Raw genomic sequence first — 136,798 nt, 5'->3', positions numbered from 1 at the left:
GCCCACCACCGAGGTCAGGCTCATTGGTCTATAGTTCCCTGGCTTGTCATTACCACCCTTCTTAAACAGTGGCACCACGTTTGCCAACCTCCAGTCTTCCAGCATCTCACTTGTGACTATCGATGCTACAAATATCTCAGTAAGAGGTGGGTGGAGGTTTTATATTGCCACCCTCTGGCTGTGGTCATCACCAACAGGATGAAGTCTGGGAACTTTAGGATTGGTAGGAGTAGTTGTCAAGGCCCCCTTTCACTGTTGTCGTTTACGTTGGTGATAGAACCGCTGGCAGAGGCCATTCATCAGAACGTTCACATAACCACTCTGGATGTGGGATCAAGGGTACACAAGATTACACTGTAGGTGGATGATATCCTTCTGTTTTTATCAGATCCAATAACCTCTGTACCCTATCTGGTACGACGTATTAATTCATTTGAGGCTATTTCAGGATTAGTTTAGATTAGATTAGATTACCTACAGTGTGGAAACAGACCCTTTGGCCCAGCCAGTCCACACCGACCCTCCAAAGAGTAACCCACACAGACCCATTTCACTCTGATTAATGCACCTAGCACCATAGGCAATTCAGCATGGCCAATTCACCCAATCTGCACATCTTTGGACTGTGGGAGGATATAAGATCAACTTTGCAAAATCAGAGGATATGCCTTTGGGCAACCTCAAGGAAGTGCCAGAGATTGAAGGTGGCTCTAGGTTCCCCTTTAAGTGGTCACGGACAGTGTTCCATTACCTAGACATTTTTATTTATCCCAAGTTTGATTGGTTATTTCAGACTAACTTTGCTCACTTGCTCGACAATATTAGGCGGGATCTCCAGAGATGGGAGGCTGTTCCAATTTCATGGTTGGGCTGAATATCTCTCATTAAGATGAATGTTCTCCCTTGTTTGCTTTATCCAAAGTGTATGCTCCCTATAATATTTCCCAGGTCAATGCTGCAGAAACTCATGGGTTGGTTTGGTTCCTTTGTCTGGCATCATGGGTGGCCCCTCATCAAACTTACTAAATTGCACTTGCCTCAAGGAATGGGGAGAGTTGATTTCCCAGACATCAGGAGGTATCAATTGTTGTCCCTGTTGAACCTTTGTCTGCGATTGGGTAGGTAACAATCCAGGCTCAGTATGGCTGGATATCAAGGCCTCCCAGGCAAATTGCCCTCTTATTAACCTGTTGTTCATGGATAAGATGAGGAACTCCATTGTTATTAGTACGGTCAAAGCATGGAGGGCAATGCGTCAGAGTGAGGGTTACTTATCCAAGACTTCGCCACTTACGCCAATAGTTGGTATGCCAGGGTTCTGACCAGGGATGATGAACTCAGGGTTCAAACTATGGGCAGCGAGAGGAGTTTCCAGTTTGGGAGACCTCTTTGAGGGGGAGGTTATGATGTCTTTCGAACAATTGAGCCACAAATACAAGCTGCTTAGTAGAGATCATTTCCGTTTATTTTCAGGTTAGGGATTTCATCCAGAAGAAGACTACGCTTCTCACTAAGACCTATAAGCCCGATACAGAGAGGCTGTTGCTACGTTCCACAAGCACCCTTCCAGTTAGTGCCCTCTATCGCCTGCTGGGTGGCAGGGCCTGGCAGGATATTAACCGGTCATGTGAGGTCTGGGAGCAAGAGCTAGGACTGGTGATCTCTTCTGAAACATGGGAGAATATATGGGAGAATAATACTTGAAAGATCTCAATCTGTAGGACATGCGCTACACAGTTAAAAGTTCTGTACAGGGCTCATCTGGCACCGGACCGACTGGCGAAGTTTAAAAAAGGGGCATCTTCAGTCTGCCCCAAATGTAAAATAAGTGTAGATACTCTTGCCCATTGCTTCTGGACATGCCACAGGCTTTGTGCCTATTAGAGTGCCGTGACAGGAGAGATAGGGAGGGTACTGAGGACTGAAGTTAAAATAGACCCGATATCTCTCCTTCTAGGTCTACTGAATTTACCGTCTTTAGACAGGCATGGGAAGAAACTATTTAATATTCTTGCACACTGTGCATGGAAGAATATTCTGATGAACTGGATGTCTGAGAACCCGCCGGGCTGGCTGGGCTGGCAGAAATTAATTATGGACCACATTCCCTTGGATAGTTTTACAAACATGGTGTACCACACAACAGACCATTTTTTATTAGACATGGCAGCCCTATTTGAGTTATTTGGACATAGATTTGTCAGTTATCTTAACAATGGCATTTGTTTAACCAGGACAGTTCGGTTTGTTGAGCCCCGGGCCCTGGAGGGAGGATCCTGAGTTAATATGGGTTAATACTGAGTTAATACAATGCTCCTTTCTTTTGTTTGGGACCTTTGCGTCGAGCATAGGTTTTTTTGTGTTTTCATTTGCTTTTCTTTCTTTCTTTGATCTATTAGTCACTTACTTATTTATAGGTGTTATTTTGCACAGTGTTAAGGTTTGTTTTGTATTATAGGGCAGGTCAGTAGTTAGTAGACAGTAGTTGTATTGTAATATGTGTTTTTTCTCTTCGTTATCCTGATATTTGTAATTGATTGCATTTTTAATAACTTCATATTTTTGTGAAATTAAAACTGTTTTTTTGCTAATAAATATATTTACAAATCAAAATAGTTCTTGGCCACTCAAGTTTTACAGATTACTGCACGGGATAAATCTTTTCTGTGTGTTGCCGGTTTTAAATTAAACAGAAGGGTTTAAACCCATGTTGTAACAACCAGGCTGCATCTTCAGGCTGTTTGCTTTCTGTCAGAGTGTTGACTCACAATGAGCATACCTGGATCCTCACAGCAATCCTACCCAACATTGACTGGCCTTGTTTTGCCTTTGTTCACTTTGCCCCCCTCTGCCAGAGATACTGGCCTTGTATTACTTTTGGCTTGCCTTACTGTTTAGCACAGATACAAAGACAATAAACACATCTTGGTTGTCAGCAGAGCCCAGTCAAGATTGGGGCAAAGGGGGTCCAGATGCAATGAGTCAAGAACAGCACTCAGAGGAATGGACATAGCCATCCAGGGTGGTCAGGGTCAGGATGCTGTCCATATAAGGGATGAGGAGCCAAACACTGGACAGCAAACTAATTGTCTTGACTCTTTCTGCTGTTCTCAGGACCTTTCTCATCCTAGAATTGGAGAGATGCAGGTATTACAGAAATGAAAGTGGGTGGCATAGCTGTTACTTTCTAAGCAGGTGGGGAGGTGTCCCAAGTGAGTGAATTGATAGCACAGAGGGCATGCAGGGTTGAGGTGGATGACAATGGGTGAGAGAAGATGTTGCAGGTGATAGTGAGAGTGGGTAGAGCATGAACCTTGGTGAGAGGAGGGTCTAGCAGCAGAGACAGAGTGAAAGTGAGGTACCAGACAAAAGATGGTGGCACTTACCTTCATAGAGTGGAAAAAGGGCATTGCTGTGAATTCCTCCACACAGCTGAGACTGCTGTAACCTGGGTGGCACCACTGGACCACACTGGTATGGTCTGATGTCATACCTCCACTGTTAGTTCTGGTGGAAGAGGACATCTTCCGTCTGTGCTACCCAATCCACCGGGACATGCAAGTTCCCACCCACAAAGCGAGACACCAGTGTCCCTCTGTTTGCTATATCACAAGCAAATGTCAGGAACTGTGCAGAGCAACTCCAGACTGACAGCCCTGGTATGGGTGCACAAATGCCTTTTAAAGATGATGCCAGTTCCAGGGATGTCAGGTAATTCCAGGATATCCCAGCACCGATAAATTGTTCTGGGAACAGGGTATAATAAATGGGACTGAAATTGGACAAGCGAGATGTCATAGGTGTGGAGTGGATCGTGAATGAGGTGAGTTTGGTAAGATACAGTGAGACAGTCGCCAGGCCTCATGGCAAAAGTACCTCAAAAAATGTGACACACCTCCCATTTAGCTAAAAATGTAAGTTTCAGACCATTGACTCCATTTCTTTCTCCACAGATGCTAGCAGACCTACTGAGTTTCTCCAGAACTTTCTGTTTTTACACAAGAAAATCACAATCTACAATAATTGTGATGTTGAGGGTCAAGGGTAAATTTATATGGGTTTCAAACTTTTGTTTGCTGAGTGCTTTGCAATGTGCTGATAATATTTGGTTTTAGGTGTGAATACATTATTTTCCAATAATTCTCCCTCCTCTGATTGTTAGCCAGTTCAAGTTTGTTCTAGTTTTACAAAGTTTTATGTGTAAAATTTCTCATCAGTATTTTGATTTCCTATTCCTTTAATATTTGAGTGAGCCTAGGTGACACACTGAGTTGGATAGAATTCTAATTTTCTACCTCAAAGACGTGAGTTTTGAATGACTGATTAATAGTATGAAAGGATCCTTTACTAGAAAATCCTTGGAATAATTGGATCTCAATTCACAGCACTAAATTGCTCATAGTTTAGTAATAAATTGATACATTAGCACGGACCACAATTTTGACTTCCAGGCCTGTTCTGCAGTCAGTAAGATTATGGCTGACCTGATGTGGCCATATCTTTTTTGCCCGTGCCCTGTACCTCTTAACTCCTTTCTTCAATCAAAACATTGACTAACTCAGCTTTGAATATATTCGATGACCTAACCTCCATTGTATGCTGTGGGAGAAAATTCCAAACACTAACTATCCTCTTCGATACCGAATTCCTTTCCAAGTCCATTCTAAATGGGAGATCACTCATTTTGAAATTGTGCCTTCAAGTTTTGGATTCCTCTATGACAGGAAATATTTTCTCAGCATCAACCCTGTCAGGCTCCCTCAGACTCTGATACATCTCACTAAAGTCACCTCTTGTTTTTGTATACACCACTGAGTATCATTCCAATATGCTTGACCTTTCCTCATAAGCCAATCCCTCATCCCGGGAATAAGTCGAGAAGATCTTCTCTGTAATAGTTCAAATGCAAGTACGTCCCTCCATAAGAGAGGTGGAAAAACCTGCATGCAATACTTTCTGTATGGTTTCATCAATATCCTGTATTTTTACATCAAAGTGTGAAAACTGTCACTTGAAATTTGATTGGTTTGGGTTGGGGCTTCTTTAATCAAAACAACCAGATCACCTAGGTTGTCACGAGGCAGAGTTAGCATAATAACCATTTCCTTTCCAGAACATTCTATTTACCTTAAATTCGGTAAGACCTTTTAAAACATAACTGTTTTCTGAAGCCTTGCATTCATAACATTATGGTATTTCTCATTAGTGACTGATTCTGACATAAATTCTGCAAAATGTCATCAATTGAAATATCCCTGATGAGAGCAAAATACTGCAGATTCTGGAAATCTGAAATAAAAGCAGAAAATGCTGGAAAAACTCAGCACAACTGGCAGTATCTATGAAGACAGAAACAAAGCTAACATTTCAATTCCAATGACTCTCCTTCAGAACTGAAGTTCTAAGGAAGTCCTATTGGCCTTGAAATGTTAATTCTGTTTCTCTCACCACATATCTCCCCGATCTTGTTAACAAATATTTACATATGCAATACAATGATACAGTTATATATGATATTAATTTGGCAAATGTCATGGGGTGGTGATTAATCGGGATCAGTTCATTTATTAGACAGGCCTATAAACTTTCATGTGCCTGAAGTATTTGTTAGTTGTCACTAGCTATTTTAATACAGATGGTTCTTTTCACCAGCTATGCATAAATCTCTCATGCAATCACTACTTAAATAAAATTTATTTTAAATTACTCTATATAATACAAACCATAATAAATGAAGACTAAATTCTGAACAGTAAGAAATTTCATTAAACGTATTTAAAATCAGTTTCAATTTGTTTGGCTAATTATTAATTAATATACAAATTAATAAATTATACCCCATTATGCAAATATGACCTACACAACAATTAGATTTTACAATTTGAGTAAGTAACATTGAACAAACATTGACTAGGTCTACCATTTTTAGCTGTGGTGAAAATCCATCAAAAGCCTATTATTTAAGTAAGTGCTGTTCTTCCATTGACACATTAGGGTCTTGTTTATTTTTCAATGCAGTTCATCAAAATAGAGGCAGATATCATTGATAGAACATCCTGAGAATTACAAATCAATTGGTCACAGCTGCTTCTGAAATCATTTGTTACCATTAGTAATCTAATATGAGAAAAAGGGACTTACTATTGTAATAAATTATCATAATAAAAACAGTTTACAGTGTGTAAATTGCCATTCAGGAGACGAGCTATGTTACTTTAGAATGGTAAAAGATTGTGACTAATGAAATACTACCAAGACCTTTTACTGTAACAAAATTTACTTATTACTGTAAATATATGAATTCATGACTTGTTTATTTAATTAATGCTGCAATAAGGAAAATATCAGGCCATTCAATTCTTTCATTGTGGTACTTTTCATACCAACTTGTAAATTATGATCGCTTTGAAAAATGAGCAGGTTATAACTTGAAATCTACAAAAAGAAATCTATGTACTTTGATTATTTTTTGATAGTGAGGCCATACTGCCTGTCTAAACATTAATTTTTCAGATGTTCATTGAAACAGTAAATTTCATAAATAGCTTTATAAGGTGTAGTCAGTAATTATATGGCAGAGGTTATATTCTCAGAGTTGAATAGGATAATATATTCACAATTTAATAACACTGTATGACTGATCTGCATCCTACAGTACCAATTAACATTTGCATTGTGCTGTGAGCTATGCAGTCTCTAAAAGACCTCAAGAGACTTTGATTTGAATTTTTAAAATTAAAGCCTAACTAAATGCAATGATTGCTATCACTCATTGTTGAGACCTGCCCTGGCTACAGAAACATGTGGAGTCTGTTTATTTGGAGTTAAAACGTATTCAATATCCAAATATTTTCTAAACACTGTCAGAAAAGGTCATTTTATCACATAAAGCAAATACTGTTGCAATATCAAATACTATTTAGAATTATATTTGAAAATAATTAAATAAACCAGAATCATTACCAAGAAAACGTTAAGCACATGGAATGTGATCAAAATTTGGAACATCAGTTGTCTGTATTTATAAGGCAGACTGTCTGGAGGCTCTATACCTGTGTTAAAAAAAATTGTGGAGTGGAAAATGGTATATGTTCTGTTCCTTTAACTGGTCCAGGCTCAGTATGGCTTCTGGGGTCACACATATCTACGTAATGAGGGACACTGGACAGTATGAGGAACTCCAGTGTTAAATGAGCAAGAGCAGATCAGCTGTTCATTACACAACAGAAGGGAACATCAGGCAGGTTGAATAACAGATGGCAAATCTGCTACAGTCCATTTTGTATCTTGGCAAAATTTGAAATTCCTTCCAGGATCCAAAGAAAGATTTTGAAAAATACATGCCGTAAATGTTGCACTTTAAAGAATAGTACATTCATAGAAATTTAATGTAAATGAATTAAGTCTTTGTGCTCTTTTCCTAGACACTGAATAAACATAATTTTGGTGTTTTGGCTGACAATTGGTAAATAGTTGAGACACACCGTGTACAGGACTTGCTGGTCCCAACTGCTCAGCTGGAAGTTGAATAGACCTCCTCTTACTGACTATGAATATTGAGTGATAAAGCATGCAGACACAGACAGTATTAAGGTAGTCTCTTTGAAACAGAAAGTTGCAATGGACAAACACAACAACAAACTGAGAGAAACTGGAATGCAGAACAGAATGATCAGAAATGATGTGTTTACATCCTGTAATGTTGACATATTAATGCAGAGTTTCATTTTGTAAAATGATATGAGGGTAATTTGTATCATTTGAACTAAGTCTGATCACACCCAATGTGTCCCCCTTTAATTTTCTGTTTACTCTTGGCTGCAAACTCTGCTGAGTATTAATTCCTTTTCTATAGATATCTCAAAGTTTAGAAGACAATGAACTTTCACAATTGTGGAAACAGTCTGTTTATTTCAGTACATCACACAAAAGAGAATGTTGCCATGCACATGCGCGCGCACACACATACATCTGAGAGAACAAAGAACTAAGAAAATTTACAGCCCAGGAACAGGCCCTTCAGCCCTCCAAGCCTGAGCCGATCCAAATCTACTGTCTAAACTTGTCGGTCAATTCCTAAGCATTTGTATCCCTCTGCTCCCCACGTACTCATGCATTTATCCAGACGCATCTTAAATAATCTACCGTGCCTGCCTCTTACACCTCTGCTGGCAACACATTCCAAACACCCACCACCCTCTGTGTGAAGTACTTGCCTTGTGTATCCCCCTTAAACCTTCCACCTATCACCGTGAAAGCGTGACCCCTCGTTATTAAATCCTTCACCCTGGAAAAAGGCTTATCTCTATCCATCCTGTCTATACCCTTCATGATTTTATAAACCTCAATTCAGTACCCCCTCAATCTCTTTTTTTCTAATGAAAATAAACCTAACCTATTCAACTTCTCTTCATAGCTAGCACCTTCCAAACTAAGCAAGCTCCTCATAAACCTTCTCTGCACCCTCTCCAAAGCGTCCACATCCTTTCGGTAATGTGGCGACCAGAACTGTACACAGTATTCTAAATGTGGCAGAACCAATGTCTTGTACAATGTTAACATGACTTGCCAGCTCTTATACTCAATACCCTGTCCAATGAAGGCAGGCATACAATATGCCTTCTTGACCACTCTATCCACCTGTGTAGCAACCTTCAGAGTACAATGGACCTGCACTCCCAGATCCCTCTGCCAATCAACTTTTCCCAAGGCTCTTCTGTTCATTGTAAAATTCACTCTAGAATTAGATTTGCCTAAATGCATCACTTCACATTTGTCTGGATTGAACTCCATCTGCCACTTTTCTGCCAACTCTCCAGTCTATCTTTATCCACCTATATTCTTTGACGGTTCCTTCCCTTGCACTGAACCATACTGCCTCTTCTTGAAGGTGCCATTTCACCCTCATCTTTTAATGGCTCCAATATGCCTCTCCTCAAAACCAAGCTCTCTTCTCATTGATCCCATTCTTTCTTTTCCCTCATCCTCCCATTCTCCTTCTCCATTCTACCCCTGTCATTTTCCCATCACTTGTCCAATTCTATTTTTCCCCTTTTTCCATTACCCTCTTACAAATTCCCATTCTACCACTCCTCACAACTCCCAATTTCTTTCTTCTTGCACACACCCTATTCTAACTCCATTCAATTTATCATTTCTTTCATTCTCTTCACTCAATGGTTGCACTCTCCCTTTCCTCAGACATCTCATTCTAAGCCACCTCTATCTGCCCTCAAACATCCTACACCTGGAATCTTAGATTCCCTTTCCCCCCACAAGAGATCATGCTTTTAGGGATATGAAAGGATAGTTGAGGGTGCACATGATTGGAAATTTGAGCTTGGAATCACAAGAAACTTTAAAAATCCAATCACTTTCATTTAGTGCAACCCCTCCCCTCCCATAGGTCGGTTAGTTACTGGGGAATTCTCCTCAGTCTCTTCCCCTCCTAAAGCCCTTGCTGAAATTCAGCTTGTTCATGGACTCCAAAGATTTTGCTTAACTCCACATTTCCTGCCCTTCATCCCATGTGCTAGTGAGGGAAGATGCTGCATGCAATAAAAAGAGAGGTAGTCCATGAACCTTGGTAGGTGCAATGGATGCAGAGATCGGGTGACAGTGAGATAACAGAGAGAAAGTGGTGGCACTTTCCTTTGTACAGCTCAGAATGTTATTAACCTTCATTCTCCATGGGGTGACAGGGTGGCTTAGTGGTTACCACTGCTACCTCACAGCACCAGGGTCCTGGTGTTCAATTCCAACCTCGGTCAACTGTCTGTGTAGACATTTCTCCCCATATCTGCATGGGTTTTCTCTGAGTGCTCTGGTTACTCCCACAGTCCAAGGATGTGCAGGTTAAGTGGATTGGCTCTGCTAAATTGCCTATAGTGTCCAGAAATGTGCAGGCTAAGTAGACTAGCCATGAAAAATGCAGGGTTATAGGGATGGGGTGGAGCTGCTCTTTGGATGGTCAGTGGGGACTTGATAGGCCAGTTCCCACTGCAGGGATTTTATGCTCATGATTCTCCATGGCAATTCTTTTCACAATGCAACTATGAAGGGCAGTTTCTGGCTGTCAATGATTGACCTGGTGCACAGCTGGTGTTTAAATATGGCGCTGCCAGTAGGAATAGTGGCAGATCCTGGAAATGGTCTCCTCCTACCATGCACAAGCTAAGTTGAAAGCAGCATTGCAGAGATGTTCATCGATAATGAAGTGAGCTGTGTAAAATGAGATAAATCACTTGAGCCTCCCGAAATTCCATGTAATTAACATTTAGCCGATTTTTGGTAAAAATTCAACCCAACGCTTCTGATTATGACAAACAGCAAAACCAGAGGCCATCAGTATAAGACAGCCATTAAAGAATCAAATAAGGAATTCAGAAGAAACTTATTTTAACTGATAACAGTGCTGCATTTTGGAAAGGCAAATCAGAGCAGGACTTTTACACTTAATGGTAAGGTCCTGCGGAGTATTGCTGAACAAAGAGACCTTGAAGTGCAGGTTTGTAGCTCCTTGAAAGTAGAGTTGCAAGTAGATAGGATAGTGAAGAAAGCATTTGATATCCTTTCCTATATTAGTCAGAGTATTGAGTACAGGAGTTGGGAGGTCATGTTTCAGCTGTAGAGGACATTGTTTAGGCCACTGTTGGAATATTGTGTACAGTTCTGTTCTCCCTCCTATTGGAAGGGTTTTGTGAAACTTGAAAGGGTTCAGAAAAGATTTACAGGGATATTGTCAGGCTTGGGGGGGTTTAAAGTATAAGGAGAGGCTGAACAGGTGGGGGTGACTTTCCCTGGAACATTGAAAGCTGAGGGGTGACCTTAGAGAGGTTTATAAAATCATGAGGGGCATGGATAGGTTAAATATACCATGTCTTTACTTTGGGGTGGGGGAGTCCAGAATTAGAGAATATAGATTTAAGGTAAGAGGGGAAAACTTTTAAAGGACCTAAGGGGCAACATTTTATGCAAAAGGTGGTACATGTATGCAATCTGGATGGGTTTATGACTGGGAAGGGTTTAGGCAGATATGGGCCTAGTACTGGCAAATGGGACAAGGTTAATTTAGGATAGCTGGTCAGCATGGACAAGTTGGTCCAATGGGTCTGTTTCCATGCTGCACATCTATATGACTCCATGACCACTGAAGAGGTTGAGGCAAATAGTGATTTATGCTGGTAGCATTTGTTGCTCATCTTGAATATCTGAGGGACATTTTAAAGCTTGGGGCAGCTGCTTCCAAGGCGCAATGGGGAAAAATATCATCTAAGGTCTTTCAGTCAAAATAAATTGAGGGTCTGTTCAGTTGTCAGACCCTCTTGGTGCCTCAGAATACCACTTGAGGAGGTGGTGGTCTTCTTGAACCATTGTAGTCCATCCTGGTGTAGTTACACTCACAGAGCTGTTCGGGATGGAGATCTTGGCCTTCGATCCAGTGACAGTGAAGGGGTTGTGGCATAGTTCCAAGTCAGGGTGGTGTATGACTTGGTGGTGGTGTTCCCCTTGGCCTTCAAGGTGATAGAGGTCACAGGTTTGGAAGGTGGGAATTAATTTTACAGAACCTCGGGAGTTGAAGCTTGTCAGAGAAACCATGGTGAGCTGGCTCAGATCAGCTCCCTAACATAGTTCCTCCAGTAGATCTTATACTGACCTTGAGACTGGAAGTGGACAGGCTACTTATCTCAATGAGGCCAGTAGCCAGTTTCCACAGTACTAGGCCCATTTTATCGAGCCTGTGGCATCTTATTGATGGTGGGGAAGCTTCCTGCAAGGCAGGGAGACCACCAGTTAAATGTGTCCCAATGACAGCCCAGAGGCTAGGCCACATGGGTCAAAGAAGAGATCATGAGTAGATGAGATAGCATCTGTGGTTGTTACAACTGCCCTGGCATGGTTTCTGTCCTGGACTCATGAATTTTTAAATCTGTGATTTGGAGGTGACCTCATATACCAGCAGTGACCATCTCTCCCAGTGGTAGTGCTGAGATTTCAGAGCTGCCACCCAATGATGGACCAGCAAGACCAGGAACTCTTCACTTAATTGGACAATGGGCCCAGAGATGTTTCTTTCCTTCAAAAATATATTTTATTCATGAAAATCATCCACAAATATGTACAAATGTTCTACATTAGTTCTGTACAGTCTTTGCAGAGAACATAAAGCAAACAAAACATTGGAATTTGACATTCCTCAGAGCTTAACTACAGTTATAAAAAACAAAGGTATTTCCTACTTATGCAGGAAACTGCTTATGTTAATACTGAGGCACCAAGAGGTTCTGACAACTGAACAGACCCTCAATATACTTTGACTGAAAGACCTTAGATGATATTTTTCCCCATTGCGCCTTGGCAGCAGCTGCCCCAAGCTTTAAAATGTCCCTCAGCCTACAGTCCTGGAGCTTGAAATGTGTTAGTCTGCAACACTTGGTGGAGGTCAACTCTTTACACTGAAAAACCAGCAGGTTTCGGGCACACAAGAGCATCTCTGACCAAGTTGATGGTCCTCTGAGCACAGTCGATGTTTGTCTTGGTTTATAAACATGAGTAAACATCTCATGAAATTTCCATGGAGAGTGGTCCCACAGGTTTTTTTTTATTTCAAAGTATACTTTATTCATAAAATGTCTTTATATACATACATAGTCACTAAAGCAGTTCAGTTCTGTACCATAGCATTTGAAGAAACATGACTCTCTCCAGCACACAAACCATTTCTTACTTACATAAGCCTTTATTTACATATATTTGAGGCACTGGGAAGGTCTGATAACTGAACGGAACTCCATTTCACTTCAGCAGAAAGACCTCAGACTGTGGTCTTGGCAGCAGCTGCCCCATCACAGTGGGCCCAAAGGGAGCCAATTAAAAGGCTGCCTGTGGGTAAATTGCCAAGTGCATCCCACTGCAGTAAGTGTGGGCTCAGAGATCTGCTTTCCCTACAACATCAGGGATACCATCCAGCTGATAAAATGAGACCTATGTTATTGAAGCAGGCTTCATGAGGAATGATAGCTGGAGGCCCCAACTACACATTTCTAGTGCTGTGCTCTGTGCTATGATGGTGGGGAATGATATGTGACATATGATTTAGAAATATTCTAGGTAATTCTGTGCCTCAGTTTTAGGAGAAAATGCCTCATTCAGTGCAAGTTACTTTATACTGCCTATGTATATTTGCGTAATAAAAATCTTCTCCCAATCAGTAACTAACAAAGTTAGTTTAGGCATAGACCATAAAAACCATTTTGCATATTCTCTTTACATTCCACCATTTTACCAACAATCAAACAAAAGTTTTAAAGAACTTTAAATGCATATTCCATTTGAGTTTTGAAATCACATTCTGAATTAGTGTATCTATTACATAGTTTTCATTTACTGGTCAGAAATATAATTAGCCAAATCTAGAATTCCAGTTGGCCATATATGTCCTAATGGGTTCATTTCATAGTACCATAGTAATAGAAGCAGGAGTGATAGCCATTTGGCCCATCGAACTTGCTCTGCCATTTATTAAGAACATGGCTGATCTATCCATCGTCTCAGCTCTTCCTACCTGCATTATACCCATAGTCCATAATTCCCCTATCACGCAAAAACCCATCGAACTGCATCTTGAATATATTTAATGAAGCTGTTTGTACTGCTTCCTTGGGCAGCGAATTCCATGGATTCATTACTCTCTGGGAGAAGCAGTTCCTCCTCATCTCTGTCTGAAATCTACTCTCCCTAATCTTAAGGCCAGGTCCCCTAATCCTCGTCTCAGCCACCAATGGACAGACAACTTGCCTACTTCTACCTCACCTATACTTTTAAGAATTTTATATGTTTCTATAAGACCCCCTCTCATTCTTCTAAATTCTAGGAAGTACAGTTCTAGGAGGCTTAACCTGTCTCATAGGGTAACCCCCTCATCTCCAAAATCAACCTGGTAAACCTCCTCTGCACCGCCTCCAAAGCCAGTATATCCTTCCTCAAATAAGGAGAGCAGAACTGCGCACAATACTCCAGGTGTCGTTTCACCAACACCTTGTACAATTGCAGCAGAACCTCCCTGCTCTTAAATTCAATCCTTCTAGCAATGAAATCCAATATTCCATTTGCATTCCTGATTACCTGTTGCACCTGCAAATCAACTCTTAGCAATTCATGTATGAGCACTCCTAGGTCCCTCTGCACAATGGCATGCTGCAATCTTTCACCATTTAAATAATGCCTTGACCTACTATTTTTACTTCCAAAGTGGATAACCTCACATATACCAACATTGTACTCCATCGCCAGACTCTTGCCCACTCACTTCACCATCTAAATCTCTCTGCAGACCCTCCACATCCTCTGCACAGTTTGCCTTTCCACTCAATTTAATGTCATCAGCAAATTTGGAGACATTACACTCTGTCTTCTCTTCTAAATCATATATATATATATATATATATATATATATATATATCATGAACAGTTGCAGACCAAACACTAACCCCTGCAGCACCTCACTCACCACTGATCTCCAACCAGAGAAACACCCATTTATCCCAACTCTCTGCTTTCTATTGGTTAACCAGTTCTTCATTCATACTAGAACATTCCCCGCAACTCCATGCATTCTTACTTTATGGATGAGTCTTTTATGCGGCACCTTAACAAACACCTTTTGGAAATCCAAATATACAACATCCACCTGTTCCCCTCCACCCACTGCGCTTGTTACATCCTCCATGAACTCCAGTAAGTTTGTCAAATATGGTCTTCCCTTCCTGAATCCATGCTGCATTTGCCTGATAGAACCCTTTCCATCCAGATGTTTCACTGTTTCTTCTTTACTAATAGCCTCCAGCATTATCCCAACTACAGATGTTAAGCTAACTGACCTGTAGTTACCTGCCTTTGAAGCCAATCCAGGCACTTTGGAGTCCTGCTCCTCTTCATCCAACTTTTCATTCATGGAAAAGAGTGAAGGTTAAAAAAACATGGTCAGCAGTGAGATGTAGGGAAGGAAAAGATTCTGGAAAAAAAATTAAGTTGAATGTATGTAGTGACTTAGATATACACACAGATTCTGATGATGCAGGAGTTAAAGGTTATAGCCATGTTAGTCAATTTGTAAAGCCAATGCATTACACTTTACCCAGTGCATTAGCTGCTCAGTGGGACTAATTTTAATTGTTTAGTCTTGCTGCTAATATTCCCTTTCTTCTTTATGACAACCATGTCTCAATTAGTAGCCCACTTGCCTCTGAGTCAGATGGTTGTACATTCAAGTGTCATTTTAGAACCTGAGCTCAAGTTGAGCACATTCTAGGCTACCTTTACCACATGCCACCTTTCAGGTGACATTTTAAAGTGACACACTATCTGCCCTCTCAGATTGATATAAATGGTTCTATTTTGCAGAACAGTGGTTAATTCATCACTGGTAAAAGCAAAATACTACAAATGCTGGAAATCTGAAATAAAAACATAAAGTGCTGGAGAAACTCAGCAGGAATGGCAGCAACTGTGGAGAAGGAAACAAGGTTAACACTTCGAGTCTGATATGACACTTCTTGAAGAAACAGAGTTAGCATTTTAAAACACAGATGATCTGGTCATTATCATGGTGTTATGTATAGGAGCTTAGTATGTGCAAATTAGCGACCAGGTTCCTGCTTTACAGCAGTTCCTGCACTTCAAAAGTACTCCATTTGCTGTAAAGTGATTTAGAATAGTGTTTGTGAAATGTCCCATATAAGTGCTAGGCGAAAGTGAGGACTGCAGATGCTGGAGATTAGAGTCCAGAGTGTGGTGCTGGAAAAGCACAGCAGGTCAGGCAGCATCCGAGAAGCCAGAAAATCGATGTTTTGGGCAAAAGCCCTTCATTCCTGCTCCTCAGATGCTGCCTGACCTGCTGCGTTTTTCCAGCACAACACTCTCATCTCCATATAAGAGCTATTCTTTCCTTTTTCCCTTTGTTCTACATATGTTCCCTAGTTAAAATGAAAACCTGAAGAACAGGTTTCATTAATGCAAACTAGTAAGTACTTGCTAAAAGCAATAGGTGATGACCTTTCCTGTTATTTTACCTTCTTCCCTCAGAGAAGTAGTTGGTCTTTACCTGTCACTTGTTCTTTACGGCATGAGTAAAATAGTGAAATGCACTTTGTAAGAACTTTACTTGTGTATTTATATCATATTGGACTATGATCAACAAGCTGTCTATATCACAAGAAAACAATTGCAGAAGCTAGAAATCTGTATCCAAGACACAAAATGCTGTAGGAATTTAGCAGTACTGGCAGCGTTAAGTTAGAAGTTAATGTTTTGGGTCCTCTATAGGTTCATAGAATCCCCACAATGTGGAATCAGGCTATTCAGCCCAACACTAACCCTCCCAGCCAGACTCATTCCCTTACCCTATTCCTGTAACCATTCATTTTTAATGGGTAATGCACCTAACCTACACATCCCTGAACACTATGGACAATTTAGCATGGCCAACCAACCTAACTTGTACATCTTCAGACTGTGGAAGGATATCAGGTCACCCAATGAAAACCCATACAGACACCGGGAGTACATGCAAACTCGACTATCACCCAAGATTGGAATTGTACCTGGGTCCCTGATACTGCAAAGCAGCAGTGCTAACGACTGAGTCATACCAGATTTGAAACATTACCTTAGCTTCTATCTTCACAATGCTGCCAGACCTGCTGAGTTCTTCCAGCATTCGTTTTATTCATTCATGGGGTGAGAGTATTGCTGCCTAGGCCAGTATTTATTGCTAATCCCAGGTTGTCCAGAGAGCATAGAGTCATAGTCATAGAGATGTACAGCATGGAAACAGACCCTTCGGTCCAACCCGTCCATGCTGACCAGATATCTCAACCCAAACTAGTCCCTCCTGCCAGCACCTGGCCCATACCCTTCCAAACCTTTCCTATTCATATACCCATCCAAATGCCTTTTAAATGTTGCAATTGTACCAGTCTCCACCACTTCCTCTGGCAGCTCATTCCATACACGTACCATCCTCATTGTGAAAATGTTGCCCCTTAGGTCTCTTTTATATCTTTTCCCTCTCACCCTAAACCTATGCCCTCTAGTTCTGGACTTCCCGACCCCAGGGAAAAGACTTTGTCTATTTACCCTATCCATGCCCCTCATAATTTTGTAAACCTCTATAAGGTCACCCCTCAGCCTCCAACACTCCAGGCAAAACAGTTCCAGCTTGTTCAGCCTCTCCCTATAGCTCAAATCCTCCAACCCTGGCAACACCTTTGTAAATCTTTTCTGAACCTTTTCAAGTTTCACAACATCTTTCCGATAGGAAGGAGACCAGAATTGCACGCAATATTCCAACACTGGCCTAACCAATGCCCTGTACAGCCGCAACATGACTCCTGTACTCAATAGCTGAAAATGTGTTGCTGGAAAAGCTGTGCTTTTCCAGCAACACATTTTCAGCTCTGATCTCCAGCATCTGCAGACCTCACTTTCTCCTGTACTCAATACTCTGACCAATAAAAGAAAGTATACCAAACGCCTTCTTCACTATCCTATCTACCTTCGGCTCTGCTTTCAAGGAGCTATGAACCTGCACTCCAGGTCTCTTTGTTCAGCAACACTTCCTAGGATCTTACCATTAAGTGTATAAGTCCTGCTAAGATTTGCTTTCCCAAAATGTAGCACCTTGCATTTATCTGAATTAAATTCCATCTGCCACTTCTCAGCCCATTGGCCCATCTGGTCAAGATCCTGTTGTAATCTGAGGTAACCCTCTTTGCTGTCCAATACACCTCCAATTTTGGTGTTATCTGCAAACTTACTAAGTGTACCTCTTATGCTCGCATCCAAATCATTTATGTAAATGACGAAAAGTAGACGACCCAGCACCGATCCTTGTGGCACTCCACTGGTCACAGGGGGTCTGGAGTCACATGCAGGCCAGACCAGGTAAGGATGGCAGTTTCCTTCCCTAAAATTTTTCTGACAATTGACAATGGATTCATGGTCATCATTATTCTCTCAATTCCAGATTTTTATTGAACTGAAAATCCACCATCTGCCATGGCAGGATTTCAACCCAGGTCCCCAGAACATTATCTGGGTTTCTGGGTTAACAGACCAGCAAGAATACCATTAGACTGTTGCCTCCTTGTTTTTGTTCCATTCTCTGCATTTGTTCCCTATACCAAGCATTTGTCAATAATTTTATATACTTTGCTTCATATACTTTGAACAAAATATTGTTATGCTCTTTAATAATAAACATTATCTTTCTTTATTCTTTCCCCTTGTCCAACTCCATCATCTATCTGAAAAGCCAGGCAAATATTATGTTTTTTTAAATGGGCAGGCCAACCTTATTGCCTCATAAATCAAGGAACAAACTCTTGAAAATGGAAAAAGCTCTCTGAGTGGCAATTAGTTTTCAAACATAATTCAGTATAGATTGACAATTACCTTATAAATCTTACAGTGGTTTATTTAATCTCCAGTCCAAGTTTCTGGGGAATTTTCTATTTATCCTGTATACACAATCAAAAACATCCTAAAACTGGGTAGAATGATCATTTGGAGAGATATAAATTCTTTTACATTGTGCACTGGTTTCAGGACTCTATGAGAGCACTCATTAACTTGTGGTGTGTTCACACACGTTGGATTTGATCCAGAAAGCTGACCATAAATGAAGGGAGGCCTGTCCAAATACATTGCTTTCCTGAGCTTGGACACTTGAAGCTGTTTACTGTCTGTCTTACCTGAACCCTGAATAACTGTAAAGCTATGAATCATTGGAAACAACAATCAATTCATAATGGATTTCTGGATAACATGTGCAAGCAAACAATTCATCAACATACCTGCAGTTATCATCGCTGATTACTCTTGAGGTTAGCATATGCAACTACAGACTTTCACAAAAGAATATGATGATTAAAACAACAGTCAAGCCACAATTTATGTACAAAGACTGATCTCCAGCACCACGGCTACAAATTGCTATGGTGTTTAACAAGTAACTTACTAACCTACATTATTGCAAATTGAGGTTAAAACAAAACCTTAAGCTATTTCAGATTTAAGCCTGGTTGATACTTGGGGGAAACTGGCTGGGAATACCAGGTGCAGTATATTTTTTGTGGTGCAGTGATAGCGACCCTATTTCCAAACAGGTTCAATCCTCTCCTGTTTTGGAATGGTTTCATTATATGTCTGAATAGATTGATTTACAGAAGAAAGCAAAACACAGCCATCAACATTTACGCTGCTATCAACATGAAGGCAGGGAAGAGCTTCATGTCACATGAAGGGAATGTGCTTCAGCAGATCTCATTTACTGCAGTTGTCTCTCTCATCACAGGTCAGAAAGTGACTGATCAGGTGCCCGTGGGCAGAGGAGCTGGAGAAAACTCCAGAGTCCAATCATGAAATCATAGGTAAGAGTTAGAAATCATGTCTTATGATCAGGTGATTAGATTTTCAAAAGTCAAAACAGGCCATTTTGGTTAGGTGGATCTTTATAATGAGTGATATGTCTGACAGCCAATGTGGAGAAAGAGTGGGGGGAGGAAACATAGTTGACAGTCATGTAATAACATCTTCTGGAACAGGTCCAGTTTGATTTAGTAACCCTGCAAAAAACACTTTCTCACTTGCCCGCTGATACCACAGAAAAATTACTTCCTATTCTCTTACAAGGATGACACAGATCATTTGCTTAACTTCACAAGTGCAATAGTTTGTGTTTTGTAATGAAGAGATGTGATCCAAATATTCTTTTGTAAAAGATTATGTGGACTCATATAAATAAATCCTGAACTTGTAAACAAAAGGACAGTTTGCCAACCGAGTGTAACATCAATAATGCTGTACTTGCAATGAACAGGAATCTTGAATGGAGTCTTACAGTCTGGATAATTTTCGGAGAGGTCATCTTGCCAGTTTATAAGTGAGGTAGGATTATTGCATTTTGAACTCAGTGAGAGAGAATTTGACCTGCCTAAAGAGCAACAGCCCACTGCTCCCTCTCTTCTATTTTTTGCAACTCTACTCAGTGAAACATGTGAGCTGAAAACCCACAAAAAGTCACTTTCACCACTCATATAGGATCCTGAAGAGGATTATTTGGAATTTACCGCACCCAGTGACATAAAGGAACTCCACTGGCTATCACTGTTCCAGGAAGACATCTCAGAACCAGTAGCTTGTTAGAACATAGAAAAGGACAGCACAGAGCAGGCCCTTTGGCCCACGATGTTGTGCTGAGGTTTAATCTTAATGTAAAATATAGTAACTTAACCTATGCACCCCTCAACTCACTGCTATCCATGTGCATGTCCAGCAGTCGCTTAAATGTCCCCAATGACTCTGCTTCCACCAACACAGCTGGCAACACATTCCATGCATTCACAACTCTCTGTGTAAAGAACCTACCTCTGACGTGTCCTTTATACCTTCCTCCTAATATCTTCAAACTATGACTTCTCGTACCAGTCAATCCTGCCTTGTGGAAAAGTCTCTGGCTATTGACTATATCTATTCTTCTCATTATTTTGTACACCTCGATCAGGTCTCCTCTCTTCCTCCTTCTCTCCAAAGAGAAAAGTCCAAGCTTATTCAACCTTTCTTCATAAGGCAAACCCTCCAGTCCAGGCAGCACTGGTAAACCTTCTTTGCACCCTCTCCAAAGCCTCTGTATCTTTCCTATAGTAGGGTGACCAGAACTGGATACAATATTCCAAGTGTGGTCTCACCAGGGACTTGTAGAGCTGCAGCAAAACCTCGCAACTCTTAAACTCAATACCCCTGTTAATGAAAGCCAAAACACCATATGCTTTCTTAACAACCCTATCCACTTGGGTGGCAACTTTGAGGGATCTGTGTACTTGCACACCCAGATCCCTCTGTTCTTCCACACTGCCAAGAATCTTGTCTTTGATCCTATATTCAGCATTCGAGTTCGACCTTCCAAAATGCATCACTTCGCATTTATCCAGGTTGAACTCCATCTGCCATTTCTCAGCCCAGGTCTGCATCCTGTCTGTGACGCGCTGCAGCCTGCAGTAGCCCTCTATACTATCGATGACACCTCCAAACTTTGTGTCATCTGCAAATTTACTAACGCACTCCTCAACCTCCTCATCCAAGTCATTTATAATTTATAATTTGTTGTGGCTGTGGACTAGCTTTGGAGTCAAAAGACTGTCTGTGACAATCTGCGACTTCTCCTTTTTACATGGTTTTAACTATTATTTGGCCAAAGTACTTAAAAGTTGATACTCTGCAGACTTTTCATTTTCTTTGTTTTCCTCAGATCTGTGTGCATTTGTTATTTTAAGTAGGTTAGGTATATATATATTTACATAATTCAAATGTTCATCAATAATCTTTATTTTTTGTTTAAGTTTATTTTTAGAAATAAATTAGATAGTTGGTGTTGAGTAAAGAAACCTGAGTGATACTATTATTGTTTGTGATACTGTACCTGACACTTTGAGATCTACACCAATTATCATTCCACCAAGCTGGTTACTTATGAAATTAGTTGTGACTAATGGAGGAGTGGGACCAGAAAATGGAAACAATGCACCCCTTCAATCTCCAACTAAATGGTATATTGCCATTGTATTGGCTTAGGGCAGCACGGTGGCACAGTGGTTAGCACTGCTGCCTCACAGCGCTGAGACCCGGGTTCAATTCCCGACTCAGGCGACTGACTGTGTGGAGTTTGCACGTTGTCCCCATTTCTGCGTGGGGGTGCTCCGGTTTCCTCACACAGTCCAAAGGTGTGCGGGCCAGGTGAATTGGCCATGCTAAATTGCCCGTAGTGTTAGGTAAGGGTATGGGTGGGTTGCGCTTCGGCGGGTTGATGTGGACTTGTTGGGCCGAAGGGCCTGTTTCCACATTGTAAGTAATCTAATCTGATCTTTTAATACTCTCTCTCTCTCCAAACCATTTCTCTGCATCTATTTAAAAATGGACTTTCATTCACTGGTGATTTTGGAAATCCCACAAGAACTTTCGCAGATTTACAGCAGGAGCCATTATTCACAACCTAACTGAGAAGAGTGCACTGTTTTTAGTGTGCAAACCATCTCAAACAAGGATCAGGTATAAAATCCCGATTAGATCTTAAGATGCCAAACTTGGCTGACTGAGTGAAATTCAGTGGAAAATATTTAATGTCCAGTTTCATTATTAACAATAAATTACTCTATTTAATGCAACACAATTAACATTTTACCAAAGGCAGCAAAAGAAAGGATTCTTAATCTACTCAGATGTGACAAACTATATCCGTTTAAAACCTCAAATACACACACTTACTTATTCACAATTCAAACAAGCAGACGACAGATGGTTTGACATATACTATGGATGTAAAGAAATAAAGATAAGCAAAAAAAAAACTTTAAAGATCAAAAGTCCAGATCACAAGAGTGGATTAAGTTGCCTCTGTTCATTTTGATTTCAGAAATGATGACAAACTGTTATTTGTAAAGCAATGGGAATAATTTAATTTGTAGGTTGATCCAGCAGAATCTAATCTGGTCCTTTCTTGTTGGAATTCTTTATTTTATGCTTTCTTGGTTTTTCTGTCTTTTCACCCACACAGAGAAAGGAGAGAAAGAGATGTGTTCAGTTCACAGATTCAGGAAGTCTCTGCCTTGCCATTACAAATTTGTACCAAACTGCTGGTCACTCAGTCCAAGGCTGTCATCAGGCAATTTTCCTTCACTCAAAGACCATAACCTCAAAGTAACAATCTCTCTTCTTCAAACATTCACTGAAACCTTTCTTTTGAGGTTTGGAATACTGGAACAGAGATGCCTCTCTGCAATTGTACAGGGCCTTAGTGAGACGACACCTGATGTAATGTATGCAGTTTTGGCCTCTTTACCTAGTGAAGGATGTTCTGGCTATACAGCGAGTGTAGCAAAGGTTTATCAGACTGATTCTTGGAATGGCAGGACTGATGTATGGAAGGAGATTTATTCAGTTAAAGCTATGTTCACTGGACTTTAGAAGATTAAAGGGGATATTTCATAGGAACCTACACAATTCTAACAGAACTAGAGAGGGGATATACAGAAAGGATATTCACGATGAATGAGAGTCCAGAACCTGGGGTCGAATAGTCCATTTGGGACTGAGATGAGGAGCAGTTTCTTCACCCAAAGAGTCGTGAGTCTGTGAAATTCTCTGCCACAGAATATTGAATGCTTTTAAGAAGGAAAGTACCTTCTTAGATCAATCATAACTGACCAGCAGAAAGTGAGGACTGCAGATGCTGGAGATCAGAGCTGGAAAAGCGCAGCAGGTCCGGCAGCATCAAAGGAACAGGAGAATCGACGTTTCGGGCATAAGCCCTACTTCAGGAATAAGGAGGGTGTGCCAACCAGGCTAAGGTAAAAGGTAGGGAGGAGGGACTTGGGGGAGGGGCGTTGGGAATACGATAGGTGGAAGGAGGTTAAGGTGAGGGTGATAGGCCGGAGAGGGGGTGGGGGCGGAGAGGTCGGGAAGAAGATTGCAGGTCAAGAAGACGGTGCTGAGTCTGAGGGTTGGGACTGAGAAAAGATGGGGGGAGGGGAAATGAGAAAGCTGTATGGAAGCTGTATGCAGTAAATGATGGGAGATCCCCTGAGGTGATGAGGTTATGGATGGTCTGGAAGATGATGGTTTGGTGGTGGGAGGTGGGGTCATGGTCAAGGGGGCAGTAGGAGGAAGTGTCCGCGAGCTGGCGTTTAGCCTCAGTAATGTAAAGATCGGTGCGGCAAACTACCACCGCGCCTCCCTTGTCTGCCGGTTTGATGGTGAGACAAACTACGCGGTGAGACATCGAGCATTTCTTCCTCTGCCTTTGCCTCTGCACCTACTACTTCAACCAGAACTCCTGCCCACCCTGTGACGACTCCTTCTCCCACCTCCAACACACCCCATCCACCTGGACACCCCATGCTGGCCTCTTACCCGCCCTCGATCTCTTCATAGCCAACTGCCATTGACTGCCTCAACCTGTCCACTCCTCTCACCCACTCCAACCTCTCACCCTCGCAACGTGCAGCCCTCCACTCCCTCCGCTCCAACCCCAACCTCACCATCAAACTGGCAGACAAGGGAGGTGCGGTGGTAGTTTGGCGCAACGGTCTTTATATTGCTGAGGCTAAATGCCAGCTCGTGGACACCTCCTCCTACTGCCCCCTTGACCATGACCCCACCTCCCACTACCAAACCATCATTTCCCAGACCATCCATAACCTCATCACCTCAGGGGATCTCCCATCCACCGCCTCCAACCTCATAGTCCCGCACCGTCCATTTCTACCTCCTGCCCAAAATCCACAAACCTGACTGCCCCGGCCGACCCATTGCCCCAGCCTGCTCCTGCCTCATCAAACTCATTTCTGCATACCTTGACACGGTCCTGTCCCCCTTAGTCCAAGAACTCCCCACCTACGTTCAGGACACCACTCATGCCCTTTACCTCGCTTCCCCCACCCCCAACGCCTTATCTTCACTCTGGACATCCAGTCCCTATACGCCTCCATCCCCCATCATGAAGGCCTCAAAGCCCTCCGCTTCTTCCTTTCCCGCCGAACCAACCAGTACCCTTCCACTGACACCCTCTTTTGACTGACTGAACTGGTCTTGACTCTGAACAACTTCTCTTTCCAATCCTCCCACTTCCTCCAAACCAAAGGAGTAGCCATGGGTACCTGCATGGGCCCCAGCTATGCCCGCCTCTTCACTGGATATGTGGAACAGTCTATCTTCCGCAGCTACACTGGCACCCCGCTCCCCCCCCACCTTTTCCTCCGCTACATCGATGACTGTATCGGCACTATCTCGTGCTCCCACGAGGAGGTTGAACAGTTCATTCATTTTACTAACACCTTCCACCCTGACCTCAAGTTTACCTGGACCATCTCAGACTCCTCTCTCCTTCCAAGACCTCTCCATTTCTATCTCAGACGACCGACTCAACACGGACGTTTACTATAAACCGACTGACTCCCACAGCTACCTAGATTACACCTCCTTCCACCCTGCCTCCTGTAAAAACACCATCCCATATTCCCAATTCCTTTGCCTTTGCCACATCTGCTCCCAGGAGGACCAGTTCCAATTCTGAACAACCCAGATGGCCTCCTTCTTCAAAGACCGTAATTTCCCCTCAGACATGGTTGATGATGCTCTCCACTGCATCTCCTCCACTTTCCACTTCCCGCTCCTCCGCCCTTGAACCCCGCGCCCCCAATTGCCACCAGAACAGAACCCCACTGGTCCTCACCTACCACCCCACCAACCTCCAGATACATCTTATCATTCTTTGTCATTTCCGCCACCTCCAAACAGACTCCACCACCAGGGATATATTTCCCTCCCCTCCCCTATCAGCATTCCGGAAAGACCACTCCCTCCGTGACTCCCTCGTCAGATCCACACCCCCCACCAACCCAACCTCCACTCCCGGCACCTTCCCCTGCAATTGCAAGAAATGCAAAACTTGCGCTCACACCTCCCCCCTCACTTCCCTCCAAGGCCCCAAGGGATCCTTCCACATCCATCAGAAATTCACCTGCACCTCCACACACATCATTTTATTGAATTCAAATTTTACCATCCGCTGCACCCGATGTGGCCTCCTCTATATTGGGGAGACAGGCCGCCTACTTGCGAAACGTTTCAGAGAACACCTCTGGGACACCCGGACCAACCAACCCAACCACCCCGTGGCTGAACAGTTTAACTCCCCTTCCCACTCTGCCAAGGACATGCAGGTCCTTGGCCTCCTTTTGCACCAGACCATGGCAACACAACGCCTGGAGGAAGAGTGCCTTATCTTCCGCCTAGGAACCCTCCAACCACAAGGGATGAACTCAGATTTATCCAGCTTTCTCATTTCCCCTCCCCTCACCTTTTCTCAGTCCCAACCCTCAGACTCAGCATCGCCTTCTTGACCTGCAATCTTCTTCCCGACCTCTCCGCTCCCCCCCCCCCCCCCCACCCCCCTCCGGCCTATCACCCTCATCTTAACCTCCTTCCACCTATTGTATTCCCAACATCCCTCCCCCAAGTTCCTCCTCCCTACCTTTTATCTTAGCCTGCTTGACACACCCTCCTTATTCCTGAAGAAGGGCTTATGCCCGAAACATCGATTCTCCTCTTCCTTTGATGCTGCCTGACCTGCTGCACTTTTCCAGCAACACATTTTTAAGCTCATAACTGACCAGCAGCCTGGCTTCATGTTTGTAATAAACAACAAGTCAAAACAGCAGTATTTTGAGCTTTAATGTCTTTAAGTTTTCTATTCTTTGCAAAAGAGAGTTGATATTTTAACAAGGTCTGTGAAATCTTTTTTTGTTGTTCGTGAGATATGGGCACAACTGACTAGACCAATTAGATTAGATTAGATTAGACTTACAGTGTGGAAACAGGCCCTTCGGCCCAACAAGTCCACACCGACCCGCCGAAGCGAAACCCACCCATACCCCTACATTACCCCTTACCTAACACTACGGGCAATTTAGCATGGCCAATTCACCTGACCCGCACATCTTTGGACTGTGGGAGGAAACCGGAGCACCCGGAGGAAACCCACGCAGACACGGGGAGAACGTGCAAACTCCACACAGTCAGTCGCCTGAGTCGGGAATTGAACCCGGGTCTTCAGGCGCTGTGAGGCAGCAGTGCTAACCACTGTGCCACCGTGCCGCCCAATGTTTATTTCCAAACCCTAGCTTCCCAGAGGTCAACCAAATTGCCAGATGAGGTAGCGATAGTAAATTTCCTTCCCTAAAAGACATTAATGAACCAGTGGGTTTTTATGACAATCAACATTGGTTATATGGTAACCATTAGAACAGCATTTTTATCTCAATTTTTTATTGAATTCAAATTTTACCATCTGGTATGATGAAACTTGAACCATGTGCTTAGGACATTAACCTGCACTTTTACACTGCTAGAACAATAACATTATCACTGCAACACTGCCTGCCCATCATTAGTTCATAGTGGACAGGCAGGAAACTGGAAGAACGCAGCAAATCAGGCAGCATCAGGAGGTGCAGAAGTCAATGTTTTGGGTGTAACCTTTCTTCAGCTCATTAGCTCATAGCAGATCCTGTTCTCTGCAACATTTCCCTTGATAATACTGAGGATTATTCAGGAGCGGAGCTGTTGGAATAGTTCCATCAGCTTCAAGCAGTTTGCGTTTGGATTATTTTCCTAAAATTATTTGAAAGAATTCAAGAGACAAAAAGCAAAGACATTATTCAGAATAGTGCATACTTTTTCAAGTAGATCACACTACCTGAGATTCCTCACCTTTAGTAGCTCATGTTTGTGCGCATCAGAAAGACATTGAGCTGAGAAAGATATTATTTATCTGTAATTGAATGAATTCTCCACAGAAGAGAAGACTTGAGATATGCCATAACTGCTTGGTTTCGCTAGCTCACTTTTTATTTCAGATCTCCAGCAAACGCAGAGCCTTGGTTTTATATTAATATATTCTTTGGCTACAGCTGTAAAATATTTTACTGTTTTACTGTTTACGTTCCATGATAATTTAATTTTATAGATTCTCTTTGCCTTCCTAATCTTTTTATTGGCTTCCAATTCCGCATATTCCAATTATGCAGTATTTAATGTAGGCCTTGTTTCAAGTCAATTGCTTCATTGTGTCTTTTTCCATCCATTAAATCCCACAACTGCTTTGTTTGTTCTTTATTTTTCATGGAAATATATTTTTTTCCTGCGCTTTGTTGCACACCTTTTAAAATGTTTCCTTTTGTTATCCATAGTGTTAATGTTCAAGTTCCATTCTCAGCTTTTGTCCAATCAATCAATTTGCTTTTCATCAAATGTATGTTTTACTGTCATCATCTTAAAACGTATTGTGCTATAGACACAATTACTTGAACATCTCCTTACTTTTACATTCCTTAACTCGCTCTGGCTCATTCCCCATTGACTAATCCAATGGTAAATTGAGTTAGCATTCATGCTTCATAGAAAAGAGCTCCACACATAAACAAAAACTTTGTATGTAGAATTATTTCCTAATTTCTCTCCTGAACGGCCTCACTCTGATTTTTTGGTGACACTCCCTTCTCATAGATTGTTTCCCAGTATAAAATATCTGTATCTTCCCATTGATCCGTTTCAAAAATGCTGGAAAAAAAACCTCAACCACTTTTATATGCAAATCCTATTTAAGTCATCTCTCATCATAACATAACTGACGAGCTTCCAGGTACACTCCTTCCAAAGCCAATCAGCCTTTTGTTTAGATTGTTAAAAACTTCCTTTGTTTCATAATCTATCCTGTATTTGTAAATTACAGTAGCCTTTTTGAATATTGTCTGTATCTGAGACACTACACTTGAGTAATGTGTAGATAAAGTCATAAAGATATACAGCATGGAAACACAAACCCTTCATGCCAACTTGTTCATGCCAACCAGATATCCTAAACTAATCCAGTCCCATTTGCCAGCACCTGGTCCATATCCCTTCCTATTCGGATGAAATGGTCTTTACAGAAAGCAGATAGGGGTGGCGAGGGAAATATACCTCTGGTGGTGGGTTCACCTGGACCATGTCAGACACCTCCCTCCCCTTCCTGGACTGATTCATCTCCATCAACGGTGACCGACTCAACACGGACATCTTCTACAAACCCACTGACTCCGACAGCTACCTGAACTACACCTCCTCCCACCCTGCCTCCTGTAAAAACGCTATCCCTTATTCCCAATTCCTCCACTGCATCTGCTCCCAGGAGGACCAGTTCCACCACAGAACACACTAGATGGCCTCCTTTTTTAAAGACTGCAACTTCCCCTTCCACATGGTCAATGATGCCCTCCAGAACATCTCATCCACTTTCCGCACCTCCATCCTCGAACCCCACCATTCCAACCACAACAAGGACAGCACCCCCTGGTCCTCACCTTCCACCCCACCAACCTCCGTATACATCGCATCATCCTCTGCCATTTTTGCCACCTACAAACGGAGCCGACCACCAGAGATGTATTTCCCTCTGCACCCTTATCCACTTACCATAAAGACTGTTCTCTTCCTGACTCTTGTCATGTTCATGCCCCCCACCAACCCACCCTCCCCTCCTGGCACCTTCCCCTGCAACCACAGGAATTGCAAAACCAGCGCCCACACCTCCCCCCCTCACCTCTGTCCAAGCCCCAAAGGAGCCTTCCACATCCAACAGACTTTTACCTGCACTTCCACATGTCACTTACTGTATCCATTGCTCCTGCACTCCAAGGATTCTTTGTGCAGCAACACTCCCCAGGCCCTTCCCATTAAGTGTGTAAGTGCTGTGCTGATTTGCCTTTAAAACTGCATCTGCCACACCTCGGCCCATTGGCCCATCTGATCAAGATCCCATTGTATTCTGAGGTAACCCTTGTTCACTGTCCATTACACCTCCAATTTTAGTATTATCTTCAAACTTACTAACTATCCCTCCTTTGTTCGCATCCAAATCATTTATATAAATGACAAAAAGCAGTAGACCCAGCACCGATCTTTGTGGCATACCACTGGTCACAGGCCTCCAACCTGTAAAACAACTCTTCACTCTCTGTCTTCTGGCCAGTTCTGTATCCAAATGGCTAGTTCTCCCTGTGTATTCCATGAGGTCTAACCTTGCTAGCAAGTCTCCCATGGGGAACTTTGTCAAGTGCCTAACTGAAGTCCACATAGATCACGTCCACCACTCTGCCCTCATCAGTCCTCTTTGTTACTTCTTCAAAAAACTCAATAAAGTTAGTGAGACATGATTTCCCATGCACAAAGCCATGTTGACTATCCCTAATCAGTCCTGGCCTTTCTAAATACATGTAAATCTTGTCCCTCAGGATTCCCTCCAATAACTTGCCTATCACCGATGTCAGGTCTATGGTTCTCTGGCTTTTCCTTACCACCTTTCATGAGTAATGGCACCACGTTAGCCACTCTCCAGTGATGATTGATGAGACAAATACCTTAAAAAGTGGCTCACAAATCACTTCCCACAGAATTCTAGGGTACACCTGATCAGGTCCTGGGGGTTAATCCACCTTTATGCATTTTAAGATATTCAGCATCACCTCTTCTGTAATATGGACATTTTTCAAGATGTCACCATCTATTTCACCACATTCTATTGTCATCCTGTCCCCATTCAGTTGAAGCAAAACACTCAGAGACTCAGTGTAGTTTTACCTCCTTCATCTTTATTCTGGGCCCTGGACGGAGAGAGAACAATTGCCCATGTGCACAGAGATGTGAATTCTATGTCTTCTCTGGAACAGCACTTTCTCAATGAACTATATAGTCATTTTACAGGGAGGAGTATCCAGATAAGGCAACATACATATTAACTGGGTGACCATTACAATCAAAGAGTATCAATAGCAGAGACTAAGCCCTTTACTGTTATACAATGAATGTTCTTAACCTTGTTAACTAGATTCATACAATGGATACGTTTCCCCTTGTTAGCTGACCTTACATACTGAATGCTTCTAATATTGTTAAAAGGCTCTACATAATGAATGCTTTTCCACCTTGTTAACCCATTACCCTTGCCTGCAGCACCCCAACGTTAACTGCAAGTTCTGATCTGATCCAAGTCATGCTCAGCTGAAGCTCTTGTTTCAAAAAACCTCAAAACTTAACTCTTTCCCTACCTGCGTATACACTATACAAATTCTCACTATATCTTTCATATCCTTCTGTCCAGTAAACATGAATGCAAAATACTCATTTAGTATCATGAACCTTTTTTCAGGATTATGCTTACTTGGCTTTCTACCATTTAAAAATACAGGATTGAACCTCATTTTGGTCCACTGTAGATGGCTTTACATGTGCCTGCACTTCAATCTAACTACTACAGCTCCTTCCCCACATTTGTTTAATCTGTCTGTCTCTTCATAGTTTGTGTAATATCTACACTACTGTGTCAACATGGGAAGCATAGAAAACATCTATGCTGTCAACATAATTAATATAGTGAAGTGTGGAAGTCCCAGCACAGATCCTTGCAGTACACCACAGTCACTTTCTTTGAGTAGATGTCTGCTGTCCTTATCTTCTGTTTTGGAACCAGATCAATGATTTACTTACAATCGGCTAGAGTATAATGTGAAAGTTTGTTGAATGCCTTCTGGGAGACCGTAGAAAGTATGTTTGTCTTCTGTCTATTATTTATTTCCTTACCAAAAACAAGATCAGTTGGGCTTGTTGGCCATCATCATGTTGCGAATGGCAGTTGGTCCTGTAATCACAACAGATCTCTCTCGGTAATCAGTCAATCAGAGTAAGGTGTCAGCTTCTACCACAGTTTATAAACAGACACAAATTGTGCTTGAAATTGAACTGATGAGATTATTAGCTCAAGTTTCCGTTAAAATGCATTGCATTAACACAAACCTAAATGCTTCCATGAACCACTCATTGCAATGTCATAAATTGTTTGTTTTTCTTTGCATTACAAATATTGCTGGTTTTGATAGCAGTAACGAAAGCGGTTTCATGCCGCTGAAAGACAATAGTGTACTTAATCTCCAATCATAATTTAAAGCTATACTGGACCATTTACTAGTTTCATTGGGGTCAACTAGCTTGATTCTAGATAAATTCACTATTTTTAATGCACAAAACCTTTAAAATGTGCCTGTAGTGAACGTGCGCCAAGTAAACTCTTCACGTCAGCTCAAAAATCTTTCTTCGAACTGCTGTAGTAAATAGAAACTCGCCCCTCATTATTTTGATGTGGGTGGGACCAGCTTCAGGGGAAATTACGTTTAAAGCAGGCTGAAGATGGCAGGAATTCAACTTTATGTTTATAATACTTTACAGAGTTTTCCGCACTTTTGTGTTTGCATAGGTTCAGTCTATTGTGCTAATAAGCTCAGCATAAACTAACGGAAACTCCAGTCCTCTGCTCTTAATTATAGCTTCCAATGATTTCCCCACAGATAAACTGTAATTTTCTTTCCCTCCCTCTCTTTCGCATTTCTTTACCGATTGACTTAGGTGTGGAGGGGGGAAATTACGGAAAAATGTTGTTTCAAAGTATCTGGAATAAGTATTTTTAAAGTAAACCTACAGGGTGCAAAATTGCGAAATTCTGCTTCCAACTGGGAGGCTTCAAGGTGAGTTTTTGTTCGAGTCTTGAATGAGAATATTGGCACCTGTCTCTCAGTGACTAATGCCGCTCCCTTCTTCATGCACAGCAGGGTGGAACATCATTATCTCACCACTTGGAAACTGGTTACATAATAAATAATTCCTCGGCTAGTTCTGACGAGCAATTCTAAAACAATGAATAAAAATTGGGTTTGAGGCACAAATAAGTGTATCCGTTTGCAACACCTAACTTACGTGGCGGAATATATTTGCCACACTGCTGCTCACTTCAGTGAATAAGTTGGAATTTCTTCCGCTTAAAGTTCACGTCGGTTTGCTTGAATCTGCTCCAGAACAGACATCTGTCCCTGAACCAGCACTTCCTATCGCTAGGCAGACCACTGATTGCACAGTAACTCATGACGCCCAGAACTATGGCAAAAGTTTATTTGTCACGGCATTCTCAAGTTGTGGTTTCAGAGTAATAATATATATTATTTTCATTTTGGAACCATGATTTCAGGGTAGGGTTTATTTTAAGACAGCCAGCGTGCTCTGCCAACAACACGCGTTTGTTCAATTTTTTTTTGTATGAGACGCCTAGCGCCCCATGCTCTGGAGAAAGTTGTGGAATTATAATTGTTATTACACAGGCCTAAGGTAGGATTTCATATTGGGGGAATAATAGAGAAGAAAATCGTTATATTAATCTTGTAATCTGATACTTTTAAATTAAGGCTAGTTAAGTGACTCTGTTTCTGCTATTAGAATTTGACAATGTTGATTTACTGTAGTGTATCAAACGACTCACTTCGGACTTGAAGCAAATTCGCTTTAGTATTAACAGGGAGTTTGTAACTTTCTACTGATACACACACACACACACACACACACACAATCTGTCGTGAATAAAGGAGATGCTGGTTATTAAAAACGAAGAACCATATCCCCATTTAGTTTGATCGATCGCTGTGGACTGGGTATAAGCCAGACACCGATGTAATAAGACACTAAGACTTGGAGCTCTAAAGCAGAAAAACAAGTCGAACTGGTAGTGTTCATTTACCGAATGCATTCAATGGATGGTAGGATATATGTTACAATGGATGGTAGGATATATGTTACAAAGTTGAAAATGTGTTGCTGGTTAAAGCACAGCAGGTCAGGCAGCATCCAAGGAATAGGAAATTCGACGTTTCGGGCATAAGCCCTTCATATGTTACAAAGCAAGAGTGCAGTCTTTCTCCAGGTCAGAGAAAATATATAATAGTTGTTCAACATATTCGTGTCATGATTTCCGATAAATGTCTTCGCTTCGTCCAGTTTCCCAAAACAAGACAACTCTAATCCGTTTATTATAAAACCACTTTCACCTTCTCAGAGGCTGTTGGGTTTGATGCCTGTTTTAGTATTTGCAGATCTCCACCGTTGACTTTGGTTAGAGTTTCAAATCTGACATTATTCACTGTCTTGGGGGGGGAGTGGGAATATAAACAGTTGGGGATTGATGTGAATGTCTCGCCACGGTACCATCCGCCGCCAAACAATGCAGGTACCAGTGGGACAGACCTCCTTTCATTCCTGACTGTAAACGTTGGGCAGGCCGACAGTACTCTCGGGACCGGTCACCACACTGTATCTGCCCGCGGTGTTAATCAGCAGAACCATGTATACACACTGGCTGCAGGGCAAAGTCCAGCGACAAATGAGCACAGCATCTTACCCGGCACTGTGCTGTACGAAATCAGACTGAGGCAATGCTTTGTACGTCTACGTGTTGTGGTGTCTCAGATTTCCCTGGTGCTCCCTGCATCTTGCACAGCAGGTAAATCGCCATGGTGGAGGGCTGCGGCACCATCATGGGCTGAGGGAGGGCTTGGCTGACTGTGCACCGCCTCCCTCCCTCCAGCCTGTGAGGGACTGCACACCCCGGCTGCCGGGAGTCAGGTGCTGCCGAGCGGGGGCCGGCTGCTACACTGGGAGCTCCCGGGCCGTGGCTGATGTGGCACCGCGGTCTGTCCTTCCGTCAGGGCGGTAGCAGGGAGCGGCTCATCTCCGAGCGAAGGTGGGAGCTGGTGGGGGTAGGGAAGGGGGTAGGGAAGGGGGTAGGGAAGGGGGGAAGGGGGGAGGGAAACCGGCCTCTATTCCCCGGCCCGGGCCGCTCGCAGTCGGTTCCCTTCCCGGGGGCTCGGCCCTGTCAAGCTGCTCATTGTGGAGGGTTGCTGGAGGAGCCGGCTCCCGGCCTTGGGGCTGGGTCCCCACAGCGGCGGCGGCAGTAGCATCACCTGTCCGCCCCCGCGGCTGTCTGCGAGGGAGAGCCGGGCTTGGCCTGGCTAAAGCGGTGTCCCTCGTCCCGGTGCTGCTACTACTTGTTATTGTGTAAAAGGCCATTGCTTGTTTTGTTCGTGCATTGAATTGTTTCCATATTCAGTGAAAGAGAAGGCCAACTAGAGAATCAGAATTGCAGGGTTATGCTGCAGTTTGTCAGGAGGATCTGGCTTTTCTTTTTGTATTTTTGAAACGCCCAGTTCTTAGATTTATATATACATTTATATGTACATTAATGTATTAAAAGAAACATTGATCTAGCAATCTCGCGAGAGTTATATTTGCTGGGCTTTCTTTCATACATTTTATAGGTTTATCCAGCAGATATTTCCTGTTAATATTGATTTCAACATAAAAAGCCATATACATGGAGGATGCATCCAGTGAGATTTCTCAATCCTTGTTTGCAGCTTATTTTTCAATTTCACTTATATATAAAAACACCTAAATCAATCTGAACAAGTTATTTGTAAAAATCATGCAAAGTATGTGTATATAAAAAAGCTAAATACCCGTATTACATTTTCATCGGCGTTTTGAATAAATTAATAATTCAGCTGCAGTTTTCCATCTGATAGGGCTGGTTTTCTTTTAGTTCCATGTGGCAAATAATTGAAAGAAAATCTGGGTGGGAACTGAAGAGAGCGACCTACTTTCATGTCATGAACACAGTGATTGCAAATGCTGCCCACAAATGCCCCAAAACTCTGACCACATCAGCTATGGGCAAAAAGTATTTAAACATTGACCACGAAATGCACATGGAAAACAAATGCAATAGAAAAATCTGAATGATTTCAAGACAGTAATGGTGTGCCTCAAAACCCTAATGCCTGATGGGAATGCTCTGTACTGTGTGTAATCATTCCAAGAAATCGAATGTTATACAATTCTGGTTACATTTATATAAATGTTTCAATTGGAAATACTATGTTAGGAACAAACAATTCTTTCAAATTTGTTTTTAGAGTTTCAAGAGTGTTTTATAATTATAGAATGTTACTATTTTAACCTGCACATTTAACACTGACAAGTCTAAATAATAGAAAATATTGAACAAGAATTAGTTCCTGATGTTTATTACTTCTGTATTTCAAAGGGACAATAATTTCTTATTTCGCCTTAATTATTTTATAAACATAACTGAAAGAAAGCAAATGACTAAGAATCATCTGTTGTATTTTTCTCTTTGTTTAGAATGTTAAGTTGTGGAAATTAAGTCCTAAGACACTAAGAATGAGTGTGACATCTTGGTTTCTGGTGAGCAGTTGTGGCTCTCGCCACCGACTCCCGAAAGAGATGATTTTTGTTGGACGTGAAGATTGTGAATTAATGCTTCAGGTAAATAATACAAATAATCTGCAGAGAGAGTGTTGTACGGTCACTCAAAATATGATGATTGTTTAGAAATAATGAACATTATTTAAGAGGCTATTTTCTGCAATGACCAATTTCTGGATTTTACTGTGCTACTCACTGACCAGTGTACAGACTGGATGGAGACCTGTTTTCATGAATTCTGCAAAGAGGTGCCTCCACGTGTTTATCCTCCCTAAGCGCACTCTTGTTTCCCACTTCTTTTATCAGTTTGGAAAATAGTTTGTGAAGCTTATAGATTTATTTATAAAACACAGAACTTTAACTTTGTAGCTTTGAGGGATAGGATCTATTTATATTTAGAAAAGAATGGGCTTATCTGTGATAGGCAACATGGTTTTGTGTGGGGGAGATCATAACTTACCAGAGTTCTTTGAGGAAGTGACCATGTCGATAGATGAAGGAAGGTTGTGGTTCTGTTCGCCGAGCTGGGAATTTGTGTTGCAGACGTTTCGTCCCCTGTCTAGGTGACATCCTCAGTGCTTGGGAGCCTCCTGTGAAGCACTTCTGTGATGTTTCCTCTGGCATTTATAGTGGTTTGAATCTGCCACTTTCGGTTGTCAGTTCCAGCTGTCCGCTCCAGTGGTCGGTATATTGGGTCCAGGTCGATGTGCTTATTGATTGAATCTGTGGATGAGTGCCGTGCCTCTAGGAATTCCCTGGCTGTTCTCTGTTTGGCTTGCCCTATAATAGTAGTGTTGTCCCAGTCGAATTCATGTTGCTTGTCATCTGGTATGTGGCTACTAAGGATAGCTGGTTGTGTCATTTCGTGGCTAGTTGGTGTTCATGGATGCGGATCGTTAGCTGTCTTCCTGTTTCTCCTATGTAGTGTTTTGTGCAGTCCTTGCATGGGATTTTGTACACTACATTGGTTTTGCTCATGCTAGGTATCGGGTCCTTCGTTCTGGTGAGTTGTCTGAGAATGGCTGTTGGTTTGTGTGCTGTTATGAGTCCTAGTGGTTGTAGTAGTCTGGCTGTCAGTCGGAAATGCTCCTGATGTATGGTAGTGTGGCTAGTCCTTTGGGTTGCGACATGTCTTCGTTCCATTGTCTTTCCCTTAGGCATCTGTTGATGAAATTGCGCGGGTATCAGTTTTTGCGAATACATTGTAAAGGTGTTCTTCCTCTTTTTGCAGTTCTGGTGTGCTGCAGTGTGTTGTGGACCTTTTGAATAGTGTCTTGATGCAACTTCTTTTGTGTGTGTTGGAGTGGTTGCTTTTTATATCTCGGGACTTGGTCTGTGTGTGTGGCTTTCCTGTATACCTTTGTGCTGAATTCTCCATTCGGTGTTGTCTCTACCATCACGTCTAGGAATGGGAGTTGGTTGTCTTTTTCTTCCTCTCTAGTGCACAAAACACTACATAGGACAAACATCTGCATCCATGAACACCAACTAGCCACGAAATGACACAACCAGCTATCCTTAGTAGCCACACACACAGATGACAAGCAACATGAATTCGACTGGGACAACACTACTATTATAGGACAAGCCAAACAGAGAATAGTCAGGGAATTCCTAGAGGCATGGCCCTCATCCACAGATTCAATCAATAAGCACATGGACCTGGACCCAATATGCCGGCCACTGCAGCGGACAGCTGGACCTGACAACCAAAAGCGGCAGATTCAAACCACTATAAATGCCGGAAGAAACATCCAGAAGTGCTTCACAGGAGGCTCCCAAGCACTGAGGATGTCACCCTAGACAGGGGACGAAACGTCTGCAACACAAATTCCCAGCTCGGCGAACAGAACCACAACAACGAGCACCTGAGCTACAAATCTTCTCTCAAACATTGAAGATGAAGGAAAGGCTGTTGATGTCATATACATGGACTTTAGTAAGGCGTTTGATAAGGTTCCCCATGGTAAACTGATAGAGAAAGTGAAGTCACATGGTGTGTAGGATGTTCTAGCTAGGTGGATAAAGAACTGGTTGAGCAACAGGAGACAGACAGTAGTAATTGAAGGGAGTTTCTTGAAATGGAGAAAGATGACCAGTGGTGTTCCACAGGGGTCAGTGTTGGGGCCACTGTTGCTTGTGATATACATCAAGGATCTGGAAGAGGGCACTGTTGGTATAAAGATTGATGGAGTAGCAGAAAGCATAAGGGACTGTCAATGAATACAGGAGAATATAGATAGATTGGAGAGTTGGGCGGAAAAGTGGCAGATGGAGTTCAATCCAGACAAATGTGAGGTGATGCATTTAGGCAAATCTAATTCAAGAGCAAATTATACAATGAACGGAAGAGCCTTGGGAAACGTTGATGGGCAGAGAGATCTGGGAATGCAGATCCATTGTACCCTGAAGGTTGCTACACAGCTGGATAGAGTGGTCAAGAAGACATATAGTATGCTTGCCTTCATCGGATGGGGTTTGAGTATAACAGCTGGCAGGTCATGTTAACATTGTACAAGACATTGGTTCGGCTGTATTTAGAATATGGCGTACAGTTCTGGTTGCCACATTACCAAAAGGATGTGGATGCTTTGGAGAGGGTGCAGAGAAGGTTTGTGAGGATGTTGCCTGGTATGGAAGGTGCTAGCTATGAAGAGAAGTTGAGTAGGTTATGTTTATTTTCATTAGAAAAAAAGGAGATTGAGAGGGAACCTGATTGAAGTTTACAAAACCATGAAGGGTATAGACAGGGTAGATAAAGGTAAGCTTTTTCCCAGGGTGAAGGATTCAATAATGAGAAGTCATGCTTTCAAGGTGAGAGGTGAAAAGTTTAAGGGGGATACACGTGGCAAATACTTTACACAGAGGGTGGTGGGCATCTGGAACACATTGCCAGCCGAGGTGGTAGAGGAAAGCACAGTAGATTAATTTAAGATGTGTCTGGACAGATGCATGAGTAGGTGGGGAGCAGAGGGATACAGATGCTTGGAATTGGGTGACAGGTTTAGACAGTAGATTTGGATCGGCTCAGGCTTGGAGGGCCGAAGGGCCTGTTCCTGGGCTGTAAATTTTCTTTGTTTCTTTATTTATATTGCACACTGTAGCCATCAATAGAATCAGAATGCTGAGATAGGATGGCTGGATAATATTTTCATACATTTGGCAGAACCTGTGACTATGGTTTGAAGTCAATAGAATAGAATATGATATCTTTAACTCTTACAATTGTGTTTAATTGACAGATGTTCAAACAGTCAGAAGAGGTCAATGCTAGGTTAACTTTGCACATCAGAGTGAGGCCTGTGCTTTACCAAAAGCAAAATTGTTGCCTAAACTTGCTGGACTGGTTTAATGTAACAGGACTATCTGACCTCCCTTCAGATATGGGAGGCGTCTTTCGGTTCACTTCTGTGTCAACTATTGGCAGCAAGAAATGTCCATGTCAGGTGACTGGCTGTAAACACTGGATACTGCAAAGATATTTGAGCAGTAGTACTGAAAACTTGTGCTCTAGAAATTGCTGTGCCCCTAGCCAAGCTGTACCTGTACAGCAACAACACATTATCTACCTGAAAATATGGAAAATTGCCTAGGTACGTCCTGTACACACACACACAGCAGGTCAAATTCAACCCAATCGATTACTGCCATTAGTCTGCTATCCATCATCGAGCAACTAATAGGAGATGTCATCAAAAGTGCTATTGAGCAGCACTGGATAACCTGCTTCACTGATGCTCTGTTTGGGTTCCACCAGGCCCAACAGAGGGCCATCATTATAGCCTTGATTCAAGTGTGGACAAGAGAGCTGAACTCCAGAGAGAATGTGAAACTGACTGCCCCAACATCAAAGTAGCATTTAACATTGTATGGCAAAATGAGGTTCGATTGGCATTATGTAGGGGAGGAGATCTTTGTTGCTTCGAGTAAAATGGAAGATGATTGTGATTGTTGGAGGTCAGTCATTCCAGCTATAGGACACCTCTGCTGGAGCTCCTCAATGAAGTGTCCTAGACCCAGTTACCTTCAGCTGCTTTATCAATGACCTGCCCTCAGTTATAAGGCCAGAAGTGGGAATGTTTGCCAATAATTGCATAATGTTCAGCATCATTCCTCAGATGCTGAAACAGTCCTGGAAAATGCAAAGGTTTGGTCTGATAAATTACAAATAATTGAGTCAAATAAGTCAGACAAGGCCATCTCTGACTAGGGAGAATTTAACCACCACCCTTTGACAGTGCCATTGCTAAATACCCTACTGTTGATATCTGGGAGACATCATTGACCAGTATTTGAACTGGAGTAGCTAAATACATACAGTGGTATCAAGAGCAGGATAGAGGCTAGAATCTGCAGTTAGTATGCACCACCTAACTCCACAAAGCTGTTATCACCATTTGCAAGGCATAAATCAAGAGCCAGAAATTCCACTTGCTTCAATGATTGCAGCTACAACACTCAAGAAGCTGACTTCACCCAAGGCAAAGTAGCCAGTGCCACTATCTTCGAGCTCCTTAGACAGCCCTTTTCAAACCCGTGATAACTACCATCAAGAAAGACAAGGGCAGTACACATGTGGGAATACTACCACCTGCAAGTTCCTTTCCAAGGCACACTCCCCTTCAGTGTCACTGGGTCAAAATCTTACTACTTTTTGATTAGCATTGTGGGTATACCTACATTAAATGGGCTGCAGTGGTTCAAGAAAGCACTCACCACAGTCTTCTCAATGGTAACCAGGGGTCGACAATAAATTCTGGATCAGCCAGTGACACTCTCATCCCATGAATGAATTAAAAAAAAAATGAGGAGGATAAAAAAGATAGAGTCCAATAATGTACATCACATGACCAGAATCCATTTACCTATTTTAAAGCAGGAATGCTCTGATATCTAGTCAGAATCACTGTTTACTTTGTAAGGAATGTGTACCATGTAGAGTATAGTTTTGTGTTCCTTTAAGCAGATGTAGTTGCTCTGAATTCTTGTAACACATTGGAAGCACTGTGCGATCAGTATGTTCTTTGAAAGAGGCAGCTGAAGCAATGTTTTGTTTTATGTGTAACAGAGCATCGCACAAAAAAAGGTAGACTCTGTGAATTATGAGTAATTTTTGAACATTGTCTTAGATTTTTTTTTACAACTTTCATTTCTATGGACTGTTGAGATCTTTGAAAAATTCTGTGTCCAGTCCAGTATGGGTGTGTCACATGGATACGTCTTGTCTTACCTTTTATACAAAGAAGCTTAGAAAAAGAACATACTGTATATGCTAATTGTTTCCATAGTTTCAGAGAAATCTCCTAGCAATGAAGACCTAAAACATAAATAACTTGATGTTAGGAGCTACCTTTTATTTGTTTAAATAAAATCTGACCCACTGATCGGGCTTAGTGATCAAAGAGAAGCTAACTTTTCAGAGGCACAAAAGCTGCCCATAGTGATCTTAGATGGGCACAAACAGTTCCACACAATTGTGCAACAGAGCATTATAGGTTACATGATATGATGCTGAAATCCACATTCAATAACATTCTCCAGTTCAGCATAAACAAGATGTTTATGGTTTTATGTTGCAAAAGTGCAGTAATTTATTGTAAACCAAACAAGTTAGAGCAGTCAAAAGTGTACTATCAAATAATGGCAACAATTTTTTTTGAAAAAAAGTGGGCTATATATTTCCAAATACAGAAAATGCTGGAAATCACAGCACATCAGGCAGTATCATTGGAAAACAGATGCTACCTGACACAGTGTGACTTCCAGCATTATTTGTTTATAGTACAGATTCTAGCATCTGCAGTAATTTGCTCCAGGATTATTTATTAGTAGTGTTCAGTGAGTGCTGGGATGGAATCTGTGCTAAGAATATAGATTGTCCTACTTATAGATTCAGCCTCAGGAGCATATTTTTTCATCACCATTTTATTTCTCCCATCAGCCATTCTGTAATCTCTGCGTGAGGTTGCTACCTTTTTGCAGTTGAGGCTTCCTTTAGAAACTGGATTGAGATTGCCCAGTTTTGAATTGTAGCAAATTTTTTTTCAGGCATCAAAGGAAGGCTTTACATTTTAATCCCATTAGTTTGGGTTGAGTTTAATTTGTGGTCCCAGTCCTTAATGTCGTTTTTATGTGCATATGAGTTCTTAAGCCCACTAACTGATATAACTTAATAATTAATTAAAATACATCCAAAATACTAAGTGATCATTTAAACATATGCTTGAATAAAGACACTAAAGTTCTAGACTCTGCCTCAGACTTTAACTGCTAGAGGTTTCTTTATTCCTGTACCAAGCACATGCTAGAATGTGCCATATTTCTTAGAAGTTTGAGACTACAAATATTTTAGTATGCATACAAATTTATTTCTCAAAATTATAGAAGTACCATAAGATAGTGATGCAAAACTTGGCATCAGTAAGGGAATGTCTTGTAGAGTTGAATCCAAAGTACATGACTTTGGAAATGTGTAAATTATATCTCCCCATATGGACCAAGTGTAAATCCAGTTCTGAGGAAGGGTCACTCAACCCAAAACGTTAACACTGATTTTTCTTTTCCTCCACAGATGCTGCCAGACTTGCTGAGCTTTTCCAGCAAGTTCTGTTTTTATTTCTGATTTCCAGCATCCACATTTTTGGTTTTTATTTAAATTCAGTTCAGTTTATCAAACATTTTAACGTTTTGTTGCAGCATTCAGAAATTATTTTGGTTTACATACATCTTTTGTGTCCGCCTGACATTTGAGTTCTAGTGACAAGCTCACTGAGCACGACTATCATAGCAGACTAAGTCATTTTTCTGTTACTTGTTCTGTTGAGGGGATCACAGTGAGAACAATTCCAATTGCTAACCCTTTTACAGTGAAAAATTGTACCAAGAGATGTCTACACCTTAATTGGTAGTTCATTTAGCACAGTCAAGAAATCTGAAATTCTCAGAAAATCAGAAGCATGCAAGGCTATAAGGCCAAGTGCTGGAAAATGAGGTTAATATAGTTAGGTGTTTGTTTTTATCAATGTGGCAAAGGGCTTTTTCTGTGTTGTAGACCTCTGACTCTAAATCTTGAGTCTGACTGCAGAATTATGAGGAGACCCATGGAAGTCAACTTGTAGTTCTTGAGTTTTACCTAATGTAATATAATTTGTATGACTGAACCATGATTCTAGCATATTCGGGTGTTGGTTAGCTACTTGATAAACTTAACACAATTCATTTAATTGAAAGTAGGAATTCCCATTTGGACTGAGAAAGCAGGAATTTCTACCTCAGCATGTCTAACATTTAGTAGATGTTTGCAAAGCTTTATAAGGTCAAGATTTCTTTAAACTGCAATGTCTGAATTGAGGCCAGACTTGATAAATACACTTTTGCCTATTGCAAATTGCGATTTTTAGCTATCAATAAGTTTGGTACAACCTACTGTAGCTGTCAATAGGTATAATTTGAGTTTTATCCCAATCCAGTGTAGAAAAACTTTACTGAATCGTTTTAGTTTTGAATGAACAAATATATTAAGAGTATTATACTAAGCTTTATGCTAGAAAATGTTCAGGATAATTTTGCGCTTGTTTTTGCATTCTGAAATTGCCTACAGAAAACATTGTTGAATTTTATGTTACATTGTCTTGCTCCCTTTTAATTGCTGGTCATTATTTGAGTATTTCTCATTGCACTTGCCATGTACATGAGTAATTGCATACATTATTGGGATGAGATCAGGTGGGAAGGGGTGAATCAGTTTCCCTTTTGCAATTGCTTAAAACAAACATTTACTATTTTTAGTGCATGGTATTATCTTTGAGTAAAAAATGAGGTCTGCAGATGCTGGAGATCACAGCTGCAAATGTGTTGCTGGTCAAAGCACAGCAGGCCAGGCAGCATCTCAGGAATAGAGAATTCGATGTTTGGAGCATAAGCCCTTCATCAGGAATAAGAGAGAGAGCCAAGCAGGCTAAGATAAAAGGTAGGGAGGAGGGACTAGGGGGAGGGGCGATGGAGGTGGGATAGGTGGAAGGAGGTCAAGGTGAGGGTGATAGGCCGGAGTGGGGTGGGGGCGGAGAGGTCAGGAAGAGGATTGCAGGTTAGGAGGGTGGTGCTGAGGGAACCGACTGAGACAAGGTGGGGGGAGGGGAAATGAGGAAACTGGAGAAATCTGAATTCATCCCTTGTGGTTGGAGGGTTCCCAGGCGGAAGATGAGGCGCTCCTCCTCCAGCCGTCGTGTTGTTGTGTTCTGCCGGTGGAGGAGTCCAAGGACCTGCATGTCCTCGGTGGAGTGGGAGGGAGAGTTAAAGTGTTGAGCCACGGGGTGATTGGGTTGGTTGGTTGGTTCGGGCGGCCCGGAGGTGTTCTCTGAAGCATTCCGCAAGTAAGCGGCCTGTCTCACCAATATAGAGGAGGCCACATCGGGTGCAGCGGATGCAATAGATGATGTGTGTGGAGGTACAGGTGAACTTGTGGCGGATATGGAAGGATCCCTTGGGGCCTTGGAGGGAAGTGAGTGTGGAGGTGTGGGCGCAAGTTTTACATTTCCTGCGGTTGCAGGGGAAGGTGCCGGGGGTGGAGGTTGGGTTGGTGGGGGGTGTGGATCTGACGAGGGAGTCACGAAGGGAGTGGTCCTTGCGGAACGCTGATAGGGGAGGGGAGGGAAATATATCCTTGGTGGTGGGGTCCGTTTGGAGGTGGCGGAAATGGCGGCGGATGATACGTTGTATGCGGAGGTTGGTGGGGTGGTAGGTGAGAACCAGTGGGGTTCTGTCTTGGTGGCGGTTGGAGGAGCGGGGCTCAAGGGCGGAGGAGCGGGAAGTGGAGGAGATGCGGTGGAGGGCATCGTCGATCACGTCTGGGGGGAATCTGCGGTCCTTGAAGAAGGAGGCCATCTGGGCTGTGCGGTGTTGGAATTGGTCCTCCTGGGAGCAGATGTGGCGGAGACGAAGGAATTGGGAATATGGGATGGCGTTTTTACAGGGGGCAGGGTGGGAGGAGGTGTAGTCCAGGTAGCTGTGGGAGTCAGTTGGTTTATAATAGATGTCTGTGTTGAGTCGGTCGCCCGAGATAGAAATGGAAAGGTCTAGGAAGGGGAGGGAGGAGTCTGAGACAGTCCAGGTGAATTTCAGGTCGGGATGGAAGGTGTTAGTAAAGTTGATGAACTGTTCAACCTCCTCGTGGGAGCACGAGGCAGCGCTGATACAGTCATCGATGTAGCGGAGGAAAAGGTGGGGGGTGGTGCCAGTGTAGTTGCGGAAGATGGACTGTTCCACATATCCTACGAAGAGGCAGGCATAGCTGGGGCCCATGCGGGTGCCCATGGCAACTCCTTTAGTTTGGAGGAAGTGGGAGGATTGAAAAGAGAAGTTATTCAGGGTGAGGACCAGTTCAGTCAGTCGAAGGAGGGTGTCAGTGGAAGGGTACTGGTTGGTGCGGCAGGAAAGGAAGAAGCGGAGGGCTTTGAGTCCTTCGTGATGGGGATGGAGGTGTACAGGGACTGGATGGATTCGAATTCTCTATTCCTGAGATGCTGCCTGGCCTGCTGTGCTTTGACCAGCAACACATTTGCAGCATGGTATTATCTTTCTCCAGTTTTAAACTGATTTTTACTGTACCAGTAAATAGCTAATTATAAGTTTTTTGTTTTTGACTTGGAAAAGAGCAGGTTTTATTACCTGCCAGGCTGGAGAGAAAAACAATGAAAGCTCAATTTCAAGTGTGTGACAAATATGCACAGGGCCACACAAAAGGGGATAGTGTCCAATACAAAAGGAAAGTAAAGGAATGTACACCTTAGGACTTGAAACTAGATCAGGATTTTTGAATAGCCGTGGCTAAAAACAGTTTTGAAGAAGGCTATGAATCCAAAATGTCAGCTAAGTTTTTTTTGTACAAAAGTTATTTGAACCGAGAGTTTAGTATTGTGCTGGAGTGTAAATGATAAGTATAGGTTTTGCAACCTTAGTTTTTCAGAACTTTCTGACACAACCAGTGACCTTTGATATTTTGAATTGAATCTCCTCATTATTAGCTGGTTTCCATATTGGACATAACATTGCATCTTGGGCTGGCTTTAAAACATTATAAATTTGGACTGAATTTGATTTGCAGTTATGAAAAGAAAGAGTGTAATTTCTGAAGCTAAAATATGCTAAGCGACTGTTCAACCTGAAAGGGAAAGTAATGATTGATATTACAGATTTTGAAAGCTAACGTTTATCATTTTCTCTAAGATGCTGATTGGCCTCATACAATTTTTGTTATTTTGGTTAGATTGATCTTCAGATGTGTAAATAGAACATCTAGCAATTATGTTCTGATTGATTCAAAGCACTTGTCAATATGGCTTTCCAGTTGTACTTCAGTATTGCAATTGGTTATTAGGGTAACTAATGGTACGTGGTGTTAACCAGCAACTGTACAACAAATAGGAGTTACACACACCGTGTACTTTTTCTTCGTCATGAATATTTCTAATCCAAGGGAAGTAGCTATGTTAGGCTGGAACCAATTAGCACAATGTTGAAGGCAGCTTCTGAACATCTTAGAATTCATTCTCTTGTTTTCTTAGTCTCGCAGTGTAGACAAGCAGCACGCAGTAATCAACTATGACACATCTACAGATGAACACCGGGTAAAGGATCTTGGAAGTCTGAATGGGGTATGTAGCAAAACAATTAAGCTTCTGTTTTACCCTGTCTACACATGCATAGATGTTGTTAATACAGTTCACTGGATTCAAAATGTTCCATTTAGCGAGATGTATGTGTCGGTGCAGTGGTAATGTCACTGGACTCATAATCCAGAAACCGAGGCTAATATTCTGGGAACATCAGTTTGAATCCCACCGTGGTAGATGATGAAATTTAAATTTCAAAGAAAAAAAACCTGGAATTAAAAGCTAGTCTAATGGCAAACTTGTAACCACTCTTTGTCATAAAAACCTACATGGTTCAGTCCTTATCTGGTCTGATCAGCCTGTGACTCCAGATTCATGGCAATGTGATTGGCTCTTTTCTGCCCTTGAACATTTGGAATGGACAATAAATTCTGGCTTAGGTAACAACCCCATCCTATGGAATTTTTAAGAAAATGTACTTCTAAAACCATCTATTGTTAATTCAGAAACCACCATAATATGATTCTAAATTACTATATAAAAGAAGTAATTTTAAAAATGGAAATTTTTAATGTAATTCTTTGTTTAACTGAGCAGGTTGCAAGTGGCTTATTTTTGAATGTAAAACCTTTGAATTTAAACACTTATAATTTGTATCTGCATTCTATTTCCACAGACATTTGTGAATGATGTGAGGATTCCTGACCAGATGTACATAACTCTAAAAGTGAATGACACTATTCGTTTTGGATATGATATCCTTTCATTTTATTGATCTGTTTGAAGCCTTTGGTTATAATTATTGTATGTTCTTTTAACTTTTATAAATCAACTCTACTAAATGTTTGAAGTTGCACATGAAAAGAAGCAGTATAAGATGTCATTTAATGGAGAAAACACTTAAGTGTTTCATATTAGGTATCATTCTTTGCTGTGAAATTTATTGATCTGTACTGCTTTTTAGGATGATTGTAGGACATTCTTTTATTGAATTCTAAATGAGTATATTTTAAGTGTATTGTATTTTTTGAGTTTGTTTCCTTTTTCATAATGTCTTTGCCTTAAACATATTGGTAATTTTACATGTGACTCATCTGGAAGCGCCATATTTATGCAAGAGCGTGTAACTAAGTATCTGACGGGGAAACCTTGTAATTGATTATTTGCAAGTAGAATTATTTTTGATTATATTACTGCCAATATCATTCGTTTCAGGTTTGTTCTGTTTTCTGTTTGCAATGATAGCTACACAACTTAAGTAATTGCAATGCTTGTAAAAAGGCTGTTTTTGACCCAAAATTGAGAGAATGTACTTGGAAATTCTGCCCTCCTGTTTACAAAATGTGAAAACTAAAGTTGAACTATGTTCTCTTCTTTGCAACATTTTGATCACAAAAGTATTGGCTGGCCTTAAAACAGTCCCGAGTAAGAATATCAATGAAATTGTCTGTCTGGCTGTAATGCAATGAGGGATACGTCGGCTTCCAAGAGATCAGTTGTGTTAGGGGATTCTGTAGTCAGAGGTACGGACAGATGTTTCTGTGGCCAGCAGAGAAAAAGCAGAATGGTGTGTTGTTTCCCTGGTGCCAGGATCAAGGATGTCTCAGAGAGGGTGCAGAATGTTCTCAAGGGGAAGAGGGGCCAGCAAGGGGTCATTGTCCACATTGGAACCAACGATATAGGAAGGGAAAAGGTTGAGATTCTGATGGGTGATTACAGAGAGTTAGGCAAAAATTTAAAAAGGAGGTCCTCAAGGGTAGTAATATCTGGATTACTCCCAGTGCTACAAGCTAGTGAGGGCAGGAATAGGAGGATAGAGCAGATGAATGCATGGCTGAGGAGCTGGTGTATAGGAGAAGGATTCACATTTTTGGATCATTGGATTCTCTTTTGGGGTAGAAGTGACCTGTACAAGAAGGACGGATTGCACCTAAATTGGAAGGGGACTAATATACTGGCAGGGAGATTCGCTAGAACTGCTTGGGAGGATTTAAACTAGTAAGGTGTTTGGGGGGGGGGGGGGGGGGGGGGCGTGGGGGGCGGAACCCAGGGAGATAGTGAGGAAAGAGATCGATCTGAGATGGGTTCAGTTGAGAACAGAAGTGAGTCAAACAGTCAGGGCAGGCAGGGACAAGGTAGGACTAATAAATTAAACTGCATTTCTTTCAATGCAAGGGCCTAACAGGGAAGGCAGATGAACTCAGGGCATGGTTTGGAACATGGGACTGGGATATCATAGCAATTACGGAAACATGGCTCAGGGATGGGCAGGACTGGCAGCTTAATGTTCCATGATACAAATGCTACAGCAAGGATAGAAAGGGAGGCAAGAGAGGAGGGGGAGTGGCATTTCTGATGAGGGATAGCATTACAGCCATGCTGAGGGAGGATATTCCCAGAAATACATCCAGAGAAGTTATTTGGGTGGAACTGAAAAAAATGAAAGGGATGATCACCTTTTGGGATTGTATTATAGACCCCCTCAATAGTCAGAGGGAAATTGAGAAACAAACTTGTAAGGAGATCTCAGCTATCTGAAAGAATAATAGGGTAGTTATGTTATGGGATTTTAACTTTCCAAACATTGACTGGGACTGCCATAGTGTTAAAAGTTTAGATGGAGAGGAATTTGTTAAGTGTGTACAAGACAATTTTCTGATTCAATATGTGGATGTACCTACTAGAGAAGGTGCAAAACTTGACCTACTCTTGGGACATAAGGCAGGGCAGGTGACTGAGGTGTTAGTGGGGGAGCACTTTGGGGCCAGTGACCATAATTCTATTAGATTTGAAATAGTGATGGAAAAGGATAGACCAGATCTAAAAGTTGAAGTTCTAAATTGGAGAAAGGCAAATTTTGATGGTATTGGGCAAGAACTTTTGAAAGCTGATTGGGGGCAGATGTTCGCAGGTAAAGGGACGGTTGGAAAATGGGAAGCCTTCAGAAATGAGATAACAAGAATCCAGAGAAAGCATAATCCTGTCAGGGTGAAAGGGAAGGCTGGTTGGTATAGGGAATGCTGCATGACGAAAGAAATTGAGGGTTTGGTTTTAAAAAAAAGAAGCATATGTCAGGTATAGACAGGATAGATCGAGTGAATCCTTCGAGTATAAAGAAAGTAGGAGTATACTTAAGAGGGAAATCAGGAGGGCAAAACGGGGACATGAGATAGCTTTGGCAAATAGAATTAAGGAGAATCCAAAAGGTACGTTAAGGACAAAAGGGTAACTAGGGAGAGAATAGGGCCCCTCAAAGATCAGCAGGGTGGCCTTTGCGTGGAGCCACAGAAAATGGGGGAGATACTAAGTGAATATTTTGCATCAGTATTTACTGTGGAAAAGGATATGGAAGATATAGACTGTAGGGAAATAGATGGTGACATCTTGCAAAATGTTCAGATTACAGAGGAGGAAGTGCTGGATTCTTGAAACGGTTAAAAGTGGATAAATCCCCAGGACCTGATCAAGTGTACCCAAGAACTCTGTGGGAAGCTAGAGAAGTGATTGCTGGGCCTCTTGTGAGATATTTGTATCATCGATAGTCACAGGTAAGGTGCCGGAAGACTGGAGGTTGGCTAACGTCGTGCCACTGTTTAAGAAGGGCGGTAAAGACAAGCCAGGGAACTATAGACCGGTGAGCATGACCTCAGTGGTGGGCAAGTTTTTGGAGGGAATCCTAAGGGACAGGATGTACATGTATTTGGAAAGGCAAGGACTGATTCGGGATATTTACCATGGCTTTGTGCGTGGGAAATCATGTCTCACAAACTTGATTGAGTTTTTTGAAGAAGTAACAAAGAAGATTGATGAGGGCAGGGCGGTAAATGTGATCTATATGGACTTCAGTAAGGCGTTCGACAAGGTTCTCCATGGGAGACTGATTAGCAAGGTTAGATCTCATGGAATACAGGGAGAACTAGCCATTTGGATACAGAACTGGCTCAAAGATAAAAGACAGAAGGTGGTGGTGGAGGGTTGTTTTTCAGACTGGAGGCCTGTGACCAGTGGAGGGCCACAAGGATCGGTGCTGGGCCCTCTACCTTTTGTCATTTTCATAAATGATTTGGATGCAAACATAAGAGGTACAGTTAGTAAGTTTGCAAATGACACTAAAATTGGAGGTGTAGTGGACAGCGAAGAGGGTTACCTCAGATTACAACAGGATCTGGACCAGATGAGCCAATGGACTGAGAAGTGGCAGATGGAATTTAATTCAGATAAATGTGAGATGCTGCATTTTGGGAAAGCAAATCTTAGCAGGACTTATACATTTAATGGTAAGATCCGAGGGAGTGTTGCTGAACAAAGAGACCTTGGAGTGCAGGTTCATAGCTCCTAGAAAGTGGAGTCACAGGTAGATAGGATAGTGAAGAAGGTGTTTGGTATGCTTTCCTTTATTGGTCAGAGTATTGAGTATAGGAATTGGGAGGTCATGTTGCAGCTGTACAGGACATTGGTTAGGCCACTGTTGGAATATTGTGTGCAATTCTGGTCTCCTTCCTATCGGAAAGATGTTGTGAAATTTGAAAGGGTTCAGAAAAGATTTACAAGGATGTTGCCAGGGTTGGAGGATCTTTTCTACAGGGAGAGGCTGAACAGGCTGGGGCTGTTTTCCCTGGAGTGTCGGAGGCTGAGGGGTGACCTTATAGAGATTTACAAACTAATGAGGGGCATGGATAGGGTAAATAGACAATGTCTTTTCCCTGGTGTCGGGGAGTCCAGAACTAGAGGGCATAGGTTTATGGTGAGAGGGGAAAGATAAAAGAGATCGAAGGGGCAACTTTTTCACGCAGAGGGTGGTACGTGTATGGAATGAGCTACCAGAGGATGTGGTGGAGGCTGGTACAATTGCAAGGTTTAAGAGTCATTTGGATTGGTATATGAATAGGAAGGGTTTGGAAGGATATGGGCCAGGTGCTGGCAGGTGGGACTAGATTGGGTTGGGATATCTGGTCAGCATGGACGGGTTGGACCGAAGGGTCCGTTTCCATGCTATACATCTCTATGTCTCTAGTGCTTGGTTGCAGTATAAATGCAGATAGGGTGTATAATCAGATGCCATGTAGAGGTTCTATGACCCGCTACAAGGGATTGCTCAGACTCAATGAGTCACTAAAATAAAAATAAAGAACTGAACTGCTGGAAATCTGAGACTGCTGGAGGTTCCTCTGGCAAAGAATCTGGAAGTGTTGACTCTTTTTCTGCCAATGGATGCTGCCAGATTTGCTGAGTTTCTCCAGCATACACTTTTTGTCTGTGCAGCCACAAATTTTCTTTTTGTACAGAAGCTAGCAAAATTTTTTTATAAATATCATAACCCTATGTTTATGAGAGAAGTTTGGAATATATACCTTTTTGACGACTTTAAGATGAGTAATTGAAATCTTCAGACTTTTGATGGGAAATAACAAAGTTGGTGAGGAAATTCCTTCAATGCAGACGGGTTTGCTTGTTCATGTTGCAAATGCTGGTGACAGTTACAGCTCTTGTAGGAGCAATGAGCTTTTATTCATCTTGAATTGTGTCAGTGAGGTATAGCTTTCAAATGCAAATGCATGATTTATGTGCCTTCAGGAAGCAATAAGGAAATGTATTTCATGTGATTGTGCTATTGTAGTGTTGGATAGTGATTGCTCACAGGAAGTGACAAAGTCCAGAAATTAAATTTGTTTAAATAAATATTTCTTCAACAGCAACTTGATCAGAATCATATGACTGCAGTATAATGTTCCAGCTGCAATTTCAGTTGTTACTTAAGAATGGTAAAATGTTGTGTATTCTTTTGGATTTGCAGCTAAAATGATTTTGCCACCCATTTGTATTTATAATCTACAAGTTCATGGCTTAGCTTTACAATTTGTTTCTCATTTCTCTGGCTCACCAAACAACGTGAAATAATTTAGAGTAAAGAAATACAAGTACATTATTCTTTACAACTCCTCTCAACAAAGATTTTTCTGTCTGCTCAATGCAGTCATCGAAATGTACAACCCGGAAACAGATCATTCGGACCAACTCGTCCATGCCAACCAGATATCCCAACTCAATCTAGTCCTATCACCCAGCAACTCGGCCCATATCCCTCCAAACCCTTCCTATTCATATACCCATCCAGATGCCTTTTCAATGTTGCAATTGTACCAGCCTCCACCACAACCTCTGGCAGCTCATTCCATACACACACCACCCTCTGTGTGAAAAAGTTGCCTCTTAGGACTCTTTTCCCCTCTCACCCTAAACCTATGCCCTCTAGTTCAAGACTCCCCCACCCCAGGAAAAAGACTTTGTCTATTTATCCTATCCATGCCCCTCATGTTTTTGTAAACCTCTTTAAGGTCACCTCCGACGCTCAAGGGAAAACGGCCCTAGCCTATTCGACCTCTCCATATGGCTCAAATTCTCCAACCCTGGCAACATCCTTGTAAATTTTTTCTGAACCCTTTCAAGTTTCACAACATCTTTCTGACAGGAAGGAAACCAGAATTGCATGCAATATTCCAACAGTGGCCTAACCAGTGTCCTGTACAGCCGCAACATGATCTCCCAACTCCTGTACTCAATACAGTGGAACCTTTATTATCTGAACGTGATGGACAGGCACTATTTCGTTCGGATAATCGATTATTCAGTTAATCGATTGAAGGGATTAAAGAAGCATCGTTTTTAAAGTCTACTCACTGTTTAGGAGGTTAGGCAGCATGACAGCATGCGAGACCCCGTCTGACACCGTCCCCAACCCCATCCAACACCACTCCCACGCCCTTGTGCAACACCCCCCACCCCAAACCCCATCTGACACCACCTCTGCCCTCGTGCAATGCTGCCCTGCCCCCAAACCCATCGAACACAGCCCCACTCCGCTGGCCTCCCAACCCCATACACATCCGCCCCCTCTCAGGGGCAGCTGGACTGAGCACCAGCACCAGGACTACTGCAGTTGCCTTTATGGGGTAAGCCTCCAAATAATGCACGCGCACACGCGCACACATGCAGACACAGCCACAGCCACAGCCACACACAACCTTTTACTGCAACTTTTTGACAGGTTCCACGTTCGACCTCAACAGGACAATGTTGGAGAGATTATTTAGGGAAGGGGGGGTTTAGGTTACACTTCTCTGTGGAACTCAAGGGAAAGTGTGGGGATAGAGAGAAGGCGGGAGGTCAGTCATTTGGAGACGATGCTTCTTTAATCCCTGTAAACAAAAGACGCGATCAGTGATGTAATGTTTCCATTGGGTCCTCGAGATCTTCTCCTCCTTATGGAATTCAACGTGAGCAAATGCGAGGTCTTGCACTTTAGAAAAAAGAATAAAAGCATAGACTACTTTCTAAACGGTGAGAAAATTCGCAAAGCCAAAGTACAAAGGGATCTGGGAGTGCTAGTCGAGGATTCTCTAAAGGTAAACATGCAGGTTGAGTCCGTGATTAAGAAAGCGAATGCAATGTTGTCACTTATCTCAAGAGGGTTGGTATATAAAAGCACCGTTGTGCTACTGAGACTTTATAAAGCTCTGGTTAGGCCCCATTTGGAGTACTGTGTCCAGTTTTGGTCCCCACACCTGAGGAAGGACATATTGGCACAGGAACGTGTCCAGCAGAGATTCACACAGATGATCCCTGGAATGGTAGGTCTAACATACGAGGAACGGCTGAGGATCCTGGGATTGTATTCATTGGAGTTTAGAAGATTAAGGGGAGATTTAATAGAAATTTACAAGGTAATACATGGCTTGGAAAGGGTGGGCACTAGGAAATTGTTTACGTTAGGTGAGGAGATTAGGACCCGTGGACACAGCCTTAGAATTAGAGGGGGTCAATTCAGAACAGAAATGCAGAGACGTTTCTTCAGCCAGAGAGTGGTGGGCCTGTGGAATTCATTGCCGCAGAGTGCAGTGGAGGCTGGGACGCTAAATGTCTTCAAGGCAGAGATTGATAAATTCTTGATGTCACAAGGAATTAAGGGCTACGGGGAGAATGCTGATAAGTGGAGTTGAAATGCCCATCAGCCACGAATGAATGGCAGAGTGGACTCGATGGGCCAAATGGCCTTACTTCCACTCCTACGTCTTATGGTCTTATAATCCGATATTTAGATAATCGAGGTTCCTCTGTACTCTGACCAATAAAGGAAAGCATACCAAATGTCGCCTTCACTATCCTGTCTACCTGTGTCTCCACTTCCAAGGAGCTATGAACCAGGACTCCAAGGCCTGTTTGTTCAGCAACACTCCCCAGGACCGTACCATTAAGTGTATAAGCCCTGCTAAGATTTGCTTTCCCAAAATGTAGCATCTCACATTTACCTAAATTAAACTCCAACTACCACTTCTCAGCCCATTGGCCCATCTGATCAAGATCCCATTGTAATCTGAGATCACCTTCATCGCTGTCCACTACACCTCCAATTTTGGTGTCATTTGCAAACTTACTAACTATATCTCATGCTCACATCCAAATTATTTATATAAATGATGAAAAGTAGTGGACCCAACACCGATCCTTGTGATACTCCACTGGTCACAGACCTCTAGTCTGAAAAACAACCCTCCACAACCACCCTCTGTCTTCTACCTTTGAGTCCATATAGATCTTTTAGATTAATTTTAGAAATTAATTTTCTGGAAGAGAAAGCATTCTGCTGAAAAGTCATCATATTGAATTTTTGGAAATGCTTTATAATGAATTAAAGAAAACTTCATTGACAATAATGGCACATATGCATCAGGTATGTTTTTTACATGTTTTTATTTCTCTTAATCCACTCTCCTTTCTTCTCTTTATCGTATCTGTGTATGTTTCTGTCTCTCGTTTGCCCTGTTTCTTTCTCTGTCTTTCACACTTACGTTTTTGTACTTCCAAAGATAAATCATTGTGTTTACTTAACAAATTCAAGGTCTCGGATGTGATATTGACATTGCTATGCTGTTATCATATTGATCTGTGATATAAGTGTAGTGCAGTCTCAGTGGTGAGTGTAACTGTAATTAATGTCAGTTGCTAATTTGTGGGATTTATGGTCCATTCTATTATTTTGCCCTGGGAAGCCAGGAAGATGAGTCTTCAAGGACTATTGTACTTTTGCTTGGAGAATAGTCATATCCATATTACAGATATACATTTCAAAGTGTTCAGTGTTGAATCGACTCAACTGAGACCCCAGATTGGGGAGTGTGCTTGTATAATTATTGACTATTAGGAGCTCTATTTAATCAGTTTAATTATGTTTTAATTGAGCCTACTATTGATAAGTTCACATAATTTGGCTTTCTTAACTAAATCTTCAAATCCTAATATGTATATGTTGGAAAAAAGTGTACATACAGTTCCTGAAGAGGCGCTAAAGGTAAGTGTAACACAGTTATCATTAATTTTCAGAAAATTGTCAGAAACGGTGCCTCACCTTGTGTTTTGTTGTGCTTTGTCAGCATGAAAAATACAACAGTCAGTTTCAAATATGTTTGAAAGCTGCAGAAGATAAGAAGATGGAGCGGTCTGACTTGGGCCATGATCAGTCAAGTACCAAATTAGAAGGCCACAAACAAAATCTTGAAAAGGTTGAAAAGAAAGGAACTACAGGTATTTGTTACATTTTGATAATATTTTGTAATTTGGGATTTGTGATACTACGTAATGGTTGCTCCATTAGATTAGATTCCCTGCAGTATGGAAACAGGTTATTTGGCCCAACAAGTCCCCATCGACCCTTCGAAGAGTAACCTGTCCAGATCCATTCCCTACCCTATAGTTACCCCGACTATGGGCAGTTTAGCATGGCCAATTCACCTGAACTGGACATCTTTGGATTGTGGGAGGAAACCGGAGCACCCAGAGGAAACCCATGCAGACACTGGGAGAATGTGCCAACTCCATATAGACAGTGTCCCAAGGTGGGAATCGAACCACTCCCCTGGCGCTGTGAGGCAGTACAGGAAAACTACATGTATTAGCTTCACTATTACTTAGTGGGTTATAATGTAATGTTTCAAAACCCATTGAGAACGATATCAGGTTTTATCAACGGGCATTCAATTTGAAGTGTTGAAATGTACCTGATATGGCTATAAGTGGAATTGTCATTGTTATTTATAATGTAAAAGGGCATGGCATATAACAGTGGCTGCGAAACCAATCCTGGGATTGTAGTTGAATCTTCAAAGTTAAAGAATATGTTACCAATTCGCTGGATGGAGTGCAGAACAGAGCTTTGTTTAACTCTTGATGGCTTTAAGAATGCAGCCTCTTTAAACCTCTATATATTCTGTAATGAGGAAAGACTCAGTGCCAGTATACAATATGTCCTCAACTTTCCATTCCTAAAATTCTTTTCTGTGCTTCTCTGCTGTAGAAATCAGCTGAAAATGTGTTGCTGGTTAAAGCACAGCAGGTTAGGCAGCATCTCAGGAATAGGGAATTCGACGTTTCGAGCATAAGCCCTTCGGCTTATGCTCGAAACGTCGAATTCTCTATTCCTGAGATGCTGCCTAACCTGCTGTGCTTTAACCAGCAACACATTTTCAGCTGTGATCGCCAGCATCTGCAGACCTCATTTTTTACTGCTGTAGAAATCACCCCACTTGCCCCAGTTCACCACCCACCCATCACTGCAACTAACTCCCCTAACATTCCATTCTTGTGTTTTGCACTCTCAGTAATACATTAATTGGAGTAACAATAGAATCAAGACTCCTCAGTCATGATGCAATAAAATATGTACATACCTTTTTCATGTTGCTTTTATAATTTTGATGTAATTCTGTACAACCGTTTTGCATTTACGGAGTTTGCTCATTCATTCAATATTAACATTGATGCAATGTAAATTGGAAAATATGACACTCGAAGCCAATCCATATCCAGAACCACTTCCGCTAGAAACAGTTTTGTAACATAAATTGGGTGCAAGCAACAGTCTTGTTTACAGCCTGTGCTCTGCATTATGTGTCTCTATGATGTATATGATGTCTCATTTATATTGCAGCTGTATTTGAATGAAGAAAACATTCTAGTCTCAGTCAAATAAGCACTGAGTCAACCTGTACATGCTAAACATCAATTTTAATATTGAACGTCTCCAAGCAGTGGCCAGAATGGCCTCCTGAGCAACTGGTCCACAGTTGTTCGACTGCCAAAGCAATCCTATCATAGCAACATTAGTTCCTCAGCATAAGTTAAAGCTGTACCATGTTTTCTTTCCTTCTCTGAATGGTTTCTACTTTGGTGTTTTCAGCAGAGATTCGTTGATCATTGATCAGTATTGATCTTCCATTTACAAAAGTTCATTTTGTTGAGAAAGGCAAGCACTTGTATACACTAATAAGTTTTTCATTTTCATTACTTAAACTAAAGTTATCCATTCACCATACTTTGACTGATTCATTTTGTTTAATGCCACATTTGTGTGCTTACTGTACACCAAAAGCATATGAAGTGTTTGTTAAAATGTATACATTAGCAATAATTTCCATAGATAATATTTTCTCTGAGCTATAATTAATGGAAAACCTGCTTTTTTTCAAAATTAATATTATACTGGATATCTATCACCATTTAACTTGGTCACCTTTGTGCTAAAAGTGGTCATTGACATTTGACCTTCTGTGGAAAGGAATATCTGGTTCCTAAATACATTTTATCTACTTCCTGACAGCATTGCAAGGAATGCAGTAACACTTGAAAAAATGTGTTTGAGTAAATAATATTTGAAAATGCAGATTGGAGAGCTTAATTATCTGGGGGTTTGTAATGTCCTTGCTGCTGTGGACTGTAGCACATGTCCGAAGATTAGAGTATAAAGGCAGCACTGTTCTGACTGGTTTTAATTTTAACATGTAGGAGTGAGACTTCGAGTTGCAGAGCTAGCCATTCTGACTAAACTAATAGTTTAGCTTTCCCTCCTATAACAGATACTTCTGTTTCACGCTGAGACAGTAAAATTAACAAAATAATTTTGACCTTTTACCTATTTTACTACTTTTAACTCTCTGGAGTATTCTTCCTATTAGGTTTCAGATCACTCAAAATATTTTCTGATTTTGATCAATTTTTGCTTTCTTATGCCTCACTACAGTGCATGTTAGACAAATATGAAATGATAGTATGAAGTATTGGCCATTGTTCCTTGACCTTTTCTCACCCCTGCTGTAGGGACAATGTGGTTAAACCTGAAATGATTCAGAAAAGATTGACAAAGGTGTTGCCAAGGTTTGAGGATTTGAGCTATAGTGAGATGCTGAATAGGTGGGGGCTGTTTTCCCTGGAGTGGTGGAGGCTGAGGGGTGACCTTATAGAGGCTTATAAAATCATAAGGGGCATGGAGTGGGTAAATAGTCAAGGTCTATTCCCCAGAGTAGGGAAGTCCAAAATTAGGGGGCATATGTTTAAGGTGAGAGGAGAAAAGTTAAGAGGGTCCTAAGGGGCCAGGTTACACCTGATAATGAGTTTCATTTTCATCAAATTTTTCTGGGTGATATAGAGGCTAGAGGAAGGTCAGTGACAGCACCTGGAAGATGAGAAGTAACAATAATGTCTGAAAAATGGTGGACAGCAGCAATATTTGGCAGATAATATTGAATGATTGAGTATCTTGAACATGAAGAAAGGGAGACTTGCATGGTCATTCTGTAGAGGAACATAATATGGACTTTAACAGACGACATCAGTTCTCTTGCCAATCCTGTGTTATAAGAAAATTGTGTAATAGCAGCACCATTTAAACTAATGGGGCTGGAATTGCATTATAACCAATACACACTTTAAAACTTCAAACTTTAGAAACAATTTGTCAATCGTAGTGAATTTGTGTTAACGAAATGCATGTTATAACTGAACAACTTAAATAATAATTGCAGATTCTACATTCAGTGCTCAGACTTAAGTTGTTGGATTTTGCTGTGGTGCTACATATAGATAGGACTGTGTTCTGCACAGGCATGTAGTTCTTAGAGAAAAAAATACACTTGTTGCATCAACAATCCACTGCTTTAAACAAAAAAAAGGAAAGCAATCACTTCCAGACAGTGTTGTACCACAAATGAGATATTCCACGGTCCCACAAAGGATGGAGAACTCAATGATTGTAACCTTTTGAGATCATTCAGTTACTGGATGCTGGCATCAATACAGGTTGTTCTGCTATAACATGACAGTTGCGTTGCTCTGCAAACTTGTGCAATAGAAAATTGCACAATGAAAACACACTTAAAAAACACACTGTGGAAGATCACTAATAGAAACTCACTATACCCATTCAGTAGGAAGTTTGACTTATCCAAATGATGTCCACAATTCGTCAGCCTCGTTATAGCCAATTCGCGCTGACAAAGCAGGCATTATAGCAGAATGGTCTGTATCACAGTGGGAATGAGGACAAAACCAATTTTAATAGGTGTAGATATCACAGCAGGTAACAGGATTAGATGAGTCAAACTCAGGAATGTCCAGGGAACAGTTAAGATATGACTCAAACGTCATATTGAAATGAACGGCCAAAAGCTGAACAGTGGGGTAGTCTGGGGAAACTGAACTGATCACAGAAGCTTTAACTTGATTAATTAACACATTAGTCTTAGATTCAATTAATTGCACTGTGTTAGATAATGGTTCTGCCTCGATAGTGTATGGAACAGGTTAAAATGTTATTAGATCCTTACTACTAAATGAATCTAAAATAATGTGAGGAAGTATAAATGTTTTATTTTCTTCAGAGCCAAGGATAACAGTACATCAAGGTCACCAGAAATAATGGTGATTCTATGCAAAATCGCAGATGTCTCTCTCTGGTGAGAGACATAATCTTGCGAAACAGGCTTGTCTTAAGATACTTATAAACTGCACCTGGAATATAGTAAAGCGACTGTTCTTGAAAAGTTGGTGGATTTGCAGTTTACCAAATAAAAGCACAATTGCTTCCCCATAACTAAGCCTAACATTCCTATTCAAAATTTTAGAGGTGTTAAAGTCATAAAGAGAAAGGCACAGTACAGGACTATCATGTGTAAGCACTACTATTTAGATCAGGCACCTGATCAACACATTTAAAAGTAGGGGCAAGTGAATGGAAGGATGTGACTATTGTAGTGACAGCAATGAAAACTAGACAGGATCAAATACTTGCTAAGTGTCCAAGATAGGGGACAACAAGCAAGACAGTACATCCCACTCACCACAGATACTGCATCCAGACAGCTTCTATCACAACATCCCACTCATTTAAGTTCCAATGTTTCAATCTGTCACTCACTATTTCAAAGTTCCATCTCAATATATTCTCTCTCATAGTCACTACATCTTGCTCCCTCTGGGAAAGAAATTCTCATTCGTGACATCCCCCTCACGGCAGTCACTACGTCCCTCTTCATTCAATCACCATCCTACTTTCGTCAGTCACTGCATCTAATTCCCCTCACGTACTGCATTACTCCCCCAGCTAATACATCTCCTTCCCCCTCTCCCAGTCTCTGAAGTCCTTCTGCTCGTTGAAAGGGTAACTGTTTTTCTGCAGACACACACGGCTCTTCTGCGATCAATAGCCTGTCTCTGAGATAGTGGATGTCACTTGTATTGCAGAATTTGACTATTCTTCGATCTTTGAGTGAAAATTTCACATTGTTTTTCACTACTTTATCATTTGCTTACTAAATAACATGGAGAGGCAGGGGGCCTAAATCCAATATGGCTGGAGATGGGGAGTGCAGGTCAGCAAAGACGATGTCGGACACAGTTTGGGGTTGCTCCTTGAGAATGTAGTAAATTTATATATTTTGGTTTCTTAAATTTGGTCGTTACGTGTTCTCTACACTTTGTTTGGCTTTTGTTTCTGAAGCACAACCCATTTTTACCTGTATCCTTTCAAATGGCAACTTCTTGAACAAAATTTGAGTCAGCCAAGTCCTGTCATGCCAGGCTGTGCCATTCACCTTGAGCCCGAGTCTCCAGAGAGACTGAATACTAATGAGGTTATGCTATGTAGCACTAAGGACACGATGAATGATATGCGGGCCAAAATCATTACCAGGTTTGATTCTATAGTTTCAGTGATGGTTAAAAAGGAGGTAACAAGTTTTGTACTTTCAAACCCGAGAAGACACCATTGTACACTTTTCACAGTACTTAAGTACACATGACAACAATGCTTAAGTCAAGAGGGAAATGTTCTCCTAGTTAGGACTTGAAGGACCAAAATGAAATAAATGGCTTATGAGATTCAGAGTTTGGGAATTGATCAGTAGTGTTTCAATTCAAAAATAACCAAGAGTTTTGATGGTTGCATATTTGTGGGCATGGCCAGGGACTGAAACCCTGGGCTCTCTGCTGGGTCAGGTTCCAACCCCTCCCCCTTCATCCCGAGTCCATGGCTGTGTGTGCGCCCTGATGTACCCTCATGTACCAACCCAGTCCAGTCTGTGTGTGGAGAAATTAAGGTTGATCCATACAAAAGCTGCATCTTGGCATGGAGAAAAATTTCAGAGAGAATTGTTTTTAAAAACACCTAGAGGCAGGCATTATCGCAGGAAGCTGTGGAAATTAAACAAATGCATTTATAGATTGATTGATCAAGGATATGATATCTGTCTTATTAAAGGTAGGCTACACTCAATGAGGAGTAGATCCAGCAACATTCTGGTGCTACTGAAAAGGAAAATATGAAGCATGGCGATGAATTTCCATGGAATGGTTCTACGGGATTTAAATAATTTGTTATGCATAAGACTAGATGAAAACTAATGACTGGATTCCTGTCTTCAGGAGCCTTTAAATATGTAGATTCCGGCATTAAGCAGAATAAGTCTACAGTAATCTTGAATTAACAATCTTTTCTAGAAAGCATCATTCATACGCTGAACAATCATACTGGATCATTACACAAAGATAATCTTGCATCTAAAGAAGAAATAGAGCTGTTAAGATGAGTAGACAACTGAGTTGACTATATATTAGAACTAGCATTTGACCTTGTCTGAATGCAATGGAACCAAGTTCAATGACGAAATATGCTATTGTTGAAAATGGCCAATGATACATTCAAAAAAATAATTATGGATAAATATGCACTCAATTTCCAGCACTGGGTTCAACTGAAGAACACAAAATTAATCATTTTAGTGACATTACTTGCACCAAATTTCTGGAATAATACAATTTGTTTTTGTAATATTCTTGATGAGTGAAAATGGAAAATGTTGATTCTTGTCCTGGGAAGCTAAAGTAGTGAAAAAAGGTACTTCAGCTGTGAAAAATATTGGCTCTTGTAGAAGCAATATATATGGGATTTTACTTGCCAAATATTTTAAGAGAAATTTTATAAAAGGGACATTCTGAGAATAGGTTGGCGATTGATATTACATAATTAATTCTTCCCCGTAGGATAACAGACATTCAATAAAACGTGACTGAGTAAATGTTGAAGAGTGACTTTGAAAGTGTAAAAGAGATGCTAGAAAGAATAGCAAAGCAATCTCCAAGATCAAATGGGAGATACAAGCAATTGATAGTCAGATTGCTTTACAATTGGAATGCTTGCACAAAAGCACTACCTGCAAATTCTAAGAATTGTCTTGTATTCTGATATAGTATAACAAATATGGAAAGAATCCTTTTCCCATGACATTTGCTTTGAAATATTGTTTACTGTAACATTTTGATTTTGGAAGGGGAGTCTGTTAAATGTTATGTCAATGTGATTATTATAATTAAGGATATACAAATGGAGGGCACTGATTGATTGATTGATTAAGCTCGTACTGCAACCTTTCAATTAGTCTAGGATATTCATATGGTGCCAGTGAACTGGAGGTTTGCAAATCACACCCACTAATCAAAAAAACAGATAAATCTGGTAGTTATATGTCAGTAAGTATTACGAAAACTACCATAGACCACAGTAAAGAGCAAAACCAATTCTGATTTGGAGAAAACCAGATTAGTCAGGGACAGTTATCACAGATTTGTTGATTGCAAATTGTTCTTGGCTAATTTAATTTCGTCCCTCGATCAAGTAACCAAGAGGGTTGAAGGTAATGAGTGGATGTTCCATGAATTTGTATTAAAAATAAATAACAGGTGTATTTGGAAAATAAATGCAGTTCACCAATTTACACATAGTAATCTTTCACAAACAGCTATAGAGCACAAATTGTTTTTTTGATGTTAATTAAGAAATAAATATACTGGCCAAAACAATGGGGACATCTTTGACCATCTACAGAATAGCATCATGGAATCTCTTACATTCATCTGAGATGTAAAGTGCCCTGGTTTAATATCTCAACTGAAAGACAGCAGCTCTGATATAATGATACTAAGGAGTGCCACTCTAAATGTCAGGCAAGCTTGAAAGTTCATGCCCTAGAGTAAAACTCGGACACCTAACCTGCTGATTCATAGGCAACAGCATAACCACATTACATTGAGAAACCACATTACATCGATCTGGACCCAATATATCGGCCACTGCAGCAGACAGCTGGAACTGACAACCGGAAGCAGCAGAGACAAACCACTATAAATGCCGGAGGAAACATCACAGAAGAGCTTCACAAGAGGCTTCCAAGCACTGAGGATGTCACCTAGACAGGGGACAAAACATCTGCAATACAAATTCCCAGCTCGGTGAACAGAACCACAACATTGAGAAAGCCTCAGAGCTGGTACTATTTACATCTGATTCTAACTTGCAGTGACCTTCGCTAGACAAAATTCTTGATCCTAATTCTAATGAAAGGCTGTTGGCCTTAACTGTCAACTCTGCTGCCCTCCCCACTTGCCTTCTGACTTACCAAGTATAAAATGTAGTAGCAAAATAGACCAGACAGCCCACTGAATCTAAACATTTATTGAGATCATGGCTGATCTGTTGATTCTAAACTCCATTTTCCTGCCTTTTCTCAATAACGCTTGATCCTTTACGGATTAAAAATCTGTCTATTTCAACCTTGAGATAGCTTAAGACAAGAAACCGGCCTTTAATTAAAAAAAATTCCACAGATTCTCTACTCAGAGGAAAAAAAACATTTTACGTCTTGAATTAAATCTGCAACTCCTTATTCTGAGTCCTACACACACTCACAAGGAAGAGCAACCAACCTTTTCAACTTCACCTCATAAGACAGACCCTTCATATGGGGTATAAGCCTAGTAAATCATCTTTGGACTACTTTCAGTATCTCTTCGTTTAGATAATGGATAAAATCCCATTATTCCAGCTCTGTTCTGACTAGTACTATTCCAGTTCTGGTCTAACATGGTGTTATCAAAACCTCTCTATTTTATTCTCTATTTCCTTTCAAAGTAAAGGCCAACATTCCACTTGCCTTCCCTTTTACTTCTCATGGACTTCTATATCACTCTGCTTTGTCATCTTCTGCAGTCTTTCTCCAGCTTACTAATATTCAGCTCCTCTATTCTTCTTGCCAAAGTTCATGACCGTACATTTTCACACGTTATATTCCAACTGTCGAACTTTCGTCCACCCAATTAACATACTAATATCTCTATGTAAGTTGGTTATAACCCTCTCATAACCTGCCTCTGTCTTCTATTATTTAGCCAATGCACTATCCAACATCACACCTCCAACATGGGCTCTTATGTTAAGTAGCCTAATGTGTGACACCTTATCAAATGCTTTCTGAAAATCCATATATGTTCCCCTTTATTTATCCTGCTTGTTACCTCCTCAAAGAATTCTAATAAACCTGTCTGACATGGTTTCCCCTTCATGAAGTCACACACAGGCTAAGTTTGATAATGTTATGTATTTCTAAATGCTCTCTCTTTATATCCTTTATAACTGAGTTGGACATTTTCCCAGTAACAGACAATGAGTTAACCATGAGCCAGTTAGTTTTTTTTTATTTTGGCTGCTTTTCTTTTCAAATAATGTTACATTGGCAGGTTTATAATCCTCTGGGACTTTTTCAGAATCTAAGGATTCTTGGAAAATTGCTACTAGTGCATCTATTATCTGGGTGGTACAATGGCTCAGTGAATAGCACTACTGCCTCATAGTGCCAGTGACCTGGATTAAATTCCACTCTGAGGCGACTGTCTGCGTGGAGTTTGCAGGTTCTCCCTGTGTCTGTGAGGGTTTCGTCCAGGTACTCTGGTTTCCCCTCTTAGTCGAAAGGTGTGCAAGTTAGGCAGATTGGCCATACTATGTTGCCCCATAGTATCCTGGATGTGCAAACTAGGTGGTTTAGCCATGGGAAATGCGGGATTACAAGGATTGGGTAAACTATTGGGTGTGGGTCACATGCTCTTCCAAGGGTCGGATTCAATGAGCCTAATACTCCCACACTTTAGGGATTCTATGCTCTATAATTACTTCTTTTAATATCCTATGATGCATTCCATCAGGTCCAGGGGATTGGTCAGTCTTTAGCCTCATTAGTTTCCCTAGTAGTTTTTTCTAGTTATAGTTACTATATGTATTTTACTGCTGGATTATTTAGTAATTTTAGAATGCTATTAGTGATTTCTTCTGTGAAGACTAATGCAAAGTACTTGTTCAAATCCTCTGCTATCGTATGCTCACTTTAGCTTCTCTCTTCCTATTTAATATATTTAAAGAAGCTCTTGCAGTCCAGTTTGATATTACTTGCACATTTACCTTAAACTTTGCCTTCTCCCCCTTAAGTATTTGCATGGTCATCTTTTGTTGGTTTTTAAAATTTTCCCAATCCTCAGTCTTACCTCTAATCTTTGCCACACTGTACATTTTTTTTCTTCAATCTGACATATTAGGTTTATCCCCTTCCTAGAATCCATCTTCTCACAGGAACACATCTTTACTGTAAGCCATGAACTGTTTTTTGAATGCATGTGATTATTCCTCAACATTGTTTTTCTGAAATTAGTTGCCCAGTTTATTCCAGCCAGTTCTGCCCGCATTCCTTTATAATTACCCTTATTTTAGCATACTGGTTTCTAACCCAAGTTCCACCTTCTCAAACTGAATGCTAAATTCCACTGTGTTATGGTCACTGTTTCTTTGGGGATTTTAAAAATCTGACATCTGTTAAACTTGCCTCATTACGTTCACCTGATTCAAAAAAATTGTCTGATCCCTCATTAAATCCAGAACATATTTTTCTAGGAAACTGTCCCAATATGCCCTAATGAATTTTTCTGATTATCCCAGTCTACAAAAGGATTCAAGTCACTGGTGATTAACGTATTGCCTTTGTTACATGCCATCATTATCTTCTGATTCTTTTTCTGCCTCATCATACAGCTACTCTTGGGGGTGCCTGTAGACTACTCCTGCCAGTGACTTCTTGCATGTTTGATTTCTTACCTCCACCCACATGGATTCTGCATTTTTCATTCCAAGATTATTTCTTACTAGCATATTTATTCCATCGCCTACCAACAATGCTATGTCACCACCCTTAAATTTCCGTGAATATTTAGTTCCCACTTTTGATCTAATATCTTCAGCATTTTTTGCTTCTATTCCCTTCTTCAGATTTTAAAATCCTGGGCAAAAACTTGCATTTTTAAATTTAGAAAAATAATGAAGACATTGCCTCAGTCATCACTGTTCATGAACATTGCAGTTTTGACTAGGCTATGCTAATACTCTGCTCCAGATAATATTAGTACCTTGTACTAAAAATAAATATCAATAAACTGATTCCACAATTCTGTGGCAAGGAAGTTTTCTATATCTGAGAAAGTACTTGCTCATCAGGATCCCTTTCAGTACAACAGTTTTATAAAGGCTGGGTTGCACTAACATATTTGCAGAAATGATAATTTCCTACAGTTTTTTTCCCCCAAGTTGGCACTGATTTTTGCAGAACCTGAAATATTAACTTCACCCTTCTCTATACAGATGCTGTACACCCAATATTTTTCAATATTTTATGCTTTGATTTCATATTTCTAATATCTGCAGTTCCTTTTGTTTTGGAAAATGACTAGCAATATTATGAGAGTCATCAAGATGTACTACATGGAAACACACCCTTCAGTCCAACTCGTACATGTTGACCAATATCCTAAATTAAGATAGTCCCATTTGCCAGTATTTGGCCCTTATCCATCTAAACTCCTATTCATACACCCATATGGATGGCTTTTGAATGCTGTAAATGCCTCCACCACTTCCTCTGGCAGTTTATTCCATACACGCACAATCCCAGATATTTCCTTTGCAGATGTGCCCAAATTTCTAAGTAATTTTATCAGACATAGAAATTGTCGAAAATGTACATCAGCTGTTTCAGAAAAATACTAACCTATTTCTCTTGTGCTTGGTGTATTTGTTTTGAAAGTATTGTTTAGCTTTTCACTCTTTGCAACTGTCTCTCTTTTGGAATATAAATTATCCCATGGAACTTGTAACATTCATCAGATTCCAGGAAATCAAGAAGGACCTCTATAACTTTGTCCCTGAATTACATCATAAATTGTAATGCTGCATATTACATTTTTCTTTGGGATAGCAAACTGATCATTTGATAATATAGCATATAACTAGCACATTTAGAAAACTAGAAGTTAGATAGACTGATTTGGATTGTGCAAACAGGCCTGGGAGTTTATAAACTGGTCCTTTATGTCTGCATTCTTGCATAATAGTCCTACTTTGTGCCAGTATACAGATGTGCAACACAAACACAGTAGTCCATCTAAGAAGGCATCTTATCCACATCACAAGACTAACCCAACTTTGTGTTGTTAAATGCTATTTTTGGTACAAATTTACCTTTTCCTTCATTATGTTAGCATGTCAATCTGACACTCCTTAAAAACTAAATTAGCCCAGAGGCACTGACCAGATGGTTAGATACTAATTCTTGTCAAATCAAAGCATTTTGTGTCTTTTATCAGCTTTGTTTGAGATTAAATTTATAAATCTTTGCCTATTGTAGGAGGGAGGTATAAAGAGATGTCATATGTTTAGCTGTCATTTGTGAATTTTGAGCTAAAATAGCAATTGCTTACTCATATACATCAAATCAAACATTCAAAATGTTATACTTTGGATACATAGGCAGAATGTAGACACAGAACAAATTTAAATCTAGTTAGAGATCCTGTTTAACCTTTAACAAATGGAAACGTTAAAGATTTATTCAGTCTTAATTTTGATTAAGCTCTTATGATTTCTTGCTTAGTGAACACTAGTGCATTTTACTTATGTGTTTTTGTTCTTTTTTTTGCCTTAGACAGTGCCACATTTAGACCCACTCCTCTATATGGCCAACCATCATGGTGGGGCGATGATGACGTGGATAACAAAGGAGAAAGTGATGAACCCAAAAAAACAGGAGATCCCAGCAATGGTATCTGACAGCTTTTCAGATTAAGTTAAATTAAACTTGTAACCTTCAGCTCTACAAAATTGCATCTGATTATTGAGGAAATGTTCATGATCTTAATGTTGCGTTTGTTATCAATTTGTGTCAGAAGAGGAGCCATCACTTAATTATCGTTACAAGAGCCATATGAGGGATGTTAAAAAGTAGATTGGCCTATTATGGCTGTTTTCAAATGTGTTTTTTTTTCACTTTTTTAATTTTAAATAAATTTTAAGAAGACAGTACTATTTGGACCTTCAGACACTCAACAGCTTGTTTCATCTGAGAAATGCTCACTCCGTCCCTTACATGTAAATTCACAGAAGTTTTCTTCTTCCTGTCTTAGCACAGTCAATTCAGAGGTGCAATTTGGAGTTCTCCTCCTGCAATTCCTTTATTCCAGTCCAAATGGTACTGTAAAAGATCTCATTCTTTTTCTTACCCCCACTGGCTCACAAAGGTTCTCTCTCTGTTTCATAATCTTTTAACAGATGGGCCCTTTACACTGTTGTTATCTGTGCTGCCAGAAGTAGAAATTCCAGATCTGTTGAGAGATGAGTAGCTGTCAACACCATATAATCTCCTCCTGAAAGAAAGCAACAGTCAGATAAAGTCTTGTTGCTGGGAACCAGCATCAGAAAATTATGAAGGAGGAGAATTTTAACCATTTTTCAACTAGGTTCCATGCAGCATTGAGCTCACAAGTGACTTATGATTTGTATATTAGGATCCCAACTGATGATGATATAGGATAAGTCAGATCTCTGAATGAAACTTGGTTTAATAGATCTTCAGTTTAATTTCTGCAATTAGTAAATGTATTGGTCAGCCACTGAAACATATTCATATTATGCTATGAATGTTCATTAACAGGAGAACAAAGCATTGTTTTCTTCATTTATTCTGTAACGAAGTTATGTTCTGCTGTTAACGAACATTTACAGCGTAGTGTGAATATGTTTGTGGCTGACCAACATTTACTAATTGCAGGAATTAAACAAATAACTTTGTTTTCTTCATTTATTCTGTAACAAAGTTACTTATTGAAGACAGTTAAAAAGATCTTAGCACAAACATCAAAACAGAATTTCTACCTCTGTCAATCATATCCATTACAGAGACTTGATTGAGAAATATCATTCCTGTCTCAACATTATAATCACAGCTATTATAGTGCCAAGGAGCAATTCAGCACAATGTGCCTGCCTCACTGTATTATCTAAAGCCAAGTTCCTGCCTTTGCCCCAAAGTCCCTGCACATGATAACTATCCACATAACCATCCAATACCCTTTTGAATGCCTCAGTTGAACCTGGCTTTACCATATCTCCAGGCAGTACATTTCATCCCCTAGCAACCTGCTGTGTGAACAAGATTTTTTTCTCTCTCATTGTGTTTACTTCATTTGCATGTCACTGTAAATCTCTGCCCTCTCATTCTTCTTTGTTTTACAAGAGGAAACAGCTCCATCCTGTGTACTCTATCCAGCCTGGTCATGATTTTGAAAATCTCAATCAGATCTCTTCTCAGCCTATTCTCCAAGAAGAATATTTTCAATTTCTTCAATTAATACAGAAATTTCTAATTTCTGGACTTATTCTGTAAATTCTTCTTGCACTCCCGACATTGCATTGGCATCTTTCCTATGATATGGCATGTTCAAGTGAAAACAATATCCCATCTGCATTCTAACAAGTATTTTGTACGCATTCAACATCACCTCATTGCTTTTGTACTTTATGCAACATGTTGAGACCATGTCTTAAGATTCCTTTGAGTCCATTTGTGTGGACCTAAACCTTTTCAGTTCTAAAAACTTGAAGATTGCTATTAACATGCTCCTGCTGTGGAAGCTCCAAAGTTTAGAAACTATTACTGCTGAGGTGACTTGTTCCCTGGAATGATTTGTTTCTCCTGCTGAGATAAATTTTTCTACCTTCTGAATTCAATCTTGGTTCTTCTAAACTGAAAGCTGAAACTTTTTGTTCTGAAGTCAAAACCATGCTAATTGCTGCAATGTGTTTATTCTGGTGCAGCTGGTAGTGTGCTGGTATTGTCATTGGACTAGAAATCTAGAGCCCAGGCCAAACGTTCCATGGATATGGGTTCAAATCTCACCAAGGCAGATGGTGAAGTTTAAATCAATGACACCCTAGAATGTAAGGCTTGCCCAACATTGACCACATTGATAACTGCTGTTATTGCTGTAAAAACCACTTGGTTCACAGATGTCCTTCAGGGAAGGAGATACACTGGCCCTGTCTGGTCTGGTCTGGCCTACATGTGACACTAAATCCACAGCAATATGGTTGATTCTTAACTGCCGTCTGAAATGGCACTAGCAAACCACACGGTTAAAGTGGCAATAAGTGCTGGCCAGACTGTAAAGTTCACATACCATGAAGAAATGTTTTACAAAAGCTGCCTAACATAAATCCAATGGTATCGCGTATTATTGTCCATTAATAGTACACTAGTTGTCCCGGGCACTCAACAGTGATCTCTTGAAACTCATGTATTTTAGTCACAGGTCAAATGAATTTGAGATTTAAAAAAAAACACCTTCAGAAAACAAGCTAAATCCATCTGTCTCTAAGTTTGAAATTCAAATCCAAAAGTATACTATAGATTATGCATCTTTCATCACAGTATTGTTTGTTACCCCCTGTATTTTGGACAGTATACAGGAATAAATAGATACCCCCTTTTTCATGTATTATCTTAGCTCCTAAAGATGTCATTTCCCCTCACCTTCTCTCCTCTCCCCATGCCCATACATTAATGCTATACATTTAGTAGGTGAATTTGGAAACATACAGAAGCATATTTTTTCTTCAGTCACATAATGTTTTTTCAAGCAGAGGGTTGTGCATGAATGGAATGAGCTGCCAGAAGAAGTGGTGGAGGTTGGTAAAATTACAGCATTTAAAAGGCATCTGGATGGGTATATGAATAGGAAGAGTTTAGATGGATATGGACCATGTGCTAGCAAATGGGACTAGGTTAGGTTAGGATATCTTGTCGGCATGGACGAGTTATATTTCGGTGCTGTACGTTTCTATGACTCTATGGTTACAGTACAGAATGAGGCCATTTGGCCCATTGTTATCTGCCTTGGTCTCCAAATGAGCGGTTCACTTAATTCCAGACTGTTACTTTTCTCCCCCTTAATCTTGTATATTCTTCCTTTTCAGGTAACAGTCTAGTTTTCTTTTGCATGCTTTGGTTGAAACAGCTTCCATCATATTGTCAGGCCAAGCATTCCAGACATTAACCACTTCCTGCATGAAAAATGTTTTCTTCATTTTGCCCTTGTTTCTTTGAGCTCTTTAAACCTGTGCCTTGTTCTTAGTTCTTTCATGAATGGACGCCACGACTGAGAGGTGCCGGTGTTGGACTGGGATGGACAAAGTTAAAAATCGCACACCATGTTATAGTCCATCAGGTTATAAACCTGTTGGACTGTAACCTGATGTTGTGAGATTTTTAAGGTCCTGAATGGTCACAGATTTCCCCAAATCCACTTTGTCCAGGCCAGCCACCTCATGACTTTGACTACCTGTATCAAATTACCTCTAGGCCTTCTCTCCTCCAGAAAAACAGTCTGAACGTTTCCAAGCTACCTTCATAATTAAAGTTCCTCATTCTTGGAAGGGTTCACCTAAATCCTTTCAGCACACTCTCACATGCCTTGGCAAACGTTCTAAAGTTTGGAGCGATGCCCAGAACTGGATGCATTACTTGAGCTGACACAGCACTTGTCTTGTACCAGCACAGCATAACCTCCTTGCTCTTGAACTCTATGCCTGTATTAATAAAGCCTAGGATACTGCATGCAAAATTTTGAATGCTATAGCACCATCTCCTTGACTTTCCATTCTAAAGATTGCCCTTGAATAACATCCTTTTCAGTTAATGGGTAAACTTGTGTACATTAAACAGAGTTTGGCCATCACCCTCTGTACCTATATAAACATATGCAATGTTCAAATCTGGTAAACATTTCTACTTGAGATCAATTGTACAATGTATACTGAATACAAGATTTAGAAATTTAGTTAGATTTTGTTTAGTTTTTTTCGTATCTCCTCCTCCAAAGGAACTCGACCTGATAGCTGTGGATAATTAATATGGCAGCATTCATGGACTTAATCAATAGAGTGGTGTAACTGTCACTGTGACAAGCATAGCATTTAGTTTGTACATACCAAAAATAACTGAATGGAAATGAATGGCCAGATGTATTTTTGATGGTCAAAAGTTTTGGTGACCAGATACTTAGACAACATACTACTCAGCTTTCATTTGTGCCATTAAATCATTTGCATTCATCACATGAAAAATGCTTGTCCAAAGTACAGCAACTCTGGTAGCATTGAAATTAGTAGAAGAGTTGGATATAAGAACAGAAGTAGGTCATTCAGCCCCTCACGTCTGTTCCACCATTCAATAAGATCGTGATTGAACTGTGGCTTCACTCCAAATATCTGCCTTTAGCCCATATCCCTTAATCCCTTTACTTAATGAAAGGTTATATGCATCAGATTTAAAATTAGGGATTAATCTGGCATCAGCTGCCATTTATTGAAGAGAATTCCAAACCTCCATTATTCTTTGTGTGTAGAAGTGCTTCCTAATAAGTCTCTTGAATGGTCTGGCCCTAAAGTTTAGATCAGTCACCCTAGTTGTAGAATCTCCAACCAGTGGGAATAGTTTATCTTTATCTACCTTGTCTTTTCCTATTAATATCTTGATGATTCTCTTCAGATCATCCTTTAACGTTATAGATTTTTGAGAAAACAGACATAATTTGTGTATTCTCTCCTCATAACCTGACTCTTGAAATCCAGTTATCATTCTTGTAAATCTATATCTCCAAAATGTATATCCTTCCTGCAGTGTGGTGGTCAGATCTGCGCAGTACTCCAAGAGGGGTCGAATCAGGGTTTTGTACAGCTGCAGTATTACTTCTGCATCCTTGTACTCCAGTCTGTTAATAAGAGGCCAGCATCCCATTAGCCACATTCATTATTTTTTGCACCTATTCATGGCATTTTAACTATCTATGCCCTGACCTCTCTACAGTTTTGGACATATGGAGGAAAATGGAAAAGTGTAAGTTAGATGAGCTTCAGATTGGTTCCACAGGTCAGTGCAACATCAAGGGCCAGAGGGCCTGTACTATTCTATCTAATGTATTTAACTTCATACCATGTAGAAAGTATCCACATCTATCCTATTTCAGTTCAAAATAGATACCCTCACTCTTGCTCACATTGAACTCCATATGTTACAGTTCTGCCCATTCAGTTGATGTATCAATGTTCCTTTGCAATTTTATGCTATTGTCTGTACTGTCTACAATTCTGCATAACTTTGAGTCATCAGCAAATTTGGCTGTTTGACTTTCTATGCCAATTTTCAAGTTGTTAATAGTTGAGGCCTGAACACCGATCCTTGTGCGGCACCACCACTGCATCCTGCCAATTTGAGTATGTGCCCATTATCCCTATTTTCTGTCACCTACCACCCAATCAATTTCCAGGCCATTGTCAGTAATTTGCTTGCAATTCTGTGGGTTTTTCCATTAGTTAACGGTCTTTTATGTGGGACTTTCTCAAATGCTATCTGGAAACCCATTTATGCAATATCCATAAACATTCCCCTGTCAACCAGCTTAGTCACTTCTCCAAAGTTCCCTTAGGTTTGTCAGGCATGATTGATCTGCATGAATCCATCTGATTCTCCCTGATCAACTGAAGGTTTTTAAGGCACTCACTTACCCCATTCTTGATGTAGACACCAACGATTTCACCACCACAGACATTAGGCTAACTGGTTTGTAACTTCCTTGTTTTTCTCTTTTGCCCTTTTTTGAAAAGTAGAGTGACAATGTTCGGAGGGACAACTCATGAATGGAGGCAATTCTGAAAGATTATAGTTAGGGCATGTGCAATGTGCTCCCCTCCTTTAACATCCTTGGATCAAAACTGAGGCTGGAACATTATCCTAGATTATTTGTTCAATTTCAGAATAAAATGTTAACCCATAAATTCTGCTTCAGAGGTGACTGCCACCAATGAACAAAGTTCCTAGTTTTGCAAACTGTATGGAAGTTTAGATTTGATCTGGTTTCCAAAGCTGAAGATGATCTTCACAGATTTACTATGCAGAATTGTATAAATTTAAATGCACCACATTGAATTTCTTTGACCAATCATATGTAACAGCTTATCATGATCTCTACACAAGGCATCTCCTTCTCCTTTCCCTGCACCTCTCTCCATCCCTTCAATGTTGTCACCTTTTGGATTTTCCTATGGCCTAGGTGCTCAAAAATGAGAAAGTCTAGATTTAATTCTTCCAATGATAAACATTTTAATGCAGCTTAGTGGACTTTTACTCTAATCCATCAAAAATAATTTGACTTTATGGTGTGTATAGACATGCCATTCAAGGTAGACATTGCCTAATAGACAGTTTTTTAAAAAAAATCAGACTGCTTGGATGTGTTGTAACACCCCTCTATAGCCAGTATATCCTGATGAGAGGCATGAATCGGACCTCCTGTCCAAAGGCTGGGGAAGCTATCACTCTGCCATAAAACCTTACAGACAGTTTGTTGATTGTCTTTGTGGATCGAGTGGTCATTAAGCCCATTGAAATGCCTACTTATTGTTGTCAGTCAGTTCTTGCTAAACAATGAATTATGACTGTCATTTTAATGTTGAGCAAACACTTTGTCTTCCATATAGAAATCTAAAGTGCATGTAGTTAATTATATCATTTTGAGGGAGTTTAATGGATACACTTTATTATTCTTTATAATAAAAACTTTAGGTGTACAATCTATATTTTTTTTAATGGGAACACTGTTTTCAAACAAATGTACTGAAAATTAATTTTTGATTGGTTGATGAGGCTTGCAAAATAATTCCTGATGAAGGGTTTTTGCCCAAAACGTTGATTTTCCTGCTCCTAGAATGCTGCCTGACCTGCTGTGCTTTTCCAGCACCACACTCTCGACCTAATCTCTGTAGTACTAAATTTCACCTTGCAAAATAACCATTATAATTTCACTAATTTGTATAAAAACTTTTATAGGGTGTTTATTTCTGAGTATTTGTAAAATGTATGTTAAAAATGTTTTGTTTGGAGTGGTTGTGGTTTCCTGTTATTTGAGTGGGTTTAGAGCTCGAAGTTATTTGTGGGTTTTCTTTCAAGCAAAAGAGGCAGTAAGCCGAATATACTTTTCTTAGAAAACTGTTGCTTTTTTTTTTAGCCGTAATATGAAAAGAAAGTTATTTTCTATTTTAAATTATATTTAAAATCACTTTCATACTAATAATATCAAAAATATTTTAAGTTGCTAAAATATCATTTTGATACTTGACATTTGATATCCTAGTTACGTCTTCAATAGACCTATAACCAATTGGATGTACATGTGGAATTCCCTGAATTGGACAAGCATTTTAAATAGAATAATCCTACAAGAGTGGGGAATTTCAGAAACTTTAAGTGTCTTCTAAGTATTTTGAAAATAGCACAGTCGAGGATTGCTAATAATACTAATGTAGACATGAGTTAAAATTTGTTTTGCGTCGATTGGAAAATTTGCACCAAACACTGAGACAACTAATTGTTGTAATATTTGTATATGTCTCTTCAAAGATAAATTCTCTTGGTACACCTGAATGAATGTTCAGCACTACTATTGCTGATGATCTGATCATATGTAAAGTTGATGCTGTCTTTACAAGTTTTAGGCAGTGGATGGGAGGAAGAACTTGAATGTGATAATGATATGCAACTTGGGGACTTTGCATGTGGATGAGTGATTTTCAAATAAAATTGGATAGGCATTTGACTGAAATAAACAGAGGGCCACAGGGATAAGATGAGAGAGTGGTACTGATTGCATTGCTCTATAGAGAGATTGTCTCTTTGTGTCACAATCAAATCATGGACTCACTACCGTGTGGAAGCAGGCTATTTGGTCATCGAGTCCAAACCAACCTGCCAAAGACCGATCAACCAAGACCCACTCTTTACTCTATCCCTGTAACCCTGCATTTTCTATGGCTGATCCACCCAGCTTGCACGTCCCTGGACTTAATTTAGCATTACCGATTCTGGATCATGGGAGGAAACCAGAGCACCAAGAGGAATCTATGCAGACACTGGGAATGTGCAAACTCCACATAGACAGTCGTCCGAGGGTGGAATTGAACCCGGGTCCCTGCTATGAGACAGCAGTGCTAACTACAGGATTCTTCTGAAATTACACTCCTGTGCTATGCACACATCTAATCTTCATTTTATAAAAGGGGTATAGAAATACTACAAACATTAATCAGAAAACATGATACCAGATCTGAGGGGATATACTTCTCAGGGAAAGCCAAACAGGCAGGGCTATTTTCTCTTTGTTTATGGGATTGGACCAAAACTAAGGCTCATTTATCTAAGGCAGTCCCCAATAAATTCAATGGGAAATTGAAGATAAATTTAATTGAGGAATGGTTAGATTGTGGAGTAAGCCAACAACCAACCCAACCACCCTGTGGCTCAATACTTCAACTCCCCCTCCCACTCCACCAAGGACATGCAGGTCCTTGGACTCCTCCATCGCCAGACCATAGCAACACGATGGCTGGAGGAAAAGCGCCTCATCTTCCGCCTCGGAACCCTCCAACCACAAGGGATGAACTCAGATTTCTCCAGTTTCCTCATTTCCCCTTACCCCACCTTGTCTCAGTCCCAACCCTCGAACTCAGCACCGCCTTCCTGACCTCTCCGTCCCCACCCCCACTCCAGCCTATCACCCTCACCTTAACCTCCTTCCACCTATCGCATTTCCAAATCCCTCCCCCAAGTCCCTCCTCCCTACCTTTTATCGTAGCCTGCTTGGCACACCTTCCTCATTCCTGAAGAAGGGTTCATGCCCAAAACGTCGATTTTCCTGCTCCTTGGATGCTGCCTGACCTGCTGTGCTTTTCCAGCAACACATTTTCAACAAAAAGAAGCAAATGGTACAGCTGTATTTAAGCTAGACAGACACAAGAAAGAAAGCAGAAGGATATTTGATAGGGTTAGGTGAATCTGAGTTAGCAGGAGACTCATGTCAAACATAAGGGCTTGTGTGGACCAACTGGATTGACTTACCTGCTTTTGTGCTTGTATTCTGTAATTTTACTTGTAGTTCAGTTATAAGTAAAAGGAACGACCTGCAGTATGCGCTAGTAATGACCACGTTTGCTGTTACTTTTCCACTGAAACTGACAACTTTGGGACTGTGCACACATATAGAATAATTTTGGCACTAGAAAAGTTACTGTTGATGATTCCACAATTCTCCAGGGGGTGTGTTTTGAGACACCCTGGATGGCAATTAGAGAGAGATCTATGAATTGATGAGAGTTTCAACCCTTCTATTGTTAGTTTTGCTTTAAAAATTGTGAAAACGGGTCATTTTAATGAGATGTGACTGGTCCTTCAAAGGTATACTAAGTTCAGATCACTTGTGAACAACTCACTAACCCTGAAAAGCTAATTTTATATATGTGGAACATCAAATTTCGACATTATGATAATTTCAGATACTTTAAAAAAAACTTACATGTTAATTTATATTGATATTTTAATTTCTACTTTGTTTATTTTTCTCCCCCCACTGAAAATATAAATTAGAAGTGAAAGTTAAACTGCTTTAACTTCCTGGTGTCACTTCCTCTGGGAATAATTGCATGTGATCAGCCAGTTAAAAACAATCCAATGACAAACACGCCCTGTTGGGTACAAAGGTGAATGCTGAACATATCATACACATCACAGTGTGATAAACACAGTTGAGCTGACAATGTAATCATCAATAATTTTCCTTTTAAATGAGCCCTGATTCCAATAAATGAAACAAATGTTAAATATAACCTATGCAGATCACTACACTAATTGACATTGCATCTCAGTTCATTTCATAGCCATTGGACATGCTTAATGTCCAACTCTCTGTTGCTCTTGGAGTTTTTGAGTCAGATCCCATGTTTTTTGTAAGCTTAGGACTTGATTGTTCTGGTGCTCTTTAGGTTGACCTCTTATCCTCAACCCTATGTAAACCTCAATTCCCCAAACCTCTCTACTTACCACTTCCTCTTCCTGTGACCAAGTTTTTAGTGCCTCAGCTAATAACTGTTTTGGTTCAACAAGCTCTCTTTGATGCCCCTGCAAAGCACTTTGACATAATTAATGCAGAAGGCATAGTACTTGAATGACATGTAAAAACAGAAAATGCTGGTTAAACGTAACAGATCTGACAGCATCTATGGAGAGACAAACAATGGGGTCATCTTTTAGAAGTTTGTACACCAACAACAGTAGTATTAGTAAGTAGTATCAGAGGGATTAGAGGAGTAAAGTCCAGAAAGTAGGTCCCATACACAGGGTGAGAGATAGGCAGCATTTAAAAATCAATGCTGCCTAGGGGCCTCTCAGTTTCAGGGGCGTGGGTTTGATCCCATCAACACAGGCGACCGTCTGTGTGGAGTTTGCACATTGTGCATTCTCTTGTCTGCTTGGGTTTCCTCCTCCAGTCCAAAGATGAGCAAGTTAGGTGGATTGGTCAGGCTAAATTGCCCATAGTGTCTGGGGATGTGTAGGCTAGTTGGGCTAACCATGGGAAATACAGAGTTACAAGGATAGGGTAGGTGGGTGAGTCTGGGTGGGATGCTCTTTGGAGGGTCAATGTGATTCGATAGGCTGAATGGCCTGCTTCCACACTGTAGAGATTTTATGATCAATGGAAATCTTTGCTATGTGAGAAATTAATTGATATTTATTTATTCTGTTCTGTAGATAACTCCAAGGATGTGCCAAAAAATGACCAGGAAATCAATGGGAACATTTCAGATTATAAAGACTTTGGAGAAAAATCTGTTTATTCGTTTCGAAGAGAGCCCAGCTACTTTGAAATTCCAACAAAAGAATTTCAACAGCCATCCAAGTCTCCGGACTGTGAGGTTCATGAAATTCCAACAAAGGATACGGACACAATCCAGTCCCCACGAGTTCAAAGTCATGCTTCTTTCACAATTGAATTTGATGACTGTACCCCAGGCAAAATGAAAATAAAGGATCATGTGACCAAATTTCCATCGAGGCAAAGAAAGTTACAACAGGTAGAGAAAGTACCTGTGCAAGGGGATGTACTGTCAGCAGAGAATAAAGTAGTTGACTGGTTGGTTCAGAATGATCCAAGCCTCATGCTGAAAAGACACGCTCAAAGGGATGAATACAGCACCAAGAGTGATCATCAGATTCACATAAAGACTTTAAAAGGTATTTTATATCTTTTCTCATATTGATTCTCATAAGAATTTGAAATACATCTTTGCATTCAAAACAACATCTTTGCATACAAAAAGGATGTTTGTTTTCAGGTATCTTAATCAGAGATGCCATTTACATACCTCTGAAGCAGGTGTGACCTAAATCCGGTCTCCTGGCTTAGAGAACTACCACTGCGCTATAAGAGCCCTAGGTTTTTGTTTTTAAGATGATTCATACTTTTTAAAAATCTAAACGTTACCATACTGTTGCTTTGAATGTAGATATTCTCCCAGTTCTCCGCTGTAACTTTAGCAGAGAATTGACAGAATTCTCTGAGATATTGTGGTTGTTTGCATAGTTTGTGCAGATTTTTATTCTTACAAAATTTCCATTGAATGTTCTGGAGAATCGCTAGAAATTTGACCTGTGAGTTATATTGAGGTAATTTTGTTGATTTATGGGGAAACCTGCTACACCTTTTTCTTTCAATGTTACCCAGTAGTGTTGAATTTGTTTGCCAAAGCTTAATTTGTCAGGGATGCTTAGCTGCTGTTACTAATTACACATTTGCAAAGAACGTGGCTCAAGAAGGAAACATATTGTTGAAACAAAAACAGAAATTGCTTGAAAAACTCAGCAGATCTGTGGAGAGAAGGCAAAATTAAATGTTTCAGGTCCAATGACCCTTCTTCAGAACACACATTCATGACGTTTCAAAGCAGAGAATGTGCAAAATTTACACTCTGTAAAGTTAAATAGAAGTAAATTGTAACAGCTACAGTTGAAGCTAAGTAAATATGTATTCTTGGGTCATATCATTGTGACATGTAAGTGCAGGTGATTAATAACTTAGGGATTTGAATCTTCAGTGCTTTTAATACAATTTGTAGTTTTTCTTGATGTGTAATTAATTGTTAGACATTTACAACTGAAGCTAATCACCGAATATGAATAACATAAGAAGCAATATTATGTCAACTTGACTTTAAGTTCCCAGAAACCCTTACTCCATTTTTAACAAGCTACTTTTGAAGTCTGTTTACTTACTGCAGCTGAATTGCACATTCTCACCAAAGGCAACTCAGTGGGTTCACTGCTTTTCATTGACCAGGTTCACCACAGATGTCTGAGAAATAAGGCACTCTCATAAGAAGAGCTGTTTCAAACCACAACTTTTCTGTAAATGATGTTCTGCTTCAGCCAATTAGGTCAGATAATGTTGAATTAATGAGTTGAAAAGCTATATCTGTCCGTCTCTATTGATTGTCACCTCGGCAACAGTGCAGTGGCTAATGACTAATTGGGTATAAGGATGTAAGTGTTAATTAGGTTTAACTATCTGTGTGCAGTTTATCAAAGTCAGGTCAGAATTAATTTGGTCTCTTTTTAAATTGCTACCACACAAGGTGTAGATTTCTGTTTGGGTTGCAAGCTGTGCTGCACCATACTAGTTTTGACAGGATGGAATTATGCTCATGTTCTGTGCAAGATCATGTGCATAAGCTCAAACCTCATAACTCAGAACAAGTAAACAAAATCAATCCATCTGAACTTTTTCCAGGAAAACAAAGGGGGAGGGGGAAGGTGCAAATGCCACGACAATTAGACATTCTGCAACAGACTCACTTACTTTTTCATTAACTTCATTTGGCTTTCTGTCATTGCAGTCTTCAGTGACATAGCTTACTGTACTAAAGTAGAATGCACTTGTATGACTTCAGTTGACTGCTGGTCTTGTGTAACGGGGCAGATCAATCGACAACTTAATTTGATCAACTCGATCTACTCACTACCCTGAAGTTCAAGTAAAAATGATGGCAAGTTGAATTAGAAATTTGATTCATGGTCTATGGTGCCTGAAGCTTTCTCCATAAAGTCATGATCAACCCTGATCAGGAATAACACAGACGCGGGTCTCTCAGGGGCAGGAATGGTTGCTGGATGTTCCAGGGTTTAGAGCATTTAAAAAGAATAGGGAGGGGGGGAAAAAAGAGGAGGGGGTGTAGCACTACTAATCAGAGAGGGTATCACAGCTACAGAAGCTTCCATTGTCGAGGAAGATCTGCCCACCGAGTCAGTTTGGGTGGAAATTAGGAACAGCAAGGGAGCAGTCACCTCTTTAGGGGTTTACTACAGGCCCCCCAGTAGCAGCAGGGAGATGGAAGAAAGCATAGGTTGGCAGATTTTGGAAAAGTGTGGACGTAGTAGGGTTGTTGTAATGGGTGACTTTAATTTTCCCAATATTGATTGGAACCTCCTTCAAGCAGGAGCTGTTTTTGTAAGGTGTGTTCAGGAGGGTTTACTAATTCAGTACATTGACAGGCCGACGAGGGAAAAGGCCATTCTAGACTTGGTGCTCAGAAACGAGCCGAGGATCTTGTGGTGGGAGAGCATTTTGGTGATAGTGACCACAACTGCCTCACATTCTACATAGCTATGGAGAAGGAGAGGATTAGGCAAATTGGGAGGATATTTAATTGGGGAAGAGGAAACTATGATGCGATTAGACATGAGTTAGGAAGCATGGATTGGGAGCAATTGTTCCATGGTAAAGGCATTATAGACATGTGGAGACTGTTTAAGAAACAGTTGTTGCAAGTGATGAATAAATATGTCCCTCTGAGACAGGCAAGAAGTAGTAAGATAAAGGAACCTTGGATGACGAGAGCGGTGGAGGTTCTCGTCAAAAGGAAAAAGGTAGCTTACATAAGATGGAGGAAGCTAGGATCAAGCTCCGCTCTAGAGGATTACAGGCAGGCGAGGAAGGAGCTCAAAAATGGTCTGAGGAGAGCCAGGAGGGGGCACGAGAAAGGCTTGGCAGAACGGATTGGGGAGAACACAAAGGCATTTTACACTTATGTGAGGAATAAGAGAATGGTCAAAGAAAGAGTAGGGCCGATCAGGGATAGCATAGGGAATTTGTGTGTGGAGTCTGAGGAGGTAGGGGAAGCCCTAAATGAGTTTTTTGCTTCTGTCCTTACGAAAGAAATGAACTTTGTAGTGAATAAAATCTTTGAAGAGCAGGTGTGCATGCTGAAATGGATAGAGATAGAGGAAGCTGATGTGCTGAAAATTTTGTCAAACATTGAGATTGACAAGTCACCAGGCCCTGACCAGATTTGTCCTTGGCTGCTTTGGGAAACGAGAAATGCAATTGCTTCACCACTTGCGAAGATCTTTTCATCCTCGCTCTCCACTGGAGTCGTACCTGAGGACTGGAGAGAGGCAAATGTAATTCCTCTCTCCAAGAAAGGAAATAGGGAAATCCCTGGCAATTATAGACCAGTAAGTCTCACGTCTGTTGTCTGCAAAGTGTGAGAAAGGGTTCTGAGGGATAGGATTTATGACCATCTGGAAGAGCATGGCTTGATTAAATGCAGTCAACACGGCTTTGTGAGGGGCAGGTCATGCCTCACAAACCTTATCGAGTTCTTTGAGGATGTAACTAGAAAAGGTGATGAGGGTCGAGCTGTGGATATGGTGTATATGGACTTCAGCAAGGCATTTGATAAGGTTCCCCATGGTAGGTTCATTCAGAAGGTCAGGAAGAATGGGATTCAGGGGAACATAGCTGTCTGGATACAGATTTGGCTGGTCAACAGAAGACAGTGAGTGGTAGTAGAAGGAAAATATTCTGCCTGGAAGTCTGTGGTGAGTGGTGTTCCACAGGGCTCTGTCCTTGGGCCTCTATTGTTTGTAATTTTTATTAATGACTTGGATGAGGGGATTGAAGGATGGGTCAGCAAGTTTGCAGATGACACAAAGGTTGGAGGTGTTGTTGACAGTTTGGAGGGCTGTTGCAGGCTGCAGTGGGATATTGACAAGATGCAGAGATGCGCTGAGAGGTGGCAGATGGAGTTCAACCTGAATAAATACGAGGTGATGCATTTTGGAAGGTCGCATTTGAAAGCTGAGTACAGGTTTAAGGTTGGGTTCTTGGCAGTGTGGAGGAACAGAGGGATCTTGGGGAGCAGGTACATTGATCCCTTAAAATGGCCACCCAAGTAGACAGAATTATTAAGAAAGCATATGGTGTTTTGGCTTTCATTAACAGGGGTATTGAGTTGAAGAGTCGTGAGATCTTGTTGCAGCTCTACAAAACTTTGGTTAGACCGCATTTGGAATACTGTGTCCAGTTCTGGTCGCCCTATGAGAAGAAAGATGTGGATGCTTTGGAGAGTGTTCAGAGGAGGTTTACCAGGATGCTGCCTGGACTGGAGGGTTGACTGAGCTCGGACTTTTTTCATTGGAGAAAAGGAGGAGAAGAGGGGACCTAATTGAGGTATACAAGATAATGAGAGGCATAGACAGAGTCGATAGCCAGAGACTATTTCCCAGGGCAGAAATGACTAACACGAGGGGTCATAGTTTTAAGCTGGTTGGAGGAAAGTATAGAGGGGATGTCAGAGGTGGGTTCTTTACACAGAGTTGTGAGAGCATGGAATGCGTTGCCAGCAGCAGTTGTGGATGCAGGGGACATTTAAGAGACTCCTGGACATGCTATGGTCACAGAAATTTGAGGGTGCATATGTAAGGATCAGTGGTCGGCACAACATCATGGGCTGAAGGGCCTGTTCTGTGCTGGACTGTTCTATGTTCTAAACTCCTACTTGAAGACATGAGCAGTTTTGTGTATGTTATGAGGGGATTTGCAAAACTTCTTAAAAAGTCACCAGAACTCCAACCTGAAGTGTTTAAACGAGCAATACAGAGTATAAAATTCAATGAGCTTTTGTACTGGTTAATTTTGTCCTTGCCAGATTCTGGTGCTTTCAGGGCAGAAATCATGTGGAAGCTCCATGTCTATTTTGTAAGGAATGAAGAGAAGAGTAATTCATTGTAAAGGCAGCATTCACAAAAGTGGTAGCAATATTCTTTCAAAGGTTAGTTTCTCATCAACATACCAATTTATGTAACCTTTTCATCTTTGGGTTTTCATCTACAGTAAGGTAAACGTGTATGTGGGATTGGCCTTTTTTTTGCTGTCATATATTTCTGCAAGTCATTTTTGTAACTTATGGTTTACCTTTATATCTGATAAAATATCTTGAATACTTTGATTTATTATGATCTGAGAATCTCCCTTCTGTCATGACAATATTTGAATCTATTAAAACAGCTTTTTATCAACTAGAAGAAAACTTTTTCTGTATCATTATTAGGTTGTAGACATGAAGATGGTACACAGAGTGATTCAGAAGATCAAGTTGCATCTAAGCAGCAGAAAGAAAAGGACTCTCCTCTAGAATCACAGCCAGAGCAATTCCAAATTTACAGCAAAGAAACCTCTAAGCTATGTCAGCTCCAGCATGAGGGGCAAGAAATGCCAGTTGGTCAACAAGCTTTTGTTATTGAATTCTTTGATGATAATCCTCGCAAACGTAGAGCACATTCTTTCACTCAAAATGCAAATGCCATGCAGACTGATTCTTATATTGCTCTTCGCGCTAAACTAGAAAAACGCAAAGGTACTTCTGCATGTGAAAAAGGGTCAGTACAACAGGCCCAATCTCTGGTCCAATCGACCAAGACTACTGCTAGTCCAGCAACTCCCCAGAGGTCTAATTCACTAAAGAGAGAAAAGACAGAAGAGCGATTAAGTACCTCTGCGACTTCGAGCTCCAAAGGTTTACTTCGAAGTTTTGGGAGTGTGGGCCGAAAGAGTAAGCTTAGCCAAGAGTTTGCTGCAGAGCTGTTGAAAGAAACTACAAAAGGTTTTACAGTTGTAGACAAATCTGCAGACTGTATCCCTGTGACAATTGCACAAGTGACAGTGGCACCCGCTATACCAGCGACACCACTACCACAAGTTTCATCATCGACAACTTCAACAAAACCAGCCTCCAAACAGGGTGACCAAGATAGTCTGAGTGATACAGGTACATACACCATTGAAACAGAAACGCAGGACAAAGAGGTGGAAGAAGCTCGTAAAATGATAGACCAGGTAAGGAATGTAAATTCCTTTTAACATGTTGCTTAAAGAAAATTTGTGATTTAATGTAATATTCCAGTTTGAAACACGTTATAGTATCCTTTTGTCAATGTAATGACGTTAGTCATGGTTATCCCACTTTATGCTTTGGAATTACAAGTGAAAGCATTTATATATGAGAATTTGTCATGAATTCTGATGTTTTGAAGCTTGATGTTTCACTTTTGTGACATGATCAATGAGGAATATTACCTAGTCTATTTTTTGCATGGTGCTGCTGTCTGAGCAATCCCATCAACAGTCATTGTGCTGGTGTTCAGTTAGTTCACTTGGCTGGATAGCTAGTTTGTAATACAGGGTGACACTAACAGCATGGGTTCAATTCTGGTACTGGCTGAAGTCATCATCTCAATTGTACCCTTCAGATGAAGCGTGGTGACCTTGGGTTAAATGCACCACCAGTGATCACTGTGTAATGACAGAGCAGCTCTACTGTCCTCTGAGATTATGGTGACTTTACATTATTCCTATTCAGGAAGTGCATTTAGATTGTTGCAAACTGAAGGGGACTGGTTAACATTTACAAATAACTTTAATTTTTTTGCTTGTTTGCTGAATATGAACAGTGGTAGAAATATCAGAACTATTGTTTCTGCTCAGTTCCTGGTGGGCTGCGTTCTTGAACTGCTGCAGTCCTCATGGTAATGGTGCTCCCACAATGATTAAATAGGGAAAGCGGCGTTTTCTCTGAGCAGTAATAAATTAGATGTTATATATATCCACTTTAGCATGGCATGCCTCTTGGGTAACAAGTGATATCTTCCCCTGCTAACCCTGTTTTCCAAATTTGGCGGCAGAGGCTGTCAAATCCTGTTGAAATGCTGCTGCATGTCAAGAGCAGGGCTATGACTAGGTAATGAGCTGTGAGTTGTTCTGGCAGATTCATCAAATAGCTTATTTATCGGTAGCTGGTGACTAGCATTTACTTTTCATTTGGAATTGGTCTAAACCAAGATGGATTGAAATGAAAGGATATCTTTTACTTTCTCTGCCTTTCTCTTTTGTGTTGTCCTGTGCTCTATGTCATCTTCAAAAAAAAGGTCAAATAACTTTCCAAACCTGTCTCTAATCATGCTATATAATGAGCTGCTAGTTTTTTAAACAAATTTTTCCTACCTTCCCTTTCTCCTTCCCACAGGAGAAGTCATGTGAGCATTGTTCAGAAAACTGGAATGACTAAGATCAGAAAGTTGAGATTGTAGGTTTCTGCTCCAGCCCTCCTGTTTCATAATGCAGCAGTTCAACAGTCAACATACTGACACTGTGGACCGACTCATGCAGTTTTTAGTAACACAAAACTTTCGGGAGGGAAAAAAACTTTTGTTCTGCCGACAATTGCATGTGGCAGTAAGGCTCAAAGGATTCTGAAAGTTATAGGATTTATTGACTATACCTATTTATACAGTTATAGATGAGTAACATTGTGAAACTAAATTAACCTATCCACTGCCATGGTTCTTGCTGTTTGTTCTTTACCAATACTCCAATTCCTTCACTGGCAGTTGATTTCAGAATTTTCTAAATTGGAGAACTGCAAGAGATGTGAATTAACTTTTTAAAAATTCTAATAGAAATGTAATTTCTTAAATAATTGGATGATAAAAACTGAATCACCCTATGCACACAAATGGTTAATTAGAACAGTAGGTATAACTATCAACAAGGCAGCAATGTGAGGCGTGTCTTCATCAGCACAGCTAACCAATGCCTATCTGTCCTATTTGCTGGCTGAGGTTTGCTCTTGTTTTCTGCTGTGGAATGCATACCCATTGTTTTAATTAACTTCATACTATCCTTCCACACAGAACATTGTTTGGAAAAGAAAGATAATTAATAAAACACACAGCAAATGCATCAACCAGGCAGTATTAGCAGATTGGTGATGTATAAACAAGCAAGAATAAGGGAAATGATTTCTATGTTCGGTCACATCTCACTAACTCTATAGCCTAGCTGAAAATTTATTCCATTTATACAGTAACAATAATCTAAACTGTATACATAATTGATATAATGATATTGTAGGTCACTTGTAACAAAGAGGCAGTAGCCTAGAGGTATTATTGTTGAATGGTTAATCCAGAGACCTACATAATGTTCTGGGGTTCAGGGTTTGAATCCACACACAACAGATGGTGGAATTTGAATTCAATACAAATCTGGAATTAATATTTCACTGAATCTGGAATTAACTAATGATGACCATGGATCCATTGTCAATTATTGGAAAATCCATCTGGTTTACTCGTGAACTTTGGGGTGGACAACTGCCATGCATATCTGGTCTAGCTTACATATGACTGCAGTGTAGTTGACTCTTATTTGCCTTCTGGGCAGTTAGGGATGAGCAATAATGAGCTGGCTTAGCCAGTAACACTCTGATCCTGTGAATGAATAAAAATGAAATTTTGTAAATAAATGCCTTATGTTGTTATGGGCTAGGTGATGCCATTGTTTTATGTTCTTAATGTTACTGTGCTGTAATTCTGCATTATGAAAACTGGGTAGTGAAGTCTGGGACTACAATAACTTTTTAAGCCAAAATTAGTATTGCAAAGTCTTCCATAAGTAGAGGGATGGCAAATGCAATTCTGAGATTTTATGGATGGATTGATATTGGGTAGAAAGATGATGAAATAAAATCAGAAGATTGTTGAAAATGTTATGATTGAAATCATTGATTTTGTCGATGTTTTGAGATACTTTAAACTTAGAGCTATGTATTCAGATTCTGAAAAATACTGGGAGTGAGACTGGATGAGTATTTTGTAATCTTTTCAAATCCAAACAGTTGGATCTGACCAGCAATATTTCAGTTTAAGCATTGGGTATATTTTCATTACAAAAACTAGAAGTAGGAATTCAGAATGTTGTACAAACTTATTAAAATGTATTATATTCCTAAGAGAATACAATACTCTATATATTCTTACTGATCACTTTATCTCAGTCTACAGAGTTATCATTTTGCTTGCTTGAAATGCTCAGTGGCTTACTAAATCTTTCTTAAAAATTTCTAACCAGGTATTTGGTGTTTTTGAATCGCCGGACTTTTCTCGGATTAGCACTGAAATTTATAGACCTGTAATAAATGATGAAAGCTATCCTGCTATAAAGAATGAACATATTGTGTGCAACCAGAACACTAATACTTACCAGCAAGCTACTTCATTACAAGCATATCCTACAACCATTAGTGGCTCAGATACAGTGACACAGGTAATGGATAATAACATTACTAATAATTCATTTCTGGATATGTAGCCATTCGACTAATGACTACCATGTAACAATTGAATACGGAGACATAAAAGATTTCAGAGCTAATGCATCAATAATGCTGTAAATATTTGATGTATAATACACTTGTCGTCATTACAAGAAAGCCAGACTATGTTGCCTTTATAACAAGGTGTTATGCCTGGCAATTGAACTCTCGAGTATTTACTCCTTAATTATGATCATCAAAACAGATCAACAAGACATTATCAGATTTGTTGTTTTAGGATCCATTGCAAACTTGCCATTCATTTGCTTATAAAATAACAGCAGCCCACTGATGGAAACCTTTAATGTAGGAAAGCACGTAGAGACACTTCATAAAAAGTGCATTTATAAAGTAAATAAAAGCTCAGATGGCTTTTAAGGGCATTTTTGGAGGAAGGCCAGCAATGTTTAGAGAGGGAATTCCAGAGCCTAGGGCCTACACAGCCTTTAGTAGTGGGAGAAAACTAAAGGAGAAATGCACAGGGACAGGGTATGTTTCTGGGAGAAAAGAAAATAATGTAGATTATTGAAGAGCAGTGATAAGTAAGCATGAGTTGCTATGGGATAATATATGGAAGCAGAGCTTAGGATGGTACAGTAATATAGAGTCTATGTGGAGAGAGGTTGTCCATGACAGCATTGGAATAATCACATCTAGAGATGAACAGAGAGTGGATGAATGTTTCAGCAAGATACGGACTGAGGTAACACAGCCAGTGATGATCTAACAGAGGTGGAGTAGGTGACATTTGCAATGGAGAAGACATGGAACCTCATAACTATCTACAAGACAATGCAATTGCAGGCAGTCATGTCCACAGAAGTAAATCTATTTAAAGTTAAAAGTAGTGGGGTAAATAGGGGTGTGGTCACTGGACAAATGCCTCAGAGAAACACGCTATTGCTGTGGGACATCGATTTGAATTCACCATGGCAGATGGTGAAATTTGAATTGGCTCAGTAAACCTGGAATTTAAAAAAAAAACTGGTTCAACTGCTGTCAATTGTCATCAAAAATAATCTCGTTCACTAATGTCGTAAAGAGAAGGAAATAGTTTATGAATCGTACCTGGTCTGGCCTCCTTATGTCTACAGTCATGCAGTTATGTGAGTAACTGTTAACTGTCCTCTGAAGTAACTCAAGCAAGTCAATCGGTTTGAAGGGAGTTAGGGATAATTAATAAATAGTATCGTTGCACACAATGCTCACATCCCATCAAAGAATAAAGAAAAAGAAAATGTTGGTGTAAAATTGAATTTATCCATGTTCTATTCCCATTTGGATGCATGCACACTACCTTGGGCGGTGCCAAATTCCCCTCTGTAGGTCTGCTGTCACCTTCTCTTTGTGTGCAGCCTGACCTCCTGCTTCCTCCCTATGTCCTTCCAGGCTAGCTTATTTCTCCCTCTTCTTGACATGCCTTATTCATCTCTGCTCTTCTCCCATTTCCCCTCTCCCTCAAACCTTTTCTCAGCTCATTCACTTTGCTGTCCCCTTTCCTTCTCCTTGTCTGCCTTCTCACCGTGCACCACCACCTCCAAAACAATCACTTTTCTTTGTCTTCTGGAGTTCAATTTCTTACATTTTAAATTTCTCTTATCTTCTAATACTGTATTTCTGAGATTATTTTACATCTAATAGGTAGTCAGCGCTAAACCTCATCATCATCATCTCATGTTTGACTTTCTTTAGCATATTGAATGGTTTCTGTCATATCCCTCCCTCAATCAGTGCTCATTACTTGAAATGTGATCTACCCACTCTCCTATGACCTGACCCTAAAGCACTGACTGTCATTTTTTGTAACTTATTGTTTCAGAGTGCAGACTTCTCATTCTTACAGGCACTTACTCACTCACCCCATGCTACCTCCAGTGTTTGTGCCTTTTCTGTACTCATGCCTAATGTCTCTTGTTTGTGCCAATTAACCTGCATCAATTGCATTTGCCACTCGATGACATGGACACGTGCAGTTCATGCAAATCTCTGTCTAGTGCCTGTGTATCAGTTTGAAAAGTCTATAAAGTTGTACCTAAAAATGTTTGTGCAGTTTATGGCAGTTTTTAAATATATATATATATTTATTTATATGTGTTATTTTTGAGAAAAAAACTTTTCACCTACAACATAGTTTTTGTACTTTTGCATGCTTCCTTATGACATCTGATTCATTTGTATTATAAATTGAAAGGTTTGTATAGTTGCATTTTATTAAATATTTGGCATAAGTACTAGCTAACTTCAAGTTTTAATTTTTGTGCATGGAGGAGTATGATCAGAAACGTATGTGTATGTGTTTGTGTTTCACACTTCCCTGAAGTCCTAATTGTTAATGCTAATTTCTATTTGCTTTGCACTGTTTTGTTTTCACATTGTAGAATATGCTAAGTATCAGGAACTTTCTAAGATATTGCCAAATTGATGATTGCCATGAACTTTGGTGATACTTTTCTATTATTCCATTTCAAGAAATTCTTAATCCTGTATGAATGAGAATTTGATGTAATCACAAATCCCTTTTCTCATGCAAAGTTCGACATGGTAAACTTTAAATAAATATATTATTTTCTCTTGATACAAACATCCAGATGCGTCCAGTTGGTCCTATATCCCAAGGGACACAAAAGTGGGTCTCTAGATGGGCAAGTCTTGCTGATGGCTATAATGGTACTGCGCCAGTTAGCGCATTGCATGACCTTCAACAAGGAAGTGAGTATTAAATTTGGTGCAAAAGTGTTTGTGATAAAAGTTGTAAAGTAAAATATTGCCTTGTTCTTCTGACAATCCATCATTTTTTGCTTTTTTCTTAACAGCTGGAGCTATCGTTGATATTGGGAATTTTGTGAAGAATATGGAAACTCTGGATTCAGATGCAGCATCAACAACAAGCCAGTCTTCGCGAAAACGTCGGACACTTCCACAATTGCCGGGAAGTGAAAAGCTGGATAGCTCAAGATCAAAAGATTTCCTTCAGCAACGTGCTTTTCCCAGCAGCGAATCCACAAAGAAGTTGGACCTGGAACTGCACTCTCTTCCACAGAATCATGAAAAGTTGCACATACATGAAGAAAAAGACTTGGAGCCCGACAGCTTGAGTGATAAATCTGATGATTCTTCACATGTTCAAAAAGGGAAGGGGAGAAAATGTAGAATCTCAAAGGTCACTAGAAGGTTACATCCAGGGCAGACGTGGGATGGTCATGACAGATCTGAAGCTCGGCAATGGGTAGCAGAGACAAATGCGCAAAACGCCAACAAAGAGTTACCAGCCCTGAGCAGTGCTGTATGTGGCACAGAATATGATCTAAAATCTGCTTCCTACAGCACTACAAAAGAACTGGAAAGCTCCTCAGCACAATTGAGAGCTAAAGAAATGCCAGCAAAATTTGAACGAAAGCCAAAGGACCAGGAGTTTGGATCAAAATCAACAATTATTACATCATCTGCAAGATGGTCATCTGTCCCTGATACTGTCCAGCCTGCTTTGGGAAATAAAGATATAATCCACTCCATAAGTAAAGTGGGTCAAATAACTCATAGAAGCCCCTCCCAAGAAAGAAAGAAAACATTTACAAAAGAGTCTCGAACGCCTGTTATCAGACGAGAAAGCTTTACTAAAGACAGGCCAAGTATTGATAACATGATCAATAAAATTCCTAATATTTCAAGCCAGCCACCCTTCAAAGATCACGCCCACGGTTCCTACAATATAGATTACACTGAGGATACGCACCTCATTCTGAAAGACACTGAAGCTGCAGTGGCAGCCTTGGAGGCAAAACTTCAGTCTCAAGATCACCATTTTGGCCAACAAGAAAGTCACCCCTACGCCCAAGGAGAATCGCCCTCTGGAGAATCCGATAATGACACCACAAGTTCGGTAAGCTTGAAAAGTAAAAGTGCCACGAGTTCTGCACAGCGACAGAGCAGCAGTAATAGTGTACCCAAAGGCAAAACAGCTCCTCCAGTACAAGATCTCTCCCAGCCAGCCAATGCTCTGGAAAGGCTGACAGAGAAGCGCAGAGCCCAGCTATCAGACGCGACCAGCAAACCGGATTACAGCAGGCGTTTCCAGCTGAAGCGCAGTACAGGTTCTCGTGGCTCCACAGACTTTACAGATGATGAAAGATCCTCCAGCCTCCCATATTTGCCAACTGCTGACGTAGGCTCTTCTGATCAGGAGCAATCTCAGACCAGTAAATCTCTGCTCCGGAAAAAGTTTTCCAGTTCTGTGCGCACAAAAGAGGATTCAAGCAAAAGCACAAAATCTTCTGTTCAAACAACCTTAACCCGTTCAAACAGCCTGTCAACACCCAGGCCCACCAGAGCATCTTTACTGCGCCGAGCCCGCCTGGGGGATGCGTCAGATAATGAAAGCGCTGATGTGGATAAAGCCTCGTTAGCTTCAGAAATATCCACCACGAGTTCAACTTCCTCAAAGCAGCCAGCAGATAAGAAGTTATCACGGCTTGACCAGCTAGCTTTGCCGCGGAAACGCGCAGGGTCTCTCACTGTAAATAGTGACACAGAAACCTCTGTGATGAGAAGCAATTTCAGTACCCGAAGTATTGATATGACTAATACTAGTCGAAAGTCATCTAGTATTGATGTGAAAGCGTCATCCAAGAAAAGTGCCGGAGGTTCAGTGAAGCAGACATCTCGAGTCCGTGCTAGTGCTGCAAAATCATCTTCCAGTGAGTATACATCACAAGAACATCTAATGCATCACTATTGAGACAAACCTTTTCAAAAGTGAACACACAACGATTGTTTCAATGCTGTGTAATGAAAATTTAGGATTAAAAAAAATCCTAGTTTAACACAATTAATGTAAAGGTCTGTGTCCATTGGTGGTAACTTCTCATTTGGATCTAAATCTATTACTTCTGTCTCCCCTTTTGTTTTTCCAGACCCCTTCATTCCTTTCATCTTCATTACAGGCCTTCCTGTCACCAGCCCCTCTCTCCCATCATGATACCTTGTCACACCAATCCTAACCTTAATTTATCATTTTTCCAGAAGATTTGAGAATCCTTTTGAGTAAACTTTGATTTCTTTCTGCCTCTTATGGTATTCTTCAAAGATATTGGCCACTGTAGCATTCTCCTCTCACATCGACACTTCACTCTTTCAAGATAATCTCAACAACCTCCCTTCTGCTGTGCTCACTCTCACACTGCTGACCCTTTGCATTTTGCTGGCTGTCAGCAATTGTCCTCTACCTTAGTATTTCCCTCAGGAAAGTTCATTTTACTTTCATGAACACAGCAATTCAGATGTGGATGCATACATTAACTCAGTGCTTGGCTCTATTTTCTACCACGTGCCCTGACCAATTCATTCCAACACCAAATGATAGACAGATATTTAAATATGTCATTTGTGACTAAATGGCAACACTATCTTCTCTGAGTCAGAATGTTGAAATCCAGTCTCACTTGAAATGTTAGCATGAAGTCTAAACGAACACTTTGATGAAATACTGAATGAGCTCTGTTTTGTCCTATCTTTTAGATGAAACATTAAACCTGGGGTCTGTTTCTCCCGAAAGGGAGAAAATTTCCCTTTGTTATATTTCAAAGAAAAGCAGAGAAATTGTCTAAATATTCTCCTAGTATTCATCTCACGGTCAACATCATTAAATGGGTTCCACCTTTTCATCTGTCTATCAAAATTCTTCTCATCATTTGTACTCTCAAGTTTTCTCCTTGTCAGATCAGTTAACAAGACGAATGTGAAATGTAAGAACCAAACTGGAATTTTTTTCGGTGTAAAAGGGTTAGAATCATGCCAATGTGAAGCTGATGCAAGATGAGAATCAAGTTATTCTGAAGGATGTCCAGCCCTCTAAAATCTATAGTGACATGTCCATTGTGCACCAATCTACCATACAGTGCTCCAAGGCATGAGAGCTAGTATAGGATGGTAGCTTAATAATCAAGATTATTTATTTGCAGAAATTATAGAAAACAATGTAAAAGATATTCTGAGGCATCTGCAGCTCTTAAGAATTGTCATTCAGCAGATTATTTTTCAATTCTCCTATTGAGTATCTGGATAAGGCCAGTAGAGCCTTGCACTACAAACCAACTGGGGTCTCCAGCATCTTTGCAATTTACTGCCTGCTGCAAAATACCCCGTTGGTAGGCTTACTTATTCCAGAAATGAAGGGTTTTATGAGTCATCTGGTATGTGGTGTGGAAATGTGTTTCCATCCCAGTGCCATGAAAAATATGTGAAGGAATGGGAGGAATTAGCTCAAGACAACAAGGAACAAAAAAACAACAGTGGTTTCAATGAGTAAACATTGGAATATCAACCAAAGGCCCTTGGCACCTTTTGTTCTTAACCAGCAGCCTCAAAGAGACCCTAATTATCAAAGATGACTTCAAATTTCTTCATAAAACAGAAATCCATAACCCTCCCTCCCCCAGCTTTGGTTTCTATGCCCAAAAATAAATCTGTAATTGTTTAGTGAAACATGTTTGCTTTTCATAACAATTCCCGTCTTTACTACTACTACCACCATCACTTTTTGTTGTTATATCGACCCTTTGTCAGTTAACTTGCTTGCTGAACTCCTAATTCGGTACTTCCAATGATTCATGCTCATATGAGGTTTAGTAATAGATAGGTATGTCAGTTTCGCTGAACCTTAGAGCTCTGAGGGGATTCTCATTTGAGACTTGCTTTCAGTAGCCATTCTCCTGAAGTGGTGCAAGGTCCTCTATCAATATCTGAAATTTTCTGATGCCTGTGTCAGATGGTGCCTTTGAAAAATAGGCTGAATGCTTTCTCTGGAATGACTGACCATTCTTTAGAATATGCTGATGCTGATGATATCATTACAAACAAATTATGTTCTCACTCAGTTTAGAAGTTATGAGGAAGTCTAGTATTCAGGGGAATTCTTGAGGGCAGTTGAAATTGTAATTTGGCATCTCTATTTACACTGACTCTCTTTGAGATATACCTTTTCATATATTGTTTGGATGTTCATGGGCTGATAGAGATGACAGCAACTGTCATTTAACTTTCAGATCCCTGAGTGACCATCCTGTAGAGTTCCCTGTTTTTAGTGCCCATAAGGAAGAAAATGTTACCCGCAATGTCTTCACATTGCTCCCGTTGCCATCATTCCTGGTTTCTTATCAATTGCAGGAAAATTAGGCAAAAGGCCAAAAGTATTAGATAGATAAAACCAAAGTGTGTGAGAAATTCTGTAGGTACTGCTGGTATTTGTTGAAGAGAGAAAAATAGTTAATGTTTTCAGTTTAACAACACTTTTTTTTGTTTTAGATTTCCAGCATCCGTGATATTTTGCTTTTAAGAGCGTATTATTTATTCTACTTTTATGAATGCTACACTAAATCTTAACAATGCACTTCTAAGAGGCTCTAGCCAGTGCCTCAGTACACTGAACTGGTAGAATGCATTTATATAGTGGTTCGCCTACCAAGGTACTGTTGGGAATGTTATCATATATCATAACCATCTCTTCACAGGGAGGGAGATGAATGAGTATTGTCAATTCCAGAATACCATTGGAACAAACTTTTGGAAAGGTTGTTTTAATATGTAGAATGGTGCGTGGAGTAGATGATTGTGAAGAATTAAGTAACAAATATATGTTGAATTCAGTAGTCATTAGATATTCTTGTCTTATCTTGTAATCAATGCCATAAAACTTTATAAATAGGCACAGTAATTGACTCCATCTTTTCAGCATCTGTAAAAGAAAGTTGTTGCAAACCAAAAAGATGAATGTTAGCAGTTGTCTTGTTAAAGACTTAGATCTTATTTCACTCCCTTCTAATCTTATTGAGATTTAATCAAACTTGTGATGTCTGGTGCACTAACAAAATCAAATTTGGGTGTGACCAAGTATGTTTACTATTAACTTTTATTTTGGTGGGGAGTTCCTGGAATTCTCTTACTAAGGAAACTGTGGGGTGTTTAATGAGCTTGATTGAAATGTTATGTTTTGCTTTCTCTGATACTGACATATGTTAACTCCTCTGGCTATTTTATAATCAGGTTACTACAAACTGGAGATTAAGTGGAGATTGGTCTTGTGCTTCAAAAACAATGCCCTCTTGTTATCTGGGATTAAATGCAGCTTTACTTCTTCACAGGTTTAAAATGTTGGTCAAATGTCTCATTTGTCTGCAGAGAAGTGGGAGGGTGAAAGACGTTGTGTCCCTATGAGTAACTTTACAAAGCACTGTTACTAACTAACTCCATGGCTATGAGATTCACAATTGTTTCAAAGCATTTTTTAAAAAATAATAGAAGTCAAGTTTCATGCAAATGCAATTTATTTCTTCCTCATCAGTTTTAAAGGGGCTGGAAGACGAGAGAGATAATTACAAATATTTGTGTACGTAGCTTTGAAAAGCTAATGAAACAGTAAAAAATCAGGTAGGAATCTGGTCTCTCTAGACAGAGGTGAAATGTATGAAAGACAGGAACTGATGCTGAACCTGTATGAAACAGAAGATCAGTGCCAGCTGGATTATTGTACTCAACTAGATATGACATTTTAGGAACGATATGAAAGTTTTACAGAGGGTACAGAGAAAATCTGACGGAAAGAGGATTACAGTTCAATAGCTTTATTAGAGAAGCTGTTTTATTTTCCTTAAAGTTGATGAAGGCTAAAGAACACACATTTCAGGTGATTGGTCAAAAGAGCCAGACGTAATAAAACGTCATGTTATGCTTTCGTCAACAAATGGTTTGGGTTTGAAATGCACTGCTGGATAGGTTGCTGAATGCAAATTCAGTCTTAACTTTCAAAGGGAATTGGGAAAAATACTTAAGTGAAACATTACAGGGATATCAGGGAAGAATAGACAATTGAGGCAAAACTGAAATTGCTGTTTGAAAGAGCTAGTGCAGGAAGAAAGGAACAAATCACTCAAGGCTGTTCCACCATTCAGTGAGACCATGGCTGATCTGTGGCCTAATTCCACATACCTGCCTTTGGCTCATACCTCTTGATATCTCCAGATATGTTTTTGTTAAACAATCTCAGATTTAACATTAACATCTGATTTTGTATCGATTGCCATTTTGTGGAAGAGTTAAAACATTTACCACACTTCTTGTGTGGAAGTGCTTCCTAACATCTCTCCTGAACAGTCTGGCTCCAATTCTCAGGCTATGCCAGCAGTTCTAGAATCCCTAACCAATGGAAATAGTTTAACTTTATCTAGCCTGTTTTTTCCTGTTAATATCTTCAGGACTTCAATCAGATCACCCTTAACCTTCTCAATTTTAGAGAAAACACAGAGTTGATGGATTAAATGACCACTTATGTTGTGCTACTTCATGATGCTGTGAATGACATTGTGTTCTGTGACTTGCATGGCATCTGGCTCAGAGCAATGAAATGCTGAGTTATTGTCAGAACATAGCAAATGAACTAGGGCATCCAATCCTTCGAACCTGCTTTGCCAATCAATTTGATCATGGTTGGTAATCCTAGCTCCAGCCACTTCCTTAGCTTTGTGAGAATTAATATCCATTGCAAACAAAAACTTAACTAAGATTTAAAATTATTAATTGAGCTAGCATCTATCGCATCCTGAGAGAGAAAGTTCTACAGTGTGGTGTTACTTTGTATGAAGAAGTGTTTCATAATTCCTGTCCAGAATGGCATTGATCTAACTTTAAGGCTTTGGTCTTTATTATAGAGCTCCTCCCCCCTTTTCCCCCCACCATCCCCCACCACCACTACCATCACTCCTACCCATCTCAGCAGAAACTGCCATCCATTAATTTCAGATTCAGAAAAATAAAACTTTAATCAAATAATTCTTGGCTACAAAGTATAAGCCTAGCTGACCTAATATGCTCATTATCCCACCTTTGGAACCTTGGTAATGTACTGGTGAAGCTGTGCTGTACACTTTCCAAATCAACATAGGTACATCCTTTCTAAGGTGTCCTTCCCAGAACTGTATGTGCAACTTAGTTGTGGTGTAGCCAGGGCTGCTGTATAATCTAATGGAATCGAACCTGGGTCCCAGGCGCTGAGGCAGCAGTGCAGCCACTGAGCCACCATGCCGTCTTAAGCTATAAGGGAGTCTTGGCTTATCGGGAGCAGATAAGAAAGTGCAGTTAAGCTCTCAATCAAATCATCCATGATCTATCTTTGTAGTGAAGCAGTCAAGAGACATTTTATTACTTACGCCCGCTCCTATTCTTTGGACCAAAGTTGTTCCTAACCTTCAAGCATGTAGGAGAAAATAGTTGGACCAATCTTTATCAGATCTAGCAAAGTGTTGTTTCTCAGCCCAGGAACTTGGGCTTATTGCACAGGTTAAGTCCTATCACATGTTTTCAATTAGGAAATTAATTTGTAAAATATTCAGAAAAAAAATTATTATTTTATTTAAATTCAGAGCTCACCTCTGTTATGTATGCACTGACCTCTGCTCCAGGATTTTGAACAGTCTCCCTTTGTAGGAATCATGTGCTTTGTCTTAAACCTTGGGTTGTTCTGCCTATTACTGTTCTAGTATTATCTTTCCCTTTATTTGAAACTAATTCTTTTACAAGACTCAAGATGGAGACAACAAACTTCAGATTACACTTCTACTTCAGAGGAGGAGTATAATTCAAATCACACCTCTCCTAAACACAACCGCTTACATGCTTCAACAGCCACACACAGCAGTAGAGGCCAGTCTTCCAGTTCAGGAAGAACAAGACAAAACCTGGATGATGAAGAAGATCCGTATGAAAACTGGACTACACATAGTGCCGAAATTGCAAGGTATTGTAGAACTGTACTGGTACTGCAGAGCATGTGAATGCAGAACAAATGATTGAATGAATTATTGTCATGTGTATTTTACTGTGAAATGCAACAAAATACAATGAAAAGCTTTAATTTGTCATCATAATCTGGCACCATTTTGATAGTTTAAGAATAAGGGAACTTTTTCATGCAGAGAGTGGTGCATGTATGAAATGAGCTGCCAGAGGAAGTGGTGGAGGCTGGTATAATTACAGCACTTAAAAGGCATCTGGGTAGGTACATGAATGGGAAGGGTTTAGAGGGATATGGGCCAAGTGCTGGCAAATGGAGCTAGATTAGGTTAGAATATCTGGCATGGGTGAGTTGGACTGAAGAGTCTGTTTCGATGCTGTATGATGTTGTAACGTGACTCGCTGAAATGATTTTTTTGAGGAAATGCCAAGCTCATGATCTATTACACTGACCTCTGCTGGAGAATGCCACAGCAGCAAGGCAGACATCAAAAGCCTGACCTTGTAATTTTCAATAAAAATAGGAGCACACATAGGATACAAGTGTACTATGCTGACTGCTATATGTTCAAATAGCTCTTAGCTTTTTCTTCCCTGTGAATTAATTAAGTTAGAGAACTTCTATTTAAATAAATATACTCAATATAATTTTTCAAACAACAGTTTTATAGCTAGTATAGAGACCTTTCAGTGCAAGACCTCTAGGCTGGTTTCAGTTACGGAAGAACACCTGGAACTGGCTTGTTATAAGTGCTTGTAATGTTTGTGAGTTTGAATGTGGCTGAATATCACTTTGTCTGTACTACTCAACAGGGTGGCATGGTGGCTCAACAGTGCCTCACAGCGCCCGGGACTGGGGTTCAATTCCACCCTCAGTCTGGAGTTTATGTTCTCCCCATATCTGCATGGGTTTCTACCTGGTGCTCTGATTTCCTTCCACAGTCAAACATGTGCATGCTAGATGGATTGGCTGTGCTAGATTGCCCATGGTGTCCAGGGATGTGTCAGTTAGATGGATTAGCCATGGTATCCTATGTGAATAGTGTGGGAGCTAGGTCTGGGTGGAACCCCCTTCAGAGGGTCAGACCAGACTTGATGGGCTACATGACCTCTTTCTGGATTGTAGGGATTCTTTGATTCTGAGAATAGTTCTTAGGGATCTCATAGTTTGGGATAATCATGCTTATTTGGAGGTATGACCCCTGCTGTTTCATTGCTTACACTCAAAACAAGAAGTTCTTAAACTCAGTGAATTAAGGTTCTTATTTTATGTAAAGGGAGTTCAGGAACAAAAATAATTTTAGTTTTGTTATGATTGTCATTAATCCACAGAGTTCAGGATAGATGAGGAAAGCAGTCCACACATACCATCTCTAGTTTTGTCACTACTACTTTAACTACGGAATAAATCACTGCTGGTTTCTCTCTAATGATGTGTTCTCCCACAGATGAAACTTGCCATATAAATAGCTGCAGAACACTTGAACACAATTCAACCAATAGTAGAGGAATAAGCCAATGCTATTTTATGGGCCTGTAGATTGAAAGAAGCAAAAATGGCCCTTAGTAGAGTGATAGTGAGGAAAGATTTCAATCTGAGACTGACACAGTTAAGAACAAAGTCAAACAGTCAGGGTGGGCAGAAGCAAAGCAGAAAGCAAGGTACGACTAATAAATTAAACTGCATTTATTTCAATGCAAGGGGCCTAACAGGAAAGGCAGATGAACTCAGGGCATGGTTAGGAACATGGGACTGGGATATCATAGCAATTACAGATACATGGCTCAGGGATGGGCAGGACTGGCAGCTTAATGTTCCAGGATACAAATGCTACAGGAAGGATAGAAAGGGAGGCAAGAGAGGAGGAGGAGTGACGTTTTTGATAAGGGATAGAATTACAGCTGGACTGAGGGAGGATATTCACAGAAATATATCCAAGGAAGTCATTTGTGTGGAAATGAGAAATAAAAAAGGGATGATCACCTTATTGGGATTGTATTATAGAACCCCTAATAATCGGAGGGAAATTGAGAAACAAATTTGTAAGGAGACCTGTTATTTGTAAGAGTAATAGGGTGGTTATGGTAGGGGATTTTAACTTTCCAAACATACGCTGGGACTGCCATAGTGTTAAGGGTTTAGATAGAGAAGAATTTGTTAAGTGTGTACAAGAAAATTTTCTGATTCTGTATGTGGATGTACCTACTAAAGAAGGTGCAAAACATGACCTACTCTTGGGAAATAAGGCAGGACAGGTGACTGAGCTGTTAGTGGGGGAGCGCTTTGGGGCCAGCAACCATAACTCTATTAGATTTAAAATAGTGATGGCAAAGGATAGACCAGATCTAAAAGTTGAAGTTCTAAATTGGAGAAAGGCCAATTTTGACGGTATTAGGCGAGAACTTTCAAAAGCTGATTGGGCGCAGATGTTCGCAGGTAAAGAGACGGCTGGAAAATGGGAAGCCTTCAGAAATGAGATAACGAGAGTCCAGAGAAAGTATTTTCCTGTTAGGGTGAAAGGAAAGGCTGGTAGGTATAGGGAATGCTGGATGACTGAAGAAATTGAGGGTTTGGTTAAGGAAAAGAAGCAAGCATATGTAAGGTATAGACAGGAGAGATTGAGTGAATCCATAAAAGAGTATAAAGGCAGTAGGAGTATACTTTAAGAGGGAAATCAGGAGGGCAAAAAGGGGACATGAGGTAGCTTTAACAAATAGATTTAAGGAGAATCCAAAGGGTTTTTACAAATACATTAAGTACAAAAGGGTAACTAGGGAGAGAATAAGGCCCCTCAAAAATTTGCAAGGCGGCCTTTGTGTGGAGCTGCAGGAGATGGGGCAGATAATAAATGAGTATTTTGCATCAGTATTTACTGTGGAAAAGGACATGGAAGACATAGAATGTCGGGAAATAGATGGTGACATCTTGAAAAATGTCCGTATTATAGAGGAGGAAGTACTGGATGTCTTGAAACACAATGTTGCAGCGATACAGATCATTGGTTAGGCCACTGTTGGAATATTGCATGCAATTCTGGTCTCCTTGCTATTGGAAAGATGTTGTGAAACTTGAAAGGGTTCAGAAAAGATTTACAAGGATGTTGCCAGGATTGGAGGATTTGAGCTATAGGGAGAGGTTGAATAGGCTGGGGCTGTTTTCCCTGGAGCGTCGGAGGCTGAGGAGTGACTTTATAGAGCTTTATGAAATCATGAGGGGCATGGATAGGATAAATAGATAAAGTCTTTTCCTTGGGGTGGGGGAGCTCAGAACTAGAGGGCATGGGTTTAGGGTGAGAGGAGAAAGATATAAAAGAGACCTCGGGGTACCTCTCTCAAGCAGAGGGTTGTGCATGTATGTAATGAGCTGCCGGAGGAAGTGGTGGAGGCTGGTACAATTGCAACATTGAAAAGGCATTTGGATGGGTATATGAATAGGAAGGGTTTGGAGGGATATGCGCCAGGTGCTGGCAGGTGGAACTAGATTGGGTTGGGATATCTGGTCGGCATGGACGAGTTGGACCGAAGGGTCTGTTTCCATACTGTGCATCTCTATGATTCTAGTTCAGATTCTTTTCGTAATTATAGTTGCTTTGAAATTGATACTGACTTTTTCTAGGGGGTGAAGAAGTTTATTATTTCACTGCAGTTAAAAACATTTTTATAGTAATAGGAACAAAAGAAAATCATCATTGGCTTGTTACATCACTGGTGATTAAGCTTTGTTCTAAAGGTCTTTGGCCACTGGAGATTTGTCTATTTACACAATACTTTTTAGTGATTTCAATCATCATAGATCAAAAGTGATAAATACATCATGGTTATATTTTGACATTATTCATTCTTTCAGAAAGAATTCCATGCATTCAACTATCATCTTGATAAAAGTCACCAGACATCCAACCATTGCAGTTGACATCATCTGTTTCACGGATGATTGTCATTAGGTTTTAACCTCAACAGTTTGGGTTTTCAAATATTTTGGAATCTCTCATGGCATTCAAAGAGACACCATGTATATCGGAATGGAATAAACTCACCCTATTAACATTATGTTTCTATGTAGAGATTGCACTAAAAAGACCCCTAATTACTCATTTCAGAAACCTGCAAGCACCAATATTGCAGGTTAAGGTCAGAACTTCAAACAATATATTTTTTTCTGTCATCCTTTTCTGGTGAATTTAAATTTAATTAAAGTTTAATTGTTACTAAATAATCTATTGTCTGATATATTTTTAGTATGCTATACATGCATGCATTCTTAAAATTAAACACATAAATTGTTGCATTAATAAGATGGCCTTTTGTAAGAAATTAAAAATAATATTGATCATGTTGGCATAAATTCTGTGTTTGGAGTATTTTCTTTTTCTTGTAATGACCTTGTAATCTAATTTCTGGTTTCAGACAACAATTATAATTGGCCTGCTGAAGTTAAAATAGTGCAACATTGACAAATGACTGAACGTTTATCAATATTGTAGCAAACCATGACAAACCTTAATTTGTTACAATATGACTCCACCCAATCAGTATTAGTGACCATTTTATGAAATAGGAGAAACCAGAGGTTCTAGTACAAGAACAATTAAATTTCAAAGTATTATAGTCTTGACATTGATCCAAAAGTCTAAACAGTTACGTGTTGCATCAGACTTAAGACTGGCTCCATGCTTGGTTGCATGATGTCAAAATGGAAAAGGCTTTAAGCCACCTTATCTCTGTCAGACTCGTCCATATTGTGTGAATATGGACAATTATGGTTTCTTGTGCAATATCATTCCTTTAAAAGTCTTTTTTGATCAAAGATAGGGTTGCCTCTCCTCATATTCCATACCTGGCTAGTATCTGTTTTTCTGTGCATTGAAGCATTTTCTACCTTTGTGCCACTACACGCAGTTGTTGGCTTATTCTGACCAGTTGGAAATAACAGCCAAATGAAATCTGGTTTTAGACTTCTGAGCTTGGGCTGGTTAATAATATGCGAGCATTTGAATATTTGGATGGGTATATGAATAGGAAGGGTTTGGAGGGGTATGGGCCGGGTGCTGGAAGGTGGGACTATATTTGGGTTGGGATATCTGGTCGGCATGGTCGAGTTGGACCAAAGGGTCTGATTCCATGCTGTACATCTTTATGACTGTATTTTGGAAAAGTCCTGGCTGTAGGTTGCTGATGTTTTCAAGCTAGGGCTATCTTCATTTGGATTCCAGCAGGTTTATATTGTCAGACAGTTCCACCGTTTATAACAATCCATCCAACTCGCTTACACCAGTGTCAGAGTAGTAAGACAACACTAAACTGATTTTACTGCTGGAAAAATTAATTTGGGCTTAAGAATAAACACCAGGAAACAGCTCACGGAAAGTGAATGGTCAAAACCTGATTTAAACAAATGCTAATTGTAATTTGATTGTAATAATTTACCTTGGAGCTAATGAATACCGTGTCAAAATAATACTTATAATTTAAGTTTTATTGTAACTTGTGAAATCTTGAGAGTCTGTTTACGTGTTTGTTTTTGGTAACTCTTTGATCAAGTGTTTCCCAGGACGTTGTGTGGGAAGTTAGGAAGAAATTGTGGAGCCACTAGTGGAGAAATATGTATCATGTATAGCCATGGGTGATGTGCCGGAGGACTAGAAGGTGGCTAATGTTGTGCCTTTGTTTAAGTCAGTCTGTAAGGAGATGCCTGAGAACTATAGACCTGTGAGTTTGACATCAGTAGTGGATACATTAGTGGAGGGGTCTTTGAGACAGAGGTGTTTTTTATTATTCATTCACAGGATGAGGTAGTCACTGGCCAGGCCAGCATTTATTGCCCATTCCTGATTACCCAGAGGGCACTTAGAAGTCAACCACATTGTGGGTCTGGAGTCACATGTAGGCCAGACGGGGTAAGGATAGCAGTTTTCTTCCCTAAAGGCATTAGTGAACGAGGTGGGTTTTTTACAACAATCGACAATGGACTCATTGTCATCGTTAGACTCTTAATTCCAGACTTTATTAAATTAAAACTACACCGTCTGCCACGGCAGAATTCAAACCCAGGACCCCAGAACATTACCTGGGTCTCTGGATTAACAGTTTAGTGATAATACCTCTCGGCCATTGCTTCCCCTTGAATTACATGTATTTAGAGAGGTTAGGACTGATTAGGGATAATAAGCATGGCTTTGTGAGTGGGAAATCATGTCTTTCAAACTTGACTGAATTTTTTGAGGACATAACCAAACAGATTGATGAGGGCAAAGCAGTAGATGTTAAAGCATCAGATCTTTGAGTCAAAGAGTTGGGAGATCATGTTGAATTGTACAGGATATTGGTGAGGCCACTTTTGAAATATTGTGTTCAGTTATGATTGCCCTACTAGAGGAAGGATATTATTAAGTTGGACAGGGTTCAGAAAAGATTTACCAGGATGTTGTCGGGATTGGGAGTGAGGGGGCAGAGGGAGGTTGAGTTATGAGGATAGGCTGGAATTTCTTTCCCTGGAGTTTAGGAGGTTAAGGGGTGACCTGAAGAGGTTTTTAAAATCATGAGGGGTATAATTACGTGAATAGCAAAGGTCTTTTATCTAGGGTGGGGGAGTTCAAGATGTTGGGAGTATTTTTAAGGTGAGAGGAGAAAGATTTAAAAGGGGCCTGAGGGGCAACCTTTTCCACACAAGAGGGAGGTTTAAATGTGAAATGAACTGTCAGAGGAAGTGGTAGATGCAGGTACAGTTACAGCATTTAAAAGACATTTAGATAAGTACATGAATAGGAAAGGTTTAGGGGGATACGGGTCAAAATGCCCACAAGTGGGACTAGTTTAGTTTGTGAAATTTGGTCAGTATGGATAAGTTGGACCAAAGGGTCTATTTTCATACTGTATGGACTTTATAACCTGGGTCTGTCACTTTATGTCTTCTTTTCCTTTTTGCCTCACTGAGACACCTCACCGCACATTATTTTACTTCATCACTGTCTGCTGATGCGTGCCCCCATTTCCCATCACAAATGTCCAGTAACCTTCGATCTTCCAGCTATGCCTCTCTCAGCTTCCACCAAAGTCTTCATCGAGGCATTGTCTCCTTTTGATCAGCAACTTTAATTTTTTCATCTGACCTCTCATCAACACACAATTTCATTCCTGTCTAAGTCAACCCTCTCTAAGCTAACCCTGAGAGTCAATTCACTCCAACTAATTGCATGTCTCTCTTCAAAGTACACATTCATTTGTGCCCTTGTCATCTGTGAACCAATAGTGGATGATTGCATTGACATCACAGCCTTAATGTAAACGTGACTTCATGGTGATGACACCCTTCCCCTTCATGAAATCTCCTCAGTTGCCCTGTTTTCCATCCATTGCCCCATCAAGTCTATCAGATAGATGACAGTGACCTAAGTCTGTCTTCGTCTCCTCCTGTAAGCAACTCATCTGTTTCACTCACTGATATTTCACCAAGAGGATCTTTACTGCTTTACTCCCTCAGTCTCTGCATACAATAGCTTCTTATTTTCTGTGATTTCAACCACAATCTCAACTCATGCTCTCTCTCCACTGAGTTCACTGTCCTCTTATCCTTGCTCAATCTCTACCTCCATTTAAACTGCACAACTCAGAGCCAACCTCTTGACCTTCCCATCCCATGGTTTTGCTGGTTCTATCATATTATCAGATAGATAAGGCCATTTCTGATCGCTTAGTTTTATCATGTATATTCCCCTCACATGCCTCTGCATCTTTTTCTACTTTGCCTAAAAAGCTCCTCTTCATTTTGCTTACAACTCCAGTGTCAAAACCTCAGCTGTCAAGTTTTTAATCTTCTGTTCAGCACAACATTTCTGCAGCTAATGATTGTTCAACTGCACCCTCACCTCCACATTTGATCCCACAGTTCCCAATAAAACCATTGCTTTTTTTCACTCTGGACATTACCCCTGCTATAGATCACATCTCCACTCCATGAGCAACTAGTGTAGCCATTTTTTGCCAGATTTAGCTGGGTCACACATAGCAAGTTGGTCCTTGTTTTAAGCTGCTCCCTATTCTAGGGTCATTCTGGAATGTAGCAAATAGCCAATGGTTTCTTATCTGTACTGCAAACCATCTTTTTAAACTCCTTTCCAATGTTCTTCCTCATCTCTAATAAACATGAGAGCTTCATGAATGTTCTTGTGAATAAGATTGTAATCCTATTTGAGCATCCCTCCATTCCAATGGCCCACCATTGGAATATCCATTAGCCTGCTCTACACTCGCACCTTTGTCGAGTTTCTGACATGCCCTGTCTGAACTCATCTTGTCTATGCAATATACATTTTGCTCATGCAACCCAATTTCCCCTAAATTAGGGCGGCACGGTGGCACAGTGGTTAGCACTGCTGCCTCACAGCGCCAGGGACCTGGGTTCAATTCCCGCCTCAGGCGACTGACTGTGTGGAGTTTGCACGTTCTCCCCGTGTCTGCGTGGGTTTCCTCCGGGTGCTCCGGTTTCCTCCCACAGTCACAAAGATGTGTGGGCAGGTGAATTGGCCATGCTAAATTGCCCGTAGTGTTAGGTTAGGGGTATGGGTGGGTTGCGCTTCGGCGGGTTGGTGTGGACTTGTTGGGCTGAAGGGCCTGTTTCCACACTGTAAGTAATCTAATCTAAATTGCAGACTATTCAAATTTCTTTTCTGGTACTCATGCTAGCCAATAATCTTGATGTGTCACTTTCTTCAGGTCTTTGTTCCTATCCTATAAATTTGCAGTTATTCCCCCCTTCCCTCAAAAAATCAATCTTTGGCCCAGTTTCCTTGAAAATTACTGCCCCATTTCCAATCTCTCTTTCATCTTTTAAGCCCTTGAAAACATTGTCACTTTCAAAATCCATGCCCATAATTCATGGATTTTCATGTTTGTATCTATCAAATCAGGTTTCCACTCCCGGATCAAATGAACTCTTAAATCTCAAATGGCATCTTGTGTGCTTATAATAAAAGTAAAACTGCCCTTCTCATCAACTTTACCTGTCTGCAATCATTGACAGGTAATTAATCTAATTAACCAACTGCCATCTTCCCATACCTCTGCAATGGGAGTTGCCCTCATTTGGTTCTGTCCTTATTTATCTGATCAAAGCCAGATTATTACTTCCAGTAGCTTCTTTTTCCAATCCCACAGTAATATTTCTGGCATCCCCCAAGGATGTTTCTTTGGCCCTTTTACTATCTCTTGTCTTTCTGCTGCTTGCTGTGGGCAAAGAATTGTGGGGCTTGAGGAGATTACTGTGACAGGAATGGGTAGGGCCGGAGAATCTTGGAAATAGGATGAGAATTTTAAGATCAAGTAGGCAATAATTTTCACAATGACATCCACTTCCACCTTACCACCACCTTTGTGCACTCCTGCAGTGGTTTTTAAATTATCTGATTGCTTATATGAGATGCTGTACTGAATAAGGAGAAATATCCTCCAATTAAATATTGAGAAATCTGAAGCAGTGTGCATGTTAAAAGCTGTTATCCATGTTAGATGAGTGACTGCATTTCTGAAATGCTTAATTCCCAAGAAGCATTTTAAGATAGCCTGTGAAAGCATTGTAAAAATTTCAAGTATTTCATTTTTTCTTTTGTTGTTTCAAATCCCTGCTTCAAGGTCATCTTCTAGTTGCCAACTCTATCCTAATACCTGACAACGGTCTGAAACTAATTTAGATTGTCCGCAACCATTGTATGACCTTTGACATGGAGATAAGCTGTTAATCACGCATTCATGCCATTACAAAAATAGGCTATTTCCATCCTCTGTAACATTGTCCAACTTCCCCCGTCTCATTCATAGCCTCTGTTACCTTTAGCCTTGACCATTCAAATGCATTCTGCTGGTCTCCCGCTTTCCGTCCTCTATAGATCTGCTGCTGTATCTTCACTCTCACCAAATCACCTTGGACAATCAGCCCCATGCTTCCTGACCAATGTTGCCTACATTATCTTAAAATTTTCATCCTTGTTTCCAAGTTCCTCTGGCCCTACCCATTCCTCTGTCTCAGTAATGTCTTCAAGCCCCATAATTCTTTGAGATATTTGGTTTCATATACTTATGGTCTCTCGAGCATTCCAAATTTTAATCACTCCAGTATTGGTGCTACCAAAACTGTTGAACTCCCTTCTTACACTGATATTTCCTTCTTTAAGACACTTCTTACAGCCTGCTTCTTTAACAAGGCTTTTGGCTGTCTCACCTGATATCTTGTGTGGTTTTATAATACTGCTGTGAAGTACTTCAGGATACTTTACTTTGTTAAAGCTGCATTACAAGTTAGTGGCTTTCATTACTAGATTATACCTATCTGATAATGAATTTATTAAACATATCTTTTGTTAATATTAAACATCATTATTCTGCATTTTAGACTCAGCCAAGATTTAGCCAAAGATTTGGCAATCCTCGCGAGGGAGATTCATGATGTAGCAGGAGATGGGGACTCTTTCGGTTCATTACCGCCATCTACTCTTGGCTCCACAATTTCAGCCAGGGAAGAGGTAAGATCAGTTGTACATTTCTTCCAATGCCCTCTGACAGAAGTACAGATAAGTATGTCAAAAAAATTAAACTGTAATAAAAGCCATTGAATATATTAAGATGCCCACATTCTATAATTAAAGAATAATTAATATTGAGTGTTACTAGATTTGGAACTGGGACAAAAAATTGGAAAGCATGAATGCAAGGGTACTTTGAAAAGGCTTCAGAAACATGATGCAAAGGGCCAGATTATCGCTGCAGAGACAGTCAGGCAATTTATCAATTTGGCAAACCTGACTCTGTTTAAAGGGCCCTAAAAGCTCTGGCATTCTCTCTGGAGAGGTAGGTGCAGGATAGAAGGCCCATCTTACATCTTTAAGACTACATCCCAGTTGTGATTAAAGCTTTTAGGTTCTCTAATCCTCAACACTCCTGCCCCTCCCAATCATGACTTCTGTGCCAACACAAGTCCCCAGCCACACTCTCTGGCCCCTCATTGTCCATGCCAAATTAAGTCCCTCTGTGGTGCCTGACTGTCCATGCAAACTCATATCCTTTCCAAAGGCATTCACCTCGCGTGCACTGTGTATGTAACCAAATGATGTCAGTGACACATGGGACTTGCTGAGAAAAACTCACCCATTCAGAAATGTTCTTTGCAAAAAAAATTGTTGCTCTTACAACCCTATAAAAAGGTCAATCAAAGTTTATTATTGAAGTATCAATAATAGAAGCTTGAAACACTTCACAACATGAAATTTATGGATGCACATATTAAAACAAGCTTGTTATAACCACTTAAGCATGACAATTGAGCAAAGTTGATAATTTGTTTCACTTGTTGAAACAGAATACCTGCTGAGCTGGGATTTATTGGTCTGGCCTGTAGCCAAACATTAATGCTTTTTGGGTATGTACATTGAGTGATTGAGCATGGAAGTAGGCAGCCATAGGGAAAATGCTGGAATCTATAAAAACGAACATGATAAAAGAACACTTGTAGGATTGAGAAGAATTGACATGGATTTATGAAAGGGGAATCATATTTGACAACCTGTTGGACGTTTTTTGATAATGCAAATAACAGAGTGGAAGTGGATAGCATGGAGAGTATGTGAAGATGTGGGGAGTAGCTAGGGGACATGGGGTAAGATTTTTAGAATTAACTTTCCAAAAGGTCCCTGAATCTAAATTCTGGTTCACAGCTCCTGAAGTTGCTGATGTGATTCTACAAAATATACAAGAAGCTAGGAGATGCCTATTCCTGTGATGGAGCCAGCCAAGTCAGGGGTGCAGATTCTTTTACCCGCATCCTTATCCTGCCCCCAGGAAAGTCAACAGCCTCAGAAAGGAGGTGAATTTGGGTGCCATCAGCTATTTTTAAATCACTTTAAAGTCCTCCAAACTCATTATCCATTAAATTGAAAAGCTTGGAGAGATTTAAATAGCTTTCCATTGTGTAAGTGAGTGAATGTGGGCAAGACGGCAGGGTGGGAGGTGATCAGGTCAGGTCAGGTTAGGTCCAGCCAGGGATATAGGAGGTCAGGGGTCACATAGGAATCCAAGGATAAGGTGAGTGAGAGTGCTAGGATGGGGTTGGGGTGGGGGAGAAATTTGTTGAAGATGCGGAGGTAGATGAAAGAGTTAAGAGGATGGCGAGAAAGTGTCTGTTGGAAGAGTTAATTATATAGTTTCCCAGAAGTTAGAACTTTTTTAATTCATCTAACATTTCTTGGGTAACTATCCAGGTAAACAATGCACGTGCCAGGCAATGACCATCTCCAACAATAGAGAATACGACCATCCTAAACCTGGGCATTCAATCGAGAACCCCCCACTATCAACATTTTAGGAAGTTACTGTAATCAGAAACTCAGCTGAACCAGACAAATAATTCTGTAGCTGCAAAGAACAGGTCAGAGACTAGGAATTTTGCAGTGAGTAACATAACACCTGACTCCACAAAGCCTATCCACCAACTACAAGCTACATGTCAGGGGTGTGACCATCTTTCCATATTTCCTGCTTGTTTGGATGAATGCAATTCCAACAACATTCAAAAAGTTTGACACCATCCCAGGACAAAGCAGCCCACTTGATTGGCCCCACCACCTTCAACATTCACTCCCTTCACCAAAAACATACAGTAGCAACAGTATGTATCATCTGCCAGATACATTGCCGTAACTCTACAAGGCTCCTCAGGCAGCACCTTCCAAATCTACCAATTCTATCAAGTCAAAGGACAAAGGTAGCAGGTTCTTGGGAACCCACTAGCTACGAGTTCTCTTCCATTTAGTACACCAAGCTGACTTGGAAATATTTCACCATACCTTTAGTTGCATGGGATCAACTCATACTCTTCCCCTAGAAATGCAGCAGTACAATAAGGCATTTCCACCTCTCCAGTGAAGTTAGGAATGGGCAATAGATGTTAGCCTAGTCAGTGACACCCTCAAAATATAAAGAGTCCGAACCCTCTGAAGTCTCTGTCTGTCTGAATTAGAGACCTTTTGTGGAACATTTCAGATGTATGGTAACTGTGTCTGAAATGTAAGCTTCTGAGCAATTCCTGTAGCGTTTTTTTTTGCGGGACTTCTCTGGAGTGCATTTTCTGGAGTATGTTCAGTGTCTGATGATCCAGAAACTGGACACACTGGGCTTTTGTGCTGCTCAATCGTATCCCTAGGAATTAGACAATTGAAGATACTGGAAATAAAATCTACATTTTTTTTGCCCAATGAGAAAGAATTTCAAAAAGATCATGGCTGATCAAATTGTGGCCTACCTACCTGTTCCCCTTAACCACCATCTTTAATGGTACCACAAAATAAGTCTGAAGCAGAAGCAGTTTAATAAATAGTGCTCATTTACAGAGAGATTTTTTATAATGCCTTGCAGACATTTTTGTGTGGGGGGGGGTACATTTTTATAATTCCCAAATAAGAGAAACCAAATGGGCGACTTTTATTTCATAGATAGTTGTCTGTCTTGCTTTATTGTTGAACCTCTTCCTGTAAGAAGAGTTAAAGCTTTTTTTATAGTCTGTCTGTGTTTTGCATATATGTTTCAAATTGTGAGGCAATTTGATTTCATTCAAATCTTTTTATTGCTAAGTTTTAATAGAACTTCTCATTAAATAATGTGTTGTTATCTCTTGTTTAATTTTGTTTTGAAACTCAGATGCCAAAATCATCATCACGGACATCCCATAACTCTCAGGTGCATCATTCAGTTTCCATCTTTCATTTTAGAACATGTGATTTTATATATATTTACGCACTTAGAACACACATGGTTAAACTGAGATTTTAAACATAGTTTACACATTTTTTTAGTTGGTGCAGCACATTCCTGAAGCAAGTCTGAACTTTCAGAAGGTTCCCCCAGAATCTTCAGGAATTAAGAAAGATTTGGATCAAAATATGAATGATAGCAAAGATCCAGATTCAAAAAGAAGAAGCTGGAACAGAGAAGAGGTTATCTTTGTTTTCTATATATTTGAGCAATGCCATGAGTTGCCTTTGTTTCTCAGAAGTGTGGGTGCATCATTTTATATTAATGACTATAATGGTGGGCTAAAACCTGTAAGGTATTGCGAAGCTAACGATAATGTTTGTTAGAAGAGAATGTGTTATATTAAAATGTACATTATGTGAAGTCTTGAATGTTTTAAAAATGATATGCACATATAATCCATGTCGCAATCTATTGAAACAAATGTTAATCGTGAGTTGTTGAAGCAAAGTGGGGGATGAAGTACACTTATAAATGCAAGTGTGTATAGGTTTCATTCATGTATATAAATAACTGATTTATTTTGTGGCATATTGTAGCATCGAATCAAAATAAAATAAAATCATACAATAATACAGCACATAAAGAGGCCACTCAGTTATCAAGTTTGCACAAGTTCTTTCAAAAACAACCTTTGCGCATTCTCCCCGTGTCTGTGTGGGTTTCCTCCGGGTGCTCCGGTTTCCTCCCACAGTCCAAAAATGTGCAGGTTAGGTGAATTGGCCATGCTAAATTGCCCGTAGTGTTATGTGAAGGGGTAAATGTAAGGGAATGGGTCTGGGTGGGTTGCGCTTCAGAGGGTCGGTGTGGACTTGTTGGGCCGAAGGGCCTGTTTCCACACTGTAAGTAATCTAATCTAATCTAATCTAACCTTGTTAATCCCACTCACTAGCCTCTTCTCCATTTTTCTCTTTCAGCTTTTTGCTTTTGTAAGCTTCTATTGAAGCTCATTCCACCATCCTGTCAGCCAATGTTCAAAATCTTAACCATTCATTGCATCATTGTTTTTTTTCTTCTTGTAATCTGATTCTTTTACTAATCTCTTCAAATCTGTTTAGTTATTGCCCTTTCAGTTGTGTGTTTTTTTTTAAGTCTTATTATTTACTTAATCTGAATCTTTCATGATTTTAAACACTTTATCAAATTTTGTCTGCTTTAAAGAAAGCAGCCCCACCTCCTTCACAAGTATATTACTGCAGATGCTGGAAATCTGAAATAAAAACAGGAAATAGCTGGAAATACTCAGCAGGTCAGGCAATATCTGTGGAGAGATATTGTCTGAACTGCCAATTAATGTTTCTCTCTCCACAGATGTTGCCTGAACTGCGAAGTATTCCAGCACTTCCTGTTTCTATAGTTGAGCAATGTAACTGTAATCTTTATCCATGCATTGTAGTCCTAAATTAATCTCTGTATCCTCTCCAGTAGGATATCCTCTTCACTAGTTGAACTAGTGGTTTATGTAGATTCATGATAACATTGCAATGTTAATTTATAAAACCCAGTGTTCTATTCGTCCTGTGTTTTTTTTAAAACAAAATCTTTAATATGTCCTGTCACTTGCAAAGATTTGTGCACAACAATTTGTGCAGATCCTCTCTTGTTGCCCTCCTCTTCCCCCCACCCCCCCACCCCACCCCCAAATGATACAATTTAGGTGTCAAACCTCATTCTTCTGGCTATAATGTATCACCTCACACTTTTCTGCTTTGTTTTTCCATCTGTCTTATCTCCTCCTATTTCTTCACCTGCCTGTAGCCATTTGAAGTCGACTTCTATCTTCATCGGTGCTTATTATACTTCGAAGTTATGTGGTATCTGCAGGTTACAAAATAGTGTCTTCATACTCGAAAGCTAAGAGTCCAATGTATGTTAAGAACTCTATGGTCTGGATACTGAACCCTGGGTAAAATCACAATTTACTACTATCCAGTCTGAAAAATAGCCTTTCACTATAATATTCTATGTTCATATCTTGGCCAATCCAGTATCCATGTTGTTACTGCTTTTGTCTTCAAATTTGTTAATCAGTCTGTTCTTAGAAAATCCATATCAACAACATTAATTGTACCGCCACTTCATGTTATATTATCGAGGTTATGATATGCAATACATACTGTAAGATCCTAAGCTGTTTATAGAGTTAATTTTAATACTGCAAATCAAAAATAGATGCCTATTACAATAAGTAAACTGCTTGCAAGTTTAGTTTTATTAATTCATTACTAACCCAATAGCACAAAAGTGAGTGCTTAAGCTTCAACCTAGAGCAAAATGAATTCTCTCTTTTGTTTTGTGAAATGTTGTTATCAGCAGTTGAGATGTTTGTACTGAGGAACTTCAGTTGAGATGTTCGTACTGAGCCCTTCTTCATTCCTGAAGAAGGGCTCATGCCCGAAACGTCGATTCTCCTGCTCCTTGGATGCAGCGCTTTTCCAGCAACACCTTTTCGTGTCTGCACTGAGGAACGGTCCACTTTGAATTGTAGATGCTAATAGTAGAGTTAGATGCAGATTGAACATTTACTTTGTATTTCCAATCAGTGTCACTGGGATAAAATCCTGAAACACAGCCCCACCACATGGACCGCAGCAGTTCAAGAAGTCAGCTCATCACTTTTTATGGGCAATGAGAGATGAAAATAAATGCTGGCCTTGCCAGCCAAATGCAAGATTAGTTTTGTAAAAATGACTTTGCCCAATTTCAGCATGGTGCCAACCATCTAACTGATGCCCACCAAAAACCAATCACTGTCAAATTGGAGACAATTTACTATTATTGGCACTTCATTGAGTATGTACAGCCAGCTGTCATTTGAGACCTTTATAGGCAGTAGACAGAGTATATATCAGCTCTGAAAGTCTAGACTGGAAGTTAACCTAAGTGACAAAATGAAAATGTCAAAGAAATAACCATTATAGTAATAAATCAAACTTTAACTCAATAGTTTTCATATATCTGGTTGCTTTCTGCCTCCATTCTGCTTTTTATTTTAACTACTTCATTTCTGTCTAATTTATCTTTACCAGCTATTCTAAACCTTGATCCAGATTTATTAGGGCATTTTGTGATGTTTCTGTTGGATAAAAGTTGTGCATTTAGGTTAAATAAAAATTGTACATTAAGCCACTGAAATTGAGAGCTAACAATGGTGCATTATAGAATCCCTACAGTGTTGGAACAGGCTATTTGGCCCAACAAGTCCACACTGACCCTCCGAAGAGTAATTCACCCAGACCCATCTCCTACCCTATTACTCTACACTTTAACCCAGACTAATGCACCTAACCTTCACATCCCTTGAATGCTATGGGCAATTTAGCAAGGTCAATACCCCTAACCTGCATGTCTTTGGATTGTGAGAAGAAACTGGAGCACCCAGAGGAAACCAAGGCAAACACAGGAAGAATGTCCAAGCTGCCCACAGACAGTCATCTGAGGCTGGAATCAAAACTGGGTCCCTGGCGCAGTGAGGTAGCAGTGCTAACCGCTGAACCACCAAACTGCCCATAATGGCAGCAGACATCTGGAAACTAGGTGATAGTAAGGCCACTACCTGTATCCCATTAATCAGTAAAACTAAAGAATTGAGAAATAAACACAAAGCATTTTGAAGAAGGACAACTTAGGCTGATTTCCATGTCAAATTCAGTATGGAATAATAAATGAGAATGGGAAGGAACAATTACAAATGAGAAAAAGAGGACTGATTAAAGACAATAGTTAGAATTTAAATATCTAATTTTAACTTCTTTTTAAGAAAAAATTACCACTGAAGATTCCACTTTATATACTTTGAACGAGAGAGGTTAATGGTGCTCATTAAAAATTATTACATCATTAAAAATCTGCTGATAATTTCTAAATATAATTTTTCTGGGTCAATTTAATGCATGACCAACACGTAAATGCAACAATTGTTGAAAATCGTAGGGAGATTAAGGAAAAGGAGGAGTTTTCACTAGCTTAGAGGTAGAGCAGCACAAATCGGCCATCAACTCATTGTGATTCACAGTACATGAGGTTTCATGACGTCACAAGTTATTGCTGGATTTTTTGGCATTTGTAATAACTTTTTCTAATTCGTTCATGGGGTATGGGCATCATGAACTGGCCAACCATTTATTGCCCATTCTGAGATGCCCTTGAGAAGATAATGGTGGTGGTGGTAGTGGTGAACTGCCTTGTTAAACTGCTATAGTTCATTTGGTGTAGGTACGTTCATAATGCACTTAGTTTCAGGATTCTGATCCAGTGACACTGATAGACAATGAGATGTTTCCTAGTCAGGACGGTGATTGACTTGGAGGGGAACTTTATAGATGCTGGTGTTTGCATATAACTCCTGCTTTTGATTTTCTAGATGGTAGAGTTCATGAGTTTGGAAGGTGCTGTTGAAGGAACCTTAGTGAATTTCTACAGTGCATTTGTTGCTTGCTTGCGTTTTTCACAGTTTTGCTTTTTAGTTTCACCAGGCTGACACCTCAATTTTAGGGATACCTGATTCTGTTCCTGGCATTCCCTCCTGCACTCTCAATTGAGCAGGAATTGATCCAAAGACTTGATGGTAATGGTTGAGTGAGGGATGTGCAAGGCCATGTGGTTGCAAATTTGCTGACACCCAATGCTGCTGGCCCATAGTCATGAGTTGTTAGATCTGTTCAAAATCTATTCCATTTAGCAGAGTTGTCTGAGCTTTAATCATTTTTAAAGGGAGAGGATCCAAATATAAGAAGATGACTACAAACTGATATCACCATCTATTTTGTCCCAGCAAATTAGGGCTTGGCATTTTAAACTTTGTATTGGAATGATCAGTTTATTTCTGAATAAGAGTTTTGCAGGGAGTTAGGACTCAATACTATGATTACACCCCGTTTGGAAATTGCACTAAATATTAATCAAAGTCCATCATTAGTTGATGTTGCAGGAGTTCTAGGCCAGAATGGAAAACATTTATAATAAATTTGTTTAAGAACCGTTTTAAAGATTGTCAATGACTAATTCTAAGCTTTTGTTTAATATTAGAAATTTGTACATTTATTTAAATTCCCTTTTCACATTCAAACAAGAGAGGTTATGTTTGGAACTTCCACACAAATAATAGTTATTCATATTGAATTTGTTCAAAGTTAACCATGTTCAACTTCAAGTTTGTATTCCCAATTTTAAAATATTCTTCATGACCAAAACTATTTTAATCACAAAAATTAGAAGAATACAGCAAGTCTCAAATACTTACTTCAGTTATAAGCATTCCTTATTTAGGAGTTTAAAATATATTTTAAATTTTAAATTTTGAAAATTGAGTTCAGTTGGCTGAACAGCAGCTTTGTCAAGCAGTGATGCCAACACGCATTGGTTCAGTTCCAGTGCTGGCTGTGGTTACCCTGAAGGACTGACTCTCCATCTCAATCCCTCCCTTCACCTGAGGCGAGGTGTCACTCGGGTTAAGCTGCCACCACCAGTTGTGTTTCTGAGTGCAGCTCTGTGGTCTGCTAGGGCTATGGCAACTTTATCCATTTGGTTGCACATTCACTGGAAACTGAATATTTTAAAGGTTGTCTGTAATTTGAAGATTGCCAGAAATTTAATTGAATCAGGGAATATTAAAGATCCTTGTATAGCTGCAAGATAGTGTTGTTGTTTATTGGAGTGGTGCAGAGAAGGAATGAATAGGTTGTCATTCCATTCTGTTCTTATTGTGTAAGCTGTCTGGAAATGGTTACACAGTTCCCAGTATCCTTTTGAGTTCATGGTGACGTGCATTCTTGATGGACCTCTATTGACGTAGAGTTCACCATCTGACCATTGTGAGTAAAATGTAGTTTGCAGCTTGTGGTTGTGCTAACACTTGGATTACAGAAGGGGTTTGTACCTCAGTATTTGCATCTGCAAGCATAGGCCTGGATTCTTTTGTGATTAAACAATACTAATAGTAACTGCTTTAGAGAAAACATGAAACCTGCAAAACATTGGCAGAGTACTGTACGCCTGTTGTTTTAGCTTGCGCTAGCCCTCATGTTCAGTTTCGTGTTAATTGTGCATTTATGATTGCATCTTCCCTGTAATGTCCTTGTTTTTATTTTTTTTTGAAAGCTATATGACGTCTGCAGCTATTCTGAAACCTGCATTAAGTTTAAACCTAACCTATAGTTCTCTAATTGCAATTTTATTTTTGAAATATGTGACTGAAACTGAATGTTAACCTTACACATACTAAGCATGTGTCACATTTTAGGTCATACTAGATAACTTGATGTGGAACTCAGTATCCCAGCTGTCACAGTTCATACGAGAAAATATGGAGCAAACTGCAGCAAAAATAAAGTGAGTAAATTGCTGCCATGTTTTCTGATTTAGTACATGTCACTGTAGATAATTATAGCTTGTACTCTTCCAAAATGTGATGACGAAGCATGACAAAACTTGTTATGTAATCTCACCAGCAGTACTCAGATTAGGCTAGATGAAATAATCACTAGTCTACTGTCTGTCATGTTCATTAATATAGTCTTAAAAATGTACCTCTAAGTTTAGGTAGCAAATAAGGGGAAAGTTGTTCTACAAGCCATTAACAGGCTGCTCTTCAATTCTCTTTCATAGCAAAGTTACAATGAAAGTTCCTGAAGCTTACATATTGTGAGAAGAATGCAGATGGTATGGTGTCTGGGTAGTTCAATAATTCACTCAATTCAGTAGTTTACTAGCAAAACTGTATTATAGAGTCATACAGCACAGAAACTGACTTTTTGGTCCAACCAGTCCATGCTGACCATAATTCCAGACTAAAGCAATCCCACCTGTCTGTGCTTGACCCAAATCTCTCCAAATCTTTCTTATTCATATACTTATCTAAATGTCTTTTAAACATTGTAAGTGTACCACATCTGCCACTTCCTGTGGAAGTTCATTCCATACAGGAGCAATTCTGAGTTTAAACGTTGTCCCTCATGTCCATTTTAAATTTTCCACACCTCACCTTAAAAATGTCACCCCTAGTCTTGAAATCTTCCACTCTAGGGAAAAGGCAGCTGCCATTCATCTAATTATACCCCTCATGATTTTAAAAACAAGGTCACCCCTCAACCTCCTACTCTTCAGGGAAAAAATCCTAGTCTGTCCAGCCTCTCCCAATAACTCACACCTTCCATTCCCAGCAACATCCTGGTAAATCTTTTCTGAATCCTCTCCAACTTGCTAATACCCTTCCAATAACAGGGCAACTGGAACTGGGTGCATATCCAGAACAGACCTCACCAACATCATTACAAGCTTAACCTGACTTCCCAACCCCTGTACTCAGATGTCTGAGTCATGAGCATGCTGAACACCTTCTTAACCACCCAGTCTACATGTGATGCAAACTCCAAAGAATTATGTACCTGAACCAAAGGCCTCTCTGTTCTACAACACCACCCAAAGCCCTACTTTTAATTATATAGGTGTAATCCTTATTTGTTTTACCAAAATGCAAGACCTTGCATTTATCCAAATTAAATTCCATTTTTCACTCTTTGGCCTATTGGCCCAACTGATCAAGATCTTGTATAATCTCAGATAACCTTCTTTACTGTCCATTACACCACCAATCTTTATGACATCTGCAAATTTACTATCCATGCTTGTTCATCTAATTCATGTATATAAATGACAAACAAAAGCAGACCCAGCACCGATGCCAACAAAAATCAAAATTGCTGGAAAAGCTCAATAGGTCTGGCAGTATCTGTGAAGAGAGATCAGAGCTAACATTTTGGAACTGATCCCAAGGGAACATCATCGGTATCAGGCATGCAGTCCAAGGCAACAAACATCCACCACCAAGCTCACCCTGAATCCCATGTGATCTAATTTTTCTAATTAGTCTACCGTGCAGAACTTTTCAAAGGCTTTACTGAAGTCCAAGAAAACCACATCCACAGCTCTGCCTTCATCAATCTTTTGGTTACTTCCTCAAAAACTCAATCATGATGGCAAGAGATGATTTCTCTCGCACAAAGCCATGCTGATTATCCCGAATTATTTCTTGCCTGTCCAAATGCATGTAAATCATATCTTTCAGAATCACATCCAGTCCGATGTCAGACTCTCAGAAATATAGTTCCCAGGATTCTCTTTACATCTCTTTTCAAACAAAGGCACATCAGCAACTGTCCAGTTATCTGGCATCTCGTCTGTAGTTAGAGAAAGTACCAATATTGAAAGGGGCCTCACAATTTCCTCGCTAACTTCCCACAACGTCCTGAGATACACAAGATCAGATCTTGTTGATTTATCCACCTTTATGTTTTCTAAGACTTCCAACAAATCCTCACTGTCATGTGTTTACACATGGCATTTCCAATCAGGGTTATTGCAGTCTCTTTAAATACTTATATGTGCTAACTTTACTATTTTCCAAACTTCAGTCTTTTCCATTATCTGTCAATGTTACGACAGACACTTGATTTCAAGCTGGTTATTGTCCTTCTCTCACCCAGTTTTTGCTTTTCTTAGACCAGATTGAAGCTTACAAGGTGGCATGGTGGCTAAGTGGTTAGCACTGCTGCCTCACAGCACCAAGGACCTGGGTTCGATTCCTGCCTCAGGGGCCTGACTGTGTGGAATTTGCACATTCTCCCCCTGTCAAATTAGGTAAATTGGCCATGCTAAATTACCCATAGTGTTAGGTGCATTAGTCAGGGGTAAAAATAGGGTAGGGGAATGGTTCTGGGTGGGTTACTCTGATGAAGGTCGGGATGGACGTATTGGGCCAAATGGTCTGTTTCCACACTGTAGATAATCTAATCAAATTTTCTCCTGAACTCCTGCCCTATCAGGGCTGTTGGTTCTAAAAAGGACAGGGTTTGAAGGGTGAAATTTGACTTCAGTTGTAGCGCTGCTCATTTTTCCTTTCCATTCTAATTAATGGAAACAACCCTAGTCTAAAACAGCAGTTTCCTACCCACTCCTTGACCAACTTGTTACATTTTTTGATGTGATATTAAACTACCTTATACAGTGAGATAAATTTAGTACTAAGGTGTAGTAATAGTAATATGAAGTGCAAATGTTTATTTGTAACATTTTTTACATTATTATCTCATGTAAAATTTACTTTTGTTGTTTGTTTAGAATTCTGTTCCAAAACAAGGATAGAAATTGGGATGACATTGAGGCCAAAATAAATTCTGAAAATGAAGTGCCAATTCTCAAAACATCAAATAAGGTATTTTACTCAAATGTAGCTTTCTGCTTTTACCTTGGATTGTGTCTATTTTATACTTTTACACTAGTCAGAGGAATAGTTGAAGCAAGGTATTGGCTCGGTCAGTGTTGCAAGCCTGTACTCATAATCTGGATTCCAAATTCATTTCTTAATACTGGAATTGATCACTGTTTGTTCATGCCTGGACTTTCTTGCTCTTGTGAAAGTGCTGACTTCCACTGGCCATCCCTGACGGACCACCCAATTGTTAATTGATCTGTCTCTTTAGATAACCAGTGCAACTGCTGCAATAGCTGAAAATTCTCTCCCCAGTTGGCATCTACACTTTGTGTTCCATTCACTTAACTAACACCCCCACAATCTCTGTGTTTGTGATTAGCTAACTAAGCACTGAAAGATATTCAAAACTGTGCCCTCTCTATTTTGTAGGATTAAGTTGCTTACTGTTTTTGTTCAAAAAACTGTTAAGGATCTCCTAACAGTAAGTTAGCTCGGTTGGCTGGACAGCTGGTTTGGAATGCAGAGGTTTGCCAAAAGCATGAGTTCGGTTTCCACACGGGGCCAGAGGTCACCATGACAGACTCTGCTCCTCAGCCCCTCCCCTTGCCTGAGGCAAGGTGGCCCTTAGGTTAATGCACCACAATCTTCTCTATTTAATAGAAGAGCAGTTGTATTGTTTAAGACTATTGTGGCATGACCTTTTGTTTGTTAAGATTAAATGTTTGCCATGTTTGTTAATAATTAATTTGAGTAGATTCCACATTGTGTTTGTATATTGTCTTGTTATTTATCCAGTTCTCAACGGACATAATAGTCAGGGTATTACTTCCATTAAAATATTTTAATTATTATTGAATATAGAACGGTGAATAAAAATATTGGAATGGTCCATCATTACAGACAACGCTGTCACAGTAAACTGTTTATTAACTGGCACCTATGGGAGCAGGAGCATGCCAGTTGATCAAATATTCTGATTGATTCTGTGGACCTCTTTATCAATGTTACACATATATTAAGTAATAAAAAACATAATGTGGGAGGTGTATATATCCCTGTAATACTTTATTTACAATATAAATCATTTAAATAATAATGTAGTTTCTCCTTAAATAAAACTTATCAGACAGCCTTCTCATTTGTACCTTCAACTGACTTCTTGAACTTCGCAGAGATTGTGATTACACAGTGAACTTCTGGTATTTGAGGTATATGATTTTTGCCAGCTTATCAAGAGTGCAGGTTCATAGTGTGTTAAAATGAAGTTTGCTGTACTTTGAATTCTGTAAAATCTAAATGCAGAAATTATCTATTCATCCCAATTAGTCAATGCAATGTTTCTACTCTAAATAGGATGCTTGTCCCTCTGCTTTATCTTCTTCAATTTCTTTGATTATCTATGGGTCCCATTCAATCTAGTTAAATGTGAAATCTGTAACATGGCATCTGGACCTGTGGTTTTGTCCTCACAGTTCACCAGTTTGTCCAATTTTTGATGAGGGGTACTGGGGTTGATTTGGGTGCATGGATTTCCAAAGTGCATTCATAAAGTGATATCCAATTGGCTCATCTGCAGGGTTGACCCATGTTAAAAGGGAAAATGGATGCATGGAGCCGAAGTTGTTGAATGACAGGAAGCAGAGTGTTGAGCAGCCTTTTTTTTCAGACTTCTGAAAGTTATGTTGGTGCTCCCAAGGTGGGTGGTGTTTGGGCATCTACCTGTGCATGGCATAATTTCAAAATTCACAGATGGCTCAACAACTTGAAAGTATAAGGGGATATGAGGCAAGTATTAATAGATGTTCAAGAAGGCACAGAGGCTACAGAGAGCTATTGATGGGAGTGAGTAACAAGATGGCAGATGGAGTATATTTTGAGATTGTATGAACTTATTCACTTTGGCCACTCAACCCTACTATTGTCAGTGTCTTTGCAGTAGCTATTCTGTGATTCTATCTTTTTATCCTGACTTCCCTCTTGACTTCTGTTGTTGCAAATTTCTCTTTCTTCATTAGGATTATATGGTATTATTTTTAAAAGATCAAGCACACACTTTAGTTAGGACTATTTTAGTTGTTAAATGCATCAAAATTACGTAGTCGGGACAGAACCAAATATATAGTAGACTCACCAACTTTAAGTGCATTAAAACGGTCATTGGATAAGCATATGGACGAGAATGGAATAGTGTAGGTTAGATGGGCTTCAGATTGGTTTCACAGGTCGGTGCAACACAGAGGGCTGAAGGGCCTGTACTACACTGTAATGTTCTCTGTATTCTGAGTTTGCATATGTCAGAAACAAGGTTGACATTTTATACCCTATGAAAATGATGTGTAGATTAAAATGAGTAATTCCCCCTCAAATCCAGATCCAAGTTCCAAATTTGTTAAAATGTTTTGATAACTGGTAATGTTCTGACTGTGTTTACTTTCTGTCCCAGGAGATATCCTCAATTTTTAAAGACTTGAGAAGAGTTCAAAAGCAATTAGATGGTTAGTAAAATTCATTGAAGCTGTCTTTGTAATTGATGGTTTGCTACATTAACAATTTTCTGCCATCAACCTGCATTCATTAGGAGTTGTATGGAGAGAAATTAGTCATTTGTTGGAAATCTGTCTGAAAAGTACTTCATCTGATGCACAATGTTATGTAATATTTGCTATGTAGTGTTGACTTCATTTAGAGACAAATTTGCTATCTTGTAAGAGGTATAGATGGATTAAAGTATTTGCTTTCTCACAGCAATCAACACAATCATTGATCCTGATGGATCTCTGGATGCCTTGACTGGTAATCAGATCTCGCCAATTTCTACTACTTCAATGAATATGAAAGAAAGGACTGCTAATACTGTGGACTCAAAAGATTTGCCAAAATCAGCAGCACAGATAGTGAAGGAATGTGCTCAGCAAGGTTCTAAACCATCCCAATTGTCTTCGGATGCTGACAGCATTGATTCTGACTCAGAGTGTAATACTCAATATACCATGATTGAGCCAAAAATGGAAGATACAGTCACTATGCTTTGAAAGAGCTATTTATTTTGGGCCATTATTTGACCAATGTGCATTGTCATTGTTGCTATGTGAGAGTGTGATTGTGAAAAAGCTGTATAAAATATTGCTGTTAATGTGACTGATCTATTGCACAAAAAAAAGCTTATTGAAAAAAATGGAAGTTGACAAAAAAACTTATTTTAATTAAGCTGTATAACATTTTGGCAACATTTATTCATCATAGAAGCAAAGTAAAATATGATTAAACTGAGAACATTTCAGTTTTAGGCCAAACTGTGCCATGTGAATACTATATAACATTATCATGCACTGAAGAGTATACTAGTTGCACAGGTTGTACAGTTGTTGCATGCCAGGATTCAGCACAAACCCAATTGAATAATGGCTGCATATTTAGTAAGTTGTTGCTTTTTTATATCAATGTTATGACAGGGACAGCCTAATACTTAATTCACATTTGTGGGTTAAATATTGAGTAAATATTCTGGAAAGGAGAAGTTTTCCTCTTACCAAAACTTTATCTAGTTTCTTAAATATTTATGGAATAAGTGATTAGATGTATTCAGATCAAGTACGTTGTATTATTTTGTCACATGGTACTATGCATGCTTAAGGTTTTTGTCACCTTTGAGGGTGATCAGGTTTTTATTTTGAGAAATGATCTCCATCCACATCCGTTCACTTGCGTAACAATTCTAAACCTTCTAATGTAAGATAAGTATTTCAAGCAAACGTGGCTTCTCTGGTCAGTCATTTCTAAAAGAGAGCAAATTAGAAATATTCCAATCTGAAGTGGTGATTCACAAATATATATCACATCACATTTTGAAATGTCAAGGTATAACTAGCAAAACACTGCCTTAGGAATTATTTTAGCTCATGTGTGATCAAAATAAATATTTATTTCTCTCACCAGTCTCCTTAGGATTGACCCCCTAATCTCTGTCCTCCAGCTGGAAGACCCTTTACATTGGCTAATGAACTTCTGTATTTTCAGTTCACTAGCGCTATCTTCTACTTAACTGGAAATTTGCTGTACTGCACAAAGTGGGTTCTCCACTCATTTATCAAGCATAAACTCACAGGATTCTCTCTGATTCTTAGGAATTGAGAAGAGTTTGTCTCAAAGGCATTTGAAGTTTAAAATAACTTCACATGAAAATAAAGTGCTGTAATGTGAGAGCAAATATAGTGTTGCAATGTTGTATGCTTGCAAAATAATTAAGTTAGTATAGATTTTGGAAAAACAAAATCAGTTCTAAACATGGCATGGAACTAGTTCCTCTAAAGGTGTAAGCGCACAGGTTTACATTTAGGCTTCAACATTTGTGATGTCAAACTTGGAAAAGAATTTGCTATCTCTAAAGTTGTTGAATTGTACAAAGCAGTTAAAATAACTTTTGGGTTTATTGTCTCAATAAGTGAAAACAAATATGATTTTTTGAAAAGGAGAATGGTATGAATTGTCATAATTGGTTACAGATATCTCTCGATGTCCTAATGATTAGTATGGTCAATACATCAGCGAAAAGTGTATAGTTGGATTGATAATTTGTGTATATTATGATACGTCTTACAACGGCACAATTATTTTAAATGCTTTGTCCTTATTATTAGATCAGAACGGTCCACCTTAGACAACACTAGAGCCAAAGATCAAATGATATGCTCTTAGCATTGCGTCTGTATTTATTAAATCAGTCTGCTTCTCCAATCAGTTGATTTATCAGAACTTGCAAAGATTTATGGAACAGTTCTGCAGTTAATACACACCTTTATGCACTAATTTCTAGATATGGAAACTGAGTAATAATAGCTTGAGATTACCTTTGGAACACTTTTTGCATCTGTATACTGTACGCATTGCACATCTCTGTCAGTTCCTATGCTGATGTGTCAAGGCAATTTTGTATACTTATCATAGCACAGAAACTGGTACAAGAGCGTGGTTGCAAGTTATTTTGGTGGTATGGAGGACAGCAATTATAGGTGTCTAACATTTTATATGTACAGCAATTATATGTATGATATGGATTCTTCCCCTCCCAGTGTATAGCTTATGTTCTGCACTTACCAGTGTTACCTTTTGTCTGCTATGTATGGTGGGAATCTGAGGTATGAGTGTACTAATGCAAGAATACATTATGTCAAGGGTGTTGCATTAAACTTATTGGTGATATTGCCTCTTACCATTCCCATATTCTACTTTAGTCAGGATATTGTTTTAAGTGGAATTTTATCCTTCAAAATGTGGTTAATTTTTGATTTTTATGTGCACCAAATATTTTTGATGCTTTCCTGTTAGATTTAACAAAAATGAATTGTTGCCTTTTTGGCTTGAACCTGTTCAGACTGTTTGACTACATACAGTAAACAGTGACTTTACTAATAGATCGTCAGCTGCTTTAAATGAGAGGCTAATATTGCTTATTTCAGCAGTTTGGGAACATATTGTATATTGCTAATGAAAAAAAATCTCTTGTATGTTCACAATTTAAATTTTTGAGGACATTGCTGTTTAATTGTTCACTATAATTTTGCCAAACAATCTGGAAGAACTTGACAAAAATATATCTGAAATTGATTAGTTGATATTAAAGTCAGACTGTAGTCTGCGTACATTAGATTTTCATAATGCAGGCGAATGCAATTATTTCACAATTAATGTACTCTGTTCATAAGTGATGTCCTGTGCTAAATTGTCAAAGCGCTTGTTAGCCTGCTGATGCTGTTTCTTTTCTTTAGTGATTTATTCATTATTCTGTGTGTAATAGTGTATTATCATGAGAAATGCAAAACGTACAGCTTTTATTTCCAGCTGGATCATGCCATTTTTGTACTGTTGTATTTCTGTATGCTGTCTAGCTTTCAATTTGGTGTATATTTCACTTTTTTGCACTGTTATATATAGCTGAGTATAATGAGCTTTCTTTAATTTTTGGCTGGAATCAAAGGTGTAATTTATTTTATCGCCTTACAATGAATGACATTGTAAATTTTGTTAGGATGAAAGTACTTCTGATTCTTAATTGTTTTGCACATCATGGTATAATTTTGAATAACTATTTAATTTTCTGTGGAAGTTGATTATAATAAACCATTCTTCATAGCAGTGAAATGTCTGTGTCATAGTGTCAGTGTTAACTATAATACTATACAGACAGTGCCACAATGTCCTGTAGCGTTTCCCAGTACAAACATCGCAATCCTTAATATAAATTGGGAAAAGTTGAGACCTCAACACTGATCCCCATGGCACATCAGTACCTCCCTCGTCTTGAATGATCTTTTTCTTTTGCTAGTCATCCCAACATGTATTGAAGAATTTTCCTGTATTCTTACTGTTGTTCAATAAGAAATAGTCCTTTAGTTTACCGATCACCTTCACAAAATTGGTATGTTTATGTCAAAAACCAATAATACTGCATCAGTTTGAACATTGTTTCCTCAGCTCTGTGATCCAGATTATAATTGGGGTCAATAGTGATTGCAAGTCTGTTTTCACTTAACTCCAAGTTCTGTAATGCAATTATATAGCAACATAAACCAAATTAGTTTTGTTTGAAAGTGAACCACTGAAACCTCTTGTAACCTGATCTATAGCCTAACAGAGTTCCTAAAATAAAGGAAGTGGAAAATTCACACTGGTTCAGCAGAGACGGTCATCGTCAACTACATATAACCAATGTTTTTTTATGCCAACTAGGCAGCACAGTGACTCAGTGGTTAGTGCTGCTGCCTCACAGCACCAGTAACACAGGTTTGATTCCACCCTTGGGTGACTGTGTGAAGTTTGTGCATTCTCCCTCCTTGTGTCTAGGAGGATTTGCTTTGGTTTCTTCTCACAATTCAAACATGTGAATTGGCTATGCTAAATTGGCCTCAGTGTCCAGGAATGTGCAGGCTAGGTGGGTTAGCCATGCAAAATGCAGTTTTCGAGGGATAGGGTGCTGGATATGAGGGGATGCTGTTTGGAAGGTCACTGTGGACTAGATGGACTGAATAGCCTCTTTCCACACTCTAGGGATTCTATGACTCTAAACGCTGAATACCAGAAAGAGCTTTTCTTTAACAGATGTTTCTCTCTATAAAGCATGCTGGACGTTTCTTCAAGTATATTGCAAGTTAAAAGTACATGATATAGAAGTATTGTCCCACCTCATCAGGGTAGGATTTTGGATATCTGTTGAATATATAGGTTCTTTGAGTCATCACAAAAGTTTTTTTTTGAAAAATTAAAGATAACCAAAGTACCCAATTTACCTGTTGTTAGATAAGCCCAGGTTAACTAAAAACCAGATTTCTGTACTTAACAAGAATTAAGGAGAATCCAAAGAGTTTTTACAAATACATTACAGACAAAAGGGTAATTAGGGAGAGATCAGCAAAGATCAGCAGGGTGGCCTTTGTGTGGACCCGCAGAAAATGGGGGAGATACTAAATTAGTATTTTGCATCAGTATTTACTGTGGAAAAGGATATGGAAGATATAGACTGTGGGGAAATAGATGGTGACATCTTGCAGAATGTTCATATTACAGAGGAGGAAGTGCTGGATGTCTTGAAATGGGTAAAGGTGGATAAATCCACAGGACCTGGTCAGATGTATCCTAGAACTCTGTGGGAAGCTAGAGAAGTGATTGCTGGGCCTCTTGCTGAGAAATTTTGTATCATCGATAGTCACAAATGAGGTGTCGGAAGACTGGAGGTTGACTAACATGGTGCCACTGTTTAAGAAAGGTGGTAAGGACAAGCCAGGGAACTATAGACCAGTGAGCCTGATGTCGGTTGTTGGGGGGAATCCTGAGGGACAGGATGTACATGTATTTGGAAAGACAAGGACTGATTAGGGATAGTCAACATGGCCTTGTGTATGGGAAATCATGTCTCGCAAATTTGAGTTTTTTGAAGAAGTAACAAAGAAGATTGATGAGAGCAGAGCGGTTGATGTGATATATATAGATGTCAGTAAGGTCGTCGACAAGGTTCCCCATGGGAGACTGGTTAGCAAGGTTAGATCTCTCAGAATACAGGGAGAACTAGCCATTTGGATACAGAATTGGCCCAAAGGTAGAAAACAGAGGGTGATGGTGGAGGGTTGTTTTTCAGACTGGAGGCCTGTGACCAGTGGAGTGCCACAAGGTTGGGTTCTGGGCCCTTTACTTTTTGTCATTTAGATAAATGATTTGGATGTGAGCATAAGAGGTACAGTTGGTAAGTTTGCAGATGATACCAAAATTGGAGATGTAGTGGACAGGGAAGATGGTTACTTCAGATTACAACAGGACCTGGACCAGATGGGTCAATGGGCTGAGAAGTGGCAGATGGAGTTGAATTCAGATAAATGCGAGGTGCTGCATTTTGGGAAAGCAAATCTTAGCAGGACTTATACACTTAATGGTAAGGTCCTAGGGAGTGTTGCTGAACAAAGAGACTTTGGAGTGCAGGTTCATAGCTCCTTGAAAATGGAGTCGCAGGTAGATAGGATAGTGAAGAAGGCGTTTGGTATGTTTTCCTTTATTGATCAGAGTATTGAGTACAGGAGTTGAGAGGTCATGTTGCGGCTGTAGAGGACATTGGTTAGGCCATTGTTGGAATATTGCATGCAATTCTGTTCTCCTTCCTATCGGAAAGATGTTGTGAAAATTGAAAGGGTTCAGAAAAGATTTACAAGGATGTTGCCAGGGTTGACGGATTTGCACTACAGGGAGATACTGAACAGGCTGGGGCTGTTTTCCCTGGAGTGTCAGAGGCTGAGGGGTGACGTTAGATGTTTACAAAATTATGAGGGGCACGGATAGGGTAAATAGGCAAAGTCCTTTCCCTGGGGCCGGGGTGTACAGAACTAGAGGGCAAGGGTTTTGGGTGAGAGGGGAAAGATATGAGACTTATGGCGCAGCGTTTTCACACACAGGGTGGTACATGTATAGAATGAGCTGCCAGAGGAAGTGTTGGAGGCTGATACAATTGCAACACTCAGGAGGCAATTGGATGGGTATATGAATAGGAAAGGTTTGGAGGGATGTCGATCCAGTGCTGGCAGGTGGAACTAGATTGGGTTGGAATACCTGGTCGGCATAGATGGGTTTGACCGAAGGGTCTGTTTCCATGCTGTAATACTCTATGACTCTGTAACTACTATTTATTCAAATAAAATGGATTGTAACTACAGGCAAACAGTTATGAATTGTCGATGTAGAAATACAGTACGCAAACTCCCTTCTAAAACTCCACCTACTCATATACTGATAAAAAATAAATTTATGTTATTAAGAGGAGTGGGAAATACAATGGGGCAACAGTTCAAGAGCACCATTTTTCAGGATTTGATGGAATGTTTCTTTTATTTCCAAAGTCCTTCAGTTGTCTGATCTTTTGGTTCTCTTAACTATTCATAGGAGGCATGGAATGACTGGTTCCTGAATTATAAAGTTAATTATTGATTAGAAGCAATCTCTTCCAGTACCTGATGGGAGAAAATAAGTTGGCTTTCTTAAGGCTTTAGGAGAGACAGAGACACACCAGCAGTCTGAAGGCTTCTGCAGGAATCATTCCCATATACAAGCTGTTCAGTTACCCAAGAGTCAGTCAGATAGTTGTCAGGCTGATGGCCATTGGCATCTGCAACTAATCTCAATTCCACAAACGATGCTGTTGCCAGCTGAATTTCACTTTGTATTCATACCCTGGTGGTGGTCTATCTCCAAACAAAGCAGTCAGAACTCAATAAAATGCTTTTCAAAAATGCCATAATTCTTTCCACAGTCCTTGGTTTTAAAACAGTACATTCTCCTATTTTAGTCTACAATCAAAAATTCAGAAATCTAAAAGAAAGGAAATAACATTTGATGAAAAGACATGTGATACACAAACAACAAGCCACAACTTACAGCCATTCATTCTTTGTCTACCCCATTCTCCCATATAACCCTATACAAGTTTAGCATTTCCTAACCCTTTAACTGATTCCATAATTTTACACTCTGTCAATGCAATTGTAATTTGATTTACATCATCTTTTCCAGCAATGTAAATAATCTTAACATTAAATGGATGAAACAAGGGTTTCCATTTGAATAGTCTTGTATTTTGTACTTTAAAGTTTTCAACAAATGACAACAGATTATGGTCAGTGCAGATGTAATGTTCTGTTACTGTGTCAGACATTGACTTCAAATTGTTGAAGAACAACTAATAATCCCAAAGTTTCCTTTTCTACAGTGGGTTACTCCTGATGTGGGTTCAGTTCCTTAGAGAAGCCAGTGGTGTACTTCTCTATTTCCAATTCATCATTCTGTAAAAGGTTAGAGGCTAGGAATACTGTGGTGACTAACTCACCTGACTCCCCAAAACCTGTCCACCATCTGCAAGGCACAAGTCAGGAATATGATGAAATACATCCCACTGACCAAGACAGGTGCAGCTCGAATAACACTCAAGAAGCTTGACACCATCCAGGACAAAGCCGTCGGCTTGATTGTGTACTATCTTCCAGGCATGCTACGGAAATTCACCAAAGACCCTTGTATAGCACCTTCCAAACCAGTGACCACTTCCATCTAGAAGGACAAGTTCAACAAATACATGGGAACACCTGTAAGTTCCCCTCCAAACCATTCAGCATCTTGACAATTTGGCAACATCAAAAGCAGCTGACGCATTTATTTATCAGAGTGGCAATCAGCTTCTTCATTCTGCCTACTGTACTACTTTCACTTATCTCTTTAGCAACTTTGTTAATAATATAGCTAATGGGATGAAATTATGCACAAATTTCCAGAAAAACACTCATCCCTAAAATTCTCATGCTTTCCCCATTAAGTACAAGAAACAGGGAATTCTGTTCGCACCTTCATTTTTGTAGTCCTTGATAAATTACCTTTGCTTTCACAAATTCACTTTTGGCTAAACTTATTAATAACCTGGCCAGCTGTCATTCCTTAAATAGATCTTCATATTGGTTCCATGCTTTTCTCAGTTTGTAACTACACAGTTACAGACCTTAGCTATGACTTGATTCATAAATTTCTGAAATATAGCTGGGGTTGTTTTTAAGGCCCAAATTCAATATTTGTCTGACCATTTGGTGTTGATGAAATGGCTCTTGTCGGTACGCTTCAATAGATCAATCCTAAAAGGAATAAAGCATTGCTGACCCTATAAAACCTGTAACCACTCTATAGTCTATAAAGAATCTAGTTAATCTATTTGATTTAGGTACTAACACTATCAGTGAATCCCAGCTGTGATTTTCCAGCATATATTAAATCCCTGTTAATACCTGAGCATGTTTTTTCTGGGCTCAATCAATAAGGATATTGTTTTATCATTGCCAGATCTACATCATGCCTTGTCAACATAACACATCATGGTATGTCTCCACAATATATACTTCCTCAGTGGTCTTATAAGATTGTCTGGTTGTTGTTTCTCTAGTGTCTAACCATCCCAGTATTTTTGTGTTACCTTGTTAAATTGTAAGAGGTTCACTTTGGGAACTATTTTACTCTCCTTTACTACTCTTAACACTTGATACATGTGCTCCACCTTATCCTTTTCCCTATGATGATCTCTTTTTCACATATTTATGTGACATAACTGCTATTTCTTCCTATGATGAGTATTTATTAGATAGGTCACTTTACTAAACCTCCTAATTACATTGGATGGATTCAGAGGCAGTAATACTAATATTTCATCTTACATTTGAAAGTTTCTGTTTATCTGCCTGTTCTTTCATCATCTTTGAAACACAGATCTACACTCCATCATTCTGGCTATTGATTCTCAGCACCAACAAAAAGGCAACTGGAGGATTTTGACCTCACTCTAGATGTCCCTTTCTCACCAGGAGACAGGGTATGGTGCCAACAGACAGGCCCCTCACAAGTCTCCTCTCAGGACACTCCTGAGGTGACTGGGCCCTCCACCTCCACCCTGCCTGGCACCTGATATCCCATGGAAGTTGTAGCAGAGCAGGTTGAACCTCCCTCTGGACAGGACACACTCAGGATGTCTCGATGTTTTAGTCACAAATACCCAGGATTGACCACCAATCCACTGTGAGCCATTTTCTCTTGGAATGAGCAAAAGGAAGGGATTGAGTAAGACGAAAAAGGCTGGCACAGATGTGGGAGAGGTGGTGAGGTGTCTGAGTGAGATCGTATATTGTATAGAGTTTATGCAATGATCTTGTATGGTGGGTGAGAGTGAGTGAGGGAAGCTGTTGCGTGTGATAGTGAAAGTGATAGACTGAGTTTGGTGGCAGTTGGGTGCAGTAGCATCAGTGATTGAGTGAATATGAGGCTACAGAGGGGGAATGGTGGAAAGTGCAGAAGGTCATTAACCTTCTTCCTGCACTGCTGGCCATTCTTCTGGACTGTGGATGCTGCACTGACCTGGGTACCAACTTTGGATCATGTTGGCAGGAAGTGGTGCCACAGTTTCCCTGGCATTCCTGAGAATAGGAGATATTCCTCCTGTGCACTGCCTTGCCCACATTCAAGTCAGCGAAGTGGGCACTAACCATCCCTTTCAGTCAGCTTTGGGGCAGTTCTTCACACCTCGAACAATTGAGATTTTCACACACCAGAACAGTGACGGTTTCACCCATGCAACCTGTGAAGCTCTTGTCCTGGTACACCCCTACATTGTAATTATGGTACTGGCATCCAGAGTCCTGAGATATCCTGGTAGCGGTGAGTACCTCTGTTACTGGTGAGCACAAGTTGGGTACCATAGAGAGATGTAGTGCATATATAATATATGAGAAAGCTTGCTAGAGCTTACAGAGCAGAACATTCCCCAAAATTTACACCGCTGACTTTTGGGAAACTTCAATGCAGCAATTTTGAATCATAGAATCCCTACAGTGTGGAAACAGGCTCTTCAGCCCAACAATTTTGGTCTCCTTCCTATCGGAAGGAAGTTGTGAAACTTGAAAAGGTTCAGAAAAGATTTACAAGGACATCGCCAGGGTTGGAGGATTTGAGTGAGAGGGAGAGGATGAATATGCTAGGGCTGTTTTCCCTGGAGCACCGGAGGCTGTGGGGTGAACTTATTGAGCTTTATAAAATCGTGAGGGGCATGGATATGGTAAATAGACAAAGTCTTTTCCCTGGGATGGGGGAGTGCAGAACTTAAGAGCATAGATTTAGGGAGAGAGGGAAAAGATATAAAATAGACTTAAGGGGCAACTTTTTCACTTAGAGGATTGTGCATGTATGGAATGAACTGCCAGAGGAACCGGTGGAGGCTGGTATAATTACAGCATTCAAAAGGCATCTGGATAGGTATATAAATAGGAAGAGTTTGGAGAGATATGGGCTGTGCGCTGGCAGGTGGGACTAGATTGGGTTGGGATATGTGATCAGCATGGATGAGTTAGACCGAAGGGTCTGTTTCCATGTCTATGACTCTAAGTCCACACTGACCCTCCATAGAATAACCTATCCAGGCCCATTCCCTACATTTTACCCCTGACTAATGCATCCAACCTACACATCCTTGAGCACTATGGGCAATTTAGCATGGCCAATTCATCCTAACCTGCACATCTTTGGACTGTGGGAGGAAATCCACACAGGCACAGGGAGAATGTGCAAATTTCACTCAGACAAGTGCCCAAAGCTGACATCGAACCTGGGACCCTAGTGCTGTGAGGCAGCTGTGCTAACCACTTAGTCACCGTGCCACCCTAAATCAAGTCAGAAGGTAAATACCAAAAACTCAGGGGA

General features: G+C 40.1%; 1 protein-coding gene across 7 annotated transcripts; it reads left to right on the top strand.

Annotated features, from left to right (window-relative positions):
* The first annotated feature begins 33,771 nt into the window (after window positions 1-33,771).
* Window positions 33,772-129,113, top strand: LOC132818313 (centrosomal protein of 170 kDa protein B-like). 7 transcript variants are annotated; one of them, XM_060829196.1, is made up of 20 exons: window positions 33,772-33,906; window positions 35,668-35,811; window positions 46,314-46,403; window positions 47,038-47,118; window positions 55,651-55,707; window positions 55,790-55,940; window positions 68,537-68,653; window positions 79,523-80,005; window positions 85,159-85,943; window positions 89,016-89,210; window positions 91,848-91,968; window positions 92,073-93,953; window positions 99,826-100,042; window positions 110,423-110,552; window positions 113,719-113,757; window positions 113,874-114,014; window positions 120,074-120,162; window positions 122,950-123,043; window positions 125,487-125,538; window positions 125,789-129,113. In XM_060829196.1, the coding sequence occupies exons 2-20, from the start codon at window positions 35,707-35,709 to the stop codon at window positions 126,073-126,075; spliced, it is 5,115 nt and encodes a 1,704-aa protein (XP_060685179.1). In that variant the 5' UTR covers window positions 33,772-33,906; window positions 35,668-35,706; the 3' UTR covers window positions 126,076-129,113. The 7 variants fall into 7 exon arrangements, with proteins under 7 accessions (XP_060685179.1, XP_060685178.1, XP_060685180.1 ...); XM_060829195.1 differs by having other exon boundaries at window positions 33,772-33,967; XM_060829197.1 differs by lacking the exon at window positions 33,772-33,906 and adding an exon at window positions 33,993-34,207 and having other exon boundaries at window positions 99,931-100,042.
* Window positions 129,114-136,798: the final 7,685 nt, after the last annotated feature.

Source organism: Hemiscyllium ocellatum, chromosome 8, assembly GCF_020745735.1.
Source record: "Hemiscyllium ocellatum isolate sHemOce1 chromosome 8, sHemOce1.pat.X.cur, whole genome shotgun sequence".
Lineage (NCBI taxonomy): Eukaryota > Metazoa > Chordata > Chondrichthyes > Orectolobiformes > Hemiscylliidae > Hemiscyllium > Hemiscyllium ocellatum.
Note: the sequence above shows the minus strand (reverse complement) of the source record. Positions and strands in the feature narration are given on the sequence as shown.

Coding starts and splice junctions, on each gene's coding strand:
- LOC132818313 (XM_060829196.1), top strand. CDS start 35,707: ATGAGTGTGACATCTTGGTTTCTGGTGAGCAGTTGTGGCTCTCGCCAC. Junction 80,006..85,158: donor TCACATAAAGACTTTAAAAG/GTATTTTATATC, acceptor TATCATTATTAG/GTTGTAGACATGAAGATGGT. Junction 100,043..110,422: donor CATAGTGCCGAAATTGCAAG/GTATTGTAGAAC, acceptor TCTGCATTTTAG/ACTCAGCCAAGATTTAGCCA.